Raw genomic sequence first — 144,179 nt, forward strand, 5'->3', positions numbered from 1 at the left:
TCAAATCCTGCCTCGAGCATGGGTGTGTGTGATGTCCATAGGTTAGTTAAGTTTAAGTAGTTCTAAGTTCTAAGGGACTGATGAACTCCGATGTTAAGTCCCATAGTGCTCAGAGCCATTAGAACCATTTTGAACCGAATCCATAATCTGTGTTCATTACACTGTTCACTCTGTTCAGCGGATCCTAAATTGTTCTTCACGTTCACTGAGGATAGCAATGTAATCAGCGAACCTTATCATTGTTATACTGAAGTTTAAACCCGCTCTGGAATCTTGTTTTCATTTCTGTTGTTGTTCCTACTTCATTTCCTCTACTTTGTAGAGACTGAACAATACGACCGAAGTACTGCATACCTCCCTTACAGCTTTTTGATCAGGGCGCTTCATTCTTTGTCCTCCATTCTTATTGTTACATCTTGGTCCTTGGACAATTTTGTATTATCCATCCTCCCCTACAGCTTACTTTTATTTTTCTTAGAATTTCAAACAACTTCCACCATTTTACTTTGCCGATCACTTTTCTAGGTTGACGAACCCTATGGTCGTGTCTTGTTTTTTCTTCAGCCTTGATTTCATTAACAAGTGCACCGTCAGAACCGCCTCCCTGGTGCCTTTGTCTTTCCTAAGGTCAAACTGATCGTCGTCTATCTGAACCTCAATTTCTTTCCCATTTTTGTTAACAGCTTGGACGCATGAAGTGTTAACCTGATTATGCGACAGTGTCTACACTTATCCCTCGTAGCTATTTATGAGATTGTGTGGATGATATTTTTTTAGAAAGTCTGATCGCACGACGCCAGTCACACAGATTCTACCCATCATCGTGAATAATTGTCTGATTGCCACTTTCCCAAATGGTTATAGAAATGCAGATGGAACGTTGTCTATCCCTTCTCCGTTCTTCGATCTCAAGTCTTCCAGAGCTCTTTACAGTCTGACTCTAAAACTGGATCCCGTATTTCATCTTCATCGACTTCAAATTTCTTCTTATACCACGTCAACAGATACGTCCTCCTCCTCATAGAACACGCCAGTGTACTCCTCTCTTCGCTGTCTTTATCAATGGACCCCCATTGCGTTCTTAGTGTTACCATCCATGCTTTTAATTTCACCAAAGGTTGTTTTGACTTTTCTATATGCTGATTGAGTCCTTCCGACGATCATTTCTTCTTCACTTACTTCTCCATTCATTTAGCCTTAGTTGCCCTATATTTGATATTTATTTATGCCGCACTAACATAAAATGGTATTTACTGGCTGTACATTATTTTTCTAGACTGCATTCTAACCTACTTACAGCACAAAGATTGCTTCCTACATATTTTGCAGCCTTCGATTCAAACAAAAATCTGGAAACAAGATACCGTACCGCATTAGCTCTGGGATAACATATGTCACGAGACAGTTCTCGGTTCCACATGTTCGATTACTTTACTGTTGATATAATTTGAGATGGAGGTAAGCTTCTTGTTCTATATGAATTATATCCACTACGTTTATCATGTAATCTATAAACAAAACGTGAAGAAATTTTCAAAGAACGAAGAGGTCATGGGGAATTGCTGCGATAACATTGAAGTCGGGCGGGCTTGGAACATTTATATAGCGACCTTAAATTAGTTACTGCCAACGTTTCTGAATAGATAGATTTTGTTATGATGAATGGGTAACGGCTTCTTTGATCATCGTGGTGCGACTTTTATTCCAATGACACCGGACTTCTTTCGCAGTAGAACTGCAGATCTACGTTTACTTCTTAACAAAGATGCTCTTGGGTTCGTTTTAGCTTCTAATTAAATATTGGGACAAATATTCAGGTATGCCAGTAAGTATATCTATTTTTCAGCGTACAAAAAGTCTCGGCACAAAAGGAAGTGGAAAAAAGAATTTCATCCAACGAACATTGAACCCTGTGAGCGTGCGGGATTGAGTGTGACTTGATTGTGACTTGTGCGTACCTGTTTGCGTTCCTTGCCCAGACGGGTCAAACAACAAATGACGTCATAAAAGGAACTGTCGTGCTCGTTAGTGCAGTTGTGTGGTGAAGAAAGTAGAAAAGTGTGTGTGCTTATGGTTTACATGTGCTGCTTGGCGAGATCGTTCCCGGTTGTAACCATGTGGGATGTTTCCACCTGATGCTTTTGTTTCTAGTGCATTTCCTACATTCCAGGCATGGCTGTGAACCTCGAGAAGCGTCTTAAGAAGAAAGTTAGGCCGAGTGTATCAACATTTTCACATGACAGCTGCGATCCTGAAATCTTTGTTATTCACCGACGGTCACAGAGGAAAAATATTTTGGCGACAACCTTACGTCAGTCATTGTCACTTTGGATCTCACCGGAGAATGGTATTACGCTTTGTTGCTATCGGTGATGACAGACACTTGGTGTTTGTGTTCACCAGTGTGATTAGTTCTGGGTAGTAATACATACAGGTGTTCCTCTGAATCCCATGATAACGGCTGAATATTATGTTTATTTTAGTCCCATTATTACCTCAGCTGTTGAATTCTTTTAAATTAGCTGCAGTTTTTTCTTCTTTTCAGATATATTGATTCTGAGAGACTCAAGCAGAATAAAGTTAACAGCACACATACATAACTAGCTTTGATTGTATTGTACCGTAATTTCAAATGTTTTAAAGTCAGCCAGATGTGTTCGTGCATCTCCTGTGCTTTTATTGGCCAGGTTTGATTAGTGCTTAAATTAATGTTTTCAACGCTCTAAATGTTCTTTTTAATCCCGTTTCTTTCCGTCTGTTACAGTAATGTTGTTACCCTGTTCATTTACTATTACCGTTCCAAGGTGCCAGTCGGCTAGTTATGGCAGTGAATCAGACGTATACCTACCTAATTTATTGTTTTGAAACAAGAGTTATTAATTAGTACAGCTCGTTAAATACGTTCTTTTTCATTTTTTATATTCTAACTAATATTTGAGGCAAAGGTTTTTAACCAACTCAGTTACCTAAATTTCTACTTGTTATTAATTTCATGGATACTAATTTTTTGTCTATTAAATTCAGTAAATGAAGATGAATCGTGAAAATGTTTGCTAAGGAATGTTGGTTGAAAATTTAAAAAAATTTGGCCTATTATCCTGTCTGAAATTTTCCCAGCAACTTACCACTTCCCAACCCCTCTGCCCTCATCCGTCGAACGTAAACTGAACATTTTTACATTTCTATGCGAAAAAATAGAATAAAATAGGTGAAACAACTAAACTAGTTAGTTGTTATCCTACTGTGTTGTATATTATATATACACCTACTATTTTTTCGTTCCATATGCCTGATGATTTAATACGAGGAAACGAACATGGGTGATGCCGTCATATATTGGGCGTGCTTACAAAACTGCTTGCTTCTTTGGACGTTTTGTTGGTAAGCAGCCAGTGTCCTTGATTGAAATTTTTAGCAGTTATTCATGAAAACTAAGAGTAATCTTACACAGTACTGATGTCTATAATTTTTTGTACAGCTGTAACGATTACTTGCTGTAGGAGCTCTTGAAATTTTTTTCATTATGTTAAACCCACGCAGGAGTATCAACCCATATTTAATGAGTAGTAAGTAACAGGCTGGTGATAAGTACATTTTTTTTTTATAGATGGGAGAAATATTAGGTTGCGGTGGTACCCTAGCCTGGGGGGCGTTACTGGCGAACCAACACTACCCATCGACTCCTGTCTTCGCGCCACATAGATGGAAGAAATACTAGGATGCGATGGTACACCATCCGTTACTCACTACCGGCCTAGCGCCACCTACCCTTGAGCCCCCTATCTAGCGGTCCCCGATTCCGGTAAGAAATGGTTCAAATGGCTCTGAGCACTATGAGACTTAACATCTGAGGTCATCAGTCCCCTAGAACTTAGAACTATCTAAATTTAACTAACCTAAGGACATCACGCACATCCATGCCCTAGGCAGGCTTCGAACCTGCGACCGTAGCGGTCTCGCAGTGCAAGACTGAAGCGCCTAGAACCGCTCAGCCCCATAGGCCGGCCGATTCCGGTAAGAGATCAGACATAAAGTGCATCACATGTATAAAGTGACAACAATCGACATCCTTTGTAGCAGTGCGAGTGGTCACTATGTCCCACCTCTTAACTGAATCAGTGACTTCGAGATGGGAATTCGTGGATAGACAGCACTACTCCGGTTGTGAGAAACAGTGTAATGTACCACCTACCCAAATATTCCTGACCTCTATGCGGAGAGAAGTTCTGAAATCACAGTTCTACAAAGATTGACATAGATAGCATTGATACTCAAACCTTTACGCCTCGTTAAAAGAAAACATATATAATAGAAAACTTTTGCGACTGTGAGAGAGAAACTATGTAATCTGTAATGCTCAGTGGTTTTCTCCGGACTTGTGCGAATATCGATACCCAGTGAAAGAAAGGACATTACTCTTGTGTGAACTATCCGACTAGATGGACGTGTACCTGAATGTATTGTCAGAAATTAGCCATTTTGTGAATTTTTGTAATCCTAAAAGTTTATGAACTGATAGTGCAAATAAATCACATACGAAAGCTAATTGCTGATGTATAAAAAATTGTAGGAAATAGACCACTGTTTAACATGGAAAGGTAACTTTGATTTTATTTGAGTTGACAGTTTGTATATGAATTCCGACTTTCGGACTGATGGATTTTGGTACAATATCCTCGAATCTCCACACAGCCAGAACTTTTCTAGGAGAATTTTTATTCACCATAGAAGTGTTTCTCTCCTTTTTGCGATTTTCGTTGGGCGGATTGTACGACCAGGTTCCAATCTAGAGCGGTCTAATTGCATAGACAACTTCCGAACGATCTGTTGCGAGGAATCTAATTTGTTTTGGAGTTATATCCTACGACGTACTCCAGAGAGGGACGTTGCGCAACAGAAGATTAATTTCGCCGAGCTTCAGAAAGGAAATACCGGAAGGAAGTGCCACTTAATAAGTGCACCGATAATTACACGAACATTACATCAATACGTAGTACATTATCATGGATACTGCAGTTAAATTCCAGACAACAGAGAATGTTAAACATGAAAAGGTTAACATAAAACAAACTTTTTTGTCATATGGTACTGGGAATTTCGGTGCGAAGGGAAGCGTTCTCGGGTGGACGATGTGATGAAGCTGACCGCTAGTGTAAAGCTGGATATACGAGTTGAAGTTCCAGTCCTACACAATTTTCACCTTCTGCCATTCATACATTTCAGTGCCTTAATGTGTCTATCGCTATTAAAAGCTCTGAACGAACTTTTCATCTTTGTCGTTAGACTGCAACCTCTGCTTATGTTACTCGTTTAATTTCGCCTCTAACTAGAAATGGAGTGGGCGAGACGTTGATAATTATCAGTTGCTGTTTCAGAAGACAGTATTTTCCGATTCGCGTCATCAGATCTCAAGAGTAGCTGGGATTTATGATCGAGGCAGGGTATGAGAATTTTATGAATGCTTCAATAGGTAACGTAAATGTAGTTTCTTGGTCTCAGGCCTGAAGTAGCCCGTGTTTATGGCGAGTTTCCCGTAAAGGTAGGCTTTATCCATCACACGGGCCCAGAGTCAACTCTGCCACTCACGATTTACAGGCTGAATAAACTCTATGGGAAGACGCTCCCTGGCCATATAGTATTGAATTCCTTCGGTGATATGAGGTGACATACAAATACCGTGCTAACTATCAAAAATGGTTCAAATGGCTCTGAGCTCTATGGGACTTAACATCTGTGGTCATCAGACCCCTATAACTTAGAACTACTTAAACCTAACTAACCTAAGGACATCACACACATCCATGCCCGAGGCAGGATTCGAACCTGTGACCGTAGCGGTCACGAGGTTCCAGGCTGAAGCGCCTAGAAACGCACGGCCACACCGGCCGGCTTGCTAACTATCGACTGAGGCACTAGACACGAACTAACGTCATTATAGGGTGCCAAGATACACTATGTGATCATTAATATCCGGACACGTGGCTGAAAATGACTTAGAAGGTTGTGGCGCCCTCCATTGGTAATCCTAGAGTTCAGTATGGTGTTTGCCCACCCTTAGCCTCGATGACAGCTTCCACTCTCGCAGGCATACATTCAATCAGGTGCTGGAAGGTTTCTTGGGGAATGGCAGCCCATTCTTCACGAGTGCTGCCCTAAGCAGAGGTATCGATGTCGGTCGGTGAGGTCTGGCACGAAGTCATCCCAAAGGTGTACTATAGGATTCAGTTCAGGTCAGTCCATTACAGGGATGTTATTGTCGTGGAACCACTCCGGCACAGGCCGTGCATTATGGACAGGCTCTTCTATCGAGTTGAAAGATGCAGTCGAGAGCCCCGAATTGCTCAACAGTGGGAAGCAAAAAGGTGCTTACAACATCAGTGTACCCCAGTGCTGTGATAGTGCCACGTAAAACGAGTGCAAGCCCCTCCATGAAAAACACGACCACACCATTACATTACTGCTTCAAAATTTTACTGTTGACACTACACACGCTGGTAGATGACGTTCACTGGGCATTCGCCATACCCACACTCTCCCATCGGATCGCCACACTGTGTACCGTGGTTGGTCACTCCACACAACGTTTTTACATTGTTCAATTGTCCAGTGTTTAGCTCCTTACACCAAGCGAGGCGTCATTTGGCACTTATCGTCGTGATGGGTGGATTATGGGCCGCCGTTCCTCCACGAAATCCAAGTTTTCTCACCTCCTGCCTAACTGTCATAGTACTTGCAGTGGATCCTGAAGCAGTTTGGACATCCTGTATGATGTCTGAATAGATGTCTGCCTATTACACATTACGATCCTCTTCAACTGTCGGCGGTCTGTGTCAGTCGACAGACGAGGTCGGTCTGTATGCTTTTGTGCTGTACGTGTCCCTTCACATTCCCACTTCACTATCACATCGGAAACAGTGGACCTACGAATATTTAAGTGTGTAAAACTCGCGCACAGAGGTATGACACAAGTGACACCAAATCACCCGACCACTTTTAAAGTTCGTGAGCTCCGCAGACCGCATCATTCGGCTCTCTCACGCGGTTTTAGGCGCTTCAGTCTGGAACCACGCGACCGCTACGGTCGCAGGTTCGATTCATGCCTTAGGCATGGATGTATGTGATGTCTTAAGGTTAGTTACGTTTACCTAGCTCTAAGTTCTAGGGGACTGATGACCTCAGAAGTTAAGTCACATAGTGCTCAGAGCCATTCGAACCACTTTGCTCTCTCACAATGTCTAATGACTACTGTGGTCGCTGATATGGTGTACCTGGCAGTAGGTGGCAGCACAATGCACCTAATATCCGGATACTTTTGGTGACATAGCGTAGGTGGGGTAGAACGAGTAATTTTCAGCGGTGGATGCTCAGACTCGTCTTGAGTCACATAGTGAAAATGGAAAGCTCTTTTTGGATCCAATGCAATGCATTTTTCTACAGTGATCCAAATTCCCCATCAAGCTACCAACAACGCAAAGTATGACGTAATAACGCGTTGTCTCTCTTGCTCATTACTTATTCTCACTCTAGTAATGTTTTGTGGAGTATCCGCCAGATATAATCAGAGGAGGATTACAAACAGTCAGTTTCTCTCTGTCTCATTGGCTACTCTCATTTGGCAGGTGGACAAGTTGTTGTGTGCGACTGGATAACTAAATAGTTTACGCGTTTTCTACTGCAGAGCCGAAATGGCACTCAAGGTGGAAGAAATAGGGGTCATTCGGGTTAGAGTGTTTGACGCAAGAGAACTCTAGCATCGAATTCCGAGCGTCACAGGTGTGAGCATCTAACGTGAGCTGCATTTTAGTTACTGCAGATGGAACTGAAGGAATTTACCTCCTGGTGGACTGTAGCAAAGAGAATTTCCAGAGACGTTTAGAGTAAGTGTCACCTTCTAAAGTGGTCCAGTCGAGTCCCTATGCTACTAGAGGGGTAATATAAAATTAAAACGGCTGGTCCAGCCCCACATTCGGGTTGCTGGTAAGATTACGTCAGTGGTAGTAGGCACGTCCCTTTATTAAAATGACAAAGAATTTAACTAACTAAATTATACGTTGGAAGTAATTTTCTCAAGCCGTCTGCAACCAAAGACAGCTTACCTTAGTAAAGGATTATCAAATGGTGGTCACGGAGAAATTTCTGGATTCACCTATCAATTAATTCATAAACTCGTGAAAATGACGTAAAAAAAAAGCGTAGAACCGCAGAAGACCAAGTGACCGTTGGTTTCAAAAATGCACGCCAAGGCTACGGCCGTTGACATAGACATGACATCTCAAATGATCAGACGCCTGCCCCAACCCCACTAACATCAACCTGTGCTGGGCGGGCAGAACAGTACCTCGGCTGAAAGGTCTAAGCGAGCGTCGGCATTCCTCTCCCTGGTTATATCGGCAGCAGGGACCTTTCACATTCAGAGGATGCGAACAGTGTGCTAGGACCGGGGATTACAAAACTACTGAGCGTCGCCCTCTCGTGCTCAGTTCGTGGTAGTATTCAGTAGGGTTAGTTCGTGGCAGCACATTGCTGGCTTTATATCATGACCAATAGTCTTGCGGCAATATACGCTATTCTGTGTTGCATGGGTTCCCTTCCACTGCCACGGAAGCAACCAGGCACCCACACGTTCAGTATTCATCAAATCATTCGCGGCAAATTGCTGATAGCACAGCCGACAGTGTTTAAGATATAAATATTCGGTTGGGATCAAGAGAGACCAGTCTCCCGGTTTTATCAATATTAATTCATTAGTCTTCGCCGTGCTGCTCCTGTCCGTATGCTTCTTACGTGTTTCCACTCACACTTACTTATCATAACTTGTGATTCGAATCCAATGGTTCATCTTTGTTAAGCTACATCAAAACTCTCTGTACGGTCTGGAGTAGTTATCGTTATCTTCATTAGTTCTTTATGTCTCTCAAAGTAGTTGCAGCTTGGCACACAGGAAACCAGCGGATCGCCTGTGTAGTCCGGAATTCTGGACTGGTTAATTACCAACTGTTTTAATTGAGACTGCATTTCTCTGAGCTGTCTGTTACTGGTCTGTAGTCTCCCCCTTCTCTCTTCATCAACCAATTAATTTCAATGAGCAGCCGAAATCCCTGAAGTAAGTGAAGAAGAATCCGACGCTGTCACGGTCCCGTTAGCAGCAAATCATCACGTGAGGTTATTCTATTCTGACGGTAGGGAAGACATTGTCAGGCAAAACTCATTTACTTCCTTCATATTGATCCCTCTGGTGCCTGAAGAAACGAGGAAGCTACTAGGCGACCCCGCCATCCTCGTTGTACGTGCTGAACTGTGAATTGAATGTTTGGTTGGATGAGACTTTGTTCATTCTGAGACTCGAGACTTTCGTCAGAAAAATTGACAATCTCGTTAAATTTTTTATTCTTAGTTCATGACAGGATTGCTGATCAGCTTCTCACATCACGATCCACATTTTCCAAGAACTGATGATACAAATGCTAAAAGGGTGGCTTCTATTATTAAACATCTCGTAGTTGGTAATGTGACAATTTATGTAATTGTTTTTGGCGTTATCCAGGTATATGAGCCTTGAAGCCCGACTATTGGAGAGGATCAATTTCCAATTATTTTGCCTCTGCCCTCTTTTCCTGTGGCGCAGGAGATTTGCGTGCGATGTTAGCGATCCCATTAGGGGATTAACCCCCATTCTAATCTGTTTTGCTGGTAGTTAAATGATAACTAAACTGTTTTAACACTGGAAATCAAAGAACAACATTAAATGACCAGATCTGTCATAAATAAAATGTTCCTTTCCTTAAGTTCAAAAATGGCTCTGAGCACTATGGGACTTAACGTCGGAGGTCATCAGTCCCATGGACTTAGAACTACTTAAACCTAACTAACCTAAGGACATCACACACATCCATGCCCGAGGCAGGATTCGAGTCTGCGACCGTAGCAGTCGCGCGGTTCCAGACTGAAGCGCCTAGAACCGCTCAGCCACACCGGCCGGCTTTCCTTAAGTTACTATTTATCAGTTCCTTGTCAAATAATAGAATTAACAAGTACGAACATTAGCAATTGTATTGATATTATATTGTTGGGACAACTTCGCTCATTCCATTTAAGAATACAGTGAAATATCTATACAATAACCTAACAGTATAGTTACTTTTACATGCACAAACCTCCCCCCCCCCCTTTCCGCCATGATGTTCAACATAAAATTACCCATAGCTTACTTGCATGATCACACACTTTCCACCACTGTAGTAGTAGTAGTAGTAGTAGTAGTAGTGTTACACACGACGATTCCTGGCATGGACCTATGTGCAACTCACTGGTTCCTTTTGACAAATTGTCAGATAGAATCTGAGGGATGGTTTTCCTGACGAAATATATTGCTTGTAACAAATTCTGGTCCGAAGAAGAGTGTTGATATATTCTCAAATTGTAATTTGTGTGAAGCGATGGATAGATTCCATGAGCAAATTGGAATCGGGGAATTATTTGCTGTCTGAAGTAAGACTTTCGACACCGATTCTCATAGTCAGACAAAGAGTGGATCTAGAAAAGTAAGAGAGGAAGCTGAAGAAGGCAACGTTGATGTAGACGTGCGAAGTGATGAAAGGTTAGAAATAGAGCTCCGGTTAGTGAACAGGAAACCATGGCTCTTACCCAGAATTATAGGACTGTTATTAGTGGTACTGTTGTAGAACTAGACTGTGCATAAGCTACTGCCTTAAAGTGTGAAAGTAACTGAACTAATGAGTCGAGTTCTCCTGTCATGAGTACTACAGCAACGGTTATGGAAATGCATTGCATGAACAGAAGACGTCGGTTGGTGAGTCGGATTATTAGCAATATTATAGTATTTTACGGAGTTCGAAGAGAAATTTATGGGAGTTGTGAGGATATACTTTGGGAATTCAGCTAGGGATTTAAACCAAAATGTTCGGGAACGAGACGAGACTTCAAATGAGGAAATAACGAAGCGTGAACTACTAATACAGCGAAATTAAATAGTCAGAGGGGAGCAATAGGTGCAAGAAAACACCAGCTATCCAGGAAATGGTAAATCAAATTCGTGAGCACAGAGAGGTGCCACAGACTACTACAGAACTGAATCAGTTAATACTTCATACCGCGAACTGTTAATGTTGAGCTCAGCTCGGATGATGTTATTCTGTGAGTTAGGTTACAGCTGTTCTCGAGGATATTGTCTGTCCCTGATGATCACACAGTGCAGATAAGCTACGAGGTAGGAGAGGTAACTGATGTATGTCACCTGGGAGATAACGAAACGGGATGTATTACTGAAACAAATGTACTCGCATTTGTAGCAGAGCGTCAGGGGAGTGTTGAAAGAGGACATTAGTTGAAGAAGGCGTGATTGTGCAAATCGGTTAGTAATGTGATGAATCGTGAGTCACCTGTCCAATATTTGAAGCTAGGGCTGCAGTATTACAAGCATGCTTAGAAAACGGAATTAATCAGTAGCCAGAAACTAACGAATAAAATATTTGAAATTATAGTTGAATTCACGACTGTTATGGGTCTACCCGTTTTGAACAGTTAAAATAATTCTGTGCGCACTGTACCGGCTAGAGCTGAGGTCTCGAAATAGGTCATGTACTTCTTGAAGCCCAAAAGTGCGTTCAGTTCTGTTACGAAGGAATTTGAGATAGTGTCACATGTTATTCGCTGCGTCAGTAAAAGAGCAGTGGAATTTTAGGCAATTAAAACAGTTAGTTAATGAGAATGTTTTCCCAAATGGAGTACTTAATGAATTACTTCACGTCCTGTTCTGCTTCCAAATTGTAGAATAAAACTGGAGGAGAGTAACGTACAAGTCCGATACCTGGTATTGTGAAGGAGCCGGCTTTAGAATAAGGACGTATGCCAGCCACCACACGCAGGGTACGATGGTTTTGCATTGAGTGGCGTTTCCTCTGTACGATTGGTTAGCAATATTGGATTTTACTCGTATAGAGTTTAGTGTTTTTGTGGTGTCTTTATTAGTAAGATCGTTTCCCATATCATGAGAACTCCGATTCGTAAGGTTAAATGGGTGCATAGATAAGAAAGATTTGTAGTATGATTAGCTTTGCCTTGTGCTTCTATAACTTGACAAGAGAGAGTATAAGCGGGAATATTTGTGTAGTGCGCCATAATTTGAAAATGAGATGGAGTGAAGAACACGTGTTACGTCCGTGTATACAGTTTTTAATTACAATATGGTAAGTGAGTACTGATAAGGTTACCGTGGAGGTATCCTGTTTATTGAATGTTTTCGGATACACTGCTGATGGTCTTCTTTTGATACTCTGTGATGTAGCAGGATGAATATGATTAATTTTGCTGCATGATACTGATCGAATGAAATAATGTGGTCTGACAACGATGAGTGAGGTAAATCTGTTTGTTCAGAGTGTTCAATTTTTTCATTGTTCTCGGAGAGACTGTGGTCTTCCTTTGCCTCCTGCCTGCTGGTTTTGGATTTTGCTTTCGGTGATTGGTCCAGGTGAACTAGGTATGTAAAGTGAGTTACGATATTAACTGTTCCAACAGTAAGTGATGCGGCTGGTCCAGGCGGAGGTTCGAGTCCTCCCTCGGGCATGGATGTGTGTTTTTGTCCTTAGGATAATTTAGGTAAAGTGGTGTGTAAGCTTATTGACTGATGACTTTAGCAATTAAGTCCCATAAGATTTCACACACAGTTTGAAAAGTAAGTGATGGTGGTATATTACTGTTAGTGTGGATGAGTTTCCATATTTGTTGCGAGGTGGGCATGACCAATTGACCAACTCGGGGGAATATACGATGTCTGTATATTACGGCTATGGAAATCTCAGGTCCCCGAGCTGTTAGAAGCTTTATTTCTACTCAACTTTGCTGTGCTAAAGTCTCTTCCTTTACTCTCCTTTGCCATGTCAGTGAAGATCTTTTGATGTTTGCAAGGCTGTTCTCAGCGTTGTTTGAATCGTTTACCATAAAAGAAAAAAGGAATAAAAAAACTAAATAATTCTTTTCGTTAAGTTTTTCGAGGAGGAGGAATGTCAGTGAGACAAATCTGATGACGGTATATTCCTGTGGCATTTCATTCCTTCAATTATGCTTTCAAGACAGTGATGGAATTTTTGAAGGTCGTGGAAGTGAAATATGGAGTCTCATAAGCGGCTGTTTTAAGTGATATCTACTAGTTGTTATGCATTGTTCAATTCGCTGCCAGGTGGAAAAAGAGCGTTGATACTATGATTAATATATGTTGCATTCTTGAATAGGGAGAAGGGTACTGATGCTTCAAATGGCTCTGAGCACTATGGGACTTAACATCAGAGGTCATCAGTCCCCTAGAACTTTGAACTAATTAAACCTAACTAACCTAAGGACATCACACACATCCATGCCCGAGGCAGGATTCGAACCTGCGACCGTAGCGGTCGCGCAGTTCCAGACTGAAGCGCCTAGAACCGCTCGACCACACCGGCCGGCAAGAGTACTGATGACCTCTCGTTTCCCCGCAGGTAGAAATTTCTAAAGGGGGGTGGCTTTTCCCGCTGCTGGTGGCTGAAATTTGAGAAGAGAGTCTTTCAGTCACATAAATGTCGGTAATCTCATTAAATTCTTGATTCTTAGTTCATGAATGGATTGCGAGTTAGCTACCCCATTCCGGTGCTTAACTCCCAAGAAATTCTCATACAAATGCCGAATGAGTGCCACTGACTTCCTATTAATGCCTCATTAACCATATCTTAGTCATAATTCGACGATCTTTGCAACAGTATCTGATGTTATTCTAGTAAATGAGCTTTGAGTCCCTTTTACTGGAGAGGATGCATTTCCAGTTTTGTTGCCTCCATCACAAGAGCTTTACATGCAATATTAGCGATTCCATAAGTATATTAATTATCATTCTGTTGGGTTCTATTAATAGTTCAGTGTTAACTAAACTGTTTTGACACTGAAAATTCAAAGAACAGCATTAAATGACCAGATGTAACATACATCGTTCCATTTCTGTAAAATTTACATTTTGCAAGGGCCCTATGGAATTTCTTTTTGTTGACAGCACTGTTCGCTTATTCGATGTATATTTTCATCGTAGCTCTTTCCTTCCGAATGTTATCTCGACACCTCACTCTGGATATTCCTCTTCCTGTCGCTCCATCGACTGTCCAGTCGAATCCCGTTTTAGGTATTAAATTGTACTTCATTTGTGCTCCATGGCCTCTCCAGTTCATCCTTATCTTCTTTAACGGCTCTTCGATGTTACAGTGTTTGTGCAGCTTTCTAAATTACACTACTGGCATTAAAATTGCTACACCATGAAGATGACGTGCTACAGACGCTAAACTTAACCGACAGGAAGAAGATGCTGTGATATGTAAATGATTAGCTTTTCAGAGCATTCACACAAGGTTGACGCCGGTGGTGAGCCCTACAATGTGCTGACTTGAGGAAAGTTTCCAACCGATTTCTCATACACAAACAGCAGTTGACCGGCGTTGCCTCGTGAAACATTTTTGTGATGCCTCGTGTAAGGAGGAGAAATGCGTACCATCACGTTTCCGACTTTGATAATCGTGGGATTGTAGCCTATCGTGATTGCGGTTTATCGTATCGCGACATTGCTGCTCACGTTGGTCGAGATCAAATGGCTGTTAGCAGAATATGGAATCGATGGGTTCAGGAGGGTAATACGGAACGCCGTACTGGATCCCAACGGCCTCGTATCACTAGCAGTCGAGATGGCAGGCATCTTATCCACAGGGCTGTAATGGATCGTGGAGCCGCGTCTCGATCCCTGAGTCAACAGATGGGGACATTTGCAAGACAACAACCATCTGCACGAACAGTTCGACGACGTTTGCAGCAGCGTGGACTATCAGCTCGGAGACCGTGGCTGCGGTTACCCTTGACGCTGCATCATAGGCAGGAGCGCCTGCGATGGTGTACTCAACGACGAACCTGGGTGCTCGAATGGCAAAACGTCATTTCTTCGTTTGAATCCAGGTTCTGTTTACAGCATCATGATGGTCGCTTCCGTGTTTAGTGACATCGCGCTGAACGCACATTGCAAGGGTGTATCACCCGGCGTAATGGTATGGGGTGCCATTGGTTACACGTCTCGGTCACCTCTTGTTAGCATTGACAGCTCTTTTAACAGTGTAAGTTATATTTCAGATGTCTTACGACCGTTGTTCTACCCTCCATTAGTCGGCCGTAGTGGCCGTGCGGTTCTAGGCGCTACATTCTGGAACCGAGTGACCGCTACGGTCGCAGGTTCGAATCCTGCCTCGGGCATGGATGTGTTTTATGTCCTTAGGTTAGTTAGGTTTAATTACTTCTAAGTTCTAGGCCATTAATGACCTCACAAGTTAAGTCGCATAGTGCTCAGAACCATTTGAACCAATCTACTCTTCATTCGATCCCTGCGAAACCCTACATTTCAGCAGGATAATGCACGACCCCATGTTTCAAGTCCTATACGGGCCTTTCTGGATACAGAAACTGTTCAACTGCTGCCCTGGCCAGCACATTCCCAGATCTCTCACCAATTGAATACGTCTGGTGAATGATGGTCGAGCAACTGGCTCATCACAATACGCCATTCACTACTCTTGATGTTCTGTGGTGTCGTGTTGTAGGTGCATGGGCAGCTGTACCTGTACACGCCTTCCAATCTCTGTTTGACTCAATTCCCAGGCGTATCGAGGCCGTTATTACGGCCAGAGGTGGTTGTTCTGGGTACTAATTTCTCAGGATCTATGCACCCGAATTGTGTGAAAATGTAATCACTTATCAGTTCTAGTACAATATATTTGTCCAATGAATACCCGTTTATCATTTGCAATTCTTCTTGGTGTAGCAATTTTAATGGCAAGTAGTGTATTCATTGTTTTTCTTATCCTCCATGATATACCGGTCGTAGTGAGACCGGTTTGATGAAGTCATCACCACCCTGTCCAGAGACAACGATAAATGGCTCGTAAGAGTTACCACTATTATAGTTAATATTTCTGTTTTTATTTAGGGTTTTCAGTATACATGCCACGTAGCAGCAGACGAAATTATTGTTCAGTTTCATGAGCATCGCAGAAAGAAGCTGGCGACCACAGCAATCTTCCATCTCCCAGTAAGGCATTGCAGCCACTGGACATATTCGATTTACAGTCGACAGCCGCAGGAACAAGAGATACCGGGAGAATTAAATACTCTTCCATAATTGCGATGTATAGAGTAGTCGATTTTAAGAGCTAGAACTTGAAATTGAGTTTTTGTAATGTTTTCTAGTAACAGCTTTTAAATTACATTACGTTATAGTTTTATAGTGGCATTAATTTTTGCAAGAGGAATACAACAAAAAGCTGTGATATTTTAAAATCTATCTGAAGATTTCGAATAGTGTTTGTTGGAAGTACGTGGACCGACGGACCATCTCAGTTACTTGATGTGGTATAACTAACATAAAGTTTGAACTTCTGCATTTAAAATCAAGTTTATTTCATGCAAGGTGGCAACGAATATTTAGTTTTAGTTTTACCAGGGGAAACTACGTTCTTGCGAAATAATTTGTGCTAGTGACGCACGCTTAATTTTCAACTGCTCGTGCGAATTTTTAATTGGGCATTTCAATAGAACTTAGAAGTGAAAATTGGAGTCAGCTCTTAAACATTACGTGAATGTCAAGCATTACGACTCGTCAGAGATGTAACAGTATTGAGTTGCCCAGCTGCCGTAGGATCTATCGCCATGCCCTCTAACGCTAACAGCATTTGCTTCATTTGGTCCCTACGTACTTAAAACTGCCCACACTTAACCGTGAGTTAATAAGAACCTGACTTCGTTCATAAATATCTTCGGATGTAAGTAGCTTGCGATCTTCATCGGTGTGTCGATCAACATAAAGAAAGGGAGTCACGCTGTATAAATACATACGAAATACGTACTTAACTAGGAAGGTCGTAGCACTAAACTGTCCAAAAAATTTTCTTTGTATTTTTCTTTCGAAAATGAAAAGTTTTTCTCTGTCTTTTTTTTATAACTATTAATACTTCATAACCCTGTAATATTGCCGAAATAATAATCGGTCGATACAAGCGGCGAATCCTTTCTATAGTTTCTGTGTATCCCTTCCTCATCAAATAATAGAATTAACATGCGAGAACAGTAATAAATATACTGATATTTGATTATCGGAACATTTTTCACTCCATGATATTCAGATTGTAGTGATATAGCAGTATAACAACCTATCACGATAGTTCCCTTTGTATACGGCCACCACAACCCGCCTTGTCGTCCCTCCCCCACACAACGCGTTTAAAACAGAATTACACATAAGTTACCCTGCAGCATCATACATATACCATCTTAGCATTAGGGTACCCGGTCAGGATTGTTCACACAGATAGGGGCCCTCCCCCGCATTCAGCAGTATTAATAAACAGAAAAAATGCCGTATCCGTTATGGAGTGAGAGGAAATCGAAAAAAAACATGTACTGCTAAGGGAGTGACGCATTTGCACATCCTTGATTCCTCCGCAGATAGGCATCCAGCAAGTTTTTTTTTTTTTTTTTTTTTTTTTTTTTTTTTTTTTTTTTTTTTTAGTAGCTGTCTCTTGGCGTGTCGAGGCACCGCAGCGAGGAAGAAAAACAGAGTAATTTCGAACCGTACTGATTCCCTGCCTGGATGCCTGGAATATATTAGGGCGGTGGCAGAGCGCGTGAAAGCCGTCCGCTGGGCGATGCCGACGGGTATCGCGTTCCCGCATCAAACGCGTTGCCCTCTGCGGGACTCTGAAAATTAGATGAGCCTTTTTCCCTGCTCCAGCCACTCGGCTCGCCATTAAACCTCCCGGTCATGGCACGCCCGTATCAACGCTGTGTGGGGAGTGGCGACTCCCCTTTTCACGGGGGTTCTTGTGTGTGGGGCGAGTCACACGCGAGATTCCGTGTAAAGCACGCGGCGAATAGCGCTGCTCCCCCCCGGCGGAGACAGCGACCGTGCCGCGATATCTCGTCGTCGAGAGGCGGGACACATACTCTTAATGGAGCTGCCTGTCACACAAGCGCCATTCACTGGAGATTCGTGGAAAGTTTGCTGTGATACAATCATCTTACGGTCTCGCGTACTCATTCCGGAATACATATCACCGAGCAAGGTCGCGCCGTGGTTAGCACACTGGACTCGGGAAGACGACGCTTCAGACTCGCGTCGGCCATCCAGATTTAGGTATTTCGTAATTTCCCTAAAGGCGGGGATGGTTCTTCTCAAAGGGCCGGCCGGTTCCCTTCCCCAGCGTTGACACAATCCGAGCTTGTGCTCCGTCTCTAATGACCTCGATGTCGACCGGACTGTAAACCCAATTTTCCCTACTTCCTTTGGAATACATGTCAGGCGTCCGTGACTAGGTTGCCTGCACAGGAAAACCAGAGCGTGGTGACCCTGCATGATGTTAGGCAAGTTTACCAGTTCCTTTGGCTCTTCAGTGTAAAAATAAACGATATTCATCGGAAAACTAAAATTATCTATTCTTAATTAAGTTTTTCTTCGAATTGTTGATTTGTAATGTGGAACAGAGGAATGTTGTGCCAAAACTGAAAACAATACAGATTTGTAACACAGAGTTAAAAAACACAATTTATTAATAACGGGTAAAATTTAAAAAAAAAGCGGGACATAAACATCTGAAACACTGCTTCAACATTTCATCGAGCTTACACAAACTTGCTTTTATTATTCACATAATCTATGTCTCTTATCAGTTAATAGGAAGCTCTACCTGTGAACATGATGAACATTCTATCGAGTACGAAAGAATAACAATAATTATATAGATTTTTTCTTATGCATGTAAGCGGTACTTGCATCAGAAGTATTGCTTTGGTTATGTAACAGCGCATAAGTGACGAGATATACTAATTTCTATTGATTATAAAATGCCACTTATTATTTTTAAGGACATAAAATACACAACGGACTAACACTGAATAATGTGCGTTTCTAATGAAGTGCAAAACAAACAAACAAACAAAAAACAATGAGAAGTCGTCGGTTTCCATTATCTCTCTCGTACATCCATTCTGTTTCTCTCCCTGCCATTTCTAATAATACTACCGGTAATCCTGCCCTTTACAATGTCACTGTTGTACCGTACAATAGCCAACGAACAATAATTTCGGTAGAAAGTAGCTATACTTGCAGCATGATGTTACGAAAAATTCAATTAACAGCTGATAAAATTGGTGGTTACTGAAGCACAACCGGTCTCACGGCCTAAAGCCGCATTATATAGTTTAAATGTCATAGGCATACCCATCGCTTCTGGTCAAAATTTAAGATTCATTGATTACTCTCAATAGTATGGTGAACGAAAGGTAGAAAGACATGGATATGTCTCTGCCCCTTTAACGTTTCTCTGCACCTGATGATGTGGCTTTAGGCCATGAAACAAGTTGTTTCAATAAACAACAATTTTACCAGCTGTTAGCGGAATACTTCCTAACGCCTAACATCAGACCTAAAAAGAGCTGTGGATGCCCAGAATATAAAACATTTGTGATCTAGCTACACCGCTTTGTAAATCCCATGGACACACAGTGACACGCCTGTTGATGCCAATCTATGCAGCTTACGGTCACCTTCTGTAAGAATAGTTGTCTATTAACTAAGTTTTAACATAGGCTCTTCTGGAACACTGATTCGGACTCACGTGCTTATAGCTGTCGACGAATTTTCCTAACCAAACTTTTTTTTTTCGGGGGGGGGGGGGGGGGGGGGGGGCTGCATCAACCTTGTTAACTCACTTTCAGACCACGATATCAGAATTGTGGGCGACGAACCTATTCATTAGCACACCACATTCATTGATCATGGATCCAGAATTCACGGAACTTTGGAGATAGCAGCTGATGTTGAAGTTGATTTTCTAGCAACAACAGCTTGCGCAACAGAAATAGCTGATCGATTTAATTGAGCAATAACTGCAGCCATTGGCAACTTGCTTTCACAGCCGCTGCATTTCCTAGTTTCTCAGAATCTGACGAGTGAAGGACAATGAAATCAGATAAAATGTGTAGCAGGTGATCTCACTGGTCCAACCCGTCTGAGTGTTTTACTTCTTCCCTCCAACAGCAACTTTTGTGAGCTAATGAAGAACTTACGGCCTTCATTTGAAACGATTTGGTTCCCATTATTAATAATCTGTGGGTTGCCAACTAAGCATTCAGCTACCTTTTCTCTTTCTTCGTGTTTTCCAAGTCATAAGGATTAACGTTATACTGAAATTCCCGTAAATATATTTTATTAACAGCTAGATGGCCTTCATGTTGCCGCAGTAGTCAGTTACCTAAGCAAGGGAAGCGGTGTGTGTCATATTTATAAACTGTGTAAACTTTATTCTGTATGTGATCGTATTTCAACACTGAAAATTGAAACACCTGCAGCTCACACTTTTGCTTTTAATTTCTTTACGCAACCATTTTCGGTGTTCCTTCATACTGTCTTCAGGCCCCTTGACCAAAGTAAATTAGGGGAATGCGATCTTGTGTCAGTTATAGCAGGAGCCATTGTTATATATAACTTGTTTCTTTAGGTCTGTGATTTACTGGACACTATCCTCCGTTCATCAGCTGACAATATCCTGTCACGTAAACCAGAAATCTACGAGCACTAGTTATATAGTAATGGCCCCTCTTATTACTGCGCAAGAGATTGGATTCTTCCATATTTTCGTTGGTTAACGGGCCTGTAGATGGATAATGGAACACGCAACTGATTGCATAAAAAATTTAATTGCAAAAGTGGCAGCTGCAGGTGTTTCAATTTTTGTTTCGTATTGAATAGCCAAGTCCTTATAACTCAATTTCAAGGACGAACATACAAAAACTGTTTCAACTTGTTTCTTATTTCCCAATGTGAAGGCCGGCAGGGGTGGCCTAGCGGTTCTAGGCGCTACAGTCTGGAACCGCGCGACCGCTACGGTCACAGGTTCGAATCCTGCCTTGGGCATGGGTGTGTGTGATGTCCTTAGATTAGTTAGGATTAAGTAGTTCTAGGTTCTAGGTGACTGATGACCTGAGAAGTTAAGTCCCATAGTGCTCAGAGCCATGTGAACCATTTTCAACCAAGGTGAAGATCGGGGTATTTGATAAGAGGGAGGAAACCGCAGATAAATAAATAAATAGATAAATAAAGACTCTCTGGCCGCTGCACAAGACACAGTTGTTAATCTGTAGCATGGATCAATCCAAGATTAATTTACACTCCTGTCCGGCCCGTTACGCAACGCGAGCTGATTAGTTGGTGGATAGCTATTTGAGCTAGAAACTTCACTTAATAGCCATGAAAGACAAAAGAATAAACCTTAATCGTTACAACAAGCAGTCTCCTGTCGTATTGCTAACTTTCAATGTTTATTTCAACATTATGATTTGACGTTCAAACAGTGCAACTAACTCTATATAAAATCACTTACTAGTGATGGGACGGTTCACTTAGTTCCCGACAGAAACCCACGACCGGGGCACACGTGTCATCTGATCATTCTCTCACCAGGGAATAGTCCAATCCGACAATTCGAAACCTACTCTGAAATTTGTCACCCAGGAAGAATACATCGAAAGAAATGAACCATCAAAATTTTAGCTTCTATGGCGCTCTGCAAGTATTTTTTATGTTGAAGTTACTGCATTTTGCCGCACGAAGAATCCTTATACTGGAGGTTTATACTGTCCTTCCTGCTTAACGCCAATTCGGCGACTAATCAGACGCAGCTGTGACAAGAATTTCATAATTTTTAACATTTTTATGCAGCGACAGCAACTGATATTGTTTATATAAGGATATACAGCCTACAGTTGCAGGTTAACTTTATCGTTTACCTACGTTTCAACGTTAGCAGCACCAAAACTGTCTCGAATGAGTTATTTTTGGAATAAATTGCTGTTCATATCGTCACAAAAATGACCAGCAGAGGAAAGAAAGTAGAGGCAGTGTATGATGTCACATTACGGAGAAACTCAATCAATTGGGACATCAGTTTGTTAACATTAAATATTTTATAAGAATTTCTTTAGCACAATTTTTATGATGATGTTTGAATTATGTGTATTTTACTAACAGTGCAACAGTTCCTTGCCGGCCGCTGTGACCGAGGGGCTCCAGGAGCTGGTTCTAGTCGCTTCAGTCTGGAACCGCGCTGCTGCTATGGTCGCAAGTTCGAATCTTGCCTCGGTCATGGATATGTGTGATGTCCTCAGGTTAGTTAGATTTAAGTAGTTCTACGTCTAGGGGACTGATGACCTCAGATGTTAAGTCCCATAGTGCATAGAGCCATTTGAACCATTTTTGCTTGCCCCCCTGCTGGCCCAGGGGTTAGAATAGGCCCGAGGTATTCCTGCCTGTCGTAAGAGGCGACTAAAAGGAGTCTCTCTCACCCTTCGGTCGTTATGTGACGGTCCCCTGTAGGCTTTGACTTCCTTTTTTCAAAATTTTCCTGAAGAGCGAGCCAATTGGTGCATTGTGGCCATCGTGGAGGTCATTAGGCCACTTTCTCGTTGTGGCATTGCAGTCCCGCTCATCCTCCATCTCTTGAGCGAGAACACTTTCATACGTACTTTTTCCTGCACCCACTATGCAGTGTCGTTCTCTGCGCCGACGATGACTAGGGAATTCTTTGCACCTCATATCAAGCACAGTAACCAGTCTGTTGTGGTGGGGCCGCCATGTACCCTGTTGGTTGTAGCCCCCTGGCAACACAGGGATCGCTCTGCTGATGCCTTCGCCGTTAACTCCCCACGTATGCCATGGAATAGATGGCCATCTGCCTGTGTCATAAGGATTTCTGGCAAAGGCCATACTGCCAGGTGGCCCTTGCTGAGGCTGGGTGGCGCCCGTGGGGAGGGCCGCTGGTCGGAGTGGGTGGCATCAGGGCAGATGACACGCCATGAAAGGCAGTACGGCCTCTCTTGCTGAAGGTTCACTGCCAGCGGTCTCTAAACGTGCAAAGTCTAACTTTAATGCTAAGAAATATGATCCCATATTATTCCCCTCCCTGGCCACACCAAGGGAGGAGCGCCAGGCTAAGGATGGCAGTGAAGCTTATTCGTCTTGGTACCTCGTATGTACAAGAGTTGATGCGGAACCTTTCAGGCCCATGAAGCCTCAGTTTCTTGTGGAGCATTTGGAGGACTAGTTTGGGGAGGTGGAGGGCTTGTCCAAAATTGGCTCTGAGTCTGTCTTGATAAAAACAACATCCTCTGCCCAGTCACGGGCAATATCCTCTTGTGACAAGTTGTGGGATGTTCCTGTTACCATCACGCCCCATAAGAGCTTAAATATGGCCCAGGGTATCATATTTCACAGGGACTATCTTTAGCAGTCTGATTATAAGCTGCGCGCCAATTTAGAGCGGCGAGGTGCTCATTTCGTCCGCCAAGATGAAGGCACTGGTGGCAACCTGATTGTCACTCGGACAATATTGGCCGAGGATGAGGATACGAACAGCACAACGTCTTCAGAAATTGGCGTTTAAAAACAGCCAAGAGAACAATAATCAAAGTAAATATGAACCAAACAACTTAAAAGGTTGTCGAACTACTTGCCGTGCAGGGCAGCATCAACACGACGAGGAAAGGCACACTGGCGTAAAAGTACGCTAACCAGGGCAGGTAACTGGCGCGTTAACGGCCACAGGGCAGAAAATACCGCTGGTGCACTTCACTGGTAAGTAACAGCCAATTTAATAATAAATCATAATATAGGAAGACGGCTGCAACATTTCACTGGCCCAAACATATGTTACTGCTAGCACGCAAATGAGCGAAGAGATGTCACAATAGTTGACTCTTCATAACAGGTTAACTGCTCATTCAACATCCGCGTCCAGGGACGGTGGGCGACGAACTTCGTCGCTCTCGCAGCTAGCGCATCATGATGAGACAGCGTGCGCACGCCGCCAGCGGTCCTGGCCTGGCTATGTTCTGCGGAGAGTTCCTCGCTGCTCCATCCCAACCGACTGACCATCACACCACGACTACCACAACCCAGAAATACTAGCAGTCACACCAAATATAGTTCGACAGTACCAGCTAGTATCGATAAGCGCTGCTGCTGCCTATCAAGGAGGCAAGCCAGCAACTTCGTTATGCCAGTAAGGAAGAAACAAGACTCCACTCGATGTGAAAAAATTCCAAACAACAAACGGCATGAACGCGAGCCGCACACGGTTGAATGACACCCGCCAATTGCTGAAGTGCTCAAAAGCAGCTGATCGTAGGGCTTCACATTCATTCTCAGTCCTGGACACTGAGTGAGTGAAGTCCTCCCAGCCAGGGAAACCAAAGGACCAGCGAAATATATCCAAAAAGAAGGTCCCCAATACCAAGGGAATTGCGGTGGCATCCACACCTCCGCTACCTACAAGCTCTGAATATGTAGATGATGTGGAGATTCTGCATCTGCTGATGACCTAAATCCCACCGGACCTTCAGACACAATGGATATAGACTTCTCAGGCAAAACGTGTGTGGCAGCAGATGACTCTGAGGCGTAAACTGGCTCATTGAATGTTCTATGCCTTCCCAGTCTCACGATGACGTCATCCCCCTGTGGAATTGCTGCGGTTTTTTCCACCGCCTGGCTGAGCTACAGCAACTGTTAAGATTCAAACCTGCTTTCTGCATTGCCCTTCAGGAAGCCTGGCTCCCAGCAGTGCGGATCCCTGCCTTCCGCAGCTATAAGGGATACTACAGGAGCCGTAGCGGCTATAATCGAGTGTCAAGCGGAGTTTGCGTTTATGTCCTAAATTCAGTCCGCAGTAAAACGGTGCCCCTTCAAACCCCTCTTGAAGCTGTGGCTGACGGAATAAGGACGAAGCAGGAAATAACGGTCTTCAATGTATGTCTTCCTCCAGATGGTGCTGTATCCCTCAATGTATTAACTTGAGTGATTGATCCACTCCCTAAGCCTTTCCTACTTTTGGGAAATTTTAACAACCACATCCCGTTGTGGGGTGGCACCATGCTTACTGACTGAAGCAGAGATGTCGAAACTTTCCTGTCTCAGACCGACCTCTGCCTCTTAAAATACTGGAGCCGCCACACATTTCAGTGTGGCTCATTGTAGTACCTTGACATTGATTTATCAATTTGCAGCCCAGGACTGCTCCCACCTATCCACTGGAGACCACATGACGACCTATGTGGTAGCGACCACTACCCCATCTTGCTGTCACTGCCCTAGCGCCAGGCCCACGGACACCTGCTCAGATTGGCTTCAAACAAGGAGGACTGGGAAACTTTCACCTCTGCTGTCACCGTTGAATCTCCTACGCACGGTAACATCGATGTGATGGTTGAGCAGGCGGCGACAACAATCGTTCATGTAGCAGAAAATACAATCCCTCGGTCTTTAGGGTGCCCCCTTGGCGGTAGCCTGAAGTCGCTGAGGCAATTAAGGAGCGTCGGCGAGCTCTACAGAGGCACAAGTTGCAGCCTTCCCTCGAACATCTCACAGCCCTTAAATGGCTCAGTGCCCACGTTCACCAACTTATCAAACGACAGAAGCAGGAGTGTTGGAAAAGATATGTCTCGACCATTGCGTGCGATACATCACCTTCCAAAGTCTGAGCAAAGATCAAACGTATTTCCGGTACCAGACCCCAACAGATGTTCCTGGTGTTAACATAAATGGCGTGTTATCTACTGACGCAACGCGATTGCCGAGCATTTTCGTGAGCACTATGCTCGAGCCTCTACCTTGGAGAATTACCCCCCAGCCTTCCGCACCCTCAAATGGCGTCTGGAAAGGAAAGTTCTCTCATTCACTACATGCCACAGTGAATCCTATAACGCCACATTTACAGGGTGGAAGCTCCTCAGTGCCCTTGCACATTGCCCCGACACATGACCTTGGACAGATCGGATCCACAGTCACATCATTAGACATCTCTCATCTGACTACAAGCAACATCTCCTCGTCATCTTTAACCACATCTGATGCAATGGCGTCCTTCCATTGCAATGGTGGGAGAGCAACATCATTCCGGGTCTGAAACCCGGTAAAAACCCGCTTGATGTGGATAGCTATCGGCCCATCAGCCTCACCAAATTCTTTGTAAGCTACTGGAACGTTTGGTGTGTTGGCAGTTGGGTTGGGTCCTGGAGTCACGTGGCCTACCGGTTTCATATTAGCGCGGCTTCCGTCAGGGTCGCTTTACCATTGATAATCTTGTGCCCTCGAGTGTGCCATCCGAACAAGCTTTTCCAGACGCCAGCACATGGTTGCCGTCTTCTTTAATTTACGACCTGGCGACATCATAACCTTGCCATATTATACGACTGGGAACGCCGAGGCCCGCTCCCGATCTCTATCGAAAATTTCCTGTTGCTTCATACTTTGCATATCCAAGTGGTGCCTCCCATAGTTCCCCCAATATCCAGGATAATTGGGTCCCGCAGGGCTTTGTATTAAGTGTCTCTCTATTTTTAATTGCCTTTAATGGTCTAGCAGCACCTTCTCTGTATACAGACGACTTCTGCCTTTCGTACTGCCCCACCAGGACTGGTGTTGCTGAGCAGCGCCTACAGGAAGCCATCCACAAGGCGCAGTCATGGGCTCTAGCCCACGGTTTCCAGTTTTCGGTATCAAAGTCTTGTGTTATGCACTTCTGTCAGCGTCGTGCCGATCATCCAAGACCATAACTTTACATTAATGGCGTTCCACTGACTGTAGTGGATACATTTTTGGGATTCGGTTTCGACTCCCGCTTGACTTGGCTTCCTCACCTTCGTCAGCTTAAGCGGGAGTGCCGGCAGCACCTCAATGCCCTTCGCTGCCTGAGCAACACGAACACGAGTGCAGATCGCTGTACGCTGCTGTAGCTCTACAGAGCCCTTGTTCAATCCCATCTTGATTATGGGAGTCTCGTTTATGGTTCGGCGGCGCCCTCAGCGTTGCGTTTACTCTACCCAGTGCACCGCTGTACCTTCGCCTAGCGACAGGAGCTTTAAGGACGAGTCTGGTGACCAGCTTCCTTGTGGAAGCCGGAGTCCCTCCATTGCAGGTTAGGCGTGCACAACTGCTGGCCAGTTACGTTGCACACGTTCGTAGTTCTCCTGCGCATCCGAATCACCGACTCCTTTTCCGCCCACAGCGGTTCATCTCCCGCATCGGCGGCACAAGTCAGGGTTTCCAAATGCAGTTCGTGTCCGGTCCCTTCTTTACGAACCGGAGTCCATGCCTTTACCACCTATACTTGAGAGCCTCCATGGTGTCCGCCTAGGCCGCGGCTTCGCCGGACCTATCAGATGGTCCTAAGCACTCAGTTAACGCCGCGGCTCTCCGCTGCCACATCCTCTCGAATCTTGACATATACCAAGGCTACGAAGTGGTTTACATCGACGGCTCGGTGGCTGATGCTCACGTCGGCTTCGCATATGTCCATGGAGGACATATTGAATAGCATTCCTTGCCCGATGGCTGCAGTGTTTTAACTGCCAGGCTGGTGGCTATATCTCGTGCTCTTGAGTACATCCGTTTATGACCTGGGGAGTCGTTTCTTCTGTGTACTGACTCCTTGAGCAGCCTACAAGCTACCGACCAGCGCTACCCTCGTCATCCTTTGGTATCGACCATCCAGGAGCCCATCTAAGCCCTGGAACGGTCCAGTCGGTGGTGTGGGCCCCAGGTTACGTCGGAATCCCAGGCCACGAACTTGCGGGCAGGGTGGCCAAACAGGCTTCGCGGAAACCGCTTCTCTGTAATTGACCTGCGTTCAGTATTACGCCGCAAGGTATTGCGGCTTTGGGAGACGAAATGGCATAAACTCAGCACGCACAACAAACTGCGTGCCATTAAGGAGACTACGAATGTGTGGCAAAACTCCATGCGGGCCTCTCGCAGGGAGTCTGTGGTTCTCTGCCGGCTCCACATTGGCCACGCTTGGGTGGCACACGGTTACCTCCTGCGCTGTGATGACCCACTTCAGTGTCGGTACAATGCCCGGCTGACAGTGGCCCATATGTTGCTGAGCTGTACTTCTTTGGCGACGGCCTCTTCAGCTACCAGCCCCGTTGCCATTAATTGTAGCTGACATCACCTAATCGGCTAATTTAGTTCTACGTTTTATACGTGAAGGTGGGTTTTATCATTCTATGTCAGTTTAAGCGCATGTCTTTTGTCCCTTTGTGTTCTGCACTCTAATGCTTTTAGGTTGGTTATTTTAATGTGTCGCAGAGTGGTTGGATTTCCTTCTTATTCTCTTGTTTTTACCCCTTCTACCTGTTTCTTGCTTCTCTGGGCTTTTCTTTTCCTGTTTTGTCCACAGCAGTGCTGGTTTTCCTTACGTCGTTCTTCCAGTTCTTCCTTTCTCCTGTTATTGTGCTGTCCGTCTCCTTTCTTTTCTTGTTTCCCTTCTGTAATTATTTTACCGGGAATAAAGGACCAATGACCTCGCAGTCTGGTCCCTCCACCCGCCCCTCCCGCACTCTTTGAAACCAACCAACCAACAGTGCCTTGTATATTCCTAGCAGTCTTCAAAAAAATGCGAAGTATCTGTTGAAATACGAGAACTATAATTTTTATATGTTTCGGTTCTTAATTTTCTTTAATGACCCTGAAGGCCGATATAAAACTGTGGAAATAATAAATCATTGATACTTGCCACTGGAATTGTGGTATACGAATACGTCACAGCACTCATCGACTGCACAACTTTACACAGCATTTTAAGGAATAACAAGAAGCTTCGTCTTCACTTCAGCTACGACTTTCCCTATACTATTACCTATTAATGACGCCTCCTCAACAGGCTTACTTGAGGTAATTTTGTGACTTTCGTCTCCATGTAATTTCCTGAATCTGTTTAACTAGGTTGGAGAAGCCTGGATATCAATGATGTTCTTTTCACTTGCAATTCAGGGCGCCCCGTCCCGTTGATATCCCTTGGTAAAGGTGCATTGATATCCACGAGCAATTCTAAATCTTTTGAAGAGTTTTTCTGTTACAGTTTTGCAAGTTTTATTCTGGCGCATATTTTTTACTTCGTATAGATCTTTCTTCCACTTAAACAACTAATATTCCGTCAGTACACACTGCTAGTGAATCAGCATTTTCTCCCTTTTTCATTTAGCTGAAAATTTATAATCTTACCTCTCTCACTGAAAGCTATTACTGTAAATGTTTTGTTTGAGCTTGGAAGTCACTCTGTTTTTGTCCTGGACTGTAACTAGCACCACAGTTCACGGTATTGTCCGAGTTACGTCCTGTTTCCTCTAATGTTTCCTCAAGTTCTAACAAAATGCTGGTATCATTTGAATGAAAGCCCGAGAAATTAACTAATACATAACAAATATGAATGTCTTCAGGAGAAGTAGGGGATTTCAATCGCACACCATGTTTCTCATACTTCACCTTTGCAAACACGAAAATCTTAATTGGAATCCATATTCCTGTGAGGCACCGAATGCTGCACAAAGACAAATTCTATTAGCAAGTGTATACGACGAAATCACTTAGCTACACCGCAAAGGCAACTGATAATTACTGTGGATATTGAGATGAAAATTTGAGGGAATGGTGTCAGTTAAAAACTGTCAGAGAAACTATCAACGGAAAAAAATTCACTGTACAAATTAAGATCACATTTTTCCATGATATTTATTTACCAATGTGCCAAGGATATGTGTCACCGTGTACCGTAAACGCTGTGTGCTACCGGTACGGCAGGATTTTACACTACAAGTCCGCCTGGTAAGCTACGACACAGACCAATTTCAAGAATAATAATAAAAAAAAACTTGCAATGTGTCTTCACAGCTAAAAGTCTGACATTGTCATCCTGTTGGTGTTCGTAAAAACATTTCATGGGAGTTTTCGACATACCGGATAGGACACCTTTGGACGAACGTAGATCATGAGTAACTGCATCTTGTGTACGCGAGGACTTAGAACGAAATTTTGGGTCATCAGTCTTCTGAATGGTTTGATGCGGCCCGCCACAAATTCCGCTTTTCTGCCAAGCACTTCATCTCAGAGTGGCAATAGCAACCTATGTCCTCAATTGCTTGCAGTTTGTATACCAATCTCAGTCCTCCTCGACAGCTTCTGTCGTCTACAATTCCCTCTAGTACCATGGAATTTATTATCTGGTGTCTTAATAGATGTCCTATCATCCTGTTCCTTCTGCTTGTCGATGTTTTCCATATGTTCCTTTCCTCTCAGATTATGCGGAGAGCCGCCCGGAGTGTCCGTGTGGTTCTAGGCGCTACAGTCTGGAACCGAGCGACCGCTACGGTCGCAGGTTCGAATCCTGCCTCGGGGATGGATGTGTGTGCTGTCCTTAGGTTAGTTAGGTTTAATTAGTTCTTAGTTCTAGGCGACTCAAGACCACAGAAGTTGGGTCGCATAGTCCTCAGAGCCATCTTATGCGGAGAACCTTCTCATTCTTGTGTAACACCACGTCTCAAATACTTCTCTTCTTCTCGAGTTTTCACACATTCCATGTTTGACTACATCCAATGCTGCGCTCCAAAGATACATTCTCAGAACGTTATTCCTCAAAATGAGGCCTATGTTCAGTACTAGTAGACTTCTCTTAGCGACGAATACCTTTTGCCACTGCTAGTCGGCTTTTGCGGTTCCTCTTACTCAAACCTTCGTGGGTTGTTTTGCTGCGTAGGTGGCAGAACTCCTTAACTTCATCTACTTCATGAACATCAATCCTGATGTTAAGTTTCTTGCTGTTCTCATTTCTGCTACTTGACATTACTTTCGTCTTTCTTTGATTTGCTCGCCATATATATATTCTGTACTCAGTAGACTATTCACTATATTCAGCAGATTTTGTAATTCTTCTTCACTTTCTCTGAACGTATCAATGTCATTAGCGAATCTTATCATTGATATCCTTTCACCTTGAATTTTAATCCCAGTCTTGAAACTGTCTTTTATGTCAATCACTGCTTCTTCGATGTATACACTTTACAATCCACGATCAGATTTCGGAATCTCTGCCTGAACATGATGTAATTTAACTGAAATATTCCGTTATCTCCCTGACTTTCCTAAGAATCCCTCCTCCTGCTGTGATTCTTGAACAGAGTTTTCGCTATTACAAGCAGAAATTTATTGCAGAATTCAATTAGTCCTTATCCTCTCTCATTTCTACTGCCAAGCCCACACTCTCCGACAACCCTTTCTTCTACTCCTTCCTCTACAACAGCAATCCCGTCCGAAAAACTTTTAGATTTTCATCTCTCTTGACGTACCGGTAATGAATTACTGTTTCAGTATCCTCATATACTTCCTCTATCTCTTCATCTTCAGCCTGCAACGTCTGCACGTGTACCTAAACTATCGATGTCGGTGCTGGTGTGTTGTCGTTCCTGATGAGGACAACTCTGTTTATAGTAATGTACTCTCTGCCTTATCTTCCTGTTCATAACGAATCCTTCTCCCGTTATACCCTTTTCTGCTGCTGTTGATATTACCCTGTATTCATCTGACCAGAAATCCTTGTCTTCTTTCCACTTCTCTTCATTGACCCCCAGTACATCTAGAATGTGCCTTGCAATTTCACCTTTCAGATTTTATAGCTTTCTAACACGCTCTAACTTCTCACATTCCACACCCCTATTCGTGGAATGTACACTTTTGTAGGTTATTCAATCTTTTATTATGGTGACCTCCCTCTTGGCAGTCCCCTCACGGAGGTCCAAATGGGGACTATTCCGGATTCTTTTGCCAATGGAGATATTATCAAGACACTTTTTCAATTATAGACCACATGCCATGTGTCTATAACGCAGTGGTCTCCATTGCCTTCTACATCCTCATCCCACTGATCACTACTGTTTCTTCCAGCTTTAAGGCAGTTTCCCACCCCAAAAATGAGAGAGTGCCTTGAATCTCTGACCGCTCCTCCGCCCTGTTTGGCAAGGCTGTAGACAGAATAGATTCGAACACTAATCAAAGAGTATACCCCTTGGAGGCGGATGCTCCCTGCATACACTGGTGTACTAATGTACGCGTCGTTGTCAAGTGGCACTCCCAGTTAGTTCAGTGTCAAAACGATAAGGCAGGGGGCAATAAACATAAGAACTTCACCTGAGGAGTCCTATGTGCAGGCAAAGAGCACAAGATGCAGACACTGCCCATGCACTCAAAATCCAGAGCACTAGACTATCAGGGAAACAACTGCCTGTCGGTCTTCCGTGCAATCGGCGTTGCTGCCTGCGTGCTGCCCTCCTGCTCAGTCGCCAGTCGCAAATGATCTCCTTCGGCCGTCGCCTCATCCCCGCGTGTTCACTCCTGCTAATCAGACAGCACACGCTTGCCCCCGTCAGTCGCTCGCCGACAGCTGCAATCTCCTTAGATCCAGTTACCTTCTCGTCACATGGATAACTGTACTGCAGATTTGACACAACCAGCTGAGCGAAGTAGAACTTCTACCGTACTGTGATATCGTAGCACATCACATTAATGATAAACAAGCAGTAAGTGCAGCTCCAGGTTGATATTAGAACCGCTGTGCCCCTGGGATTCCAAGATATTGGCACACTGCCACTTCAGCGGAAACTTAAACATTTGTCGGTTAAAATAGGGTACAGAAATCAGCTGTAAATATTAAAATATTAGACACTTGTTTAGTTAACTGTTCGATATAGAATACCTAAAGTTCTGCTGCAGACCACAGAGTGTGGCAGCACCCATTGTCATCAGAGTGTAGTGGCGTCGTATATTGGAGGACTAGCAGAAAGCCACCACTAAAGTATGTAGCAGTGAGGCACACGGAAAGGAGCTATTACATATATAGTAATAGTCTACGACGTAATCGTACTACGGCAGCACTGTACAGAAGTAAAAGTGTGGACAAAAGTAAGGAAACATTACCATGCCGATAAGGAGCATGAAAGCCGTTGGCATTCAATATAACTTCCAGTCGCCTCGGAATGGATAGTTACAGGTCATGCACGAATTTCAAGGGAATAGTGTACCATTCTTACTGTAAAATAATTTTGTGGTTAGGTAACGATGACTGAGATGGACAGCGATTGTGCATCCTTCTCCCCAACGTAGAGTACAAACGGTCGATAATGTTGACATCTGATGGGTGTGGTGGTCAGGGAAGATGCGACGCTTCAATCATCGTGCTTACAAAAGCAGTCCTGTACGGCGAAAGTTGTATGAACGAGGGATCTGACGCCTCGGAACATAGGATGGTCATCTTCAGCCCATAATCCGCAGCAGTAATGCGACCATGAAGACCACGGTGTATCGCGGCATGAACCCCCGAATCGTCACCGAACCCTATCCATGTTTCATATTTGGGAAATTCAGCCAGAAGCTGGGAACACTATGAAACAACACTTGTCCGTCCAAATACTTTCTAGCATTGCTCCGTAGATCGGGTTGTAAGTTTTGGGCCAAAGTTACCTTTTTATAGCCATTTGCATCACCGATGAGTTGTTCTGGAATTACAGCATGCCCTTAAAATTCCTACCTGTGGAGCATCCTTCAGGTTGTTTTGCTACTGAGATAGTTCTCATCTACATCTAAATCTACATGGTTACTCTGCAATTCACGCTTAAGTGCCTGGCAGAGGGTTCATCAAACCATTTTTATACTATTTCTCTACCATTCCACTCTCGAATGGCGCTTGGGAAAAAGGAACACATAAATCTTTCCGTTCGCGTTTTGATTTCTCTTATTTTATTATGATTATCATTTATCCTTACGTAGGTAGACGTCAACAAAATATTTTCGCATTCGGAAGAGAAAGCTGGTGATTAAAATTTCGCAAATAGATCTCACCGCAAAGATAACCGCCTTCGTTTCAGTGACTGCCACCACAACTCGCGTATCACAACAGTGACACTCTCACCCCTGTTGCGCGATAACACGAAACGAGCTATCCTTCTCTGCTCATTTTCGATTTCCTCCGTCAATCCTACCTGGTAAGGATCCCACACCGCGCAGGAATATTCCATCAGAGGATGGACAAGCGTAATGTAGGATGTCTCTTTAGGCAGTTTGTAGCATCTTCTAAGTGTTCTGCCAGCAAAGCACAGTCTTTGTTTTTTCTTCCCCACAATATTATCTATGTGGTCTTTCCAATTTAAGTTGCTCGTAATTGTAATTCCTAGGTGTTTAGTCGAATTGACAGCTATTAGATTTGTGCGATTTATGGTATACCCAAAATTTATCGGATATCATTTAGTATCCATGTGGATGACCTCGCACTTTTCTTTGTTTAGTGCCAATTGCCACTTTTCGCACCATACAGAAAATGTCTCTAGATCATTTTGTAATTGGAATTGAACGTTAGATGATTTTACTAGACGGTAAATTACAGCGTCATCTGCAAACAATGTAAGGGGGCTGCTCAGATTATTACCTATATTCATGGAAATAAGTATTCACACAGTAGGTGGTGAGAAGCTACGATGCTGTGTTGGGATAGTAAATCACCCACACCGCCGATACGAATAAGTACGATGATGTAGTGTCAGTTAACCATGTTCTTGGTGATGAAGCTTCCCGTATGCCGTGAATCTATTCTGGGAAAATAAAATATGTTACAATCCGCACGGTCTACGACAGAGCAAAATACACTGCTGCCCACCGTAAATGCATCACCAAGAAAGACAAGGGGTAGCACAACAAGATTTATTTTGTAGATAACATGTTGACCAAGTATCAAATGATTACGTTTACAGACGTTTGTGACATGTGGTTCCTGCCAGAATCAGTAGCCAGAGTAGCCGCCATTGTTGGAGATCACCGCTGCCACACGTCTCGGCATTGAGTCAAAGAGACGTTGGATGTTTTCCCGGGGTACAACAGCCCAAGCAGCTTCCACACGTTGCCAAAGATCATCTGGTGTGGCAGTTGGGGATGTAATCTGGGTCACTCGTTGAGCAACCATGGACCACATGTTTTCTACCGGCGAAAGATCCGGAGAGCGAGCCAGCCAGGGAAGCACTTCAATCTGGATATTGACGAAGAACCTTTGGACAATGCGTGCCACGTGTGGTCGCGCATTATCCTGTTGAAATATGGCTGTGGCCGAGCCCTGAAGGTAAGGAAGGACAACTGGCTCCAGCACCTCGGATATGTAGCGCCGGCTATTTAAAGTACCGGCAATGCGTACTAGAGGGGTGTGGGAGTAATATCCAATACTGCCCCAAACCATAATACCCGGTGCAAGACCAGTGTGGCGGTGCATAATGCAGCTGTCCAGCATCCTCTCTCCACGGTGTCTCCACACTCGAATCCGACCATCGTGGTGCTGCAGACAGAAGCGTGCCTCGTCAGTAAAGACAACGTCATTCCATTCTGCCGTCCACATCCGTCTGTCATCACACCATTGGCGACGGAGACGTCTGTGGTTCTGCGTCAATGGTACACGAAGCAATGGACGTCTTGCGGACAGACCGCTCTGCTGTAAACGGCGTCGAATGGTACGCGCAGACACTGGATGATGCGTTACAGACGCAATGTGCTGTGCTATGGTTCGGGATGTCACTGAGCGATCCGTCACTGCCATGCGCACAATTTGCCTATCAGCACGTGCAGTGGTGCACCGAGGTGAATGCGATCGACCACGTCGGTCCGTCGTACCCTTCTGCATCCAACGGTCACATATCCGCATTACAGTTGTTTGGTTTCGTCCAACACGACTAGCGATTTCTCTGTATGATAATCCACAATCTCGGTAAGCCACTATCCTTCCTCTGTCGAACTCGGATACTTAATCAAAAGATGTTCGCTGTTGTCTACGAGACATAACTGATCGTCTTGTGAAACAACCACAAGGTAAACACACGTGCCGAACGTACACTCGTCGAAATCGCCAAGCCTTAAATGGCGCTATGAGGTGGCGCCACGGGCGCGCGTGATGTGCGTCTGTCCTGAAAGTCTAATCAGTTGCATATCTCATCGCTGCAAACCCATGGTGTAAATTTCACTTGATTCGGATGCTTCCTTCAGGATGTTGCATTTACGGTGGCCAGCAGTGTATATTCATACAGCGGACTACATTCAACCAAACAAATGGCTGACGCAGCCCCGGAGTGCATCCCACACTTGTGTAGTCGTGTGGCGGCCGTAAAGCAACAGCACGTCGGACGTGGGTACCGTGGAACAGTGGAATGGGCTGCAAGGGGAAGGAAATGACCATTGAGGAACGAAACATTGTTGTCGGCCAATATCTTCAACACAAGTTGTATGCCGAAATTGCGAACATCATAGGACGAAGCTGAGCGAGTGTGCAATCTATCATTAAGCGACATAAGGACAGACATGTAGTAATAAACAGTGAACGACACGGTCATCCACAGAAGCTTACAACAAGAGAGATCAGAATGCTACTAAGAATCATCAAGAAAAACCCGAAAGCAACAGAGTCGGCACTATCTGCATATGTATATAACCACTTCCGAAAGGACATCACTCCAAGGGCAGTTCGTACCATTCTCTATCGTTCCGGCTACAGAGCCAGGGTCCCGAGACGAGAGCCCTAGATCAGCAAAAAGAACCGGAAGTGGCGAATGGAATTCGCGAAACAGCATGTATCCAAGACAACAGACTTCTGGGATACTGTATTGTTTAGTAATGAAAGCAAATTTAATATCGTGTCCAATGATGGTAGGATCTTGGTCTGAAGAAGAATGAATGCAGACCTCGACAGAAACAAAATTCAACCCACGGTGAAGCACGGACATGGTGAAGTGATGGTATGGGGATGTATGTCAGCCTCCGGTGTCGGAAATTTAGTGTTTGTGGAAGGTACCATGGACAGATTTGTGTATAAGAACATTCTCAAATATAACTTACAACAGAGTGTTGACGCCTTGGGTCTTCCTAGAAATTATTACTTCCAACAGGACAATGATCCTAAATATACGGCGCAAATGGTCCGGCTGTGGTTGATCTACAACATTCCACACACTCTTAAAACACCAGTTCAGAGTCCGGACCTGAATCCCATCGAACACTTGTGGAGTGAGCTGGAAACACAAGTGAGAAAATACGACATCATAGTAAGGCCTCTTTAAAAGAGGCTCTCCTTCGAGAATGGGAAGATATCACGTCGCAAACTACAAGAAAATAGGTCCACTTCATGCCACGGAGGCTTGGGGCAGAAGTAATACATCGGAAGGGTATGCATACGAAGTATTAAACATGTTCTGGCTTTGCCGGCCGGAGTGGCCGAGCGGTTCAAGGCGCTTCAGTCTGGAACCACGCGACCGCTACGAACGCAGGTTCGATTCCTGCCTCGGGCATGGATGTGTGAGATATCCTTAGGTTAGTTAGGTTTCGCCCGCATCTCGTGGTCGTGCGGTAGCGTTCTCGCTTCCCACGCCCGGGTTCCCGGGTTCGATTCCCGGCGGGGTCAGGGATTTTCTCTACCTCGTGATGGCTGGGTGTTGTGTGCTGTCCTTAGGTTAGTTGGGTTTAAGTAGTTCTAAGTTCTAGGGGACTTATGACCACAGCAGTTGAGTCCCATAGTGCTCAGAGCCATTTGAACCATTTTTTAGTTAGGTTTAATCAGTTCTAAGTTCTAGGGGACTGATGACCTCAGAAGTTAAGTACCATAGTGCTCAGAGCAATTTGAACCATTTTTTTGATCTGGCTTTGTCATAAGTGTCATTTTCTGTTGGTGTATGAATACTTAATTCCCAACGCAGTAGAGAACTTGGCCGACGCTTTTGTATTTTGTTTTGTAAAGGCTTGTTCATTCTCTTTCTATATACCAGCATAGTATAGTGCACATCCAATTGATGTTTTTGGTTTCGTACTGTCAATAAAGGCAGTTTATATTCCCACGCTCTAGTGTATGAATACTTATTTCCATTACTGTAGATAATTTATGTAAATCAGTTCGCGAGTACGATATCCAGTTCTGGAGAGATTTTTCAACTGTCCTTCTCTTATTTCTCGTCACACACTACACGCACTTTCGTCCTCGTTCTGACAGCGGATGATGTTCTACTGCATTCCCTGAATGCGGAATTAATCTTCGATATGCTGCCTCTTGAAACACCAGAATTTGGGGCAGCTTGGTTACGGAAGTACCCATCATACTAACACCAACAATTTACCAAGATTTGGATTCACTTAGCTTCGACACGGTTCAAATGGTTCAAATGGCTCTGAACACTATGGGACTTAACTTCTGAGGTCATCAGTCCCCTAGAACTTAGAACTACTTAAACCTAGCTAACCTAACGACATCACATACATCCACGCCCGAGGCAGGATTCGAAACTGCGGTAGCGTGGTTCCAGACTGTAGCACCTAGAACCGCTCGGCTACCCCGGCCGGCTTCGACACGGTTCCCTCACAACTACACAGAATACTGTTTTGGTCATGACTGATACTTGGCCGGCCCTTGGGGCAGTGTGGCTCTAGGCGCTTCAGTCTGGAACCGCGTGACCGCTACGGTTGCAGGTTCGAATCCTGCCTCGGGCATGGACGTGTGTGATGTCCTTAGGTTAGTTAGGTTTAAGTAGTTCTACGTTCTAGGGGACTGATGACCACAGATGTTAAGTTCCATAGTACTCAGAGCCATTTGAACCATTTTGAACTGATACTTGCCACATACTGAGGACATTATACATGTGCCGTTCGTGGTCAGACAGAACAGTGAAAAATGTAGGCTTGGCTAGCATCTGCATTTCTCCTGATGTTTGTATATTTACTTTAGATAAAATGTATTGGATTTATCTCATCAGGAATGAAGGTGTTAATAGAAAAGTTATCAGTGACCACAAAAGTCTGCGTGCCTGAAAGGACAGTGAGAGCGCAGATAAAGCACGGGGAGGAAAGCCGGACGCGGAACGGAGCTGCGCCCTGCGGCAACCGCAACCGCCCGACAGAGCGCGGCGCGGCGTGGAGCGTGTTGCCTGAATAATGGAGCAGCTGTCAGCGAGGATCGAGCCCCCTGAAGAACCGCAGGTGGGCTGTGCCGCGACTCACGACGCGGCACTCGCGGCTGGTAACTGCTACTGCAGCACCCAGGCTCACTTTCATTTTACTGGGATGTACGCTGCTGGATACTCACCCGTAAATACATTCGTTGGGCAAGTTTTTTACCCCACGTGTCACTCTTTAGTTTACAATTACACACTAGCCATTAAAATTGCTACACCAAGAAGTAATGCAGATGATAAGTGGGTATTCATTGGACAAATATATTATACTAGAACTGATATGTGATTACATTTTCACGCAATTTGGGTGCATAAATCCTGAGAAATCAGTACCCAGAACAACCACCTCTGCCCGTAATAACGGCCTTGATACACCTGGTCATTGAGTCAAACAGAGCTTGGATGGCGTGTACAGGTACAGCTGCCCATGCAACTTCAGCACGATACCACAGTTCATCAAGAGTAGTGACTGGCATATTGTGACGAGCCAGTTACTCATCGACCATTGACCAGACGTTCTATATTGGTGGGAGATCTGGAGAATGTGCTGGTCAGGGCAGCAGTCGAACATTTTCTGTATCCAGAAAGGCCCATACAGGACCTGCAACATGCGGTCGTTGTTTATCCTGCAGAAATGTAGGGTTTTGCAGGGATCGAATGAAGGGTAGAGTCACGGGTCGTAACACATCTGAAATGTAACGTCCAGTGTTCAGACTGCCGTCATTGCGAAAAAGAGTTGACCCTGACGTGTAACCAATGGCACCCCATACCATCACGCCAGGTGATACGACAGTATGGCGATGACGAATACACGCTTCCAATGTGCGTTCACCGCGATTTCGCCAAACACGGTTGCGGCCATCATGATGCTGTAAACAGAACCTGGATTCAACCCAAAAAACGATGTTATGCCATTCGTGCACCCAGGTTCGGTGTTGAGTACAACATTGCAGGCGCTGTCTGTGATGCAGCGTAAAGTGTAACCGCAGACATGTTCTCCGAGATGATAGTCCATGCTGCTGCAAACGTCGTCTAACTGTTCTTGCAGATGGTTGTTCTCTTGCAAACGTCCCCATCTGTTGACTCAGGGGTCGAAACCTGGCTGCACGATCCTTTACAGCCATGCGGATAAGATACCTATCATCTAAACTGCTAGTGATATGAGGCCGTTGGGATCCAGCACGGCGTTCCGTATTATTCCTTTTTACCCACCGATTCCATATTCTGCTAACAGTCATTGGATCTCGACCAACGCGAGCAGCAATGTAGCGATACGATAAACCGCAATCGCGATAGGCTAGAATCCGACCTTTATCAAACGTGATGGTACGCATTTTTCCTCCTTATACGAGGCATCACAGCAACGTTTCACCAGGCAACGCCGATCAATTGCTGTTTGTGTATGAGAAATCGGTCGGAAACTTTCCTCATGTCAGCACGTTGTAGGTGTCGCCACCGGCGCCAACCTTGTCTGCATGCTCTGAAAAGTTAATCATTTGCATATCACAGCCTATCCACTTGTATGTAATCTTAGTACTGGTTGTGGTTTCGCGTTGTGCAGACGCGAGATAACCAGCGACCATTTTTCCGCAGGTGCGTACATGTTGGTTCGAAATACACACCACGAAGTTACAAACGTTACTTTCCTTTTTTATCATCAATCTTAGCTTTCGAGACCCCCCATGAACCATGGACCTTGCCGTTGGTGGGGAGGCTTGCGTGCCTCAGCGATACAGATTGCCGTACCGTAGGTGCAACCACAACGGAGGGGTATCTGTTGAGAGGCCAGACAAACATGTGGTTCCTGAAGAGGGGCAGCAGACTTTTCAGTAGTTGCAGGGGCAACAGTCTGGATGATTGACTGATCTAGCCTTGTAACATTAACCAAAACGGCCTTGCTGTGCTGGTACTGCGAACGGCTGAAAGCAAGGGGAAACTACAGCCGTAATTTTTCCCGAGGACATGCAGCTTTACTGTATGATTAAATGATGATGGCGTCCTCTTGGGTAAAATATTCCGGAGGTAAAATAGTCCCCCATTCGGATATCCGGGCGGGGACTACTCAAGAGGACGTCGTTATCAGGAGAAAGAAAACTGACATTCTACGGATCGGAGCGTGGAATGTCAGATCCCTTAAGCGGACAGGTAGGTTAGAAAATATAAAAAGGGAAATGGATAGGTTAAAGTTAGATATAGTGGGAATTAGTGATGTTCGGTGGCAGGAGGAACAAGACTTTTGGTCAGGTGATTACAGGGTCATAAATACAAAATCAAATAGGGGTAATGCAGGAGTAGGTTTAATAATGAATAAAAAAATAGGAGTGTGGGTTAGCTACTACAAACAGCATAGTGAACGCATTATTGTGGCCAAGATAGACACAAAGCCCATGCCTACAACAGTCGCACTAGTTTATATGCCATCTAGCTCTGCAGATGATGAAGAAATTGATGAAATGTATGAGGAGATAAAAGAAATTATTCAGGTAGTGAAGGGAGACGAAAATTTAATAGTCATGGGTGACTGGAATTCGTCAGTAGGAAAAGGGACAAAAGGAAACATAGTAGGTGAATATGGATTGGAGGGAACAAATGAAAGAGGAAGCCGCCTTGTAGAATTTTGCACAGAGCATAACTTAATCATAGCTAACACTTGGTTCAAGAGTCATGAAATAAGGTTGTATACCTGGAAGAATCCTGGAGATACTGAAAGGTATCAGATAGATTACATAATGGTAAGACAGAGATTTAGGAACCAGGTTTTAAATTGTAAGACATTTCCAGGGGCTGATGTGGATTCTGACCACAATCTATTGGTTATGAACTGCAGATTGAAACTGAAGAAACTGCAAAAAGTCGGGAATTTAAGGAGATGGGACCTGGATAAACTGAAACAACCAGAGGTTGTACAGAGTTTCAGGGAGAGCATAAGGGAACAATTGACAGGAATGGGGGAAAGAAATACAGTAGAAGAAGAATGGGTAGCTCTGAGGGATGAAGTAGTGAAGGCAGCAGAGGACCAAGTAGGTAAAAAGGCGAGGGCTAATAGAAATCCTTGGTTAACAGAAGAAATATTGATTTTAATTGATGAAAGGAGAAAGTATAAAAATGCGGTAAATGAAGCAGGCAAAAAGGAATTCAAACGTCTCAAAAATGAGATCGACAGGAAGTGCAATATGGCTAAGTAGGGATGGCTAGAGGACAAATGTAAGGATGTAGAGGCTTGTCTCACTAGGGGTAAGATAGATACTGCCTACAGGAAAATTAAAGAGACCTTTGGAGAGAAGAGAACCACTTGTATGATTACCAAGAGCTCAGATGGCAACCCAGTTCTAAGCAAAGAAGGGAAAGCAGAAAGGTGGAAGGAGTATATAGAGGGTTTATACAAGGGCGATGTACTTGACGACAATATTATGGAAATGGAAGAGGATGTAGATGAAGATGAAATGGGAGATAAGATACTGCGTGAAGAGTTTGACAGAGCACTGAAAGACCTGAGTCGAAGCAAGGCCCTAGGGGGGAAGACAACATTCCATTAGAACTACTGATGGCCTTGGGAGAGCCAGTCATGACAAAACTCTACCATCTGGTGAGCAAGATTTATGAGACAGGCGAAATACCCACAGACTTCAAGAAGAATATAATAATTCCAATCCCAAAGAAAGCAGGTGTTGACAGATGTGAAAATTACCGTACTATCAGTTTAATAAGTCACAGCTGCAAAATACTAACGCGAATTCTTTACAGACGAATGGAAAATCTGGTAGAAGCGGACCTCTGGGAAGATCAGTTTGGATTCCGTAGAAATGTTGGAACACGTGAGGCAATACTAACCTTAAGACTTATCTTAGAAGAAAGATTAAGAAAAGGCAAACCTAAGTTTCTAGCATTTGTAGACTTAGAGAAAGCTTTTGACAACGTTAACTGGAATACTCTCTTTCAAATTCTGAAGGTGGCAGGGGTAAAATACAGGGAGCGAAAGGCTATTTACAATTTGTACAGAAACCAGATGGCAGTTATAAGAGTCGAGGGGCATGAAAGGGAAGAAGTGGTTGGGAAGGGAGTGAGACAGGGTTGTAGCCTCTGCCCGATGTTATTCAATCTGTATATTGAGCAAGCAGTAAAGGAAACAAAAGAAAAATTCGGAGTAGGTATTAAAATCCATGGAGAAGAAATAAAAACTTTTAGGTTCGCCGATGACATTGTAATTCTGTCAGAGACAGCAAAGGACTTGGAAGAGCAGTTGAACGGAATGGATAGTGTCTTGAAAGGAGGATATAAGATGAACATCAACAAAAGCAAAACGAGGATAATGGAATGTAGTCAAATTAAATCAGATGATGCTGAGGGGATTAGATTAGGAAATGAAACACTTAAAGTAGTAAAGTAGTTTTGCTATTTAGGGAGTAATATAACTGATGATGGTCGAAGTAGAGGGAATATAAAATGTAGACTGGCAATGGCAAGGAAATCGTTTCTGAAGAAGAGAAATTTGTTAACATCGAGTATAGATTTATGTGTCAGGAAGTCGTTTCTGAAAGTATTTGTATGGAGTGTAGCCATGTATGGAAGTGAAACATGGACGATAACCAGTTTGGACAAGAAGAGAATAGAAGCTTTCGAAATGTGGTGCTACAGAAGAGTGCTGAAGATAAGGTGGGTAGGTCACGTAACTAATGAGGAGGTATTGAATAGGTTTGGGGAGAAGAGAAGTTTGTGGCACAACTTGACTAGAAGAAGGGATCGGTTGGTAGGACATGTTTTGAGGCATCAAGGGATCACAAATTTAGCATTGGAGGGCAGCGTGGAGGGTAAAAATCGTAGAGGGAGACCAAGAGATGAATACACTAAGCAGATTCAGAAGGATGTAGGTTGCAGTAGGTACTGGGTGATGAAGAAGCTTGCACAGGATAGAGTAGCATGGAGAGCTGCATCAAACCAGTCTCAGGACTGAAGACCACAACAACAACAACAGCTTTCGAGACAAGGAAGCGGCTTTTGAAGGGTGATAAAATTGCGAAGTCTTATTAGGTACGAAGACTGCTGATTCATTGGATACGGCAGATTCTTTTGAAGATGCTTCCGAATTTAGTGGCAGTGAAACGGAAATTTCTGACCATGATACTGACGGTGAAATAGGGGAAGATGAGGATGCAGAAGAAAATAATGCTTGGAAGGAAACCAAGAAGTAGTAAGACACTCTGGCTGTTCTTATTGAAAAAAACGTTATTAATAGGGATAGCAAGGCGGTACATTTAGATCTTAAAAAGACAGCTTATAGTGGTATTGATAAAAGTAAATATTAAGGATAGGGAAGTGAAGCACAGAAATTTTTCTAAGGACTTCCCAACTCTAGTGGACAATGTTCTTCGCAAAAGTTTTGAAACTGGAATGAAGGTCGACGAATCTGCAGTGCAAGTCCAAGCAGTACCGAGTAGGACATTAAAATCGAGTGTGTGATGGTGCCACATACGGGTACGGTCACGCTTTAGCGACACAAAAAGTAAGAAAAAAATGTTCTAAATTTAAAAAATATAGGTTAAAAATGCATTGCATTGCTTTCACTCATGGCAGAAAATAAGTGCTTGGTTGATTTATTAAGTACCCAATGTAATTTTTTGGACTGAAAGTTATTGTTTACTTCGCTCTTTGTAGCTCACTTAACTGATAATTATGTGATCTCAAAACCTGTTTCTGAACATTGTTGAAATTGCCAATCTTTCTGTAAAGCTCTTAATTCTTGGCAAGATTATCCTTTCTTTTTCAATATCGATTTTTCACACTCAGAAGACTTACTTGATCTCTCAACAATAGTTCAGAGAGATATAAGTCAATAACTTGCAGTTTCTTTTGGGGGGGCGGGGTGGGGGGGGGGGGAATTCGAAAAATACCCCACGAAGCTACTGACGTCTAAATATGGATTAAAATTGCAGCTCCAGGAACGATAGCATGTAGTGAAATTTACTTGCTGTGAGAATGCATAAGAGTAGCAAGGATACAAGAGTAAATCTGTAACTGATTTGAAGGTACGGATTATACGAAAAATAATCATCAATATCAGGTTACCTTCTATTCAGAAGGCTGTTGCGCGCAGCGACTGTTATATTGACTTGTAAATATTAGATTTCAGGTGTCAGTCGTCCTTTTGAAATTTTATTGGCAGATCTAGATTTCAGCTAGAAACTAGCCATTCTCCATTCACAATCATTTTTTTTTGTTCAATGAACTGTGGATGAAGCCCGACCAACAGGCATTACATGCATTGAACAAAACTGATAGTGCACTAAGAGTGGCTACTTTCTAGCTGAAATCTATATCTGCCAATAAAATTTCAAGTGGCCGATTGTTAGCTGAAATCTATTATTTACAAATCATCAATGTCTTTCAACCTCGAACAATCTATATGATCTCAACTGGAATGAGAAATATTGCCCTAACTGGTTCAACTCCTCGCCAGAGTTAATCAGTCTTTGTGGCTGACGATTGGTGGATTTTCAGTCTCCCGGAAACCTTACATTAGATGTTTTCTGGAGGTAAGAGGTTTGGAGAAGATATTGACCAAGGCTACAGTAAAAGTGTCTCTGTACTGAAATGGTGAGGACGGTAAGGGCAGCATACTGTCTTGTATAATGGTAGTGAAATACGTCACGGAAATAAGGAAGATAGGGCAAAAGTATCGACCTTAACGCATGAAAAATGTAACTCCAGCAGTCACCGTTGCTCTGTAGACTACCCAATGCTAGATTACCCGCCGTAATGTCGTACGCGGAACCGGGACTCGGCTCAATTGATGTATAGATGTGGTGTCTGTTCTTTCGGACATGTAGGAAAGAACGGGCACCATATCCATTTAAGTATACAGTTCTGGCAATACCAGCCATGACCTTCTTCATCTGTGCGAATGCACACATATTCCCCGAACTCTTACGGGACTTGGTAAGAATGTCTTCCACGAGTAATGAGTGTGTTGGGGTGGGACACTACGAATGTAGTGTGTGGACAAACAGGCTGAGAATGTGGATCTCGTGGGAGTCGTGAGTGAGATAGTCCCTGCAGTCGCAGTATCCTCTGTGTCATCGGTGGCTCAGTTGGATGGAGCGTCTGCCATGCAAGAAGGAGATCCCGGATTCGAGTCCCGGTGGGGGCACTCATTATTATCTTTCTCCGTTGATATATATCAACGCCCGTCAGCAGCTGAAGGCATTAAAATTAATTCTAGTTTCCTCTCAAAAGACTACGTGTTGCCGCTTCTGTAGTCACTGTTGTCGTTGGCTACCACACAATCGGAGCACCTCAATCTGCAGCCTCAACAAGGAAGGTGCTCCAGCAGTCACCGCCGGAATGGTTCGTAATATTCCAGATATCATCACATTGTCCATTATTATTATCTTGCTGCTAATAAGCCCATCTACTGACTCATTGTACGAATGTGTACTATCCTGCACGGTAGAGCGAATGTTACGCTGTCCAGCCAGATTCTTGTGACCATTGGCCCAAAGTCTCTATAACCACGTTTTTCAGCGTGGACTGCTGACCTTGGCGCAAAGAGTCCGATCGATGTGGTACCATAGACTGGGTTGCGGTACTGGAAATTTGGTGGCCAGGGAAGTGCGGTGAAGTCGCTCTTCGAGCCATGCACGTGTACTATGAGCTGCGTGACACATTGTATTCTCTTGCTGGTTGATGAAATCGTGCCGAGGGAACACAGACTGTATGTAAGGATCGACATTGGCCCCAAGATGCGTACATATGTTGATCCGCTGTGCCTTCCTGAATGACGGTATCTCCCAGGGAATGCCACGAGAACATACCATAACGCCCCTCCAGGTAGCAGACTGTCTGCTTTCAGACCTTTCACTTACACCCAAACGGCCATCTGTCCAATAGAGTCTAAAACGTGATTCATCTGAGAAGGCCACCTGTCACCACTCAGTGCCTGTCCAGTTGCGTTACTGGCATGCTAATTCCACTTTCGTCGCCGATTGACAGTAGTTAGCATAGGTGCATGAACTAAAAAAAAAATGGTTCAAATGGCTCTGAGCACTATGGGACTTAACAGCTATGGTCATCAGTCCCCTCATGAACTAAACATATGCTGTGGAGGCCCATACGCATCATGGCTGGAAATCGGTAGATCGGCTTACCATTGATTGGTGTAATTTTTGTATGTCCTCTGAAGGACATCCTGCCATATTCTGTCGAACTGGCGTATCGGACCGCTAAAATTGCGAGCTGGTTGGAGAGCCCTTCTCATAAAATTACAAGCGCAGAATATCGTCCACTTACCGCTGACTTGTAAGGGTGCCACCGATGACAACCAAAGGAGTCCGTCGTAAAATGAAGTGGTGCCTCAGACCATCTCTCCTGGTTGCCGTGCCGTATGACGGGCAAATCAGGCTGATACCACTACACAGGGCGTCTCCAGACGTAGTCTTTCACCTGGAATCTCGTTGACTGGAGGATATTGTTTTCATTGGAGAGTCTCGCTTCGAACTGAACCCTGATGACCAGCGAAGAACTGTCTGGAGACTCCCTGGACAGTCGTGGCATGCGCGTCTGAAGGAACATGTCTTCCTTCTTCTTAAAAGCACAGGCGCAGAGTACGGTAATTCAAGGCATTTACATACAAAGCGGCAGGACAAAAATTGAGTCAGTTTGGAAGAAGACAAGAGAGAGAGACAAGGGTTTCTGCAGCACCCACACAGTTTAAAACAATTTATACATAGCAGAATAAAGTATGGCACCATTATATGCTTACTAATAACGATGTAAGCACACTCTTATGTACAGATGATCCAAAAATCTTAGCGAACTTCGAACATAAATCACGTAGAGCGATTTGGGTCTTTTACAATACAGCAAGCGGTGGTACTATTACAATATATAAACAGAAAAACCAAGGCAATGGTATTCTATACAAAGGTCCAAAAATAATAAATGCTGGTAAACCACTATAATAAGTAAATATATTTAAATATATTGCATGTGAGATTTATTGTAATATATCCAATGATTAGTAGTAATTCATATGTCAACATATTCAACTTTTGATGGATACAACAAACCGCTAGCTTCTGAAAAATTCTAGGAAAGAGGCAGTACTTAACTTCTAAAACATGATGCCCATACAAGTTCTGATGTACACTGTAAGTCAGAGAATTTAACTTTAACTGCCTGTTAAGGCAGGAGGACAGAGGCAGGAAACACGACACTCTTAATGGTCTTCAGTCAAAAAACATATTTAATTTGCTGTCCACACTATTCTATCTTGCACAAGCGTCTTCATATCTAAATAACTACTGAAACCTACATTGTTTTGAATCTGCTTACTACACTCATCTCTTGGTCTTCCTCTACAATGCCCCCTCCTCCCCCTCCCCCCCCCACTCCCCTCCACACAAATACGAAAACTTCCATCCTGTACTAAATTGGTGATCGCTTAACGTCGCAGGATTTGTTCTATCAACCGGTCCTTCTTTTAGTCAAGTTAAGCCACAGATTCCTTTTTATTCACATTTGTACTCAGTACCACATGATAGGATACATGATTACCAACTGATTCCCAGCATTCTTCTATAGCACCATAGCTGGAAATCTTCTATTTAATTTTTGTTTGCACGGTCTGTCGAACACGTTTCTCTTCCAGGTAAGATGAATACCTGTAGAAAAGAATTTCTGAAACCCTAATTTAGATTCGATGTTAACAAAAAAGCTTTCCTTGCCATTGCCGGTCTACGTGTTATATCTCTTCCACGTCGGCCATCATCAATTATTCAACCACGCAAAAAACAAAATGCTAATTGGAGTGTCTTGTTTCCTAATATAAATCCTGCAACATTACGTGATTCAATTCGACTACTTACCGCTAATATTGTTTTGCACTCGTTGATGTTAACTCCATGCAAAACACTGTACATTCCGTTCAACGACTCTTCCAAGACGCTTTATGTCTCTTACAGAATTACTACGTCGGCAAACTGCCAAGTTATTATTTAATTCCAGCTTTCTTTTTCTTTCATTTACTGCTTTCTCCGTGTGCAGACTGAATATAGGGGAAAGGCTATAATCCTGTCTTACTCCCTTCCCAACCACTGTTTCCATGTCTTCCAAACCACTGTTTCCATGTCTCTAGAATCTAACTGCTGTCGGGTTTCTGTACAAGATTTGTATTATCTCGCATTCCATTTATTTTACCCCTGCTGCCTTCAGGATTACTAACACTGTAATCCATACGACATTATGAAAAGCTCTCTTCTCATTTACAAACACTGTAAACATGTAATCGCCTTTCCCTATCCTTTCTCCTAATGTGAGTCTAACGATCAGTACTGCCTCTTGTGTTCCTGCATTTCTTCAGAAACCGATCTAGTCTCCCCTGAGTTAAGCTTCTACCAGTTTTTTTTCATTTTTCTGTCAATAATTTGTATTTGTATTTTGCAGCCATCATTTATTAAACTGGTAGTCAGGTAACATTCACACCTGTCAGCACCTACTTTCTTTGCAAGTGAATTCATTAAATTCTTCCTGAAGTCAAAGGGTATTTCGCTTGTCTCATACTTCTTGCATAGAAGGTGTTACGACTGAGGGTCCCAAGAACATCAGTAGTTCTGATGGAATGTCGTCTACTCCAGGGCCATTGTTTCGACTTAGGTTTTTCACAGCTCTGCCAAATTCTGCTGCAATACCTCCTTTCTCATCTTCCTCTTCCCCTTTTCATAACATTGTCTTCAAGTACAGTTTTGTCTTATAGCCCTTCTATACAGTTTTTCTACCTTTCAGCTTAACATTCTTTCCCTAGTTCTGGTTTCCCATCGCCACTTTTGCTATTAATACAGCTACTTCTCTTTCCTCCAAACCTCTTTAATTTTCCTAAAGGTGGTATCTGTCTTTCCAGTAGTAATGTACTTGTTTATATCGTTAAATTTGTTATCTAGCTGTTCCTACTTAACCAACTTGTAGTTATTATCAGCGTCAAATTTTAGGCATTTGTATTTCCTATGGTTTGCTTCATTTGCTGCATTCTGTATTTTATCCCATCGTTAATTAAATTCAGTATCTCATGGGATATCGAACGAATTCTACTAGGACTTACGTCTCTACCTATATGAACCTCTACTGCCTTCATTATTTCATTTCGACGTTGTTCTGCAGTATTCCTTTCCCCCGCTTCAGTCAATCATTGCCTAATGCTCCATCTGAAACTATTGAAAACCTTTTGTTCTTTCAAGTTATGCAGATCCCACCTCCTTTTTCTTCCTATCTGCTTGCAATTTATTCGTTTTAATCCAGAGTTCAAAATCAATAAACTGTGTTCAGAGTCCACATCTACCTATGGATATCTCTTACAGTTTAAAATCTGGTTCCAAAATGCTTGCATTAACATTTTATAATAAATTTGAAACATTCTGGTGTCTTCTCCAGGTGTGCATACTTCATTCTTTATTCTTAAATCACGTATTGCATTGATTAAATTATGCATTGTGCAAACTTTTACCAGGCGGTATCTTCTTCGTTCAATTCGTATTCATCTACTATTTTACCCTGTCTTCCTTTCCTATTATCGAACTCTGGTCCATCAAATTATTAAGATCATTAAAGGAGAAGAAAATTTAACTGTGACACGTTTAAAACATTTAATGGCATATTAATTTCAGATCTGCAAGATGAAAAAGCCACATTGATCATCGCATGCGGTAACCAGATACTCTTTTCATTAAAGTGAATACGGTATCATTAAAAAAAAGAAAAGAAACAGGTATACTGTAAAGTGTGAGAGAGAGAGAGAGAGAGAGAGAGAGAGAGAGAGAGAGCGATTAAAATCAACATAAAGGCTTTCCCTGACGGTAACTTATAACATGAAAGGTTCGCTCAGCCCTCCCAACATTTGATTGTGAAATATAATCACAGACTGGTTGTTAAGAACTTGTAGGAAGTGCAGGGGACGGGAAAAATATCGCCCGCAAATAAGGCCCAATGTACTGGATCTTTACAGTGAAATTAATAGTTTATTACAATGGCGAAACTGTTACACTTGAAACACTCCTTTGAGAGACGCAATCCTCCTGCTTAAAACTGTTGTGGCGCTGGGGGTCAAACCCGGACCTCTAGATGGCAGAGCTGAAGCCGCGACCCACGACGCCGTATTTCGTCAGGCGTCCGAGCAAGTTCAACAGCGTTGAGGGTCAGTGCTGACTGACATAGCGGTATTCGGCAACATTGCTTTATTGAGCTAATTTACAATACTCGATGGTGACACATAGTGTCAGAGTGTTGACTGCCAATGTCCCGTGCGTCCAGCCGGTTCAGTAGACCCATTGTATGCCGACGCTGCTCCTGTTGTCATCGAGGCCGCCCGCCGATGCATTGCGACTTCAGCCGCAGATCTGCCCACGATTCCAGAGACTGCTACAGTCCCTCGTCCTCGCCGTCCTCCTCCCAATTTGGCCCGCTCTGTCCGACCATGGGCCAATGGTGGATGTACTGGTCAACCATGTCCCTCGGGCCGCCGCTGCTCCCAGGACAGGACTTGACTCGAACCCACGTCCTTCTGGACGCTGCCCAGCAACTTGCCGGTAGTGGTGGTTGCCGGATGGCAACACCTGCCGCCCTCTCTAGAGCTGTTACAGCGCTGCTGCGCCTCCCGCAGCATATGCCTCGCCTGAAGCCCGGTACGCCAGGGGGAAAGCAAATGTGGCTCATAACCTGGAGTCGAACCGAGCCCCTCCTGGACTCACTGCAGACCACTGTCACTGCCCTCTTTCAGGCAGACTGTGCAAACTCCAAGTGCCAGGCGGCCTTTCCGTCTCGCCCTGGTGTTGTGTCCCCAGAGGCGGAATGTAGACCGAACAAGTACATAGAAAATAGAGTACAAGTTTATGCATCCTTCCCCCACACGGCTCCTGTATGAACTGATCCCCTTCCCCCGCCTCCTCCAACATCTCCGCATCCTTTACATTGTTCGCAGGCTTGATCCCCTCCACCCTCTGGTTTCCTCCTTCCTCTCCATCCCCCCCCCCACCCATTGCCGCGCCTCTATCGCTGTATCCCTCCCTCTCTCCACCTCCACACCCTCCATCTCCTTCCTCAGAGCAATTTCCAGTGCCTCCCCCTCCCAGATGACGAACTTCGCCATGACATCTACCCTTCCTTCCAGGGCCTTGTTCCCCCCCCCCCCCCCTCACCAGGGCCCCTTTTTCCTCTTCCATCCTTCTCCCACAGCGGATTTTCCTTCATCCCCCCCACCCCTGAGACCCTGCACCCTATACTTGCCTCTTTCCTTCCCACATCCCTCCCCACCTGGCCCTCTTCAGCGCGTCCCCCCGCTCATCTCCCCCATCTCTTCCCCTCCCTCCCTTCTTCAGGTCTCCCTCATCTCCTACCGCCTGGCAGATCCTCTGTATTGATCATCATCAGTGTGCCGCATCAGTGTTGTGTTTAGTGCTGTTTCTCCTGTGCGTCAAGAGGTGTGATTTTAATTGTGTACTGCCTTGAGGTTCGCCGTCAGTGTTACGTTATGTGCTACGCCATCTGTCGATACCTTTATGCTCCAGTCATACTGTGCCTTGTGTTCTCCTAATCGTCGCAGTGTGTGGCTTTTTGTGTGTGCTACTTTTAAACAGTTTTTTATCTCCATCTTACAGTCACCCCGTTTTTTGTCTACTGCCTTCCATGATGTTTTCCCCCTTTTTTATATCCATGTTCACCTTTTTCTCTCCTTTGCTGTTTTCAAATGTCTTCTATTGTTTTGTTCTATGTCTTTCGGCTGAAGAGCAGTGCATATGCTGCTGCCAGCCCGCCCCTATGGGGAATTGAAATACAATAAAGAAAGAAAAAGTTTATGCAGACTGGCCCCTATATGCGTGGACCAGCACAGGTCAGTCCCGACACTCGGTTGACCTTGCACACGTTCTCAAGCTAAAATTCACCGTCTATTTATATTTGTTTCTCCCTCGCTTCTGACATAGTGTCAGAGAGAGACAGAAACTATGGCAGGGTTAAATTCTCACACATCAGACGTTTACAAATCGCCACTCCTGGCTCTGGCCTAGTGCCCCGCTTCATACATTGCAATAACTTAGAGCTGCAGTTTCCTGCCTCGTTGTTGCTCCACTCAAAAGTAATCATGCATGCAATACCGCCGTCACAGCTCCGTGCCCGCGAGTGCCATGTAGCTTGCCTGGCCCCCTGGCTGTCATCTGCTACCACACTCTTCCAGCGGCCCCAGATTTCAGCGCCAACAATGCCCTTATTGAATTTTTATAAAATTTCTCTATCCCTCGACTAGGACTGATACTAGCGCAGCACACATTCCTCCTTTCAACAATATTCGTCCCGACTTGAGATTAAACAGGTGTGGCCTGTGGCTGCGTAAACATACCTTGTTCACAGAACTTACATTCTACAGACTAAAACTAACGAGAACATCAAAATTTTAACTCTACACCTTTACACTGTTTACACAGATTACCCATGTCATAGGCAACTGACGAGTTAGCACCTCCCCCACTGGTGTACGTTTCCACATTCTCCACAAAGTTATACTCAAGAAAAATAGAAAAACGGCTGACCCTGTGGCTGAAATGCTCACTGTCATTATCCTGTTGCTCCGATGCTGTTGTAATTTTCGAACGTGTTCCAATACTTTATTAACCGTGATAGATCCTTCCTTTGCTTTAATAAAGAAATGCAACGTTTCCAAAAACTCTGGGTTTAACGGTGAGTTCAAATATGTCGGATTCTGCACTGGTAATCTCTCTAGAACCCATTCTGGGTAAAACCACATTCCCTATGACAAAGGTAAAGCTGTTTCACCTGTACGTGATGCTGGAAGATGGAAATCCTCCCCCACAATCTCACGAACTGTACCATTTATAATTCTTCCATTCAGCCGCAGTCGCAACCTCCTTATTTTATCCGGTGTCAGATTGGTATAACAAGTGACCATCACGCATATCGGCGCAGATACCGAATATTACCAATGCCACCATACATTCTATCGATGAAACCTCTTTCTCACAATCTGAGCCATTTGTAATCCCCAAGAATAATCCAACTTGGCATGTACTACTATCGGAAAAAACTGGTCGATAGGGGGAAATCATCACTCGTCCCTGCGAAGAAAAGGAACGGAACATGCCTGTACCACCCCTTTCCACTACAAGTTACTACAACATCATATGACTTCCTCAAAAATTCCCGACAGTTCACTCTGTCCCAACCGAATTCTCTTAACAAGAAAAAAAGAATAGTCTCCCCAACAAATGACAAAACTAAAACATGAAACAAGAAAGACGCAGATATTATCAGATGCACCAAAACGCGAGAAAAAGAGAGAGAGGGTAAAAAACACACACACACACACACACACACACACACACACACACCGCACACACATACACACGCACACACAAAACAAAACTCATATTATCCTTTGATACAAAAACACAAAATGTGATCATGCCATACAATATTACACCTACAATATCTTACACCCTCTGTGACAGTAACGCATACGGTACGTTACGCGTCCGCTTTTGCTCTTCTGCCAACACCTTCTTCCTCTGCTTGCTTTGCCTAGCCCCTGCAATTGAGTCACTTCCTTGTAATTGAGGCAATCCGTCCTCCACTCCTTTAAAAGGCTTTACTCTACTCACGTGGATAATGGATGCTTTGTTGGCAGCTGCACTTTAACATTCACGAGCGAAGTCATCTCCACAACCTGGTATGGTCCGTGGTACTTCGTAAAAAACTGTTTCGTCTTTCTCTCAGGTGTATATGTGTTCGTGATTAATGACCATTGACCTACCCTGTAAAGGACCCAACCGCTTATTCGGCTCTTCCTGCATCTCTAATGCTTTCGTATTGGCCTTCTGTACCCTGTTCCAGACTTCTTGCATTGTTCGTGCAAATTCTCTCACTGCGTTCCATTTAGCTCCAGATTTCGGACATAGAACGTCAAATGGCGATGGCTTCTCTCTTCCATAGACCACCTCGAACGGTGACAATCCGACCCCCGAATGTACTGTAGTGTTATAACTCGATACCATATATGTAAGATAAACTTCCCAGTTACCATGGTTTCAATTCATATAAAAATTTAGCATTTTCGAAAATGTCCTATGAAATCTCTCCATTCTCCCATTCGCCTGCGGATGAAATGGACTGGTCCTTAATTACTTAATTCTCCGTATGCGACACAACTGTGAAATTAATTCGGATATGAAGTTCGTTCCCTGATCCGTAATTATGGTATCAGGCAACCCAAACTTTAATAACCAGTTATTGACTAAAGCTCGTGCTGCCGTACTTGCCCGTTTGTCTGGTACTGCGACCTTGGCTAGAAACCGCGAAAAGTGATCAATTCTACTTAAAACGTAACGATTCCCCCCCCCCCCCCCCCACCGGTGTTATTTGTATGGCCCGCAGATATCTTCTCCGATAAATTCTAATGGTTTCGACGCCTCTGGTAACCATTGCAATGGAATTCTTGCGCGCGTCAGAACTGCTCGTTCCGCGCACAGCACACAATTTGCTGCTTCTTGTTCCACATCCTTTCTCCGAGTGCGCCACCAAAATCGTTATGCTATTCGTCTTCCCGTTGCTCGACTACCACCATGCCTTGAGAGCACGTGATAATGAACCTGCTTTAAGATTTCCTCTCTCAAACTCTTTTGTACCACAACCTATGGTCAGCACCTGGTAACTCTACACAACAAATTTACCTTCACTTTGAAATGTGGTGTTCTAAAACTCTGGCACCCCTCATCCTCTGCTTGTGCCCTTTGCTATTCTGCGACACTCTTACCCATTACTTCTAATGCGTCTGATTCGCTACTTAATGCATCTCCATCCCCGTGTTCCTTCCCTGGCTTGTGAAATACTTCAAAGTCAAACTCACTTAATTTTAGAGCCCACCGTGTTAATAGAATAGAAGGATCCTTGAGTCCCACTAACCATCTCAACGCTACATGATCTGTCACGACCTTAAACTTTCTACCATAAAGGTAACAACGAAAATACGTTACTCGATATATTACAGCCAACATCTCCTTTTCCGTTATGGAATAATTCCGCTGTGGCCGAGCATATGCCACCGGCTGTTCCTGTCCATTCACCATTTGTCCCAAAACACATCGTACTGCGCCATTTGAAGCGTCACACGGTAATATGAAGTCTTCTTCAAAATTCGGAAACACCACCACCGGACCAGAAACTAATCTCATTTTTAATTCATCGAAAGCTTGATCTCATTCCTCTGTCCATTGAAATTTAACCCCTTTCTTTAAAAGCTTTGTTAACGGCTTGGCTAATTCAGCAAAATCTTTTAGAAAATTTCGATAACATGAACATAACCCAATATATGTTGTAATAGCATCGTTGTACGTGGTGTCGGAAAATTTTGAACGGCCTCTCTTAACCGACGATCGGTTTTATCCCCGTGTTCACTGATTACATGACCTAAATATTTGACGTGCATCCGCACAAAATTACATTTTTCTAAACTTAAGGTTAACCGTGCCGACCGCAATCTTCTAAACACTTCTCTTAAACGCGTTACATGTTCTGGTACAACCTTAGAAAATACTATGTCATATAGGTAAACCATAGATGTCTTTGGTTTCAATCCCCTTAAAATCCCATCTAATAATCGCTAAAAAGTTGCCGGTGCAATCTTCAACCTAAACGGCATACTTATATACTGTTAGGAAAAGTAAAAGCTGTCTATGCCCTATCCTCTGGCACTACTTCCAACTGATGGTGTCCACTCCATAAATTCCTCGTCGTAAAATACTTACATTGTCCCAGATTTTCCAATGTGTGCGTAATATTCGTAATCGGATATGCGTCCGAAATGGTTTTCGCGTTCAGAAAATTTAATCGCAACAAAACCTATATTTCCTTGTACCATCCCCCGACTTCTTAGGTACGAGAACTACATTGCTTGAATATAGACTATCGCAATGCTCTATGATTCTATCCCGTAGTTGTTGTTCTGTAAACTTCCCTAATAACGGTTGCATATGGCGTGCTATCTTATATGGTTTCCTAAACACAGGTGTTTTATCCTCCGTTGGTATGTGATGCTTCTTAACCGGTGTTGCCGATAAGCTACCCTCCGTTCCGAATAAATAGTTAAATGTCGATAACAATTACTCCAATGCGACTCTGTCGTCTCCCTGCAAATGCTATAATTTCCCCCTTAAATTGCGCTGCTTCGGCATTTTGTTTTTGACTCGCCTCTAAATCCTCAAAAAATGGTTCAAATGGCTCTGAGCACTATGGGACTTAACATCTATGGTCATCAGTCCCCTAGAACGTAGAACTACTTAAACCTAACTAACCTAAGGACAGCACACAACACCCAGTCATCACGAGGCAGAGAAACTAAATCCTCCCTATCGAGGTCTTCTTCATCAAAAAACCCCAATTTGGCCTATAACAGCCCTTTAGACAAGTTAAAATCTGCTCTGATGAAGTTATCTACGCTGACAGGAACTCTATGACCTCCTTCCACATAACTTGAGTGAGCTAAACTCCTCCGCACAAAACAGTGCGCAGTATCAAACTCCTCATTACTCGAGAGTGGCTGCACCATGCACAACGTTTCCTTTTGTAAGTCCGTATTTATCGAAACCCAAACTACCTTTCCTGTACCTGCCGGTATGTTATCCTACTCATCGACCTTTAATGAAACCGTTCGCAGTTTAGCTGGCGTCACCTTCATGCTAAGTGCGCATTGCGACATTCGTCCATTTGCAACCGTTTCCCCGATGAGAAACATTGTTCCACCGAGTTCCACCGTTTGTTGCCAAAGATCTATCTTCGCACGACGTTTGTCAAGAGAGTCCCGCCCGAGAATCACCGAATACCCCTCACCTACACATGGTAACATCTCTACCTACTCACTAAATTTCCTGGGATCACGAGTTGAAGTACCTTCGTTCCCAATGACTCCACTTCATTATCTCCCACCCCCGTAACCCATAACGTGGTGGCTCAAGCCTTCTACTGCTAACCAGGTCTACACTAATAACAGACACATGTGCCCCCGTGTCAGCCAGAATCCTTTGTTTCCTTCCGTTCACCAAGCCTAACAGGCAGCATTCTTTCTGTGCACCTACAAGCGCATTACCTAATTTCATTGGGACTGCTATCCGACGGTTGAAGCAACCCCGTTCTTGTTTAACGGCTGCTGCTGCCGAGGTTCCCCCCTACCTTGACTCCTGCAGTTCTCTGCTCGGTGTCCCATTTTCCAACATGAATAACACCGCAACAGACGCTGACATTGCCTCCAAATGTGCCATACCTGGCCACAACCAAAACAGATAATTTCCGCTGCCAGATCTCCACCCTTTCTTCGTCGCATAATCTACCTCATCTAAGTATGTGGCAGTCCTTAGAGCCGCCGCAAGATAGCTGGAATTCTCCATTCTCACCCGACGTGACATCTCCGGCGGTACTACCCGCAAAAACACATCTAACGCCCTGTTCTCGGCCTCTTGTAACAGCACTCTATTAGGCTCCCCATTCAGTGACAGTTCGATCGTTTGTGCATTCAGTATTCGAATCCAATCTGAGAAAACCTCCACATTCTCATTTCTCCTCATAACTAACGCACTTAATTTTTCACGGAAAAACTTGGTACTATTCTGTTTATGCTACCTCTGGCGTAACCCAAACCCAAGCTCTGACAACGTCCCCACATTGTTCAACGTTTCATGGTACATCCCCTACCAAGCGTAGCTTCGCCTCACTCAACATTACAACATCCGACCACCCATTGGCCTCAGCCATTGTGATAATGTCATTAAGGAATAACGAGACATATTCCGTTTAATCAATGCCGCGTTAGCCGGGTCAAATGGTCTATGGCATTCCATGACCTGTAATTTGCTTTCACCTCACGTCCCTTCCCCTACTTGCAATGCCTCAAATCTCCCTGCTAGTTCTTCATACTTTTGTTTGTCACTCATCCTCCTCCCTGAGAATACCCGAATTTGCTGTGTTAGAGCGGCTACTTTCCGCTTCAGTCACTGCCGCAGCCTCCTCTGCTTGCCGTGTTTCCACCATTCTTGCTTGTAGCTCCACTGTTGCCATTCATTTCACTCTGCTACTCCTTATACTTAGTTCTTGCGGCGAATCATCTCCCATCTACATTCTGAACAACTGCGCGCCAAGTGACCAAATCTCTTACTAATAAAATGATTCTTTGGCACCCACTTTGTACACAGTAATCCGTGGCCTGACAGGTTACAAAAATTACATCGCTTAGGCGCTTTGTTATCTTGTCTCCCATTTCCCATGAATCTAGATTAATGTACAGGCTCCTCAAGACATACAAAAGACACATTTAAGAAGTCCACCCTAATTAACAACATAATGACGCATAACCCATAAATAAAACGTCAATCACCCCTCGACATCATGCTCGTTTGCAGGTGAACAGTCCTGCTTTTCACCCTATACTTGTACCGATGAACACCTCTCGAATGACATGAGATAACAAGAAGTGCACGACCACCCATCACGAACGCAACCAAACACCTCAACTACCCCTCTAAACAGGCACACCTCTAAGCTGATTCACCGACATAAGCGGTGGGAATGGAAATCCGGTATCAGCGTCGTAATCGGCACCACTCCTGACGCCACTGTTGCGGAGTCGGAGGCCGAACCCGGGTCTCCACATGGCAGAGCTGAAGCCGGAACCCACCGCGCCGTATTTAGTCAGGTGGCCGAGTAAGTTCAAGAGCGTCGAGGGGCAGTGCAGAGTGATGCAGCGGTAATCGGTAACATTGCTTTGTTCAGTTAATTTACAGTACTCGAAGGTGGGGCCAAGAGTCAGAGTGCTGCCCGCCGATGTCCCGCAAGTATAGCTGGCTCAGTCGACTCCTGTTATGCCGACGCCACTGCTGTCGTCATCAAGACCGCCCACCGATGCTTTGCGACTTGCGCCGCGCTACTGCCTGCGATTCCAGAGACTGCTACAGTCCCTGGTCCTCGCCGCCCTCCACTCCGTCCGACCATGGGACGATGGTGGATGTACTGGTCAACCATGTCCCTCGGGCCACCGCTGCTCCCAGGACAGGACCGGACTCGAACCCACGCCCTCCTGGACGCTGTGTCGCAACTTGCCGCTGGAGGTGTTTGCCCGATGGCAACACACGCCGCCGTCTATGGTGCTGTTACAGCGCTGCTGCGCCTCCCGCAGTGTACGCCTCGCCCGGACCCCGGTACGCCAGGTCAGAAGCGAGCACACTGTAGACTGCTGTCACTGCCCTCTTTCAGGCAGACTGTGTGACCTCCAAGGTCCAAGCTGCCGTTCCATCCCGCTGCGGTGTTGCGTCCCCAGAGGCGGAATATAGCCCAAACAAGTACATAGAAAACGGTATACAAGTTTATGCAGAATACTTATAACATTGCATCCTGACAGGCCCCTATAAGCGTAGACCAACACAGGTCAGTCCTGACGCTTGACTGACCTGGCACACTCTCTAAAGCTAAAATTGCCCATATAATTATATTGGTTTCTCCCTCACTTCTAACGTAGTGTCAGAGAGAGACAAAATCTATGGCGGGGATTAATTCCCATACTTCAGCCATTTACAGATCACCACTCCTGACTCTCACGTAAGTGCCCCGCCTCATACATCGCAATGACTTAAACCAACGCTACAGTTTCCAGCCTCGTTGATGCTCCACTCAAAACTAATCGTGCATGCAATACCACCGTCCCAGCTCCGCGCCGGCGAGTGCCATGTTACCTTTCCTGGCCCGCTGGCTGTCATCTGTTACCACACTCTGTAAGCGGCCCCAGATTATCGCCCAACCGTGCCTTTATTGAATTTTGACAAAATTTCCCTTTCCCTCCACTAGGACTGACACTAGCGCAGCAAACCGTTCAAGCAAGACATAACGAGCTTGAATAAAGAAAACTCTTCAAAAAATAAGGGTGACGAGTTCATGGAAACCCTACTTCCCAAGCAACAACAAAATTTTATGCTCTCTATAGTTTCGTATTCCTGTTCAAAGAGAACAACACACTTCCAACGTGTTGTTTGTGTACGAAAACACGGAGAATTGTCGCTTCCAGCTTGTTCGTGTTATCTAGTGTTAAGTGATACCTTCTAAACCACCCTCTGAGTAACTTAGTAATTAGTGAATTTTCAGAAATCACACACGGCGCTGGTTAACCATGAGCTTCACTGCCTTTTGTACGTACTAGTGAGAATGACGCTACAACAACTTCTGGATTTAGCACAACCTTGCCCTGGTTCTTAAACGAACATAAAAATAGCTTCTTCCCAGTTTCGGGCAACAAAATTTCATTAAAAAGCTGAAGGAGGACCTATTTCCAATGGTGTTAAGTGTTTCATCACACTGTATTTACTAGTTAAAGTCTCACGTGTTGCGGACAGCGCATAATGAAGATCCCGTAAAAAGCCAGGTCGGTTGTATTCCTTCAAGTTTATGAACAGAAATTCCAACCAACCCACTCCTTTGTTGCCGGAAAGCTGGGTCATGGCAGATATCGGCCGTAATCTTCTTATAATTTCAGACACTGTCCGAGCGATGTCTTCTGATGTAGTTAGGAGCATCCCTGCCACAGTATACCTTGTAGTTGCCCTCGTGAGTGTCTCTTGAAGGCTACTACTGGCTTCCTATCATTCTGCTGATGGAACTCAGGAAGTCCTGCAATGACCCTTGTCTATTTAATTAATCTCCTCACATTTGACCTCAAACATTCCAACGGTTCCAAGGATGTTATCCGCCGGACGCCTCTCGAAACTTCACATAACGTGCCACTAACTTCCGTCAAGGAAAACGATCTCTCCTAGATGGCGAGTTGCAAGTATCTCCCTGTGGATCGCTGTTGTAATGCGATCCACCCACTCATGGACGTATTCACATTGCTCAGATACTGTAAGGCGCCAAATTAGCCTCTCTTAACATTTGTCTCGATGGCCTCCTTTCGGAATCTCCTCCGCGTAGAAGATGCATTGCGATGAGGAAGTGGTCGTATCAATGTAGGACATAAAATGACAAAAAAATTTCGACTTAAGGCATTAGTAAACAAAACGGTAATAACGATCAAAATGGAAAATTTATATCCATACCATTTTTAGGTAATATAACTTACAGAATAGCGGCCTTTTGATTAAGAAATACGCCTGTATAAGGTTGAATGTTGGACGTTAATACTTCTTTGCAAAGTTGACCATCGAATCTGTTGTCGTGTGCATACACAAACTCTGAGTCTGAGATATTATTATCGCGAGTAGTAGCGAGCGAACAATTGTTGAGAGGAGTCGGAATTGGTCGGCCGCAGCATGCGGTGAAGAGAAGCCGCGCGACATGAGAGGTCGCAGCATTCCTTAATCGTGCTAGTAGCTCCGAAGGAGTCCTCTGTATTAATTGAAGGGGTTTCGTAATATGCCTTGTTGCTACACGTAGTTGCTGGTTGTTTGCATATTTGCCAGAATATGTTTGAACTGTGTACGCATACACTGAAAGTAGTATTCGTGTGTTCGTTGTGGGAGCGCCGGATTAGCCGAGCGGTCTAAGACGCTGCAGTCATGGACTGCGCTGCTGGTCCCGGCGGAGGTTCGAGCTCTCCCTCGGGCATGGGTGGGTGTGTTTGTCCTTAGGATAATTTAGGTTAAGAAGTGTATAAGCTTAGGGACTGATGACCTTAGCAGTTAAGTCCCATAAGATTTCACACACATTTGAACATTTTTGATCTTCGTTGTGGCCACAAACGTGTTTATTGGATACAGACTTTGTGGAATAATTAAATCTTGTGTAAAGGTTGTGAATGTTGAAGTAATCTATTCGAAAAAACAGTAAATTAAAATCTTTATTGGTCTCTATCATTTATTACACCGTCGGAGACATGTTTGTAGGCAACCCAGCCAGGCTGAACGTCTTAGACACATTGTCCAGCGAGTGCAGCAAGGTGGAGGTTCCCTGGTGTTTTGGGGTGGCATTATGTGGGCCGACGTACGCCGCAGGTGGTCATGGAAGGCTCCGTAACGACTGTACGATACTTGAATGCCATCCTCCTACCGATAGTGCTACCATATCGGCAGCATTTTGCCGAGGCATTCGTTTACATGGACGACAATTCTAGCCCCAATCGTGCACAGCTTCTGAATGACTTCCTTCATTGCTCATCGCTCGAGCAAGCATGGTCTCCAAACATGAGCCCTATCGAACATACCTGGGATGGATTGAAAAGGGCTGTTCATGGACGACGTGACCCACCAACCACTCTGAGGGATCTACGCCGAATCGCCGTTGAGGAGTGGGACAATCTGGACCAACAGTGCCTTGATGAAGTTGTGGATAGTATGGCACGACGAATACAGGCAGGCATCAATGCAAGAAGATGTGCTACTGGGCATTAGAGGTACTGGTGTGTACAGCAGTCTGGACAACCTCATCTGAAGGTGTCGCTGTATGGTGGAAGAACATGTAATGTGTGGTTTTCATGAGCATTAAAAAGGGCTGAAATGATGTTTATGATAATCTGTCCCAATTTTCTGTACAGGTTCCGGAACTCTCGGAACCGAGGTAATGCATAACTTTTTTGATGTGTGTGTCTACTGGGTTCACTGACCCGAAAGAAAAAGTTTAGGGATTGGCGGTAGAATCTCGACAAGAGGTGGTCACGAGGTCCGAGCGGCCAATGCCACGAGCTGTGCAAGGAGTACTTCACCGAAGTCAGCGTCGCCTACAAGCAGCCGGCTGACATTCCGTTGGCAACATCCGTGTTGGACTACCGCTTGTGACCTGGCTGCCCTCTTATACCTGGCTTTCATCGGCACCACTCAGTAACTGCTGCGACGCACTGTGGATACATGGAACTACTAGCTGATAAAGGGGAGTAACATTCTGTAATCCTCTCGGTGATTTGTTTCATTGTCTCCCTGCCGGCCTTATTATTTTCTGGTCTGTACCCGACCCTAACGGTCGGCTATTTGGAGGTAAATATAGACAGTAGTATTGTACTAAGACACTAGTTGTCGTTTGAAAATTTGTCCCACTATTATACTGGTTTGTACCCAATCATTAATGTTCCAATTAATCAGCTCTTGGCCGTAATTATAGCCGCAACATTAAAACTGTACTAAGGCACGCGTTGCCATTGAACGAAAGAGGGACCTTGTCGTTAGATTTAGCTGTTAAACGGTTCAATTCTTTGATTGTATCTGCATTTATCAGTCATTAGGTTTAATCTAAACAACCTGTTTGTTTCTGTCTTTGATAGACCGGGTCGTCATTGGAGTATTTTTGCTAGATATGGTGGTTCCGCCTATTCAGTTCTCTTGTAATAAAGGTTCACAAGCAATGTTTTAAGACATTCCTTCAGAGCGGACTTAATAACTGACAATCAGCTTAACTTTGAAAATATTAACAGCCAATTGTCGCCAGAGCTTTAGTCAAAATAAAATTGTCAAAAGTGACGGGTTGAGATACAGTCTCACCTTTGTTGCCGATTGAAATTGTGGTTGGTTGCTTTGAAGTAACGCTTATCATTGTCATATTGTTTGCTAATCTGTTTAACCTTTAAGCTCAGGTACACATCTTAAGCCCGAACCTTTCGCCATACAGCTTTCAAATTCAAAGTTAAGTCATCTGTTTTGAGCAACTGAATCACTCCTTTCATCAGTGGTGCTAATATAGTTTCATTTGTTGCAGAAGGGTATTTAATAAGATGGACTGTGTATAGCGCGGTAATAAACGCTGTTTTAATCGATAACTGGCGGGCTGCATTTCAGGCCGTCTTGTGATCATTGTCATATTGTTAGCTGTTTTGCAGTGCAGGACTTCACGTTTCTTTTTAATCTATGCAAAGATTATTCAAGTTAAGGTTTAAGGACAAAATAATTTTGCAGATTTGTTCTTTTTGTTAAGGAAAATGTTATGGTTAAATCCTTCGATTATCTGTAAAACACAGTTTGTATATTGTTAAACAAACAGGTTGTATGAAAAGAAAGTTGCGTTGGTGGTTCCTCCCTTCCACGTTTTCTTTAATTCTAGTAAGTACCACGTATCAGTTTCCTTGCTGCTTCGCATTAATTCAAAAGTTTTTATTTCACCAATTTTCTAGTGCATAATTTATTTTGTAACAGTGAAGTTAACACTTTTGTGTTAAGATATTTGTTTTTTATTTTTATCATTTTCCTTATTGTTACAACGACAATAAAAACTAGAGCACAGGCAGGAATGTACAAAACCGTAGAAGTAGCTCAAAACGAAGTTTCGTAAAATTTGTGATTTAGAGTGGAGAATCCTTCTCAGCATAATGAAGTCAGGGAACTTTCGAACTATACTGTCAATAATCATACTGCAGGCTACGGTTCGTCAGTCAGGCGTAACGAACCCTAGGGAATTACTCGTATTTCAGGCGATCAAAATACCGTAATCCAATCCGATTTTGTTATGAGAGATTCAGGTATATCTTCTACTTCTACAGCGTAAAACAAATCTGTCTTCCCCACTTTCAATAATAACGGTTCACAATTAATACTAGCTCAGTTTGATGAGATAAGAAAATCCCATAGTAAATGGTTCATAAAATTCAATAATGAAATTAGGGAATTTAATGATGAGATTAAAAAATTTAACGGCGGACTTCGTGGCCAGGTCAAAGAATCTCATAGGAAACGGGAATAAAATTTCAAGCTACAGGATAAAAACTTCAAACCGTTTCGGGATGAGACTGAAAATAATTTAAATCCTAAAATCGAGGAAATCTCAGAACGGCAGAAAATTCAGGTACGCGAGGAACTTAAATCTGATGTTAATAATCTTGAGTCCAGGCTTGATCATGTATAGTACGTTAATATTGTTGAGTTGAGCCAACAGACGTCACAACAAGAATTACAAACATTCGAATGAGCTCAAAATTCAGAACCATTATAGTTAGACACTAACACTGAAGTTTCAAAGACGCAAAATCAGATGACAGTTGCAAAACGTGTCGAAGAATTATCTGAGACAGTCGGGAACGGGAGTTAGGGTATGGCACAAAACTCATAATTGTACACACATCTCAGTTACGTACTCTTTGGTCCTAAGAAATGTTTCCAGAAATTACAGGATACATGTTACTTCAACAATGTGAAAAGCAAATTCGCACTGTCTTGGCAAAATGCAAACTGTGGCAAAGGGAAAACGACGTACCGTTACCCACAGAACACCACTATTTCCAATCATTCGGTCCTATTACAAGATCGAAACATTATCATTCATATTTTTGTAGCTGTTGAGATTTCTTCGGAATTTAGTCATTCACACCTTCATGGAAAGCTAGTGCAAAATCTGTGTTTAAACCATTCTTAAAGAGGTTTCTGAACGATGTAGAACGTGTTGACAAAGTAATTTCTGATAATGGCCAAAAACTTTGAGACGTTAGGAATTAAACCAATATTTATATTTCGTTGTATGCCACCTTGTAGCCCTTTAGAACTCATTGTGAGAGACTTACGAAAATTTCGAAGGTAGTATTGCTGTCGTTGGCACAGAAATTGGGACCTACAGCTATCTGATTTTCAAAATATCATTAATGAACTATCGAATAATTCTGGAACTTTCCCCCACTCCTTGTATTAAATAATGAATCACCACCATACCATACAAAATAGTTAGTTTTCTCTACGCAGCGACGTTTAAGGCACCTTAAATTAATTAATATAGTACTGGAAAACATCAAGAGAGGGACAGAGAAATTTCTATTCGATGATCAAGACCTAAACATTCCTATAATTCTGAAATTGAAATGGTAGAAGCTATTAATAAGGAAGTAATTTTGCTAATCACAGATCAATTACTCAGTGACTGACATGACCTAAACATTACTATAATTCTGAAATTGAAATGGTATATGCTATTAATAAGGAAGTCTTTGTGCTAATCACAGATCCATTACTCAGTGACTGAATATATCATAAGTTATGCGAAGTAAACCAAATATGCAGTCATAAGAAATGACATTCTTTACTAACTTACGTTGACCAGAGCTCAAGTCAGTCATATATTATAAGAAGGAATTGCATGTTTACTCAAATGTTTTTTTCTTAAATATCTACTATGGACATTGGATTATATGAACTTCCTATTTTGACTGACTGTAATTTTACTGTGTGTATGAATGTATCTTCAAGCAATAATTTTCTATTGTATCATAATTTAAATCAAATGTAATTATCATGTATATATCCACACTGGGACCTACAATTAATTGTAATATTAATGTCCTTGGACCAACGTGTACGTCATTTAGTGACGTTGTGTCACGCACGTAGCTTTCTGGATTAAAACATGTAATTTATGGTACACTGTTTACTGTACAATCAGAAAATGAATTTATGTAGAACAAATTCACAAGTTTGCTACTATGTGGTTGGCCTAAACTTCACATTTTCAACTGTTCTTCGAGGAACTTGCCACACATACGTAATGATGCTTAGTGATACATTTTTGGAGTCATTTACTGAGCATTGTACTAATGTGAATATTCATACAATGTTGACACCTATATTCAAGTGTATATAACCTATTGTTATTCATTTATTCACTATGATTCGTTTCTGTTACTGTGTCATATGAGACTTTCGATTTTCTATGTCAATTATGAGAATCTGTTTTCACAATGGAACACAATGTTAATGCTTTTGCGATCTTCATGAAATCTTTGGTGCTCCACAAAGTACGCTTGTACCTTATATTATTAGTACTGATTCTGTAAAGTATTTTGATCTGAATATGAGCAGGAATGAAATTAAGAAACATTTCAATGTGCTTGTCAGTGGAAAATCGTGAGTTGCCTCTGAATCTGCTGTACCTAAAACATGGATTTGTTTACCTGGTTGTCTATTGCCAAATGATTTTTTCTCTCTTAAGGTACTATAAACAACATTTATCTTGCCAATCGAACTACCGCCAATGTCATGCAGATATGAGTGCTGAACTGCACAATAATATTTCTACATTTATTTTCTCTCTATTTGCACTATTAGCAACTCTAAATAATATTTTCATCCACGCAAAAGAAATACATTTGTTGTAATTACCTATGGGACCAAACTGGTGAGATCATAGGTCCCAAGGCTTACACACTACTTAGTCTAACTTACGCTAAGGACAACCCACACACACACACACACACACACATTCCCGAGGGGGGAATCAAACCTCCGACTGGTGGAGCCGTGCGAACCGTGGCAAGGCGCCCTAGACCGGACAGCTACTCCACTCTGGGATGACTATTAATAACTGTGCATTGTGGTGTCAAATTAAGTACTACCAATGTCAGCTGGAGGTGAGTGTTTACTTGCACACGATGAGACCTGTTTATTATTTTTTTCCTGACTACATATTACACCTTATAGGTTTCCTATTATGTACATATCTTACGTAATCTTATGCTTATGTTTATGTATCCTACCCCTTTTGTGAAACATCCAATGCTAGGCAACAATCACTCCATATAGTTCTTAAAAGTGAGGGTGTGGGTTCAAAAATGGCTCTGAGCCCTATGGGACTTAACTTCAGAGGTCATCAGTCCCTATAACTTAGAACTACTTAAACCTAGCTAACCTAAGGACATGACACACATCCATGTCCGAGGCAGGATTCGAACCTGCGACTGTAGCGGTCGCGCGGTTCCAGACTGTAGCGCCCAGAACCACTCAGCCTCCTTCGGCCGGCTGAGGGTGTGGGTTATGAAAGTTGGACGTTAGTACTGCTTTGCAAAGGTGACCAGTGATTTGGCTGTGATGTGCACGCACAAACTCTGAGTGTGAGATATTATCATCGCTAGTAGTAGCGAGCGAAACGTTGTTGGGAGGAGTCATAATGGGTCGGACAAAGCTAGCGGTGGAGGTAAGCCGTGCAACATGAGAGGTCGCAGTCTGCCGTTTACGTGGTAATAGCTCTGGAGAAAGCTTTGGTATTGAATTCTTTTAGAAATATGCCTTTTTGCTGCACGTAGTTGTTGGTTGCTAGCTTGTGTACTTGAGAGATTTTGTCGGATTCCTGTATGCATAAATTGATAGTTGCAATCGTATCATTGTTGTGGCCAAAGACGTGTTTGAGTGTAGACACTGTGGAATAATTAAGGTCTATGTGAAGCTTGTCAGTGTTACAATAATTTATTTTGTGAGTATAGAAAATTAAAGTCTTTGTTGATTCCGATCGTTTTTTTAATTTTTTAGCACTGATTAAGACTACATACCCAAACCACTATTGATCATTCCATTTCTCTACAAACAAAAAAATATGACACTAGTTGTTGCAGTTATAATGAGTGTTTTGTCTAGGAATCCTGCATACTTGGCTCGCAAAAGACAGTCAAACAACTTATACTAATGAGTTTTATTACAACAAAGCTAAAATAAACTTTGATACATGTGTCGCAAGCAAAGGCGACATACAAAATATTGTCTTCTTCCGATTAGACAACCACAAGCCTGGGCTCCATAGAGCATGTACGAAGAAGGTAACTGCGAAGTAACTAAGGGTAACAGAAGAAATACTTCAACTGATCGATGAAAGAAGGAAGTACAAAAATGTTGAGGGAAATTCAGGAATACAGAAATGCAAGTCACTGACGAATGAAATAAGAAGAAAGAGCAGGTAAGTTAAGATGAAAGGGCTGCATGAAAAATGTGAAGAAATCGATAAACAAACAATTGTTGGAAGAACTGACTTAGTATGTATGAAAGTCAAAACAAGATTTGCTGTAGTTAAAAGCAAGGGTAGAGACATTAAGAGTGCAACGGAAATTTCAGTGTTAAATGCAGAGGACATAGCAGATAGGTCGAAACAGTACATTGAAGGTCTCTATGAGGGTGTAAGTTTCTCTGATTTCATCGAAGAAGATACAGGAGTTGATCTAGAAGAGATAGGGGATCCAGTATTGGAATCAGAATTTAAAAAGAGCTTTGGATTATCTCAGATTAAATAAAGCAGAAGGGATGGATAACATTCCATCAGAATTTCTAAAATCATTGATAGAAGTGTCTACGAAAAAGTTTATTCACTGTAGTGTGTAGAAGGAATTTGGTGACATACCATCCGATTTCCGGAAAACATATCGTCCGCACAATTCCAGACACTGCAAGAGGTGACAAGTACGAGAATTATCGCAAATTCAACTAAGCAGGTCATGCACGCAAGTTACCGACAAGATTAATTCATAGAGGAATGCCAATGAAAATTCAAGATGTTTGAGATGACGATCAGTTCAGCATTAGGAAAGATAAAGGCATCAGAGAAGCAATTAAGACGTTGTGGTTGATAGCCGAAGCAGACTATGGAAAAATCAAGACATGTTCATAGGATTTGTCGAAATTCTGAGAAAAATTGCTTTAAGCTATAGGAAGAGACGGGTAAGTACATGAGAGATTGCAGGGCACTCTCACTTCTGATATGGTGTTAGGCTGTTTATTGTTCGGGAAAATGATCTATATTACTTGGTTGCTACAATGTATACGATCTGACTTCATTCATATGATGAAATGGTTGACAGTAGTTAACACTCTTACTTGTGTGCTCTAGTGGAGGAATAGCAGTAAGCTTTACCTGCATTCAAAGGAAGAGGGTGCCGAGTTAATTGACTGCAGTAAAAGCGTATGGCGGCTGAGGGACGAGGAGAGCGTTTTTCTGGGGAACCTGTGTTAAAACGTTTGCGGACTGCCCGGTCCCTCGCTCTCACTATGCAGACACATTGGATGGCTCCGGTCGGACGTCGGCTGCGCCCAGGTAGGCTGACTAGCTTCGAGGAAGCGCTGGAGCTATTGGCAGAGCATTGATGACCAGCAATAAAGCAGAGGATGGGCCCATGTTAGGTAGGAAGCCAATGAGACGGCTGAGAGTTTCTGCGAATTGCCGTGGGAAAGGTCAGTGGTTCCCAGGCGTCCAGACTCTGCTACAAAACATATTTGTGAAGGTAATAGGCTTTTAGCGTGTTTATGGCTAATTTTTTGGAAAGTTCGAAATGGACGCTAAAGGGGAGATAACAATATTCTTTTGGAGGGCTGTGGTTCCATCCAGGTCATGCTTTTACCAAAGACATGTCGTAAATGTGTGGGAAAGAGGCTACGAATCTGAATATTCTTCCCTTTTCTCCCAAGTAATTTTTAAAGTCGCTGGTTGGCCCAATCTGTGCCTGCGGAGCAGGGGCGGTCTCCCACCTTCGAATTCCACTCTCCAGCTCTTGAATGACCTGTGCTAAAATGAGATTACTCTAAGATGTAAGTGTGCTGTGCCACCGGGCTGTCGAGGAAAGCTGAGGGAAAGAGAAGAGCACACACTTGTACTGTTGCTTCACTAGCAAATAACATCAGGTCTCTTCCTGGACGATGAGACTTGTGTCCTTTGCTAGTGCGCCAGCTAGAGCCTGTGCCGTTCAGCATCTGAACCATCAAAGGTCCTGCTCTTATATCATGCACAAAACGAGTGATTGCGTAGATGTACTTATTTGTTTTTTGTCATCCGTCTATATGTTTGACATTTTCTGTCACACATAGTCATGTCATGGAGTCAAACTGGTTTGGCAGGCCAGTCTGTTCACTTTGCTATGTGGCAAAACATCTGTTCCGAAATTCTCTTTTATTTTCCTGAACCTGACACATAAATTTCTCATGTAGGTATACAATTTTTCCCCCTCCAGCTGCTGAAACAAATATAAAAAAGACGCACAAGAGATTAATGTCATTTCACTGAAATGATACGTTTCTTCCGTTCATCTCTTTCTCACAAATTGATTGTGTGCCTCGCTCATTCTGCGCAAACATACCAAAGTGACTAGCAGATTCTGTGCTCATGCCACTTAATACAAACTATCGCCCAAGGTCTACCACTCAGACCACTCGTGAAAGCCCCTACGAATATCATCGCAGAACAGTGTGGAAAGCCACATGCGAAAACCACACGCGAATAACCTCAGTGAACAACAATCGCATAAGACGCGATAGCTTACCTGTGTAACCACACTCGAATAAAATATCAGATTCACGGGGAACATCGCACCCTAGGCGAAATCTGTAGGCGAAAAGAGAAACACACCACAAATACATCATGCCACTGGCGATGACAATGATCAGCCCACAACGAAGACACACTGCACTGAGCAATGGTCACAAAGCACGGCGAAACACAAGAAAGTCAACACTCCTTTTGCATGGACAATATACGACCATCCTGCAAAATACCTCCATGGATCTCGCAAACTAATCTCAACAACGCCTCTCTCACAAACTATACTACGAAATATATACCGGATAGTACAAGGGCGTTTACTGTGATGCACACACAATAAACAGAAGAAATTTGATTGTAGCTAAAATCTACAATGTTAAGAGAAGAATTCCGTCCCCAATACTCGTGCACTAGTTTCCGACTCATAGACATAGAATTTTATCGTTGTGGTGACATCTGATTCTGTCGTTCCGTGCAAACCGCAAAGCTGGTATGAGAACATACTAACTTGCGCGTAATAGGACTCACGTGAACAACGAAGTTTCCGTTGTGAAATTGGCACATTTCTACTCTCAACAACTGTAATTAGTCAGCTCTGGGATGACCATCCGTACATCTACAAACTTGATACATGTTATGAAGAAATACTTGTACAGTGAAATTCTAACAATGCCTAACACTTATGACTAACAGTAGTGGGTGAAGTTCCTATGCTACTTACCATAGCGAATCACAAAAAAAACTATAGACATGTTTTTGTTTTTAACGCTATCATAGCTAAACAGAACTTATGCTACTATGCTAATGTTCGGCTGTCACTGACCATTAAATTATGAATGGCTTGTTCAGAATAAGAATCTTCCAGCAACGTTTATTCAAGATCGTTGTATCTAATAACATCGATGAGGTTAGTCCGAGTTCACTTGCAGATGTGTTTTCTGCCTCTTCTGCATATTTCATTAGTCATTGACGTTGGTCGTCACTTTCTCCCGTCCCTCGCCCTGGGTTTGGTCCCCGAATCTCAACTTCCTCGACCTGACCTCCACTTCCGTTTCTCTGTTGTTCATTCGCGCACGTCTTTCATTATCATTGAAACCGGATCAGTGGTTTCGCCATCCGTTGTTTTGTGGCCCGTAAACTTCATTCCTCCTTCCATTCCAGCCTCTGTAGCGTAGTACTTAACTATTGCGGTTCCCATTCCAGTCTCTTCGTTGTTCAACTTCATTGCTCCCGTAATTTCCCGACAGTGAATGGTTCTCTTGAAGCGTTCCATTTCTTACATTTCTGTTATATTGTTATGCTGTGGACGCGACATAGGTCCTGAGACGTATCTGTCAGTGTTTCTTCTGTATTCTCTGATATTCATAAAGAGTGTTACGGAAAATACTGAGCTCCACATTACACCTGCCAGTTAATAATTGTTGATTTGCTGACGGAAGTTTGATGTAACAGGGACGCATGATTCCACCGGCAGAGCATGGTACGTCAAGATACTGCTTCTTGTCAATCATCGCATAAAGGAACTTGACTGGCCTTTTGTAGCTTGAACTCTCCAAATCTTTGTCAACAATCATCCCATACTTTATGCGCTCTTGCGTCTCCTTGGACCAGTAGATAATTAGGAAGCTGTCCTTGAACTCCTGGTAACTTCTACACGTCGCCAATATTCCGCGCAGTTTCTCCGCAAGTGAGCCTCGAAAGTTTCAGCAAATAAAGTCTAATTTTTATTTTAAAGGCCAACTTGGAGGTATAGAGAGGTCAGATTGTGATATCCAAGTGTGTGGATGAGCAAAATTACCCTCATCTCAGAAAATCTTGAATTTTCGGACTTGTAAGAAGTGTTGGAAATCAAATAGGACTTTGTCGACAACTTCCGTCCTATGGAAAATATCAGTCCTTTGGAGTCCTTGTTCGACGTCCCCTCATTTGTGCTGCCTCCACGGCTTTGAGAAAATACACCGTTCATCTCACCATGTCCTCTGGTCGTTGCTTACGGTATGCAGTTACCCATCCCATACGAATTTGTTACTGGTTCTGTTGCGTTCACGCTTGGCCGCAATTGAAATTATTTCCTTATCGCCTCCTCCAATTTTTTCTCCACACGCGTGTTGATACCTTCCTGTTTAGTTTTGAAAGAAACGAGTACGCATCTCTTCAGTCTCGCTCAGTGGAGTTGCACTTGTCACGTCCGAACCAGTTGCCAATTTTCAAAGATCATATTCTAATTTGTCCATGGCCGCTGTCGCATGAAATTCCGTGGCTTCACGCATATTCATGTCGATACGCTGCTACGCGCCATTTTGCCGCTTTTCCACGTTTTCGACCTTCTTGTTCAATTTGATCACTGCCCCTTGTCCTTGCAATTCTGTGCGTTTACTCGTTATCAATGCTTCAGCTGCTATTCGCCCTATGGAAGAGGCTGCTGCCCTGACCTCCACTGCCATCTTATTAGCATCATGTGTAGTATTTAAACTTTTGACTGCATTGGTGTTCACTTTACGTAGCCTCTCCTGGAGTTTATTTGCCCATGACTTGTGTTCCTGTCGCTTCTGATTTACCTGAACACCGAAATTTTTTATGCCCGTCTTCGCCTCATTAATTTTCTCCTCCGTTGATTTTAGTCCATTAATCTTATCCTCCATTCCAATTAAAAATGACACTAGATTGAAGTCTTCTTCATTTTCCTCAGTATCGTGATCGTCCGAACTCATAAATGATTTCTGCGGTGTTGTATCCGCATCGTTGCGTTCTGATACCACCCTGTCTTCTCTCTCTGGATTTCTAATAATCACCTCTGTTCGTTTCCCTGATTTCCTTGTTGCACGACATCGCTGTTGCTACCACTGTTCTATAGAAACACCTCCTTACAGTCAAACTGTGCTTCCACCGCTTCATTGCACTCTTCCTCTATGACGTGCTCTTTATTTTCCCGCTCCCAGTTTACTTGTCTCCGTGTCTGACTTCTAGTTATCATTCGGATTCCCTATCAACAAAAACTTTAATTATCCGTGCAACACGTGAACAACCACATTATCTAAGTCACAAGATAGATTCGGTACAATACAATGATGTCAACAACAAAAAATTAGCAAAGCAGTATACAGTCCGAGACTACGACAATAGTACACAAGATAGAGTATAACAAATAACCCAATACAAAAAATACAATAGTAAACACCACAAAATAATACAACACCGTTGGCCACGATGGGTTCAAATGGTTCAAATGGCTCTGAGCACTATGCGACTTAACTTCTGAGGTCATCAGTCGCCTAGAAATTAGAACTAATTAAACCTAACTAACCTAAGGACATCACACACATCCATGCCCGAGGCAGGATTCGAACCTGCGACCGGAGCGGTCGCTCGGCTCCGGACTGTAGCGCCTAGAACCGCACGGCCAATCCGGCCGGCGGCCACGACGTGAAATGGGTGGACAAATGACACAGAATTCACTGACACAAATGAACTGCAAATAAAGCAAAACCATAAAAAACACAATCAGAGAACTAAGTGTCTACGACACACTACTGAACTATATTTTTAACTAACATAGTGTGGATCTGTTTGGCAAGGACGCTAAATGACGTCGTCACAGAAGTGCCAAGGACCTAGATCCTGGCAGCGGTTCGCCAATTGCAAGCTTCCTTCTTCCAACTGCAATCAAGAATTCAATAAAAATGGCAAAGGTAATGTTAATCAGAACGCTGGGAAGAGCTGTGGTCAAAGCAACAATTGATTCATCAATTCTTAACATCACATGACAAAAGATTGCTAAAGAAACACCATACAATTTTTTTTTTATTTGACAAACGGTTTCAATGATATGCGGTCTATGGGGAACAAAGTGATCAGCTGGGGATCAGTACACTGTACTAACCATAAATAATCGCTTTACCTGACTTCTTATATGTGAATCCATAGTATGGCCCAAAAACTACGCTACCGTCAAGCATGTATTTTCTAGTATTCCATCAAGAAAATATGGTTCCAAGGGACAGGCTGCTGGGAAGCATATGTTGATGCCCTACGCCGCAACAGCAAATGCTTTATCCTACTGCTGGTCAGGGCGGCTCACGACGATGCGCTCGGTGACGGCAGTCATGGACGGCAGCAATCTATTATTAATGGCGTGCGCCCGACAAAAGAAAGCAAGTACGCGGTCTCGTGTTAGCTGATTCGGAACGCAGATACATCCCCATGAGCCTCAGAAACCCCAGTGGATTCCAGTGTGCAAGTCCACCCGTTTGCATTCCGCATCGGCACTCATCGATATTCACGCCTTACACCAGTGTTAGTGCCACCATAACGACTACGTAATGGGTAAGTCTATTACCTTCAACTGTTCATATATATTTTTTGTAGCAGTTTTGTTGCATGAATAAGTAGTAGGCTTAAGTGGTGTGAGAGTGAATGTATTGTACTTTGAGTTGCATGAGAGGTTGTCAAAATTAACGCTACACTACCATATGTTACAATAATTCATCACTACTTAAGATTATAAAGATTTAGACACAGAAAATTAATCATTTAAAATTATTGCTGTAATACAATCGATGTACAATTGTAGAATAGAATAAGAATTTGTTTATGTCAAAAGAGCTCTGTAAACCATTTTATCCTTTTAATTTTCTTGGAGTAATAATGTAAAGAAATCCTTTTCAACTCCGTAATGGAAATGGAAATGCCATGTGGCTAGGGCCTTCCGCTGGGTAGACCTTTTGCCTGGTGCAAGTCTTTCGAGTTAACACCACTGCGGCGACTTGCATGTCGATGGGGATGAAATGATGATGATAAGTACAACACAACATCAAGTTCCTGAGCGGATAAAATCTCAGACCCAGCCGGGAATCGAATCCAGGCTGTTAGGTATGACATTCTGTCGCGTTGACCACTCAGCTACCAGGGGCCGACAATTTCGTAATAATTTTCTCTGTATTTATGCTGCAAACATATTTGTAAAAACTAAGCCCTCATGTAAGCATGGTGCAGACTATAGAAAATGAGTGGATGGCGAAGCACCGGAGTCTCAATAGCAGCTGGACAGACGTGGCACCAAGGAGAGGGGGCAGTCAAAGTCGGCCGCCAGGTCTTTGAGATGCAGGGAGGTGCAGCGCTCTGCAGGGGGGTAGGGGGGAGGGGTGTCCCACATAGCAGCTGCAGGGCAGCTTTTCGACATGGTGTCATTGGGCTATGGAATGGAGGCAGGGGCGGACGAGCCTCTGCATGCCACGAGTTGTCAACAAAGGGCTGATGCCATGGTGGCACTTTCCCCGCCACTTCCGGCTTGCAAGGTCTCGAAGGACCTGCCGCTGAATGGCAGGGCGAGCATGCTCCCCAGGAACGAGGCTGCGGTGTGCAGAATGGAGGTACTTACGTCTCTGGAGACATGGGTCGATGTAGACGGCGATGGGAGGAGATGATTCACATCAAACCTGTGTTTGCCGGCCTGATGCCCAGCTCAACCCATTAGCGTCTTCCACAATGGCAACTCGTTACTGACTACCATGTCATCCAAGACGGCCAGTAATCGAGACACCAGTGATTTCTGGCCACTCTTGAGGAGGAGGTCCTGCAATACCGAAGGTGCTGTCCGTACTGTACATGCCGAGTAAAATGGGTAACCCATATTGGCAAACCCATCCCACATAGCTGCCACACCTAACCTGTTGCATGAAATCTGTAGTGCTGTGTTTATTCGTGTGGCAGTTGTAAAATTAAAAATTGGCCTCCTTTATGACCTTTGAAAAGAGAGGTGTAGGAGGTACTTGTTGTTTTCAGTAATTAGTGATACATGTGCACTGCTGTTTCATTTTTACACGATCACATGTATTTTCTGTGTTTTCTTACCAACTTTTATTTCTCTCAAAGAACTCATTTATTACATTTCGTATTATGAAAAGATTCACTTGTTTTATGTCACTTGTATGTTGTTATGTGATGTTAATAGTTACATCTTTGTAATAAAGGAACAGACTGCCACGTTGTAAATAAATAAGCTGGACAGATGACACATACCATATGAACACTAGGAATCTCTTATGCTGAGTGATTGTGAGAACGTTTGTGATCGATGTTCTGTCCAGGAATGAATGCAGCCATCTGCATAAGTGACCATGGGTAGTAATTTTCAGTGGTGAAGGGAATCCTGTGGCCAGATAGGCTAACTATCACCGAGGAGTCGCGGGAGCTATGATTAGAGCATTGATGACCCTCAATAAAGCAGAGGATGGGTCCTCGTTAGGTAGGAAGTTGATGAATTGGCTGCTAGTTTTTGCGAATTTCCGTGGGACAGATCAGTGTCACCCAGGCGTCCAGAATTTGCTACAAAATATATTTGTGAAGGCAAGGGCTTTTAACGAGTTTATGGCCGTTTTTTGGAATGTTCGACATGGACGCTACAGGGAAAATAAGGAGCTTTTTATGGAGGGCTGTGATTCCACCCACGTCACGCTTTTAGCAAAGACATGGCGTAAATGTGTGGGAAAGAGGCTACGAAGCTGAATCTTTTTTCCTTTTCTCCTAATTAATTTTTAAAGTCGCTACTTGGCCAAATCTGTGTATGCAGAGGAGGGGCGGTCTCCCAGCTTCGAATGCCGCCCTCCAGCTCTTGATTGGCCTGTGCTAAAATGGGAGTAGTCTATGATGTATATGTGCTATGTTACCGAGCTGGCGAAGAAAGCTGAGAGAAAGGGAAGAGCACACACTTGTACTGGGAGTTAACTAGTAAAGAACAGCAGGTCTCTACCTGGACCATGAGACTTGTGTCCTTTGCTAGTGTGCCATTTAGAGCCTGTACCATCTTAACCATCAGAGGTACTGCTTCTTGCATCGAGCACACAAGTGATGCGTGGGTGTACTTATTTGTTTTGAGTTGGCTGTTTAAATCTTTGATATATTCTGTTAGGTATAGTCATATCATGGAGTCAAATTAGTTTGGCAGACCAGCAAATGGGTCCACCTCCACAATGGAATACTCCAGGGTTTCAGATTCTCATAGGGAAGTTGCAAATCAGCCGAATGCGAGACCGCGTACTTGCTTTCTTTTGTCGAGCGCACGCCATTAATAATAGATTGCTGCCGTCATTACTGCAGTCACCGAGCACATCGTGGTGTGTTGCCCTGACCAGAAAGAGGGTAAAGCATTCGCGGCTACGGCGTAGCGCTCCAATATATGCTTCTCAACAACCTGTTCTTTGGAACCATATTTTTCTTGATGGAATAGTAGAGTATAGATGCTTGATAGTAGCGTAGTTTTTGGGTCATACCACAGATTCACATGTATGAAATCAGGTAAACGATTAGGTGTGGTTAATGTCGTTTGTTGATCCCAAGCTGATCACTTTGTTCACCATAGACTGCATATCATTGAAAGCTTCTGTTAAATAAAAATGTGTTTGAGAGGCGTTTCTTAGCAAACTTTTATTACGTGATGTTAAGAATGAATAAATCAATTGTTATTTTGACTACAACTCCTCCCAGTGTTCTGGTTAATATAACCTTAGCCATTTTTATTAAATTGTTGGTTGCAATTGAAAGATGGAACCTTGCATACAATATTTACAAGAGCCAAGCGGGAATAATAACAGTGGACGACCAAAAATTAAGTACTCAGATTAAATAGGGCTCAAGACAGGAATGTAGTTCTGTCGCCCCTACTGCACACTCTGTACATCGAAGTAGCAATGATGGAAATAAAGGAAAGGTTTAGGAGTGGAATTAAAATTCAAGGTGGAAGTATATCAGTAATACGATTCGCTGATGACATTGCTATCATGAGTAAAAGTAAAGAAGAATTACATGATATGCTGAATGGAATGACTGTTCACTTAGTACATGATATGGGTTGAGAGTGAATCGAAGGTAGACGAAAGTAATGAGAAGTAGCAGAAGTGAGAATTGTGAGAAACTTAACTTCAGGTTTAATGGTCACGACGTAGATGAATTTAAGGAATTGTGATGCCTAGGCAGCAAAATAGCCTATGATGGACAAAGCAAGGAGGACATCAGAAGTAGACTGCTTTGGATAAATGGGCATTCCTGGCCGAGAGAAGTATATTAGTATCAAACAAAGGTCTTAATTTGAGGAAGAAAATTCTGAGGATGTACATTTGGAGCAAACAATTCTATGTTAGTGAAATATGGACTGTGGGAAAACCGGGATAGAAGAAAATCGAAGCATTTCAGATATGGTGCTACTGACGAATGTTTAATATTAGGTGGGCTGATATGGTACGGAATGAGAAGATTCAGCGCAGAATTTGAAAGGAATATGTTTAAAATACTGACATGGAGAAGGGGCAGGGTAGTAGCACATCTGTTAAGACATGAGGGAATGACTTCCATAGTACTAGAGGGAGCTGTAGAGGGCAAAACCTGTAGAGGAAGACACAGATTGAAATACATCCAGCAAATAATTGAGGACATAGGTTGCACGTGCTGCTCTGAGATGAAGAGCCTGGCACAATAGGAATTCGTGCTGGGCCACATCAAACCAGTGAGACGACTGATCGCCGATAAATAAATAAGTGTTTAAATAAACAAATAATGACGAGATACGCTTGAATTACTGTATGTCTATAGAAACAGCAACAAGGAGTACCTCTGTAGACAGTACAGTTGAAGAGGAAAGGACTTATTTCTAATCTAGAGACTGAAGAGGGAACAATGTAAGGACGCCGTTTTGCTACCATTGATTAGATAAAAACAGAATCTTTGAAGGTCCTAAACACCGTAGCAAAAAGCGCGTTCGAGAGCTGCTCCCAGTACTGGAAAAAGCGCTGGCGCAATTGCATTATGACTGAGGGGGATTACTTCGAAGGAGACAAAGTTGATGTCAATGAACAAATAAAGAGACCTTCAGAAAAACCAAAATTCCGGTTACTTTAGGATCACACGTCGTATAAGTAAACCTTTAGTTCAACAAATGTCGATGAGCTACTTCAGTTGTCATTTAATGTCCTCTCCCGATACGCTACGGTTCTACAGTGTCAAGCTAAGGCTTGTGAATATTTGTTCTAAAGATGAAAGTCTTATATGACAAGTGCAATTTGACTTAATTTATTGTACTTTATCAGATGGTTCAAAACGTCTAAGGGCTATGGGACTTAACATCTGAGGTCAGCAGTCCCCTAGGCTTAGAACTAAGTAAACCTGATTAATCTAAGGACATCACACACATACATGCCCGAGGCAGGATTCGAACCTGTGACAGTAGCACCCGCGTGGTTCTGGACTGAAGCGCCTAGAACCTCTCGGTCACAACGGCCGGCGTACCTCATCAACTTGTGATGCAAGAAGTGAGTATGTTTATCTTACAACATTTCATCCACAGTTGCCATTTCTTTGGATTGTTTAAATATATTTGTAAACACTAATGTATTTTACAGTCCATTTCACCTTCTGAAGAAGATTATGTTGTTGTTGTTGTTGTTGTGGTCTTCAGTCCTGAGACTGGCTTGATGCAGCTCTCCATGCTACTCTATACTGTGCAAGCTTCTTCATCTCCCAGTACCTACTGCAACCTACGTCCTTCTGAATCTGCTTAGTATATTCGTCTCTTGGTCTCCCGTTACGACTTTTACCCTACACGCTGCCATACAATACTAAATTGGTGGTCCCCTGATGCCTCAGAACATCTCCTACCAACCGATCCCTTCTTCTAGTCAAGTTCTGCCACAAACTCCTCCACATTTCGAAAGCTTCAATTCTCTTCTTGTCCAAAATATTTATCGTCCACATTTCACTTCCATACATGGCTACACTCCATACAAATACATTCAGAAAAGACTTCCTGACACGTAAATCTATACACGATGTTAACAAATTCCTCTTCTTCAGAAACGCTTTCCATGCAATTGCCAGTCTACATTTTATATCCTCTCTACTTTGACCATCATCAGCCATTTTGCTCCCCAAATAGCAAAACTCCATTACTACTTTAAACGTCTCATTTCCTAATCTAATTCCCTCAGCATCACCCGACTTAATTCGACTACATTCCATTATCCTCGTTTTGCTTTTGTTGATGTTCATCTTATATCCTCCTTTCAAGGCACTGTCCATTCCGTTTAATTTCTCTTTCAAGTCCTTTGCTGTCTCTGACAGAATTACAATGTCATCGGCGAACCTTGACGTTTTTATTTCTTCTCCTTGGATTTTAATACCTACTCCGAATTTTTCTTTTGTCTCCGTTACTGGTTGCTCAATATACAGATTGAATAACATCGGGGAGAGGCTACAACCCTGTCTCCTTCCCTTCCCAACCACTGCTTCCCTTTCATGCCCCTCGACTCTTATAACTGTCATCTGGTTTCTGTAGAAATTGTAAATAGCCTTTCGCTCCTTGTATTTTACCCCTCCCACCTTTAGAATTAGAAAGATAATGTTATAATTATCGAAACCTAGGTCAGGGATTCCAATCAAACTACATCTGTAAATGGTCGGTTGACTTTTTTAGTCTCTCCAAGTTTAATAACATATTCCTTAAAATGCTATTGGCGTTAAATAAATAATGAAACATTTTCTCTCGGCCAATATCGGTTAAAATACGAGTAATTTGTTGTGGGACATCATGGAATAGTCCCGTTTCAGCCCCTATAGTTTCATGAAGTTTGGATAGCTGGTTGCACTACATGTGACCTTCAAAATGGCATCCGTAATGAAGATACGTTCCTAACAGAGAGCTGTCATTGCGTTTCTTTTGGCTGAAAACCAGAGCGTCGCAGATATTCATACTTGCTAGCAGACTATTTACTGTTAACAAAAGCACGGTCAGTCGTTGTGCTAGGTGTCTCTCATCATTGCAACAAGGTTGAGCAAATGTGTCCGATCTCCCGAGGCCGGACGCACACTGCTGTGAATCCTGAAATGTAGGAACGTAAGAACATTGGAGGTTATCGACGGATCACAAACACCTTGCAGCCTAACTGTTTAACCCTGTCGGTAATGCTGAAACACGCGTGCATCAGTTATGTTACTCCGAAATGTGTTCACGCTGGGTTCCTCCTGACCTATGAGAAGACCATAAAGAACAACAAAAAACCATATGCTCGGATTTGCTTGCGCGTTACGAGGCTAGCCATGATAATTTATGTTCCAGCATAACAGGCAGTGAAACATGGATTCATCACTTAGAACGGGAAACAAAATGTCTCTCAATCGAATGGTGCCACACTGCCTCTCCTCCGAAGGAAACGTTCAAAGGCGCCCCCTCAGCTGGTAAAGTCATGGCGATATTCTGGGACCCTGAAGGAGCTGTTTTGTCTTATATCCTCCGTCATGGTGCGACGATCAGCTCTTAATTGTATTGCGTTATCTTCAGGAAATTGAAGAAACATATTCGTCGCGAAAAAACGCAAACAATCTTCTCATTCTTCAGGACAACGGACGGCCTCAAAAGTTCTGCGGATGGACAGGAGCTAACAAATCTTCATTGGACTGTTCTTTCTCATCCACCCTACAACCAAGATCTGGCACCTCTTTACTTCGATCTGTTTAGCTGAATAAAGGATGCCCTCCATGGTAAGCGGATGATGGGAAGGTTAGTGGTGCAACAATACTTTGGCTCTGACATCGACCAGTAGAGTGGTTCAATTCTGGCGTGCAGGGCCCCACAGTAGGGTGGCTCAGGTTCCATTGAATGGAGATCATGTTGAAGAACAGGGTTTTGTCGACAAAACAGTGGGTAATAGTGTATTGTAAAGGACACTTAATTACTTTCGGAAATAAATGTGTTGCGTTACTTGTTGGACGCTTCTCGTGCGTTCCCACAAAAGGATACTACCATAGCTAGAGCTGACCGCCTCACAAACTCGTAAATAGAAGATACCGTCAGCAGCACGCCTACTATTCAGAAACAACCGTCACAAAGCGAACAAGACACGAGGACTTGACCCATTTCCTGCTAGATCCTTGATAGACATGCCGCTGGATTATTTCTCGACAACACGCATGTAACTGCAGACCGACATTGCTGACGTCCATCTGTTGCAAGATATTTGAGCATTTTCTAAGATTAAACATTATAACGTCCCAGGAAGAAAAAAAGTCGCTTTCAAAAAATCTTCTCGGATTCAGGAGAAACTACTAGTGTGAAAACATAAATTACTTTTTCCGCACACGGCATCTTGCAAACAGATCACGCGGAGCATTTTCGCTAGTACAAGATTGGGTCCAAATATATTTCGTTAATGGAACCTGGTTCATTTCACTGGAGACAAATGCTCTGCAGAAACTAAAGTAATACATAAAAGTAGGCTTCCGCGACCACTGTCACATTGAATAAAATTTTTCCGGGGATTGTGACCGCATTGTCAATATATATAAAACTACCGACATTTCGGTCCCTTTTGCAAGCGACCTTCCCTCCCTGACGAAGGTTGCTTGCAACAGGGACCGAAATGTCGGTAGTTTTATATATATTGACAATGCGGTCACAAACCCAGAAAAACTTTATTGAATAAAGTAACGTAGTTTGCGGCTCAGGGATCGTAATGGGACAGCTGTTGTTTTCAATATACGTCAACAATGTATCAGACTGAATTAATGTTGATGCCATTATGTGTAGAAAATTATCGTATTTAGAGAATGATAAGAGATTGTCGGAATGTTTGGACAAAATTAAAAGCAGCTCTCATGCACCCCACCATGCACAGTTCAACGGCTTACGGACTATAAAGGCATATCTAGAGGTAGATGTAGAAGAACACCATACAGACGTACGAAACCCCGAAAAAATGAAATGTGAGAGCCGTAAGAGAGCGAGAGACTGCGGTAACAAAAGTCATGGGATGGTGATATGCAGATATTCAGACGGCGGAAGTATCTCTTACACACAGTAAAAAGGGACAGTACACATGTGGAAACATCATTTGTACTCATCTGATACATATTAATGATTTCCGAAGTGATTATGGGCGCACAATGGGTATCAACGGTAGTTAGAGCTAGACGCATGGGACGTTCCATTTAGGAAATCGGTAGGGAATTCTACATTCCGACATCCACAGTGTCAATAGTGCGCCGAGAATACCAAAGTTACCTCCTTTCCGAGGAGAACGCAGTGGCGAATGGCCTTCACTCAACGACCGAGAGCATTATCGTTAGCATAGAGTTGTCAGTGCTAACAGACAAGCAACACTGCGTGAAATAACCGTAGAAATCAATGTGAGACTTACGATGAACGAATCAGTTAGGACAATGAGCCGAAATCTTGCGTTAATGTGATATGGAAGCAGTCGACCAACGCGAATTTATTTCTAACGAACACGACATCGCCTGCAGCGCCTTTCCTGGGCTCGTGACCATATCGGTGGACCCTAGACAACTGGAAAACCGTGGACTGGACAGATGAGTCACGATTTCTGCTGTTAAGAGCTGATGGTAGGATTCGAGTGTGGCGTAGACCCCACTAAGCCATGGACCGAAGTTGTCTACGAGGCTCTGTGAAAGTTTGTGCTAGCTCCGTAATTGTGGGGGCTGTGTTTAGGTGGAATGAACTGATCATGGACTGGATATGGTTGTGTTCGGCTGTTGGAGACCATTTGCAGCCATTCATAAACTTCATGTTCCCAATTAACGATGGAATTTTTCTGGATGACTACGCGCATGTCACCGGACGACAGATGTTTACGATTGTTCTGAAGAACAGTCTTGATCATTCGAGAGAATGATTTGGGCATCCACATCCCTCGAAATGAGTGCTATAGAAACGCTTATGGGAATTAATCTAGAGGTCAGTTCGTGCACAAAATACTGCGACAGCACATTCGGAATTAAGAACGGCTGTAAATGCGGCGTGACTCAGTATTTCTGCAGGGGACTGCCATCGACTTGTAGGGTTCATGCCTGTCTGTTTCTGCACTACCCTGGGCAAAAGTAGGTCCGACACGATATTAGGAGGTATTCCATGAAACCTCTCACGTCAATGTACTCGTATAACACCATTCCTGCTGTATATTTCGTTGATAGTACGTCCAATTGTTAGCTGCTGAGACTGTTCACGGCGGTGTAGATGATCAAGTAAGACGTTCCTGATGGATGACTTTGATTAAAGCGTTGTGGCATATGGTTACAGCTTATTAAACGTGGTGGACAGTCAGGTAACACCCACAAGTACATTCAAAAGTTTACAGTCGGTATAGTAGTCTACTTAGGAGCACAAATAGCCGTTATGAAACCGTCATGCGGGACAATTGCATGATACAATTGGCCAAATTGAGAAGTCATCTAGGCGTTGTGTCACTATGTGACTCATTATTTTCAAATTATACCCGATTTTCATGTTCTGCAAGTTTTATATCATTTACCTGGCTCTGTGGTGTTACTGAAATTCCCTCCAAATGTTAAACCGATCATGTGTAACATTATTATTGCCAAAGCATACTCCGTAGATTCACCAGGCATTCATTAGGTGCTCTAGGTTAGAACCTGATGTTTCTATTCTTTTTTTCACATTTTTGTGTTGCTACGAAGATAGTATCTGCAAAAGAAAGAAGAAAAACGAATCGGAAGGAAACAGAGCTGTCGGTTAACAGGAAGGCAGGAGCGCTTTTTCAGTGGCTGTACAACAGGATCGACCGCGAGTCTCCTCTCACACCACTATTACGGGTAATCTAAAGAGGTTTTATTTCACGGGAGGAACTCAATTCCAGCCCAACAAACTTTTAAATCACGTCTGTAGTGCGTGCCTCTGCTGCAATCTATTTCTTCTCCCAGACAGTTAAATCACGGAACAGTCCGGAGAAAGGTATTTTATTTTCCGAATGACTCTCACAGAAATGCAGTTATTTAAAGACATCCCCGAACGGTGTCATAGTTTCCTATTAGTAAGCCATTTATACAGAATCCTGGTAGCAGTAATCCAGAGGCATCCTGCTTCAAGCGGTCTTCCTTCCGCTCTTCGTTTCTACAAAGAAACTCAACTCCTCATGACAAATTGGCACCGCTGAAGGTAACTTCCATGTATCTGATAGCTTCTGTAGCTCTACAGACTTGATAACGACGCTGATGGAGATCATTTATGAACCGATAGCCTCAATTACAATGGAATACATGGACACAGTAAGGTCTCGACAAGTCTCTTGGCAGATTTTCGGAAATATATGGCACCAGATGTCTACGTACAGACCTCAAAGATTCTATTAATTACGTGACGGAGGTTTCTGAACGTAGAGCCGGTCTCCGACAGCATTCCAGATGTGATCCATTTGATTCAGATCAGACGAATTTGGTAGACAAGACTGCTGTATTTCATTATCGCGTGCTTAAACCGTTGTACAATTCTGGCCCTGTGAAACGGACTGTTAGCCTGCTAGAAGATGTTATTTCCATCGCGGAATACATCAAGCACGAAAGGGTGAAGGTGGACCACGATAATTTTCACGTACGTCACAACTATTATAGCGCCTTTGATTGATACCATGAGTCCCGTGGAATAACAAGTTAATGCTCCTCAATGAACAATACAGCCACCCACCCAACTGCGTCCCTTGCACAGCATGTTTCGAGTGACCGTTCGTCTGGATTATGAGGTATCCCGACTTAATTGTCGACCAGGTTCAACAAGAAATGAACGGGCGACACTTTTCTATTGATTCACAGTCCAATAGAGATGATCCCATGCCCCACTGTAATCGTAATTAACGTTGTCCCTGGATAAACTTCGGGACAAGCAGGAATCGTTAGCTGCGGAGCCTCATATTCGACGACGGGCACCGAAAGGTGTTTTTGAAACATTTATTCCTGAAGAGTCATTGTATTCCATTCTCAGAACTGAAAAGATCGCAGCCTGTCCTGCATTTCAGAGCTGGCAAGCGTCTGACAACCACGTTCTGTAGTGTTTGTGGACATCCAACTCCTTATCTCCCCCTCGTGGCTTCACCGTCCTTCAACCACTTTGCTTGGATATCCACAATACTAGTACATGAACCGCCAACCGGCTTTGCCGCTTCTGTCAGTTTTTGTTCCCAGGCACCCGGGCACAAACATCTACCGTTGGTCAAAGTCACTAATGACAATGTATATCCCTTTGTGTGTCACATCTTATGGCTAGAGTTATTCCTCAATCGTATCTGCTTCGCTTGTACAGAGTGTCCCAGAAGTGTTCCATAAAACGGTGACCAGTTGTAGAATTCCACCAGTGGTCTAGGGGTCGCCGCTGCGGTAGCTCAGCTCGTTCGGTCAGAGGGATAGCTGCCCTTCGTAATAAAAAAACTGATTCAATGGGGAAACAAACTTGAACGGCTGTTATAGGACGTCAGCCCCGAACATTAAAGAACAAAATGAGATCAACACAAAAGCGGGGTAGCGTCTTTGAACAATAAACGAAACGTTGTCAGCCCCCGGTTCTAAATCCGCCACCACTTAAATTTTTATTAACAATTACCATTGGTTACCTCATTCAGCCAACGGCCTTGTCAAAGAACTGGAGGAGTGGACTGAGCTTCAGGGTACTCTCTTTCCTCGGGGTAGGAAAATGCCCCTAAAGGCGGAAGAATCAGCAATGATCTAGAGCATGAGGATGCTGATGGCAATGGAAACCACTTCATTGGAGACACACAATGTCTATCCACAGGACATGTGGACTATAGCGAAAAAGTGTCTTGATCTCTCCATTGGAATAAGATTCCAGAATAGTCACCCATTCCGATCTCCGAGAGAGAACTGTTAACGGGAAGGTGACCATGAGAAAAATACTGAAAAACCAACGAAAGGATAACGTTCTACGAACCGAGTCGTGGAATGTCAGAAGCTTGAACGTCGTAGGGAAGCAATAAAATCTGAAAAAAGTGCAAAGTCTCAATCTAGCTATAGTAGGAGTCAGTGAAATGAAATGAAGAGACGACAAGGACTTCTGCTCAGATTAGTACAGGGTAATACCAATAGCAGGAATGGTATAACGGGAATAGGAATTGGAAGGTGCGACAGAGAATTGTTACTGTGAACAGTTCAGTAATAGGGTTGCTCTTGTGTGGATCCACAGTAAACCAAAGCCGACAACAATATTACAAGTATGCATGCTGACGTCGCAAGCTGAAGATGAAGAGTATTATATGAGGATATTCAAAGGGTAATACTGTATGTCATGGGAGATAAAAATCTATTACTTGTGGAGGACTTGAATGCAGATGTAGGAGAAAGAGTAGCAGAAAAGGTTACAGGAGAATATGGGCTTGGGACAAGGAACGAGAGAGGAGAAAGACTAATTGAGTTCTGTAATAGATTTCAGAGAATAATAGCGAGTACTCTGTTCAAGAACCACACGAGGAGTAGGTATACTTGGAAAACGCAGGGTTACATTACATAGTGGTCAGACATGGATTCCGAAATCAGATACATGATTTCAAGGCATACCCAGGAGCAGATATAGACTCAGCTGACAATTTAGAAGTGATGACGATTAGGCTGAAATTCAAGTGGTTAGTCAGGATGAATCAGTACTAAAAGATGTGGGTTACGTAAGTACTACGGAATGACGATATAAGAGTGAAGTTCTTTAAGTCTGCATATACAGCAGTAAGGAATACCTCAGTAGGCAGTACAGTTGGAGGAATGGACATCTCTGAAAAGGGCAATCACACAATTTGGAAAGGAAAACATAGGTACAAAGAAGGTAACTGCAAAGGAGTCATGCATAACAGAAGTAATACTTGAGTTCATCGATGAAAAAAGTAAGTACGATAACGTTCAGGGAGATTCAGAAATACAGAAATACAATTCGCTGAGGAAGCTAAGACGAAACGACCGCATGGAAAATTAATTCGAAAGAGAAATGCTCATCAGAAAGACTGACGCAGCATATAGGAAAGTCAAAGTAACCTTCGATGAAATTGAAAGCAAAAGTGTTGACATTAAGAGTGCAACGAGGAATACAGTGTAAAATGTAGAGGAGGGAGTGCATAGGTGGACAGAGTACATTGACGGTCTCTGTCGGGCTTGCAGCATTGGAATCAGAGTATAAGAAAGCTTTGGAGGAGTTAAGATTAAATAAGGCACAAGGGATAGATAACATTCCATCAAAATTTCTAAAATTATTGGGGGAAGTGGCAACGACATGACTATTCACGTTGGCGTGTAGAATGTATAAGTGTGGTAAGTCTGGCGACATACTATCTGACTTTCGGAAAATAATCATCCACACAATCCCGCAGACTGCAAGAGTTGAAAACTGCAAGAACTATAGCACAACCAACTTGCAGCTCATGAATCCAAGTTGCTGACCAGAATAGTAAACAGAAGAGTGGAAAAGAAAATTGAGGATGTATTATACCACGATCATTCTAGTTTTAGGAAGCTAAAGGCACCAGACAGGCAAGTCTGACCTTGTGGTGGAAACTGGAAGCAAAATTAAAGAAAAATGAAGACACATTCATAGGATCTGTCGTTCTGAAAAAAATGTTCCACAATGTAAAATGATGCAAGGTGTTCCTAATTTTGAGAAAAACGATGGTAAGCTATAGGGAGAGAGGGGTCATATACTATATGTACAAGAGCCAAGCAAGAACAATAGGAGTGACGAACAAGAACAAAATGCTTGAATTAAACCGTTTAAAAATCAAGGATGTTGAATCCGTACATGGATGAAGTAATGATGGAAATAAAGGATAGGTTCAGGAACGGAGTTAAAATTCAAGGTGAAAGGATATCAATGACTCGATTCGCTGATGACTTTGCTCTTCTGAGCGTAAGTGAAAAGGAATTACATGATCTGATGAATGGAATGAACAGTCTAATAAGTACAGAATACTGATTGAGAGTAAAATGAAGAAACAGGAAAATAATACGAAGTAGCAGAAATAAGATGAACGAGAAATTTAACATCAGAATTGATGGACACGAAGTAGATGAAGTTAAGGAAATCTGCTACCATGGCAGTAAAATAACCAATGACGGACGGAACAAGCAGGAAATCAAAAGCAGACTAGCACTTGGAAAAAGGTATTCCTGGCCAAGAGAAGTCTACTAGTATCAAATATAGGCCTTAGTTTGAGGAAGAAATTTCTGAGAATGAAAATTTTGAGCATAGCATTGTATGGTAATGAAACGTGGACTGTGGGAAAACTGGAACAGAAGTATTTAAGATGTTGTGTTACTGACTAATGTTGAGATTAGGTGCACTGCTATGGTAAGGGATGAGAAAGTTCTGCGCAGAAACGGAGAGGAAAGGAATACTTGTGAAACACTGACAAGGTGAAGGAAAAGGATGATACGACCTCTGTTAAAACATCAGGGAGTGACTTCTATGGTACTAGAAGGAGCTGTGGAAGGCAAATGCTGTAGAGCGAGGCAGAGATTGGAACACATCCAGCAGACAACTGAGGACGTAGGTTGCAAGTGCTACTCTGATATGTAGAAGTTGGCATGGGAGAGGTAATCGTGGCTTTCCGCATCAAACCTGTCAGAGGACGGATGATTCATAAAAAAAAAAAAAAAGATTGGTGTAGCGACGAACGAGGAGAGGAACCCGTGACCGGATACGTCAGCAAAGATGCTGCAGGGCGTCAAGGCGTCGGCACCTGCCTCTGGCTCATACCTTTGGCAGTGAACTTGACTTTGTACGCTGACTGATTGCATTTGCAACGTCCTGCAACGATAATAACTACTGATTGCCACGATCGCCAGTGGAGAAGGTGGAGCAAACTTCCGCGCAGTAATGTCTTGCCTCCTATGAATGCTCTGCTCCGTTGTCTCGGTTGATGACGGTTTCGGACAAGAGTTTCCGTCTACAGTAGAATTTCTCTTGTATATCGAAAAACATTGAAGATTCCAAGAGAAACCCGTTGTCCGAAACCTTCATCTGTCAGGTCAACAGAGCATCCGTAGACGGCAAGGACATTTTGTAGAGGAAGTAGCTCCATCTTCTACGCTTACGATCGTGCCAATTACGCGTGATCACTGGATAACAAACGATATTACCAGACGTTCCGCTTACGGTCCGGCAGCGTACAAAGTCACGTTTGCTGCATATCTGCGAGGGCTGGCTCCAGTGCCGACAACATCAACGCTCTGTAGGGTCGGTGGATGACGTTTCTGGACAGGGATTCTCGTATTCGATTTGTTTCTCAAGACAAGCTCTGTAACCACACGTGGTTTGGCGCAACAATTCTGCGATACCCTATATACTTCCCTTGGCATGTCACATGTCCTCAACGCCATCTCAGATGATTTTCGTTAATCGTTCACCAGTACTCATAATGTTTGGCTCACTATCGTAGACAGACATATAATTAAACTCTAAAAGCTGTCTACAATTCTATAAAAAATTACTGAGGAATATTTGCTTTTAATCAGTAATATTAAAGGATTAGCTGCGGGGTACTGCATAGGATGGAAATAAAATTTCACGGGGTGAGATGGCGCTGAGGTAACACGTTGGACTTGTTTCTAGGAGGACGTCAGTTTGAGCTTGCTTTCATTCAAGAAGAGTTAGGTTTTCCGTGATTAACGTAACGAGCATAAGGCGAATGCTGGACAGCGTTAAATACAGGTGCACCCTGTCGCCTAATGAACAAAATACGAATGTATGCCCAGCTATGTCACTGAATTTAAAAGTTTCTAACAAATAAACACATAGAGCACACCATGTCATTCTTTAGAGAGAGAAAACTTCAGACGTAATACTAACTTGGGTGTACCTAAGGGCAGTGTAATTAGAGATACGTAACCTACCGGATGACGTTCGTAGAATGCGCTGTTCAAGTCGAAAGGATAGAGAATTACAAATTATAAAGTAAATTAGTGCTTGGGGCGTGGATTATCAATTTGCCCTCAACGTAAACCGTAATATATTGCTTATAAAAGCGCGGAATGTAAGAATACACAGCTGCCGAACAACGACTGCAAACAGTAACATTTATCAAATATATCTGAGTACGCGCAGGGAATAATTTAAATTGAAACGACGAAACAAAAATAAACATTACAAAAATTCTCTGGACGCGTAGATTACCGACGAAGGTGATACCATAAAACATCTACTTTCAACCAGTACTATAGAGTCAGTCTGAAATCACTACGAGACAGTACTGACACAGGATTTAGAGACTCATGTAAGTCACAGGTTAATTTAGCAAGTGCAAAAGCACTGAGATGATTCTTATCCAATTTCAGTGGCAGACGCTAAAAGGGATGCGATTTACTGTTAAAACCCCGAGAAAGTACGTTCCTAGGAGAGTCATGTATCGTATTGCTCACTCCAAAATATATCTCTAAAAAGAGAATAAAGGTAAAATTAGAGACATTTGAGCTTACACGGAAGCTAATCAAGAATTGTTTTTCGTTCGCGAAGTACGCGACTGAGACACGAAAGGGAGACAATATCAGTGGTACACAGAATTCACTCCGCCACCCACCGTAGGATGCCGTGCCTGTATGAGCACTCATGCAGATATAGATGTCTGATGGTTCCTTTCAATGTATGGAAATGAAATCCTTACCTTTCTTTCCCCAACTCGTGTTTGCGCTCCATCTTCGTTGATATCGTCATCAACGTAACGTTAAACGCTAATCAGTCCTTTGGCAGCCCACTGATGCTACACATTGTGATTGCGTTATTTGATCTGGAGGTCTGCAGAATTGTTGAAGAGTGTGTTCTTCTTCTTCTCCTCCCCCGCTCACCCCTCCCCCCCCCCCTCCATCCCTCGACAAGGTGGAGACACGATTTCTTTATCTGAGAGAGGAAAAAACCTGTGTCAGTTTGGAAGACACATTCATTATTAGAGTATGAAAAAGCTCTGGAATACTTGCGAACCAATAAAGCAACAGTAACAGGTAACATTCTTGAGAAATTTCTAAAATTATAGGCTCGAATGGTAATGAAACGTGTGTAGAAGCTATGAGACTTCCGAATGCCCCTAGAAGTTTCTGAAGACTGTAATCCACTCGTCCCCTTAGACTGGAAGGCAGACAGTTTCGAGAACTATCTGAGATTTACCTTAACAGCTCATGCATTCAAGCTATCTGTACAGATAAACAGAACGATGAAAATAAGACTGAGAAACTATAGATGGCGAACTTCCGAAAGGTAGTGAGGAACGATAAAGGTATGCACCAAGGGTTCTAAAGTTGCGACTGATAACAAAGGTAAGGTTTGAGAACAATTAAGACCTTTTCGTGGGATTTGTTGATGCAACACGTATGATACCCTCATAAGAGTAGGTATGAACATTTGGGAAACACAAGTAAATTGCAATACGCTATTATGAGTCAAGAGAGAACGTTAAGAATGAGAGAATTTGATAGATTATAAAGTGCATAATGAAGCGTTCAAGAGTCAAATTAGAATTGAGGATGTCAGTGACAAGATTAGTTGATGATTTTGCTGTTCTCAGTGGAGGAGAAATTTGACCTTTCACATTGCAGCTTTAAAAAAATTCAAACACGTGTAAGAGCTGGTTCAGTGTTGAAAGTGCACATCATTCACCATTTGACAAACTTTATTACCATTGAAGAAACTATCTATACTACGTTAAACAATTTCTGATATCCGCAACCAATACATTAAACAGCAAGTGCAATCAAAATTTTATGACCAGTTAAATCCCCAACTATTTTTTTAAACAAAGGGAATAACTGTTTGGATACCAGCTACTATTATAAAATGAAACACTGCGTTTTATCAAATTATGACTCTATACTGGCATACTCATAAATTTGGAAATTCTTAATTTCAAATTACGACGAAATTCGGTTGTGATTTAAACCAAAGACCACATAATTTGAACGAATGTCATAGCTTGAAAGAACTGTAACGCGTCCAAATAAGTCAAATAAAGTTTTCCATAACCTTTGCCAAGAACGTTAGAGAATCGTCCCGGTGAGCTGACTCAACATATAAACAACTAAGGCGTAACGACCTGAATTTTAGAATTTGAAATAACATAGCAAGCATGAAATGTCAGCACTAGACGTTGCCTGTATGCCTCCAAGGAGAAACAAATTCAAGGGGAGTAGCACATTTTCGAATTAAATGGGTCGAAAATAAATTTAATATCTGGTGCTGCGGCCTTTCCTCCCCCCCCCCCCCCCCCCCTCATCCCTTCCACTCATCCTCCCACATTTTTTTCGGCATCGAGGAACTCTACCTACCTACCGCAAGACCAGTTACAGCCAGCAACAAGCGGCCAGAAGGTTCGGCTGAGCTAAGCCCCTTAAGCACGAGGCTTAAGCCACGCAATGCAAATTAAGTGCTTTTCCTCTTACAAGATTTAACTGGTAACACCAAACACAATGAATAGAACCAAACAGGGTGACGGCCTGACCAAATAAGGAATAACTAAAAACAATCTGTTGGAATCTAGGCAACGCGGCTACGAAATACTGTAAAATGTGGCCAAACAAAGTCAGTACTGTTACAACGCCCGACATAAACAAATGGGGCTTGGGGAGAGCTGCCGCATTAAATAAAGTGCTAAACCAAATGAATAAGCAGTTTACAACACCAGTATCTTCCCATACTAATTTAAAACATTTGGCCAAGCTCAGAAACATATTACACTGTTTAAACAAGCAGCAGTTAGGGCCTTAGAACGAGGAAACAGCGCCCTCGGCTATGTATGTGGAGCAAATTCTGACCGCAGTCTCAGCCTTGGAGTTTCAAGTTACTATAACCCAAAAAACTGATAATGTGTTTTAAGGCATCAAATAGGCTGATAGCTCGCATACTATCTTCGCTAAAGGACTTTCACTTTCCTTGAAATGGTCGTATTGGTTCCCGCTATTGAGAGGTTAGGTTCCGCAGGTTAACAGCATGGTGGTATGGACCGTCATTGTCAGCACGTCCTTGTGGATTCTAAAAAATACCGAGGTGATTCCTTGACATGGGGCAGCGCTAGGCGGTTAATTCGTAGGTGTTGCCTCTTGTTGGGGAATTGCAAGCGGAGTTATACATTGGTAACTATTCATGGTCGATCAATTTGCTGGTGGTCAAGAACCTACAATACTGGTTTAATGTCGGAATATCGGGAGACAGTAGTTCACTTGATTTTTTTCTGTTTTCCATCATGGTTCTTTGGGATTTATTGTGTGTTGTGTTCCTCTAGAAAATTTGAGGTCAGACAATTGAGCCCGAACGAGGTCGATCAGCCGTTGTAGCTTCTTAGACGTTTCCCATATCTTAACTGACAAAATGGGCATAACGAATAAGATTCAATATATGAGCATCCTTACTGATGGTGTGCTAGTTCGGCAAGCTCTATTTGGGTATCCCCTCGGAAAATGACGAACTTACATTCTTTGATACTTGAGATATTACGTGATGGTGTGATCAGACCGTCTACACCGCCATATTCATCTCCAATATTTCTAATACTGAAAGTCAGGAGTGGCAAGTTCCGTCCGTTGGCCAACTACAGATCAGTTCACCAAAAGATTGTTTTAAATTTGTACCTATGCCTGATTTTCATAATTATTTTACCTTGTTCGCATGGGCCTAGTTTCTTACGGTTCTTGATCTTAATCAGCCGTATTATAAGATTCTTGAGTTTCTCCCGGCGTATTTGATAATCAAAATATCCACGGGTGTGCTGCCGGTCTATAACGTCCAACGGGCACAACATTTCCGCGATCATACATGTCGCCATCATCAGGTGAACTGACGGACTGAGCTCCTGTGAACGTGCCGGCACGGAGATCCGTACGCTATGGCTGCTGAGAGGGAACTGGGTTCGGTCGCGGCGGCGGCCGATTTAAATACCCTCCGCCCGCGGCCTGCTCCCTCCGCCGTCCGCTCCCCGCGCCACGGTCGCGCGGTGGAACATGTTGCGACGGCGTCTGAGATGATGTCGGTGTGATGGCTCTGTCCGCCGTGGTCGTCACAACTATACGTTTGCTCGATTTACTCTTGATTAACCCAATCGCTGGTTCCCAAGCCTTGCTAAGATTATAGCCACCGTCACGGTTTATGAGGTCGTCATTGGTGCGAATTTCGATGGCCTCTCTAACAACGCCGTCCCAGTATCTCGACGTCTGTACCAGAATCCTCGTGCGGTCATACTCCATGGCGTGATTTTCCGACAAGCAATGTTCAGCGACCGCCGACTTGCTCCGATACATCAGTCGAGTGTGCCTCTGGTGTTCACGGCATCGATCCTCGACGGTACGCATCGTCTGACCAATATACGACTTGCCACATTGACACGGAATCTGGTGCACGCCGGCCTTCCTGAAACCGAGGTCATCTTTGGCGCTCCCCACCAGTGCACGAGTTTTATTTGGAGGACAAAACGCAGTTCCGACCCGGTGTGTGTTCAGAATGTGGGCGATTTTCCCCGAGAGTGCGCCTGTGTATGGAATAAATGCAGTGCCTACCTCCTCCCTCGTGACTTCATCCATCTCAACAGGTTGTGCTGCAGTGGTTGGGTGGAGAGGACGTTTAATCTGCCACTCTGAGTACCCATTTTGCGAAATACAGTTCTCAGATGTTCCATTTCCTGGGGTAGACTCTCTGCGTCAGAGATAGTGCGCGCCCTGTGTACTAGAGTTTTAAGTACCCCATTCCTCTGTGAAGGGTGGTGGCAGCTGTCTGCGTGCAAATACAGATCAGTGAGCGTTGTCTTCCGATACACCCCATGACCTAGGGTGCCGTCAGCCCTTCTCTGGACCAAGACGTCAAGGAAAGGTAATTTACCCTCCGTTTCAGTCTCCATAGTGACTGTGGCTATAATCTTAGCAAGGCTTGGGAACCACCGATTGGGTTAATCAAGAGTAAATCGAGCAAACGTATAGTTGTGACGACCACGGCGGACAGAGCCATCACACCGACGTCATCTCAGACGCCGTCGCAATCTGTTCCACCGCGCGACCGTGTCGCGGGGAGCGGACGGCGGAGGGAGCGGGCCGCGGGCGGAGTGTATTTATATCGGCTGCCGCCGCGACCGAACCCAGTTCCCTCTGAGCAGCCATAGCGTACGGATCTCCGTGCCGGCACGTTCACAGGAGCTCAGTCCGTCAGTTCACCTGATGATGGCGACATGTATGATCGCCGAAGTATTGTGCCCGTTGGACGCTATAGACCGGCAGCACACCCGTGGATATTTTGATTAGCCGTATTATAAAATCCATTTACTCGAGGTTTCCAATCTTATAACCGCGTTCTGTGCTGACTGGAATTAATGTGAGTTTAACAGGGTCCTTTTTGGATTGTCCACTGGTGCTGCTGTTTTGTGCACATTTTTAGATTGTGCCCTGGATGATCTGAAGTTTAAATGTGTGTGTAACTATCTCGACGATGTGATAGTTTATAACACCACCTTCGTTGATCATTTGAAACACTTGAAGCGTGTTAGGGAGGCAGGGTTGACAGTCAAACCACCAAGCTCGGCGCGGCGGCAGGTATCCCTTTTGCAGCATTTAATTTCTGCCGATTGTATTCGGATCGATCAAGATCGCGCTAGGGATCTTCGTAGGTTCCCTGCTCCCCGGAATGAGAAGGCTGTGGCTAGGTTCACTGGCATGGTAATTTTTTCCGTAATTTGGTTCCAAATTACGCTTAGTTAGCTCGGCCCTTAAAGACATTCGTATTAAAAATGTTATTTTCCACTCGAACAAGAGTCATCAGGCATCCTTTGAGCAATTAAAGAGGCCTCAGTTATCCCCGCGTTTAGGTCATTCCAGATTTCGAGCGCTCTTGCTGTCAAAACGGATGCTTCTACTTGTGGAATATCGGCCGTTCTCCAGCAAGAACAAAACGGGCAGCGGCATCCCATAGCTTAAGCTTCTAGGAAACCGTTACCCCCCTGAAACCAAATATTCTGATTCTAAATGGAAGCATTAGCACTCCTCTTTGTTCTCGAGAAATTTAAGTTTTATACTCAGGTCAGTGAGTTAATTCTAGGAACGGATAACGAGGACCTGCGGTGGCTTCCGGCGTGTCCTTTGATGGCTGTGCGATTAGTGCAGTGAGCGATTAAGGTCTGGCGGATATTTTAACCCACATGTTTGGAGCGAGGTCCAGGATGAGCATGAGTAGCGAGTTCTTCCGAGGACTGGGCACTAGTGGTGTTGACGGAGGTCCCTGAACTGTTTTCTAATATGAAGAGGAAGGAGGATCTGGACCCTAGAAGTGCTGGGAATTAACTGAGGTTATTACAAGGGGAAAAGGTCTCTGGGTATAGCTCGCACAAAGACCTACTTTTGTACACTCGCCGCGAAGAGCGCGGAAATTTGGTTTGTTTGCTCATGAAATTTGTTGTCCCATACTCTGTTACTTTCACGATTTCGTGGTGCTTGGCCACTTGATGCTGCGAAGTTTAAGGAACATGTTATTTAGTAAGGATATTCGGAGATTGTTGGGGAGGATGAAAGCTGCTGGGGTTCTAAGCCCAATTGTAACCCATGTAAGGAGCTTTTGCCGTCAACGAAGGATGATTAGCACAAACTTTTGGTCTATTAACGACCTTCGTCCGGAGCAGGACAATCCAGAAATCATTCGGTAGAATCGGAGTAGGCTGAGACGCAACATCCAGCGCGTCCATGAAAAGGAAGCTAGGCAGCAATTGAGGAGGTACGGAATTTAAACGTAAGCTGTGGAACTGAGTTTTTGTGCGGAACCCCAGCGTCCAGTTACAACTAGGATGCAGGATACAACAGTAAACTGGTTCCGTTGTTCCACGGTTCTTGAGAGATCGTGCAAAATTTAAGTCCTATTAATCTTCTTTTGCGGAATCTCCGCACCGTTAGATTTCTGTGGACGTACCTAAGCCAAGTCAAGGAAAATTAGTCAATTATATAAAAAGTGGGGGTGCAGACCCTCCACTTTTCTAGTTTTGGTGGGAGAGGATGAGCCGTTGCTGTCCGCTATCCTTTTACAAATTGCCAGCCACGTCTGGATGAGTTCCCGGCCGTGATATAGAATGCGTTATTCATCTAGGGAGCGTGATGGAGGTGTCGCGATCGGGGAAGCAAGGCGTTGGCACTGGAAGTCGCGAGCTGGAACCGGTGGTGCTTGAACAGCGAAGTCCTCCTCTATTTTGGTGTCAACAGGGTCACGTGGCTCGAATTTGTGGCAAGCCATACTGACTTTTGGCAAAGAGAAGTTGGTGTCTATACAACAGCTTACTGGGGTCAGGTCTTTTCTTAGTGTAGAGCTCACTCAAGTCTTCTTGGACTGATTAATTTGCCCTGTGGTAATCGAGTAAAGCATGGTAGCTGATCCATGGCCGCGGAATTATGTCCGCTTGCTGCTTGTTCGCCTAGCGTGAATTTTGGATCTGGGACCCACTTCTTGCTTGAAACTGCTAATCGGGCTTTGTCAAGTGAGTGTGATCCTTCTAGTCGAACAAGAGTCTCACAGCCACGGATGTCTCATTCTCGGTACCTTCGTAAACCGGAGAGGACCAAGTTGAGTTGAAAACTTCTGGCTGGTTAAGTTTCTTAGTCCATGCTCTTAAGTACTTCTGGAAATAATTTTCTAATCTACAATCTTGTTTTATGCTACAGTGCGATTACTCAGCTTTAGCTATTTCATTGTGCGGCGTAAGTGCGCCAATGTTGAGCGTGCAGTGGTGGCCTTTAGTCTGTTTCAGCCACACGGACAGTATGGAATGCGGCCTTGTGGGACTCTTGGATCGTAGTGCCTTTGAAACTGTGTTTCTACGCACCACATCGGCCTGCACCATCTTCGTCAAGTAGGTCGCCCCTGCTACATTATGTACATGTATACTATTAACTGTTTCATGTAACTGTTGTGTCCATAATTCTGAGGGACTAAGCGGTCTGTCGAGGTCGCCCTTAACCAACATGTGTAATTCTAATCTAGTAAGTGGAAGGTTCAACTTACGTAATTGTAATCTAGTAGTGGAATGTACTTTAGCGAAGACCATAAGCAATCGATCAGCCGGCTCCATACCTTAAAATAGAGTATCAAAGTTTTGGGTTTTAGTAACCTACAACTCTAAGGCTGAGACTGCGGTCGGAATTTGCTCGACATAGCTAACGGAAGGCGTTTTCGCTGAAATTCACTTTTAATACAAGGTCGAAAGCTTGAACTCAATAATATGCTTACGCAGACCCTTAAGCCTCTTTCTCTTACACAATTTTGAAATTTATGCATCTTAACACCTCACACGTCTAAGAATACAACAACTGAAGTACAATATCACGTGACATCCCCGAAACGTAAGCCACGAAATGGATTCTACCTTGCTCAGAGTCTCCACTGATAGCTGCTTAATACCCTGGAACAAAATGCCGATAGGGAAAGGCAATTGATGACTGCTGAAACCCACCTACCATCTGACCATAGCTTTCGAGCGTGACTTGTCCGGACGTATGTTCCTGCTCGTCACTCACAGTTTCCAAGTCTTCTAAGCCAAAACGGCTTACATTAGCTTCTAAATCCCACACATGCTTCTGCAAATCTTCAGCAAGTTTACTCTGCTTGGAATTAAGTTTAAACTACTGAATACCGCTCAGATGGTTGTCGCACTGAATTAGTTGGGCTTGGATGCTACAAACTTGTCGCGGATAGGTTGACTTTTTTCTGAAAAGTCTACATTTTGGCTTCAGGCCGACAAGGTAGCGGCCCAATCAGCTAGTGCGGCACCTACCTAGCCTATGTTTTCAACGGTGAGTAGCAACTGGCTGTCCAATGCTGTTCTCAAACGAGTCCCTAACTCAAAGGCACCTCCATCCGATGGAGTGGTCGTATCCTGGGCTCAATGAACAAATGATCATTCCTAAGAAGGGCAATACCAAGATAACGTCGCGACGCCATGCTTGGCAATACTACTGCAAACAGGACAGGATTAATTAAATAAACAAACACAACGAAAGAAACGGAAATGACTAAAAATAAGTATTCAGGAAATGGTGAATGACGCAATAGGGAAAACTCTCTATCTTATCCCGGAAAACCATGCTCTGAACGACCATTGAAATATGACTTTTCAGAGTGACATTGAGCTAAAGCCAGACACGTGAAAGGACTGGGCCGTGGTTTTAAGTGTATATCATTCACCATGTGACAAACTTTATTACCACAAACGAAACGCTATATATACTAAGAGAAATATATAGTACGATTAGCAAGCAATACAGTAAGCAGCAAGCAAAAAAAAAAAAAAAATAAAAATAAAAATAAAAAAAAATAAAAAAAAAAATTATGACGACTTAAATCGCCGACTATTTGTTTAAGCAAAGGGAACATCAGTTTGGATAGTTGCAAATATTCTAAACCGAGCGAAGTGGCGCAGTGGTTATCACACTGGTCTCGCATTCGAAACGATGACGATTGAGAACCCGCGACCGGCCTTCCTGAATTAGCTTTCCCGTGATTTCTCTAACTGGCTTCTGGCAAATGCCGGGATACTTCCTTTGAAAGGGCACGACCGATTTCCTTCCTCATCCTTCCCTAATCCGAATGGACTGATGTACTTTCCGTATGATTCCCAACCCCCCCCCCCCCTAAAACAACCAACCAAACAAATAGTATGAATTATAAGAGCGTCATTTATCAAATTATAACATTTGCAGACAAACCATTAAACTAAAATCTTCTATTGTTCAATTACGAACAAATTCTGTTACCATTTAGAGCAAGGATAGTAATATGTTTTGAATGCTGGGCTCCATCAGGTTCCCTTTCTGTGCAGCGACCGTGGAATATAAATTTATAAAGAATGTAGCAACCAGCCGCGGCAACATTATTTATTTATCTTATTGCAAATCAATTTCGACTGATATCAGTCATCATCGGTGCATTTTTCTAACCGATACATGCCATAAGTTCAAAAAAATGGCTCTGAGCACTATGGGACTCAACTGCTGTGGTTATCAGTCCCCTAGAACTTAGAACTACTTAAACCTAACTAACCTAAGACATCACACACATCCATGCCCGAGGCAGGATTCGAACCTGCGACCGTAGCAGTCGCACGGCTCCGGACTGCGCGCCTAGAACCGCGAGACCACCGCGACCGGCCATGCCATAAGTGCTGTCCTTCGCACATTTGTATTAATTTTCAGAACATTCTGGCATATATACATAGTCAGACACTTTTTCGCACATTGTAGTAGCAGAACGTAAAAGTGTGTGACTATGTATATATCCCAGTATGTACTGCTAAATTAAAGATGTGTATTGTGTATACCAGCTGCATAACGCAAGCAGACATCATACAATGTTAAACTCTAAGTTAGATTAATATTATTAACGCTGTTAAACTTATATCTACAATATACCATGTAGTCCTCCCCCCCATGAACCATGGACCTTGCCGTTGGTGGGGAGGCTTGCGTGCCTCAGCGATACAGATAGCCGTACCGTAGGTGCAACCACAACGGAGGGGTATCTGTTGAGAGGCCAGACAAACGTATGGTTCCTGCAGACGGGCAGCAGCCTTTGCAGTAGTTTCAGGGGCAACAGTCTGGATGATTGACTGATCTGGCCTTGTAACACTAACCAAAACGGCCTTGCTGTGCTGGTACTGCGAACGGCTGAGAGCAAGGGGAAACTACGGCCGTAATTTTTTCCCGAGGGCATGCAGCTTTACTGTATGGTTAAATGATGATGGCGTCCTCTTGGGTAAAATATTCCGGAGGTAAAATAGGCCCCCATTCGGATCTCCGGTCGGGGACTACTCAGGAAGACGTCGGTATCAGGAGAAAGAAAACTGGCGTTCTACGGATCGAAGCGTTGAATGTCAAATTCCTTAATCGGTCAGGTAGGTTAGAAAATTTAAAAAGGGAAATGGATAGGTTAAAGTTAGATATAGTGGGAATTAGTGAAGTTCGGTGGCAGGAGGAACAAGACATTTGGTCAGGTGAATACAGGGTTATAAATACAAAATCAAATAGGGGTAATGCAGGAGTAGGTTTAATAATGAATAAAGCAATAGGAATGCGGGTAAGCTACTACAAACAGCACAGCGAACGCATTGCTGTGGCCAAGATAGACACGAAGCCCACGCCTACGACAGTAGTACAAGTCTATACGCCTACTAGCTCTGCAGATGACGAAGAAATTGAAGAAATGTATGATCAAATAAAAGAAATTATTCAGATAGAGGAAGGGAGACGAAAATTTAATATTCATAGGTGACTGGAATTCGGTAGTAGGAAAAGTAGTAGCTGAATATGAATTGGGGATAAGAAATGAAAGAGGAAGCCGCCTGGTGGAATTTTGCACAGAGTACAACTTAATCATAACCAACATTTGGTTCAAGAATCATAAAAGAAGGCTGTATACGTGGAAGAAACCTGGAGATACTGACAGGTTTCAGATAGATTATATAATGGTAAGACAGAGATTTAGGAATCAGATTTTAAATTGTAAGACATTTCCAGGGCCAGATGTGGACCCTGACCACAATGTATTGGTTATGAACTGCAGATTGAAACTGAAGAAATTGCAAAAAGGTGGGAATCTAAGGAGATGGGACCTGGATAAACTGACTAAACCAGAGGTTGTACAGAGTTTCAGACAATTGACAAGAATGGGGGAAAGAAATACAGTAGAAGAAGAATGGGTAACTTTTAAGGATGAAGTAGTGAAGGCAGCAGAGGATGAATTCGGTAAAAAGACGAGGAATTCGGTAAAAAGGCGAGGACTAGTAGAAATCCTTGGGTGACAGAAGAAATATTGAATTTAATTGACGAAAGGATAAAATATAAAAATGCAGTAAATGAAGCAGGCGAACAGGAATACAAACGTCCCAAAAATGAGATCGACAGGAAGTGCAAAATGGATAAGCAGGCATGGCTAGAGGACAAATGTAAGGATGTAGAGGCTTATCTCACTAGGGGTAAGACAGATACTGCCTACAGGAAAATAAAAGAGACCTTTGGAGAAAAGAGAACCACTTGTGTGAATATCAAGAACTCAGATGGAAACCCAGTTCTAAGCAAAGAAGGGAAAGCAGAAAGGTGGAAGGATTATATAGAGGGTCTATATAAGGGCGATGTATTTGAAGGCAATGTATGGAAATGGAAGAGGAGGTAGATGAAGATGAAATGGGAGATACGAAACTGCGTAAAGTTTGATAGAGCACTGAAAGACCTAAGTCGAAACAAGGCCCCGGGAGTAGACAACATTCCATTAGAACTACTGACTGCCTTAGGAGAGCCAGATCTGACAAAACTCTAAAATCTGGTGAGCAAAATGTATGAGACAGACGAAATACCCTCAGACGTCAAGAAGAATATAATAGTTCCAATCCCCAAAAAAGCAGGCGTTGACAGATGTGAAAATTAGCGAACTATAATAAGTCACGGCTGCAAAATACTAACGCGAATTCTTTACAGATGAATGGAAAAACTGGTAGAAGCTGACCTCGGGGAAGATCTGTTTGGATTCCGTAGAAATATGGGAACACGTGAAGCAATACTGATCATACGACTTATTTTAGAAGTTAGATTAAGAAAAGGCAAACCTACGTTTCTAGCATATGTAGATTTAGAGAAAGCTTTTGACAATGTTGACTGGAATACTCTCTTTAAAATGCTGAAAGTGCCAGGTGTAAAATACAGGGAGCGAAAGGCTATTTACAATTTGTACAGAAACCAGATGGCAGTTATAAGAGTCGAGGGACATGAAAGGGAAGCAGTGGTTGGGAACGGAGTGATACAGGGTTGTAGCCTCTCCCCGATGTTGTTCAATCTGTATGTTGAACAAGCAGTAAAAGAAACAAAAGGGAAATTCGGAGTAGGTATTAAAATCCATGGAGAAGAAATAAAAACTTTGAGGTTCGCCGATGACATTGTAGTTCTGTCAGAGACAGCAAAGGACTTGGAAGAGCTGATGAACGTAATGGACAATGTGTTGAAAGGAGGATGTAAGATGAACATCAACAAAAGCAAAACGAGGATAATGGAATGCAGTCGAATTATGTCGGGTGATGCTGAGGGAATTAGATTGGGACATGAGACACTTAAAGTAGTATAGGAGTTTTGCTATTTGGGGAGCAAAATAACTGGTGATGGTAGAAGTAGAGAGGATATCAAATGTAGACTGGCAAAGGCAAGGAAAGCGTTTCTGAAGAAGAGAAATTTGTTAACTTCAAGTATAGATTTAAATGACAGGGAGTCGTATCTGAAAGTATTTGTATGGAGTGTAGCCATGTATGGAAGTGAAACAGGGACGATAAATAGTTTGGACAAGAAGAGAATAGAAGCTTTCGAAATGTGGTGCTACAGAAGAATGCTGAAGATTTCACGGATAGTTCAACCGTGGTCTAGAGGTAGCGTCTTTGACTCATAATCAAAACGTCTTCGGCCCCGGGTTCGATCCCCGCCACTGCATAAATTTTGATAAATAATCAGCATTGGCGGTCGAAGACTTCCGGCATAAGAAGTCAGCCTCATTCTGCCAACGGCCTTGTCAAAGAGGGAGGAGGAGTGGATAGAGGTTCAGGGCACTCTCTTGTCCTAGGGGTGGGAAATTGCCCCTAATGGGGGAAGAATCAGCAATGATCTACGACATGCGGATGTAGAAGGCAATGGAAACCAATCCATTAAAGACACGTAACGTGTATCCACAGGACATGTGGCCTGTAATTGAAGAAGTGTCATGATGATCTCTCCATTGGCAAAAGATTCCGGAATAGTCCCCCATTCGTATCTCCGGGAGGGGACTGCCAAAGGGGAGGTTACCATGAGAAAAAGATTGAATAATCAGTGAAAGGATAACGTTCTACGAGTCGGGGCGTGGAATGTCAGAAGCTAGTACGTGGTAGGGAAACTAGAAAATCTGAAAAGGGAAATGCAAAGGCTCAATCCGGATGTAGTAGGGGTCAGTGAAGTGAAGTGAAAGGAAGACAAGGACTACTGGTAAGATGAGTATCGGGTAATATCAACAGCAGCAGAAAATGAATAGGAAGGTAGGGCAGAGGGTGTTACTGTGAACAGTTCAGTGACCGGGTTGTTCTAATCAGAATCGACAGCAGACCAACACAGACAACGATAGTTCAGGTATACATGCCGACGTCGCTAGCTGAAGATGGACAGGTAGAGAAAGTGTATGAGGATATTAAAAGGGTAATGCAGTATGTAAAGGGGGACGAAAATCTAATAGTCATGGGCGACTGGAATGCAGTTGTAGGGGAAGGAGTAGAAGAAAAGGTTACAGGAGAATTTGAGCTTGGGACAAGGAATGAAAGAGGAGAAAGACTAATAGAGCTCTGTAACAAGATTCAGCTAGTAATAGCGAATACCCTGTTCTAGAATCACAAGAGGAGGAGGTATACTTGGAAAAGGCCGGGAGATACGGGAAGATTTCAAATAGATTACATCAAGGTCAAACAGAGATTCCGAAATCAGATACTGGATTGTAAGGCGTACCCAGGAGCAGATGTAGACTCAGATCACAATATAGTAGAGATGAAGAGTAGGTTGAAGTTCTAGACATTAGTCAGGAAGAATCAATACGCAAAGAAGTGGGATACGGAAGTACTAAGGAATGACGAGATACGTTTGAAGTTGTCTGACGCTATACATACAGCAATAAGGAATAGCGCAGTAGGCAGTACAGTTGAAGAGGAATGGACATCTCTAAAAAGGGCCATCACAGTAGTTGGGAAGGAAAACATAGGTACAAAGAAGGTAGCTGCGAAGAAACCATGGGTAACAGAAGAAATACTTCAGTTGATTGATGAAAGGAGGAAGTACAAACATGATCGGGGAAAATCAGGAATACAGAAATACAAGTCGCTGAGGAATTAAATGAATAGGAAGTGCAGGGAAGCTAAGACGAAATGGCTGCAGGAAAAATGTGAAGACATCGAAAGAGATATGATTGTCGGAAGGACAGACTCACGATACAGGAAAGTCAGAACAACCTTTGGTGACATTAAAAGAACGGTGGTAACATTAAGAGTGCAACGGGAATTCCATTGTTAAATTCAGAGGAGAGAGCAGATAGGTGGAAAGAATGCATTGAAAGCCGCTATGAGGGTGAAGATTTGTCTGATGTGATAGAAGAAGAAACAGGAGTCGAGTTAGAAGAGATAGGGGATCCAGTATTAGAGTCGGAATTTATAAGAGCTTTGGAGGACTTACGGTCAAATAAGGCAGAAGGGATAGATAACATACCATCAGAATTTCTAAAATCATTGGGGGAAGTGGCAACAAAACGACTATTCACGTTGGTGTATAGGATATATGAGTACGGCGATATACCATCTGACTTTCGGAAAAGCATCATCTACACAATTCCGAAGACGGCAAGAGCTGATAAGTGTGAGAATTATCGCACAATCAGCTTAACAGCTCATGCATCGAAGCAGCTTACTAGAATAATATACAGAAGAATGGAAAAGAAAATTGAGAATGCGCTAGGTCGCGATCAGTTTGGCTTTTGGCTTTAGGAAAAGTAAAGGGACGAGAGACGCAATTCTGACGTCACGGCTAATAATGTAAGCAAGGCTCAAGAAAAATCAAGACACTTTCATAGGATTTGTCGACCTGGAAAAAGCGTTCGACAATATAAAATGGTGCATGCTGTTCGAGATTCTGAAAAAAATATGGGTAAGCTATAGGGAGAGACGGGTCATATACAATATGTACAACAACCAAGAGGGAATAATAAGAGTGGACGATCAAGAACGAAGTGCTCGTATTAAGAAGGGTGTAGGACAAGGCTGTAGCCTTTCGCCCCTACTCTTCAATCTGTACATCGAGGAAGCAATGATGGAAATAAAAGAAAGGTTCAGGAGTGGAATTAAAATACAAGGTGAAAGGATATCAATGATACGATTCGCTGATGACATTGCTATCCTGAGTGAAAGTGAAGAAGAATTAAATGATCTGCTGAACGGAATGAACAGTCTAATGAGTACACAGTACGGTTTGAGAGTAAATCGGAGAAAGACGAAGGTAATGAGAAGTAGTAGAAATGAGAACCGCGAGAAACTTAACATTAGAATTGATGGTCACGAAGTCAATGAAGTTAAGGAATTCTGCTACCTAACCAGTAAAATAACCAATGACGCACGGAACAAGGAGGACATCAAAAGCGGACTCGTTGTAGCTAAAAAGGCATTTCTGGCCAAGAGAAGTCTACTAATATCAAATACCGGCCCTAATTTGAGGAAGAAATTTCTGAGGATGTACGTCTGGAGCACAGCATTGTATGGTAATGAAACATGGGCTGTGGGAAAACCGGAACAGAAGAGAATCGAAGCTTTTGTGATGTGGTGCTATAGACGAATGTTGAAAATTAGGTGGACTGATAAGGTTAGGAATGAGGAGGTTCTACGTAGAATCGGAGAGGAAAGGAATATGTGGAAAACACTGATAAGGAGAAGGGACAGGATGATAGGACATCTGCTAAGACATGAGGGAATGACTTCCATGGTACTAGAGGGAGCTGTAGAGGGCAAAAACTGTAGGGGAAGACAGAGATTGGAATACGTCAGGCAAATAATTGAGATGAAGAGGTTAGCACAGGAAAGGAATTCGTGGCGGGACGCATCCGTAGACTGATGAAAAAAAAAAAAAAAAAAAAAAAAAAGATCACATAACTAATGAAGAGGTACTGAATAGAATTGAGGAGAAGAGGAGTTTGTGGCACAACTTGACTAGAAGAAGGGATCGGTTGGTAGGACATGTTCTGAGGCATCAAGGGATCACCAATTTCGTAATGGTGAGCAGAGTGGGGGGTAAAACTCGTAGAGGGAGACCAAGAGATGAATACACTGAGCAGATTCAGAAGGATGTAGGCTGCAGGACGTACTGGGAGATGAAGAAGCTTGCACAGGATAGAGTAGCATGGAGAGCTGCATGAAACCAGTCTCAGGACTGAAGACCACAACAACAACCATGTTGTGACACAAAAATGTAAAATCAACATTCAAACAACCTGAAAAACCTGATGTGAATCACTAAAAAGCACCTGAAGATGAGCCTCCATTGCTCGAAATGCATAGTGCAGTAAATAAAAGCAACTGGTGACTGAAGGTAGTTTGTTCTTCATCTTACGAAAGTAAAACAGTCGCGGACGAAACACTTAAAAACAATGGATAAAATTAAGATTTCTATCATGTTAAGAAAGGGCAAAGCTTTAGAGAACACTAAGTGACGCAACTCAGTCAAATAACGTTTCCCATATCCCTTCTCAATAACTTTACAGATTCGCCTCAGTGGGCTAACCCTACATTTAAATAACCATTAAACTAAGGTACAGCGGCATGAATTTCAAAATTAAAAACAAGAAGAAAAACAAAACAAAAAAGATGAAATGTCAGAACTAGGAGCTGCCTCTACAATTGCAGCGAGAAAAAAATTCTGGGGAAGTAGCTTACCTTAGAATTCAATGAGTAGAAAAGCAGATTTAATATTTGGTCCTGCGGCCATTTCTCCCCTTCCCCCTTATTAAAAGGAAACGTTCAATAGCAAGGAACTTTGTCCAGAGCAAGACCGGTCACAGTTAACAACTCACGGTCAGTCGGTTCGGCAGAGATAAATCGAATAAGCACAAGGTTTAAGCCATGCATTGCAGATTATATGGATTTCCTCTCACAAGATTTTGCTGCTAACACCAAACACAATTAGTAGAACCCAACAGTAGCGGCAGCCGCCGAGCAGAGAGGAAACGCAGCAGAGCAGCAGCAACGCTTGTATGATAAGTTGTAAATTAATTTAGTCTTTGTTTTTCTTCACGTGCTTCTACAAATGTGTGAACTGTATGTTGTAGTGGTTAGAAAATTAATCGTAGTTTTTGTTTTTGTGTAAGTCTTGTGAATATCCTCGTGTAGGACGCCTTGTTAGTGTAAATTTTCCCGTCGCCAGATACTCTATCCGGCCACAAAGTTTTAGTTCTGTGATAGTAGACAGCACACAATTTAGATCAGTGCATTCTAGTTAGAATATTTATCTCGTGCAATAATTTTTCGGCAAACATTTCTAATAGAAGGCATCTGAAAAATCATCAACTTCAGTAGAGATATTTATTTCTGTTTAATAGTTTGCGGTCTCAGAGTACAGTAATAAATCTGCACAGCAACTTTTAATATCACTTTATTCTCCTTTGGTATATTTTCAAACTCAGTAGCTCCATTTGAGACCTTATTATAATTTTATACGCAGTACGATGTCGCTAGGGACTGTGATTGATGTGAGCGGATTCAAGGAGAGTTGGCTGCTGTCCGTAAACAGCTGGAAGCTGCGTTGGCTACAGTTGACAAGCTTCTAGCTAATGTTTCATGAGGTGACGTCGGGACGCTAGCGACTAGACCTGCGACACTTTTGATGCCACTGGAATTCCTTGGTGACCCGCAGGTCGCTGCGGCTTCTGATACGCAATATCTGACTGGTCCGTCCTCAGTCGAGAGTGGGTGGTAGACAGTGGTGGGTTCGCGTGTCACTGGACAGAAGGCGGCCGTTGTGGCCGAGCGGTTCTAGGCGCTTCAGTCTGAAACCGCGCGATCGCCACGGTCGCACGTTCGAATCTTGTCTCGGGCATGGCTGTGTGTGGTGTCCTTAGGTTAGTTAGGTTTAAGTAGTTCTAAGTTCTAGGGAACTGATGACCTCAGATGTAAAGTCCCATAGTTCTCAGGGCCATTCATAGCCATTTCTTTTAGGGAGTAGACCGTGCGGCTGACTCCCTACGTCTTAGGAACAGGTACGAGGTGCCACCAAGTGTTGATGATAACTCTGAACCAGCGCGGGATAAATCTCCTGTTGGGCCAGCGGTCAATTTTCCTGAGCAGTCCGGACTAGTAGAGAGGGTGGGTAAAGTCATTGGGAGCTCCAGTGTCAGGCGGGTGATGGTGTCCCTCTGGGAGACAGTAGACAAGGCGGGAAAAGAATTCCAGCGTGCATTCGGTATGTTTGCAGGGAGGTCTCATCCGTGATGTGGACGAAGCCGTGCCGGCGGCTATCAAGCGCACTGGGTGTAACCGGCTGCATGTAGTGGCACATGTCGGCACTATTGACGCCTGCCGCTTGGGTTCTGAGGGCATCAAATTCTCAAATGTATGTGAAGTCTTATGGGACTTAACTGCTAAGGTCATCAGTCACTAAGCTTACACACTACTTAACCTAAATTATCCTAAGGAAAAACACACACACCCATGCCCGAGGGAGGACTCAAACCTCCTCCGGGACCAGCTACACAGTCCATGACTGCAGCGCCTGAGCCCGCTCGGCTAATCCTGCGCGGCTCTGAGGGAATCCTCGCTTCCTGTCGGCGGCTAGCTGATTTAGTGATGGCAACCAGTAACGCGTGCAAGGGGCAAGCTAAGATGTTTGTTTATATCATCGTACCCAGGGCTGATTGCGGTCCTCTGGTTTAGAGCAGAGTGGAAGGTCTAAACCAGAGGCTCAGACGACTCTGCGACGGTATCGGATGCGAATTTCTCGATCTCCGCTATCGGGTGCAGAATTGTAGGTTTCCCCTTAATAGGTTAGGCGTGCACTACACGCAGGAAGCGGCTGCTAGGGCAGCGGAGTACGTGTGGCGTGTACATGAGGCTTTTATAGGTTAGAGAACAAACCTCTCGGGAGCAAAGACCAATTGCCGGTTAACTCAGCCACAGCGACCTCAGAGAATCTTGGTCCTAGCAGGTCAGGGATAGCAAAGATTAACATGATTTTAGTAAACTGCAGGAGCATCGAAGGAAAATTTGAAGAATTAAATCACTTACTGAAGGTTGTAATGCACAGATAGTATTGGGAACATAAAGCTAGTTGAAAAGACGTCAATGACAACTAAATCCTAAGTTCAGACTGGAATGTTTATCGTTAGGACAGGTAAGTCGCCAATAGTCGCGGCGTGTTTATTGCAGTAAAAAATTCGATAAAATCTAGCGAGGTTAGCACGGATTCCGAATGCGAATTAATCTCCGTGAAACTGAGTATCAAAGAAGGGTCAAAAATGATGATCGGGTGCTTTTATAGACTACCTGGGTAAGAATTTGTAGTTGTAGAGTACTTAAGACAGAACTTGATAAATACCGTTAGTGATTTTCCTGGGGGTGACTTCAACTTGCCTGGTATAGATTGAGAGCGTTATGCCATCAAAACTGGCGTCGTTGACAAGGCATCGTGTGGCATTGTTCTGGATGTCTGGTCCGAAAATTTCCTTGTGCAGATAGTTAGAGAAACAACTCGTGAGGGTAACGTCTTAGACCTCCTGCCAACAAACTGACCTGAACTTATCGAATCAGTTAACATAGAGGAAGGTATCAATGATCATAAGGCTGTGACAGCATCCATGAGATGGGTCTACAAGGAATTTTACGAGTAAGTTAGGTAGGAAGATATACTTGTTCACCAAGGGTGACAGGATACAAATTTCAGAATATCTCACCAGTCAGCTTCAAATATTCGGTGATGAGGACGAAGTTGTGGAGAACAAGTGGAAAAAATTCAAAGGAATCGTTCAATAGGCCCTAGACAAGTTCCGAGTAAGGTTTTAAGTGATGGGAATCAGCCACCATCGTTTCATAGCCGTGTTAGAAAAACGATACGTAAACAGAGAGCACTTAAATCCAAGAGAAGAAAAACCTAGCTGACAAACAAAATGTGAACGAAGCGAAAAAGAACGTAAGGAGAGCAATGATAGAAGCGTTCAATGATTTTGAAAGTAAGACGTGGTCAACCGACCTGAGTAAAAACCGTAAGACATTTCGGTCGTATGTAAAATCAGTAAATGGGTCCACCATCTATTCATTCTCTCAGCGACCACACCGGAACCGAAACGGAAGATAAAACAGAGTAGGCCGAAATACTGAATTCCGTCTTCCGAAGTTGTTTCACCGCGGAAGATCGTAACACTGTCCCTCCTTTCAATCGTCGTACGAACATCGAAATGGCAGATATTGAGAGAACCGATCGCGGAATTGAAAAGCAGCTACAATCGCTTAGTAGTGGAAAGGCTTCAGAACGAGGTGAGATACCTATAAGATTCTAGAAAGATTGTGCGAAAGAACTTGTTTCCCTTCTAGCAGTAATGTATCGTAGATCGCCTGAACAATGAAAGGTACATAGCGACTGGAAAAAAGCACATGTCATTCCCGTTTATAAGAAAGGCCGTAAGGCAGATACACACAATTATAGGCGAAAATCGTTGACTTCAATCTGTTGTAGAATTATGGAACATGTTTTATGCTCAAGAATTTTAGAAAATTGAACATCTCCTCTACAAAAATCAACATGGATTCCGCAAAAGAGATCCTACGGAACTCAGCTGGCTCTGTTTCTCCGTGAGATCCACAGCGCAGTAGACAACGGCGCTCAGGTTGATGCCGTGTTCCTTGATTTCAGGAAGGCATTTGACACGTCCGCATTGCCGTTTAACGAAAAAAATACGAGCTTACCGAGTATCGGAGCAGACCTGTGATTGGATACAAGAACTCAACACGTCGCTCTTATCGGAAATAAATCGACAGCTGTAAACGTAGTATCCAGTACCACAAGGAAGTGTGATAAGACCGCTGCTGCTTACAAAATATATAGATGATCTGGCAGAAAGCGTCGAATGCTCTTCAAGGCTATTCGCAGATGATGCAGTTGTCTATACGAAAGTAGCAACGCCATACAGAAGATAGTAAGAGTTTGCAGAACGACCTGCAGAGAATTGATGAATGGTGCAGGCTCCGGCAGTTGGCCATGAACGTAAATAAACTTAACATATTGCGCATTCATAGGAAAGGAAATCCACCGCGGTACAGCTAGACTATTGATGAGAAACAGCTGGAGATAGCGTCTGCCGTAAAGTTACGCGTCTAAGTGTAACTGTCCAGAGCGACCTTAAGCGGAATGATAGTGGCAAAAGCAGACGTCAGACTAAGATTCATCGGAATAATCTTAAGTAAACGTAACTCATCCGTGAAATAAGGGGCTTATAAGGCACTTGCTATCCCGATTCTTGAGTATTTTTCATGTATCCGGGATTCCTATCAGGTAGGACTAATAGAGGAAATGAGAAGATCCAACGAAGTCCGGCGCATTACGTCACGGGATCGTTTCACTGACAGACGTTACAAGAGAGGCGTTGTGCATCACGGAGGGATTTACTACTGAAATTTGGGGCAGCACTTTTCAGGAGGAGTCGGACAACATATTACTTCCCCACACATACACCTCGCGTATTGACCATACAGAGGCTTACCGATAATCTCTCTTCCCACGCACTATTCGCGAGTGGAACGGGGTTGGGGGGATCAGATAGTGGGACCCAAAGTACCCTCCGCCACACACCGTCAGATGGCTTGAGGAGTATGATGTAGATCAGAGGGATGACATGACCAAATAAGGAATAACTAAAGACAAGCTGTTTGTATCTATGCGCAGAGCCGGCAAAATAATATCAACTGTGGCCAAACCAAACGCGAAGTTCCCAAAGACAGTACCGTTACAGCGTAAAAGAAAGTGGGCGGTGAGAGAACTGCCTCATTAAGTAAACTACTAAACCAAAACAATGAGCAGTTTACAAAAGGCGTAGTTTCCGTCCCTCTCTCTCTCTCTCTCTCTCATAATTATTTCTTTTTTTTTTGTCATCAGTCTTTTGACTTACATGATGCGCCCGCCACGAATTGCTCTCCTGTGCTAACCACTTCATCTCAGAGTAGCACTTGCAACTTACTTCCTCAGTTATTCGCTGTAACTATTCAAACCGGTGCCCTCCTCTACAGTTTTTGCCCTCTACAGCTCCCTCTCGTACCATGGAATTCATTCCCTCATGTCTTAACAGATGTCGTATAATCTTGTTCTTTCTTGTCTGTGTTTTCAACATACCCTTTCCCTCCGAATCTGCGCTGAACTTCCTCATCCCTTACCTTATCAGTCCACCTAGTTTTCAACATTCGTCTGTTTCCGTTTTCCCACAGTCCATGTATCACTAGCATAAAATTCTGTGCTCCAAACGTACATTTTCTGCAATTTTTTCCTGAAATGAAGGCCCATCTATGATACTAGTAATTTTCTCTTGGTCAGAAATGCCCTTTATGGCAGTGCTAGACAGCTTTTGATGCCCACTTGTTTTATTTTTGCTGCCTAGGTTGTTGAATTCCTTAACTTCATGTACTTCGTGACCATCAGTCCTGATGCTAAGTTTTTCTTGATGCAATAATGTTTGTCGCTGCTCTCATTCCTCCTACTTCTCATTACCTTCGTCATTCACCTATTTACTCTCAATCCATATTCTGCACTCATTACACTGTTCATTCCATTCTACAAATCCTATAATTCTTCTTAACTTTTGCTCAGGTTACAGATTCTTTTAGCAAAACGGATCATTGGTATCGATTCACTTCGAATTTCAATTGCAGTCTTGAACCTTTCTTTTATTTCTATCCTCGCTGCTTCGAAGTACAGACTGAATATTAGGGGCGCCCTATAATCCAGTATCTGATTCCGTAATCTCTGTCTGACCATGAAATCTAACTGAAATCTTCCTGTATCATCCGGCGTTTTCCGGTTATACTTCCTCCTCTTGTGATTCTTGAACGGAGTATTCGTTATTACTAGCTGAAATTTATTACAGATCTTAATTAGTCTTTCTCCTTTCTCATAGCTGAGATACTCCTGTAACCTTTTCTTTTACTCCTTCCTCTACAACAGCGTTCCAGTCCCCCATGGATATTAGATTTTCATCTTCATTTACATACTGTATTATTCTTTGAATAGCCTCATATATTTTCTCTAAATCTACAGCTCGCAACTCCAGTCGGCTCCTCTCCGATTTACAACGGTACTGCAAACGAGACGGGCGTTGCTGTGAGAAGGTTACACAGCTGGAAGAATTAAGTTCTTACAAACGTTCGATCTACATTTTCAGACAAGAAGTTGGTTTCTCGGAGCCAAAATTCACACTAGGCAAACAAGGAACAAGAGGACTTTGTTAAGCGGCCACGAATCAGCTGCCATGCGCAATTAGAGTACCATACGGCAAATTAATCAGTTCAGGAAGATTTGATTGAACTCTGTACTAAGAAATGACCTGACCTCAGTAAGCCGGTGCATGCATTCAATGTTCTCAGTGCTCAAGGTCTATGTGCCTCGCCACAAATTCTAGACACGTGAGCCCCTTGACAATGAGAGAGTAGGACATCCCCCCTCCCCTCCCCCCAACCACCGATACCAGCTCACGAGTTCCCGTGGCAACGCCTCACTTCTCTGATCGTGACACCACTCCGCGTCCTCTAGATGAACGACCACACTAGCCGCGGCCGCAAACTCATGCTGGGGAGGAGGCCAGTATGTAAGTGGAATGGGGGTCGACACGACTCAGGAACCGTGGAACAATTGTAGAACATCCTGAATGGAATCAGCACTCGAGTATGCACAAAATATGGATTAATAGTAAACAAACGAGAAAAGGAAGTAACGAGTATGAGAAATATGATAACTCATAAACTTTACGTCATATTCGGGGAACTCTTTCTAGACGAATTGAGGTTGTTTTGCTACCTTAGAAGTCATACAGCAGCTGACGAATGAAGCAAGCAGTGTAGAAAAAGTATATTAGCTTAGGCAAAGAAGGCATGCTTCCCTAAAAGTCTCATGTTAAGAAGAATATTTAATTGGAGGAAGACATTTCTGAGGGTAAGCCTGTGGAGCATAGTATTGTAACTCATGGACTGTAGGGAAACTGGATAAGAAGAGAACCAAAGCGTTGCTACTGAAGGGAACATTATGATAGGAATTGTGTTAAGATATCACAACAGTATCCATAGTTCTAGTGGCAGCCCTAGGTGGCAAAAGCTGTAGGGTCATATAGGTAGTGGAATATATCCAACAATTATATTGGGGACTTTTGGTGCAAGTGCTACTCTGGTATCTTGAGCCCTCTTCTGGTAAGTTGGTTGTGTGTTTATGGTTGCAATGTATTTAATTTTCTACGCTTTACATACAGAGCTACTAAGTTTCTAGATTATTTGCCAATGAAGCGAAGACGGTGCTCACGACAGATCGCCTTACACCCACATCGAGGAATTACGAAACAGGTAAGAAAGGTTTCCACCTGATGCGAAGAAATGCTTTTATATAGGTCCCTTCATCCTTGTTGGCGTTTTTCCCGTTTCAAAAACTGATTTTCTTTTCCTTTTCGTGAAGCGAAGTTCGCATACGAATTACTTGACTCAATGGATTATCTCCGTCATGGAACGGCTGTAATAGTGTAATCGCCGTTTCTCTGTACGTTAATTTTAAAAACACATACATAAAAAAATATTTTGCATGACCTCGGTTCCGAGAGTTCCGGAACCTGTACAGAAAACTGGAATAGGCATCAACATAAACATCATTTCCACTCTTTTTATTGCTCATTAAAACCACACATTGTATGTTGTTCCACCATACAGTGAGACCTACAGAGGTTGTGGTCCAGATTTCTGTACACACTGGTACCTCTAATACCCAGTACCACGTCCTCTTGCATTGATGCATGCCTGTATTCGTCGTGGCATACTATCCACAAGCTCATCAAGGCACTGCTGGTCCAGATAGTCCCAGTCCTCAAAGGCGATGCGGCGTATATCCCTCGGAGTGGTTGGTGGGACACGTGGTCCACAAACAGCCCTTTTCAGTCCATCCCAGGCATGTTCGATAGGGTTCATGTCTGGAGAACATGCCGGCCACTATAGTTGAGCGATGTCGTTATCCTGAAGGAAGGTATTAAGAAGATGTGCAGGACGCGAATTGTCGTCGATGAAGTCGAATGCCACGCCAATATGCTGGATATGGTTACTCTAACGGTCGGAGGATGGCAATCACGTATCGTACGGCCGTTACGGCACCTTCCATGACCATTGGCGTACGTCGCCCCCACATAATGCCACCCTAAAACATCAGGGAACCTGCACTTTGCTGCATTCGCTGGACAGTGTGCCTAAGGCGTTCAGCCTGATAGGTTTTCCTCCAAACACGTCTCCAACGATTGACTAGTTGAAGGGATATGTGACACTCATCGGTGGAGAGAACGTGATCTCAGTACTGAGCGGTCCATTCAGCATGTTATTGGGCCCATCTGTACCGCGCTGCGTGGTGTCGTAGTTGCAAAGATGGACCTTGCCACGGACGTCGGGAGTGATGTTGCACATCATGTAGCCTATTGTGCACAGTTTTAGTCGTCACACGATATCCTGTGGCTGCGCGAAAAGCATTATTCAACATGGTGGCGTTGCTGTCAGGGTTCCTCCGAGCCATAATCTGTAGGTAGTGGTCATCCACTGCAGTTGTAGCCCTTGGGCGGCCTAAGCGAGGCATGTCATCGACAGTTCCTGTCTGTCTGTATCTCCTCCATGTCGGAACAACATCGCTTTGGTTCACTACGAGACGCCTATACACATCCCTGTGTCTGTGAAACAATATCCACAGTCAACGTCTATCTTCAGGAGTTCTGGGAACGGGGACGATGCGAAACTTTTTTTGATGTGTATAATAAATAATTTTAGTAAGAAGAAGATAAGCAAAATAGAGACAGTGCGATTATGTTGATGACGAGACCAATCAAAATCGGCGAAGCGAATATTGTCGGCCAATCTTTGACATGATGATGACGTTGTTACGTAATTCACGACGTCTGACCTGAAGTAAAAGTTTTACGCAGAAAACTATAAAATTTCCATTCTAGAACAGATTTACACACATGCTAAGAAATCGACTGAATTTCATTAGAGGGACATGCTTTCATACATTTTATATCTTTTCCTTTTTACTGAAACGCAGCTTTGTAAGATATGTAGTAACTGCACAGCATACGAAGTGCCTGGACTATGTAACACGTCATGAGTATTTACATCAGGCACAATCCGTGTCTACACTATCTTCATATTTTAGGTTTATTTTGTTCACATTATTTGAATGTTTGTGACAAAGACTAGTATGCAACAATCTGTTCCGAAAATCAAGTCTGTATTGCACAACTGGATTGTCGTGAGATTCTTTGAAGAGCGGGCGCGATAAACAGTTAGTCGATGCATTTACAAGATGGCCACCGTGTTCGCATACTTGTATCCATGTGGAATGGTTTGTAAGTCCTAAGGACATACCTCTTCTACACACTGAACCACAGGCAACAAGCTGCTCAGGAGATGAAATGCAGGTAAGCTAAGTATTTTCCTTTTCAAAATTCATCAGTGTCGACGAAATGTTCGCATTAAACTCAGCAACGCACTCCAAACACAGGATTTCACTCACACGTTACCCCTTTCTTACCTCAGTCACAAACTTTTAATGGATCTTTAAACACGCTAAGACTTTAACTGAGAGTTTCTACCTAAGAGCCTTGTTACTTATATTGCAGAGTTAACGTACAGATTTCTCACTGCGGATCTCGTCACTTGGTACCTAATCGTACACCTTTTTACCGTATTAGTGTTTTATGTTCATCTCCTTATTTCATTCTTATCCTTTACAAGAACATTTACGTTATACCTTCGGATTGTGAACAAGTTAGGTAAGGTTAAGGCGATTAGCTTTAGACTTTGCAACTGTATAGACTCACCGCTACTAAATGTTTGGACCAAAGACATTACCTGCCTCGCGAAAGAAAAACGATCTCCACACTGCAGGGCAAAAACATGCGTACGGTTTAAAATGGGTGCACGGCAACCGAAAACAAAGAACAGCTAAAACAAAGGGGCATATCGTTTTAGCACACACACCACTTTCTCATTAAAATATCCGTCCATCATCATCATTTATATATAATTGCTGACTTAAAGCTAACAAAACCTCACCTCATCTAGGCTCAGGAATCTTCACCATATAAATATAATTTATAATACGAGAGTACACTTACTTCTAAGATATTTCTTACAATTTACTTGCAATCCTGTTCCTGAGAGCTTATACTAACTTTAACCTCTTACAGCTTGCACAGGCAAACTCAGAGACTGATATATACTTATACTCATGTTCAATAAAAGACGGGCATTGCTTATTCAAGAAAGGTTAATACAATTTCTCCGACTGTCGTCAAAATAAAACTACAGTCTCTATATAAATACTTATTTTGGGTTTTTTCGTTTCACACTTCCGTGCTTCTCATCTGGGATTTGTATTCATGTCAGATATTAGTACACTGTAGACAAGGCAAGTCTTGTTGTAATTTCCTGTACAGATATAATTTGTTACATAATAATTCACTAGAATTCTTAAACGTAGAATAATCTCCTCAGTTAATTAGACTGTAATTGAGATAATTAAGAAAACCAGGAAATAACACAGCAAGATTCTCTTCAATAGTGAACTCGTCGATACTTTTCGTATATGTTTCTTGGGTGTTGTAAAGTATAATTCATAAACGTATTAATATTCTCTGCTGTGTATTTCTGCTCTCACACACGTGTTTAACATAAAATTTAGTACTTCAAAATATGCTTCCTCAAATCTGAAAATTGAACTGTTACTATTACACCACCAATTGCTGTTTCTTTCAGTTCACACACACACGACTTTCGTATGAAATTTAGTAACTGAAATGCTTTCTCAGCTCAGATGACCGAATCGTATTTTAATTATCTGGTAGTATTTAGTACGTTCCACTGGCGTTTGTACAAAGTAAACTTCAATGCATTAATCACACTTTAAGTCTACTTTTAAGTTCTTGCCTCAGAAGAACTCCACACCTGGATTCTGTTTGTTCACTATTTTACATGGTCTAGTATGTAGTAACAACCATCTGCTATTCCTCCTGTGTAAAGCAGAGAATATCGGATAAATTTTGAGTTGTACTATTTCTCTAAGTAAATACTATTGTTCACTAGATAACATTTTTTCATACGCGCTCTTCCTGATTCTGGCATGTTCAGCCAGTGCATCAAGTGCATTTCTTACCCTTTCTTCAAGTGTAGGTTCTTATCTAGGCATCAGAGGCAATGGGTTTACTCATTGATTGGTTTCTTTATGATTATTCAGTAGTTCCAAAGACGTATATAATGTTGTGTAAACAGATAATTTATTTACAGCATTTGAAAAGCGTTGAAGAAATTCCATACATTCAAGTAGTCACCTTCTTTCTCGATCAACAACCTCCCATTTCTTCCATAGAATAGATTGGGATTTGGACAAAATATGTCTTGTGGCATCGTGTCCATGCAGTATACATACGTATTTATTATATCAGGTGTGTCCTGTAAAAGTTTATTTCTTAAATATTTTTCTTGTTGTTCAGTAAGGTAATAAGATTCCTTTCTCTTATCATGTGTATAGGTTTTGTATTGTTATTTTCACCATAGTGAGTTTACAATCTACCTTCAGGTGCACAATTTGTATTTAAAAATGTTATTTTCATACCCTGGTAGTACCCATCATGTTCCACAGGCAATAGTATTAAGTCAGTTTCGATAATTAACCTACATGCATAAATCACACTCACCCAAACAAAAGTCTATTTCTAAGTCTCTTTCTCGAAAAAACTCCGTGTGCAGCAAGCATTCTACCACAAGACTCTCCGAAATTAGAGACGAGCATAACATAACTCCATTTCTATGATCATATGTACTTGGATCTGCCACTTAACTGGTTGCGATTTTAGATCATAGAGCTCCAGCTATGCAACAGTTTTGTACTGGGTATGTCGGCACTTCGTCTACTTCTTTAATCTTACTAAATAAATTCTGTGATAGGAACATTTCTAACAACAGCGTCAATAGCGACTTGCACTAAGACTTGTGTTTGATGTATACTTACAGGCTGATCCATACCACAAACTTTTCTCTAGTATTAATTCCGTCATTATATTGTAACCGATTGATAAAAGTGCCTTGCTTGCCCCACTTGGTGAAACGAGCATCATTGCAAGGACTTAATTATATTCAAGGGGATTAGTCAGAACTTGGCTGTGGTTGACCAATTGCAGTCTGTTAATGAAGTTGTGGATTCTTTTGGACAAGCTGTAATTCTTCCACCTGGTTTCAGCAACCTTTGCAGTTATTTCTCTAGGGTGCAGTCTACTCCTCGTATCGTTCGTACCCCTGATGATGCCATTTTTGGCACTTGCGTTTATTTTTAAACTTCTTTCTGTATGTGAGCTGATCAGCATGCTGCGTTTCACATTCGGATGATGTGGGAGGTACGTCACATGAGTAGCACATCAGCTGGTAGGATGCCTAGAACTGTATTTCTCTTCTGCAGTTTGACCGCATCTTTCTGGGCTAAGGACCTGGAATTGTTTGCACTATATTAAACTTCCTTCCAGTAGAACAGGAGTGCAGCGCACTGCAGACCTTCCTTCATATGGTGTACGATTTGGAGAAGAGTCATTGAAAATGGTTTTGCCATCACATTTTGTAGGATCCAAAACTTGGTTCTTTACTTGGTGACGCCATTCTGGCAAATACTTGCAGTGACTTTTGTTTGAATTAATTCATATAGTAAGGTTTTTCCACAAGAAAGCAGTGTTAGACTCATTTACAACACAATGTTTCATAAATTTCTACATCTCTGTGCGAAAACCATTGTGAAAATCAACGACAATGAGTTTCTGCTGACCACTGAATTGACTTACTTTTGTAGCTCCTTGTTCTTCAACAAAAGTATCTGTTTTCTCTTCTAATTTCACTGCATATCCTTTTAATTGTTTGTTAACTTGAGACAAACGCTGTATGGCTTCAGGAAGATCATGATAAGCATTCTTTAATTGTGCAACATTATCTGCTGAAGTATTGCACTGTGCGGACAGTCTGTTGAAATCAGCAGTCAATTTCTTTAAGTCAACAGATTATTTCTGTAATTCCTTGGATAGTGTTTGTAGTTCTTGGTCTGGGTTTGTAATTCTTCGGAATGATTTTTCTAATTAGACTTAATGCCATTCATCATTGTCTTAAAATTTTATCACAATAGAAGAATGAGATCAGTTGGGTGTCCACCTATTGGCAAGTTCGTCTTTGTGAAATAACGCCCATTGGAACATTTACTTCAGATGAAATATTAGCACCAGATTTACGAATTGCACTATGTGAAGGACCATCGAAATGAAGACCATTTTCACACAATGGGTTATCCGTCATAATATCTGCATCAGTTTCAGAGTGCGATTGCAGACTGGTTTCCGAAACTCCTGCATTTTCAACTTCCATGTTAGTACATTCGTTCTCTTCAACTTCAATCTCTAGGTTACTAACGAACTGCGTATTCATTTCAGAAATTTTGCCTATTTTCAGCATAACATTCACGTAAATTTTGCAAAAATTGAAAAAAAAACTACGATCTAAAAACATATGTCCTTCATAATGATATTTAGCTTTGAGTTTTATCGAAGTGCATAAGCATACAATAATGAAACATAACATTCGCCATTACATGTAAATCGCAACAAAGACGGCCATCTTCTGGCTCATAATTGTCGAGTATTACTTGTTGACGGTAATAGAATTTAAAATGTTTTTTATCTAAATACAAATTGACGAATCTTTTAACATCACATATTGTACGGTTATGATAAGTTAAAGTTGAACGATTCAAGTTCCTCCTTCACGTAGTAATGCGTTCACGTCTCCGATTATGGTTCCTAAGAAATATTATTATTAATTTAAATCTCTTTGTCTGTAATTGTCACCTATTTTCTCTTCCTTCAAATAATTATTCCTTTCCTTTGTACGTTTAGTGAGTGACTACATATCAAGCATTGAACATGCAACATAGAAAACAAACGTGGTTAGATAATCATAAGTCCACTCATGGCTTGGATATTTTTGATCGCCCTTCCCCTGCACGTCAGTTTTTGAATGTTGGTTGTACGGAATAAAAGAATGAAATGAGAAATAGTGCAATATTGTTGACGTGCCAATCAGTCAGCGAAGCCTGTATTCTCGGCCCATCTGTAACATGATGATGCGTCAGTGTAAAAGGTTAACTGGAAACATTGTGCCGTTACTGACCTTGTAATAAAATAATACTTTAAAAAAGCAATCAGACTTCGCAATAAAATTTCTACACGACGATAATTTCTAGCATTGATCGTTCATGATGCATTTAGATCAGTGATAATAGCGGCTGATCAATGGCATCATTGCATTAAGATGACCGACGTGGTCATTTGACAGAGTATCTTGCTGAAATGGAATTTAAAAGTCAGGTTATGGCAAGGAATGTATCTAACAATAAATTATTAAAGTAAGTGCTTATAAAACTAATTTAAGTCAAGTATTACATAGCGAAATGACACAACTTTTACAATCCATCCAATTAGAACAAACGCTACCACGAAAAGAGATAGAATTCGGTACTGAGGTATCAGCATTTGTTCTTTTTAACAAAAAACCAAAGATCTCTATTCAGAGGACCACTCATATAAAATTCACGATATCTCTATAGGAAGTGAGGATGATTTTAATCGGTTTTACTACAGCAGCTACTGGTAGAATCGAAAGCCGTTTTTTAGATTAAAGAGGCGCTATGATGGGGGGAGGGGGGGGGGCGTGGAAGGGAGGGAAAGCTTCTGCAAAACTTAAACGAATCAAAAACCGTCTGTGACAACGTCATCCGAGAAAGGAAAGCCATAGTTCCAGTCTCAGACACAGTTTTAATTACGATAATTTTACTACCCTGTAGAGTGAAATATACATTATGGAACACCCAAGTAATTCGAAGAATCTCTCTTAGCCTATATTGGTTCTTCTCTACTAAGGAAATATTTTTTCTCAGTAACAGCCTATATGTCTGTGACTATTCCCGTGTATCCTTCCTCTCACAGGCCGGAGTCCTTCAGTATAATGAAGAGTACAACCTCTGTACATATATGAAAGTGTAAATGCACCCTAGGGGAAACATTGTATCAGTCAGTGACGTTTCAACGGTCGGTGCTGTTGACAGCATACGCCCTGTGAAGTCATCGATCTCATTTCGAGTCCTGATCGAATGAAACAGGAACGTATAATAGGCTTCTGTTTGTCTTCTTGTCTCCTAAGGGAAACGTTTTGAAGTATTAGAGACTTTAGTGAGGAGTGTTATGGGATTCTTCTGGCTTGCCTTCCTACTATATTTGTGATCGAGTGCAAGCTGCAGAAACACCGCTGTTGAATTAAGGTGCAAATTATACAACGAAAGCTTTCACGACCGGTTATCTTAGTTGCTGGTGGGTCTTCCGGGTTGTATGGGCGGGGTCTGTGAAAATTTAAAATTGTTGCTGTTTCCCCAAGCTGCATTGGACATCTTTAGAAATGTCCCTAGTACTGCTGACTCTTGCTGACTATGTATGCTGTATGACTCATTCTCAGCGGTACCAGAGATACGCCATTATAGATATAATTCTGAAACACTGCAATAGAGCTGTCATATAACGAAAACACAGAGTCTGAGTAGTGTCCGAAGCAGATGCAGCATATTTATCTCCTTTTCCAGGGCTACTCTTAAGTGTACAGTTTAACCAGTAACGACTGAAATGAGTTGCTTTGAGATACCGCTTTGATCACTTCATATTAGAGGGTATACTTTTCTAAGTTTTCTCCAACAAAAAGCTCCTCCTCTCATTAAATACATTTTCCTGTAAGAACTTAAGAAAATTTCATGACTGTGTACTCAAATGCACATTCTTCGCTCTTATTTGTTGTGCGTTTACTATGATGCTTGAGAAAGCAGCGAGGAGTGATACAAATAGTAATACAAAACATTGCAGCTGCCGGACGTTGACATCAGATATTAACTGGAGTTAAAGGATGAATAAGATAATGATGAAAGCTGGCCGCTAAAATTGAAGGCCCTTGGTGTGACAGCCATTATAAAGAATCAAAGGATGGCCCCTTTGTCAATTTTGGTAGGTATGTTCTAGAGTTCACGATGGTTTTATCTGAGCCAGAACTGAATAAATTGTATGGTAGGAAGAATGAGGCGGGGAGTATAGGCATTTGCTTCAATTGATGTTTTTTTTTCTCTTGAATACTGAGTGCAAATTAGAAAGTGCTAATAAATTAGAATAATTTTAAGAGAAATTTGCTTGATTTTGCACTATGCTAAAAAATAACAGATTGGCACAATTAATTTTCTTTCTTCACTTAACACATTCTTAAAAAGCGTATTATTAAAATCACTTAGTTGCTGATCAGTGAGAGTTTTCTAAAGTATTCCGAAACCACTGATTAATAAAATTATATCAGTGCAATTACATAACAATATTGTAGCACATCACGAAAATATTATTCTCAGTTAAGTAACATTAACACCACTCCAACTTTTAATCTAAAAGTTATATACTAAAGTGGAAAAACTTTAAGTGTCTGTTCAAGTGGACCAGCTCATTAATATTTGTTATAAAACTGCAAAACAGTTATTCTCGAAGGGAAACAGCTACTCTCCATTAGTGCAGGTGCAAAAATATTGCTCTACTAGCTAGTCACATTAAGAATTGGTACCATATAATACAAAATAGATCTGTTTCAGAATAACAGTATACGTAAAAGATAATTCAATTACTTTGACAAAGTTATGCTTACCTTTTAATATGAGAATGCATTTCAAACAGCGTGAATCATGACTGGAGTAATGAAGGAATAAGAACAAAACCAGAGTTACATTCGGTATTTATCTTTTGAAAATGTTACTCTTATTAATTATGGAATTGAAATGTGATACTAAATCACGATTAACACTGGCTGCACATACTTCGGTCCCCCATTAATGCTTCAGGCGCATCTTTTTAATATTTTCAGTGTTAAATATTATAAAAGCGAATGTGACATAGATCAAAGAAACTGACACCACAAGATTATGCTGTTAGTTTACAGCTGACAAGTTTCATATCGTAATGAATTCAAAAACTGAAATGCAAATCGGTCAATGCTGAGCACCAGAATATGATAATTTGAAACTGAGAAATTATACAGATGGTCGCCACTCATCAGGCGCCATAAATGTAATCATTTCAAATTATTTCAGTCAGTTGAAAATGGAACTGATCCTCATAATGGGTGCCAATACGCTGCAAATAAAATAGGATCTGTACTGAAACCACCCGACGTTGGTCGCCAAAAATGCAGCGTATTTGAATTTGTTTAAAAAATACACCTTTCTGTAACGGAAATGACTTTAATTCACTGAATTTCCCTCATGTGTTTATGACGCAGCAGCTTCCTCTTGGTGTATGTCATACTCAAATGGGGCGAACCTTTTAGAGCGAAGCAAACTGCAGTTAAAGTTTTGGGGAAATCTCCCACACCATTTGTGTCTTAATGATCTCCTCTTGCCCTGAGCGCACGGTGGTAAAATATTAACGTCTTTCTGTACCTGAAAGTGAATTTACGGTTTCATTAATATACAAGTTATTTCAAGCGCATTCACCTAATTTCACTATACTACATCTTCTGAAATCTGTAAGACATTGTGGATCTAAGCTGCAGAATCACCACTATTGGCTTAAGCAGCAAATTATACAATGAAGGCTTTCACTACCAATTACTACGATTTCTTGGTTATGAAATGTAGGTTGAAACTTAAGAGATTTCGAACAGGTAGGAAATTAAGAAGACGGGACTTGAATAAGTCGAAAGAACCATAGGTTTTTGATAGCTTCGGAGACAGAATTAACCAACGATTCACAACAGCAGTGGAAAGGAATATTGTCTTGCGTAGTTCTGAGAGATGAAACTTCGAAGGTAGCACAGGATCGAACAGTTAAAAAAAGACCTAGTAGAAACTGTTGGAATATCACAGGAGATATTAAATTTTACTGATTAAAGGAGAGAATACAAAATGGCAGAAAATGAAGCAGGCGAATCGGAATAGAGACGTCCAATAAATGAGTTTGACAGGATGCACAAAATGGCAAAGCTGGACGACTATAGAACAAATATAAGGACATTGAGGTATAGATCAATAGTGCAAAGACAGATACCTCGTATACGAAAATTAAAGGGACCTTTGGGAAAGAAAAGCACCTCTATGCATATCGAGAGATTAAATGGGAAACCAATACTAACGTAAACAAAGAAGGGAATTTGGAAACGGGAGACAACACACAGAGGGGCTGCAGAAGAGAAGTGATTTTGAATACCTTATTGAGCAAAGGGAAAAGTACATAGATAAAGATGAAATGGCAGCACCTGGTATGCAGATATGTGATACAGGCGAAATACCCTCAGACTTCACGATGAATGTAATAATGCCACTTTAAAAAAAGTCAGTTGCTAACAAGTGTGAATATTACCGAACTATTACTTTCGTAAGTCATGGCTACAAAATACTAACACCAATGCTTCCCAGATAAATAGAAAAACAGGCACAAGCCGAGCTGGCGAAAGATCTGTTTGGGCTGGGAGAAAATTAGGAACACGCAATACTTATCCCATGCCTTACATTAGAAGATAGAATGAGAATAGGCAAACCTAAGTTTATCGTTTTTCTAGAGTTGGAGAAAGTTTTTGGCAATGTCGACTGGAATACCCTTATATAAATTCGGTTGGTACCAGGGGGAAAATACAGGAAGCCAAAGGTTACATACAGCTTGTAAAGAAGTTAGGCGGGAGTTGTAAGCTAGAAAATTAGGAAAGGGAAGCAGTTATAGAGAAACAGTGAGACAGGTTTGTACCGTATTCCCGAAGTTATTCAGTCTGTACGATCAGCAAATATAACCGTATGTAGCCGAACGATTTCAGGCGATGCTGAGGGATTTATGTTAGAAAACCAGACATTAAAAGTAGTAGATGAGTTTTGATATTTGGACAATGAAATAACTGATGATGTCCGCAGTACAAAGGATATAAAATATACTCTTGCAATTGCAAGAAAAGCATTTCTGAAGAAGAGAAATCTGTTATCACCGAATAAGGGTTTAAGTGTAAGGCAGTGTTTTCTGAAGGTGTTTATCGAATGTAGGCTTGTATCGATCTGAAATATGAACTATAAGTGGTTCAGCCAAGAAGAGAATAGAAGCTCTTCAAATTTGGTGTTATAGATCTCTGAATTCGGAGATTAGAGCTGTTGATCATGTAACTAATGAGCAGGTGCTGAATATAATTGATGAGGAAATAAATTTGTGGTACAACTGGACTGACAGACGCGATCGATTGCTAGGTCATGTTCTTAGGCATGAAGGGATCACCAAGTTGATTACGGAAGATAGTGAGGAGGGGGGGAGGGAGGAGCAAAAGTTATAGAGAGCCCAAGAGATGAACACAGTAAGCAAGTGGGAAAGGATGTACGAGATGAAGACAATAGCATAGGATAGAGAAGCTTGGAGAGATGCATAAAACCAGTTTTCGGACTGAGGACCACAAAAACAGCATGAATGAAAAAAAGTGGGTAAAATTTAACGTACGTATACGATAGCTATGTTTCTATTTCCAAAAGAACTGTCTTATTTTAAAAATCATGTGTTTTGAGGGCTTGAATATACAAACTTCGGGTTCTTTTTACGTTATGTTTATAACCTCAGTTTTAAACAATCTTCTGCTTTGTGGACATGTCTGAAGCTATTGATAGCTTTGCTGATTGTTAGGGGTACTGTAGTTCACCCAACGTTATAGGAAGTGGATAATCCCGCATAACTGCAACTAAATAGTAAACTATGAACAACTTAAATTGGAACGCTCACATGGATAATATCGTGGGGAGGGCAAATGAAATAGCACGTTTTACTGGCCGAACGCTCTACTACAGAGTCTAACTACACAATGGGTTGTAGTCCTCTGATGATAGTACTGCTGTGCTGTATGGTATCCTTACCAGATAGGATTGATTGAGGCCATCGAAAAAATTCAAAGAACGGCGGCACGTTTTGTATTATCACGAAATAAGGGAGAGAGTGTTACGGATATGATGAGTGAATTGGAAAGGCAATCATTAAAACAAAGGCGTTTTTCGTTTCGGTGTGATCTTTCCACGAAATGTCAATCATTACCTTTATCCTCTGTATATGAGAATATTTTATTGCCGCCAACTTACTTAGTGAGAAATGATCATCATAGAAAAATTAGGGGAATCAGAGCTCTTACAGGAAGATTTAAGGATTCATTTTTCCCAGACGCAGTTAGAGAGTGGAACAGTAGAGAAATAATTTTAGGGTGGGTCGAAGAACCCTCTGCCAGTCATTTAACCGTGAACAGCCGATTAGTCATGTAGACATAGATGTAGCTCCTGTTACGTAGAACTCAGAACGTCTGTTTGTGATATGTTTCAGTATCCTCATCTCGAGGCACATTGTGGCCATAACTACTAGTTAAAATTCATCCCATGTTTCTGTCTTCATTCATATAGAAGTTTTACTCATGTCAAATAGATTGAATCGTTTTGAAACATCCTGTATTTTATGCCAGAAAATAAATTCTGAGATTACAATCGGAGTATTTGGCTTGCTGCTTTACGCCAGTACTCCACACTAATTTGTGGTATCACTTCTGAAAATTTCCCTGTATTAAAATAAATATCCTCATCAAAAGCATAAAATACGTTTCGGAAAAAGTTAGATTTATTTTTACGCCTTGTATGCTTTAATAACTGAACAAACGTGTTAAAATATCGGTTATCAGTTTTCGTTTCGTATTTTACATATACCACTTTCCAAATATCGCTCACGGTGTCGCTCCGGTGCTTTTGTATGTGGCGGTAGTTCACCTTTACTCTCATTCGAGTATTAGAGGCGACGCAAAAAGGGAACCGCGATCGCATTAGGCTGCTGTCACAGACGGGCCCGCAGCGCATCGCAAATGGAATGGAACGCGCCTCGCTGGACACGGCATTCCGCCGGCGGACACGCGCCGCCGACCAATCAGACCGTGGAGGTGGTCCCACACACACACACACACACACACACACACACACACACACGCATAGTACAGGGCTGTGGAGGAACGCGCAGTAGCGTGTGGCCGGTTGCGGCGCCTCAGGGGTATGCAGACCGCAGAGCATTACACCGCTTCGATGCGAGTCTGCGACGCAGCTCTGATTAACAAAAGGCTAAACCCGTAAAACCGGCCCAGCCCCTGTCTTAAACTTATTGATTATTTTCGATAGGGACTCTTACCCCTCATGAACTCCGTTAAATGGTAGAGTAATCTGATATTCAAAAGAGTGTTCACGACTAATCGACTTGTAAAGAGCTATAATATTGAGGAAAATTGAGGAATAATGACTTGAGTTTGAAATTCTCTATGGCTGTAGATAATGCCATAATGAACAACTCAGTAGATATATCGGTTAAAGAGGAATCGATATTCCTAGAGAGAGAGATAACAGAAGTTGGACCGAGAAAAATAGATATACGGATATTAACAATGGAGAAACCTTGAGTGACTGAATAAAGTTATAAATTAATCGAAGGAAGAAGGAAGTATTATGTTCTGTGTGATTTCTATACCCAGATGGAGACTCTGGCAGCAGCTCTTTGTTATGTGATAATCTGCTGTAGATAATCATGCTATTATGCAGTTCGTTCCTTACCCGTAAATTCTCTTTCTTTTCAGTGATGGCCGCAATATCGATGTTACCTTTCCCTAATTCTTATTCAAATTCTGATTCTTTTTGTGTGAGGCCTCTGATACTCGAGCTTGTTACGTTAAAGGTTTCTGAAATATGTGATTTGTCCTCTTTCCTTACCTCATTCGTTAGTCGGCATATAATAATAAGTCCGGCGTCAGATTTTCGTTAGAATTTTAGAAATTTGACTGTACGGATAGCAATTCAGAACAGAATAAATCAGCACACTTTTGTAAATGAGAGAATTAAAAATGCAACGTCTTAAAGCTGAGAGACATGTCTCAAAACAATAACGAATTTTATGACCTTTTACAGTACACTACAGGATAAATAAATAAAAATTATTATATACTTCTCTTGGGAGACGAAACGCCTGAGAATGTTAAGAGACCCACTAAAGATGTAGTCGGTACAGAGGTTGAAAATTCACTAAATAATAATGAAAATAAACTAATAGAGTTTCCCACAAATGGTGAATTATGAAAAAGAAATACCTTCTTAACATCGTAACACTGACAAATTTACATGGGCTGTTCGAGGTACAGATAAAGTAAGAGACCATAGTCTTGCGAATAAAATGGCGCGGGAAAGAGACAAAAGAGCCCACAACACCTTGAATGTGATATGAGATCACTTTCTAGTAAGAAGTGATGTAATATTTTTAAACTGATACAGAAATGACACATAAACGCCCAGTCAGATGTAAGACGTTGCCTATCTAATCGAACGATACAGAAGTAAACTGCTATATAAACGGGAAGAAATAAGAACTGTTAAATGACACCAGAAGGTGACAAGAAGGATAGAAAGTGCAATAGCCTTAAACAAATACAATTCAAGAAGCCGTTGAAGGATTAGGAACGAGAAAAAGGCAACATTTTAAAAGGGATTAACGATTTGGAACGAACATTTCAGCAAACTGATAAAAGACGAAAAGTGGACGTATCAGAAAACCAAGTCGTTGTCTGATAACATGAATTATATAAAGAATTATAAAAGTAAATCTGCCTTAAGTAACAAAGAGATACGGAACCAAACGGTACAGTTAGCATCGATATGTGAGTAAAGTAGGCCGGCCGAAGTGGCCGTGCGGTTAAAGGCGCTGCAGTCTGGAACCGCAAGACCGCTACGGTCGCAGGTTCGAATCCTGCCTCGGGCATGGATGTTTGTGATGTCCTTAGGTTAGTTAGGTTTAACTAGTTCTAAGTTCTAGGGGTCTAATGACCTCCGCAGTTGAGTCCCATAGTGCTCAGAGCCATTTGAACCATTTTTGAGTAAAGTAGAACATGATATTAATGGGTCGCTAAACAACGCATACAAAATTATTACGATGCGCCTGGATAAACCAGAATGAGATACTTCACAACTACATATAAAATCTGAAAGTAAGTTTTTAAAGAATTATAAAAGTGTATGGAGTAATAATGAAGAAGAACCAAAAATAAACACCAGTACTTAAGAATCTGTAGATCTGATGACAAATGGAGAACTGAAAAAAATGTATTCAAGAAGCAAAACACAAAAACGTTATGGTCGGCAGACACTGATAAAATGATCATGAGTTTGACTGAATGCGCGTTTTCTCAGCTTGGGCATAGACTTTTACATTTTATGAATATTTTCTTCATTCTTGTTACAGACTATATGTTACAAATAACAGATTAATACCAATGATCGAAGCGTGCACATTAGATGTGCCACATGTTTTTTAGGAACAGTAGATCTTCTTCTAGCTCCATTTTCATTTTGGCACAAGTAAGTGAGAGAGAAGGAGGATTTATATTACCTACTTACTTTTTTTATCGATTAGGAAAAGACGTTTGGGAAAGTAAACCTGAAAACGCTTTGGAAACCCTACAGGATATGGGAGCTCCAGCACATCTAGTTACTGAGGTAAAAAGGACGTGCATTGTAAGGACTTGTATGGAATCTGCAGAAAATAAACAGGGACTTCGACAAGGCTGCTCATTGTCCCCTTCACCTTTTAATGCATACATTGGTCATATCAATCATGAGTGGATGATTATATGAAACACTACTGTAACAAGTAGTAATTTACTTTCATGACGCCGATATTTGTTGAAGATAAGTTTATTATAGGGGAATCTGAAGAAAAGTTTCAAATAGCTGTACATAAACTGAGTCAAACTGCCGCTAAATATGGAATGAGAATATCGGCAAATAAAACAATAAAGTCGCATATCGAAGCTTGGAACCCATAGGAATCAAAATTATTACAATGGAAAGATTGACTGAGAAAGTGAGAGAGATTTAACATCCAAGGCTCAATGTTAAACATTCTAAATCAGAAAACATACAGTCTCCATTGGCTACATTTGACCGTTTATGTGGAGCCAGACAGCAAAAGGCACAAAAGGGAACATTAATCAAGCTTTAAAAAGTAGTAGCATTCTCTTTACTTCTGCAAGTGGAGAATGTTGGGCCCTGTCCATCAATTACGACAGACTGAATCAAAAGGCATGAAGTTACTCCGCTTTGTAGCCCGATAATTGTTACTGGACCATAAAAGAAACGTTGATGTTAGACGAGAACTAAATGTAAGACCGACTACAACATATCTGAAAAATACGGACTGAACTGTGAAGATGATGTCGAATGTACGTCTGATTATAGGACAGAAGATGCTACAATACTGTGTGTACAACCCAATAGAAGAAAGCAGTATTAGGAGTTCCTTAAACAGAAGTTGGGAAACGTTCTGAGCCGGAACCGGCCAAACGACCAAATCCTTGAAGATGATAACGATGAAAAAAAACGAGCTCATCATACAGGCCTTGACGTCCCAGTGGATGTCGACCGGCCATTGTGTCATTCTCTGCCTTGAGTTGTCATGCTGGTGCGATTTGCAGAGAGCCGCTACTTTTCATTAAAGTATGTCCTCAGATGCCATCACGATGATGAGAGCACTGCGAACCAGTCCTACGGCCAAGGAAAATTCCTGGGCAGTACATGGAATCGAATTGAGTCCTCCTCATGGCAGCCATCTAACATAACCCTTTCAGCTATTGCGACGGACTAATAATGAAGAAGGATGTACACAAATCTGACATGAATAACGCAATACGGCTTGCTAATGAAAGAAGTGTGTATAACTTACAGCAAAGTGGCTGCATAAAAAAAAGTATGTAAAGGAATACGATCGTTGAAAGTGCAGATTTGACATACAGAAAAATTAAATCAGCCTTGGACAAAAATTAAAAGATACAGCCTGAACTTAAAGTGTATGAATATTGCGCTGAGGAACACAGGAGAGTGAGCAGGCAAGCCAGCAGAATACATTGGTGACCTATACGAGCAGTAGGAATTATCTGCTGATGAGAAAGAACAAAAAAACTATGTTAATTTGGAAGCTATTGAAGCCTGTTCCCAATAGCCATAATACACTTTTGTAACGTAGCTTTATTAATTGTCGTTTACTACTACCCGTTTCGGTATTATATCATCATCTCGATATCAATGTCTCTCTTCGCCCGATCTGGCCTCCGAAGGCCCATCGACACCAACAGAACATATTGTCATCCTCAACCGCCTCGATTCATCGAAGGCGGAATAGCGTTGGGTCGGCACACAACTCTCACGGTCATTGTCAGATTTCGCCACCTGTAGCCGCTATTACTCGGTAAAGTAGGCTCTCAGTTGGCATAAGAGATGTTGGACAAAATTAGGTACAACAAAAGATTTAGCGAAGACACTTTGGGTAAAAGAGTAGCAACATCAGTTCATCGACGATCGAAAGAAGTGCAAGAATGTGACATTTAGGACTACATAAATAGAAGTCATTTAGGAATGAAATAAGGAACAAGTGCTGGAAAGTTAACGTGAAATGGCTACCGAAATATGTGAAGAAAAGAAATCATTGTCGGAAAGACTGACTCAAAAAACTGAAAAAAAAAATTGGTGATGTTAAAAGCAAAGGCAGCGCCATTAAGGCTGCAGTGGAAATTCCTATGTTAAATGCAGAGGAGAGACCGGATAGGCGAAAAAGTACATTCATGATATTTATGAGAAGGAGGACTTACCTGGTAAGGTGGTAGATGGTTAAAAAGGAATCGATTGGGAAGAGATAGAGATACGTTATTAGACTTAGAAGTTAAAAGACCTTTGGAAGACTTAAGATAGAGTCAGGTTGTAGGGACTGATTGCATTCTATCTGTATTCTTAAAATCGTTGGAGGAAGTGCCAACAAAACATTTATTCACACTGACGTGTGGAATGTAAGGGACTGGCGAGACGTCATCAGACCTTAAGAGAAACCTCATCCACTCAATTCTAAGAACAGAAAAAGCCGACGACAGCGAGAATAATAGTGCAATCATGCTTTCAAGTTGCTGATGAGACAAATACGCATAAGAACGGAAAACAAAATGGGGGATCCGTCAGATTACAAGCATTTTGGATTTAGGAAATGTAGAGCCACTAGAGAGGCAATTCGGACGTTGTGACTGATAACGGAAGCAAGACTGAAAGAAAATCGAGACATGATCATACATTTTGCCGACCTGGGAAAAGCGTTCGAGAGTGTAGGACGGTGCAGAGGGACAGGGTAAACTATAAGGAAGGGGGAACACACATTATGTACAGTAACGTAGATGGAACTATAAGACTGGAGGGCCAAACATCAAGTGCTCCGATTAAGAAGAGCGTAAGACAGGGATGCAGTTTTTCATCAATGTTTTTCAGCCTGTTCACCGAATATGCAGCAAACAAAATAAAATAATCTTTAAAAAATGGGATTAAAATTCAAGGTGATAGGATATCAGTGATTCACTGTTAACATTTTTATCCTCACTGAAAATGAAGAAGAATTATAGGATGTGTTGAATGGAATGAACGGTCTAACGAGTACAGAATACGGACTGAAAGTAAATCGAAGAAAGACGAATGTAATGATAAGTAGCAGAAAACAGATCAGTGAGAAGCTTAACATCGTAATTGGGGCTCACGAAGTAGACGAAATTGAGGAATCCATAATTTGTAAGACAGAGAGGTAGTTTCTCGTCCCTATTGTTCAGTCTGTACATTGTAGATTCAATTAGGCAAATAAAGAAAGTTCCAAGAGTGGAATTAAAACTCAAGGTGATGGGATTCGCTAATAATGTTGTTATCCTCAGAGAAAGTGTAGAACGGTTACTGGATGTGTTGAATAGAATATATAATCTATTGAGTACGGAATGTGGTTTGGGAGAAAATTAAGAAAGACAAATTTACTGAGAAGTATCGAGAGGAAGGGTTTGGGTATGACGAATGCTGGGATTTTGTTATCCGCAATTAACCACAGTGCCATCAGTAAAGTACAGAAGAGTCAATGTTACGGTATGGGTCTGTTTACCGCCGTTTGGAAGCGATCCCCGGATGTGCTTAAGGAAACGCTAAATGGTGAATGGTACAAACAGGTTTTAAATGCGTGCCGTAAATGAACAGTTCGAAGAGGATAATTGTGTCAGCAGGACAATGCACACTGTCCTAAAGCAGTGTCTGTGAGGCAATGGTTCCTTATTTGGACTGGTTTACTCAGAGATCTGACTTCAGCCCGACTGAACACCTTTTGGGTGAGTCAGAACGTCACCTTGGCTCCAAATCTCAGCGTCTAACATCACCATATTCTCTTCATGCGGCTCTTGAGGAAGAATGGGCAGCCACTGACTCACAGACACTGAGTCGCCCGGAAAATGTACCTATCACATTGTCGTATGGGTGGTGGTTGGACAAATCTCATCTTAATGTCCTCTAACAGGTTTCCAGATACTTCTAATCAGATAGTGTAAGCATTTGGTTTAAATTATTTTCATTTTATTAAATTAGTCCTATTGAAGTAGTACGAGTTTCTCACTTTCATTCAACATAATTATCCTTATTCATGTCCTCATAATATAGCCATTCCTCTCTTTAAATGTGTATTTGGGAGTGGTCGTTAATTTGAAATTTGCGAAAAGCAGTTAATAAAGCATCTTATTTAAATAATACACGGATGCTGCAGAAGCATCAATCTTTTAATTCGAGAGAAATAAAATGCGGTGGGTGATGCGCAAAACGCCCTGTGCCCGTATAGCAGCGGCTCTGCAGCGCCTGCAGTGTGGGCGTGGCAGGGTGCCAAATTGCCTGCGCCCAGAGCAGGAGGGAGGGCTCGGCTGAGCTACGTTTTGCGGTCGTCAGGTAACAGCGCGGAAGAGCTGCTGCTGCTGCAGCCCCGCGCCGTCGAATTTTTGGAAAGCGCGGTGCTAATTTCCTACTGACGCTAAATTACTCGCATGCCAAGGAGAAATGTACATGGACTCACTCAAGTCATAACACTAGCCCAAAAGAGAATTTTTGACTGTTGTTAAAGCTGTTAGTACCATAAAACGACTCTTTGTATATGTTTATTACTACAAGAAGTGCCTCTGAAAAGTTCAGCGAATCTGTCCCAGCAAGTAAAGGAAAGTAGTGTCAGGAACAAAATATCTTTACTAGCCTTAAAAGAAATCGCTGCTATCTGAAACACACTTCGGACGTCAGTTGAAAAGCTGTTGCAGACTGTGAGCAAACGCTTCTTGTGGAATCGCCAGAAGCACTGTGGCCACGCTTTGCTGCATAATTTCAGTGTCTGCGAATATATTTCTTACACTGCCTTTGATTATTCCTAACTCTCTTGTAATCAGTCAAAAAGACTGCCGCCGATCATAAGGAATCATGTGCCGGTCTCATGTCATTACAAAATGGAGCGCCAAATGGAGCCAAGCTTTAAAATGAAGGTTTTTTTTTCAAATTGGAGAAAATGGTGACAGAGACACATGGGATGTTAGTGAAAGGGAACAGTGTTGAAATAGGTAATAAAAATTGCTTGTCTGAGTGGTTTAAACGCTTTTGATACGGATAGGACGGTGTCGAGAATGAGACGCGTTCACGTCAACACCCATAACCCACAGACATCGGACGAGTGGGGCTGTCTTTCAGAATGAGAGCAGAAAACTTGAAGATAAGCAAAAAGAATGTAAGCATTATTCTTCGTGAACAGTCACAGACGTTGTGAATATCCAAAAACGCGTGAACACTTAGCACTGAGCGATTCCACAGGAAGATATTTCTATGAGTTCCACCGGCCTTACAAGCGATATAAGATATGTGTTACAGCTAATGGTGATTAATTTGAATGAAAGTAAAGGTATTTTGCTTGCAACTCGATTTTCCTATCAGAAGCGCTTTGCATATTTCAATTTGAGCACCGATAAATGGTTTCATTACAGGTTTCGCCTTATCACAAAGTCATCATCAGATGTTCTTTTTAGAGGGAATGGAAATAGAGGTAGTAAAATACTAGGAAACTACATTACAAACCAGATTCCCTTCTGTCTACCAATAAACGTACTTTACCACAATATAATGTAACTCTTCACTGAGCAATTGCACAGAAACAGTTTTCTTACGGTTTCCGACAGCTTTACAAGCGATGTCAGAAGCGTAAACTTCAACAACTAGTGCCAGTGTTGTCAGCTTGTGTAACTGACTCTCAGGGTTTGCGTTGGTAACTTACTCTCTGCCCTAGTGTCACATATTCCCATTTACTGTTTAATAAAGGTTTTAATGAAATCCGATATTTCCTTGGCCACATATTTATATTTCTTTTACACTGGATTTCTTAACAAGACATTTCATCTAAAGTCTACCTTCTCAGATTTTCTTGTGTCCCTACCACTTTCAGGTTTACATTTCCTGTTCTGACTTGCCAAATATTTATTTGATTTTCAATTTATTTCAGATTATCCTTTGTCAATCCCTTCCACTGTGTGAAACCAATCCAGACCGTCTTGCCTTTGAAGAGATCATTATTACGTTTTTGTGGATACATACTGTGCGTCTTTAAAGCAGTGGTTTCAGACCCTTGTTCATCATCAAGCAACGGCCACGCTGCCCTCTACAGCTATGGAATGTATGAAGAGTTACAAGACGCCCTCTGCAATCATCCTCGAGTGGTATTCCTCGTTACAAACCGCACTCGCTAACGACCAGGCAGTGTTTCTCGATAACGCTGAAATTGTCTGCAACGGCAAGACACTAACGATGATGCGGCTCGGACCAGCTTCCACGTGCTCCTCAGAAAATCCTGTTCGCTCACCAACGAGTTTGCGAGGTGCAAGATAAAATACCATGGATTCCAGAGGTGTAGGGAGTTCCACATACATTTTGAATAACAAACTCCATTTAACAAATTATCAGTTTGACGATCAGTGGTATGCAGTTTATGCTAATACTAGCTTTGCACCCGCTGCTTTGACCGTGTAGACAGTAAGGTCTGCAAAGACTTTCGGTTTTCTTTAATCGATTTTCTAAGTTGTTCACAAATTGCAACATCGAACCCTTTCAAGCTAATGAAAGATGTAGAAAAACGGTTTATTTTCAATTGTACATCTGATTACAAAACGATTCCGGTAACAGTAGTCCGAGGTTTTTGTTAATGATGACTTTTGAGTTCTTAAGGCGATGTTTCCATAAAAACTTTCATCCTCTAATACAGGTTTCTTTATGTCAAACCGCGATGTGAAACACGAATTTTTAGAGATATGCTTTCATTTGTGTAATGTAGCGAAACGTTTTCAGAATATTTTCATCCCCTATTTCAACCCCTTATGGCTTTTACTGTACCTCGATAATGAGTTGTTTTCAAGAAAAGATTTTCCCCACTAATTTACTCCCTTATTTGTTCAATTTCGTACAACGATGAAACACATATTTTTTAATTTGACTGTGAAACCAAATACCGGTATTCGTAGTTCTAGCTTCAAAACTGACGTATTTTCAAAAGCCTTTCGTTCTCTATTTCACCACGGCAGGAGTGGAATTTCGAACAATCCCTTCTTAAACAATGCCTGCAGTTTAAGAGCAGCACCCTCTCCAAATTTCAAGTTTCTGTCCTTGGCTGATTGGGCTGGGTGATGATGAGTCTGTGAATCAGACTGACCCTATTTAACCATCTTAGGGGTTGCATTTCCAAAAAACTGTTAAACACTTTTTTTTCATTTCCATCCGAGAAGACAAATACCAATTTTCAAAGAGTTAGCTCTAAAAAGGTTTTCACAACGAAATAATTCCGTACATTTCACCCACTATTTCAACAACTTAGGAGTTGACTTTCCAGAAACAAAGAAACGCTTACTGATAATCGAAATATCCACGGGTGTACGGCCGGTCTTCAGTGTCCAACGGGCACAATATTTCGGCGATCATACATGTCGCCATCATCAGGTGAACTGACGGACTGAGCTCTTGTGAACGTGCCGGCACGGCGATCCGTACGCTATGGCTGCTCAGAGGGAACTGGGTTCGGTCGCGGCGGCGGCTGATTTAAATACCCTCTGCCCGCGGTGCGCTCCCTCCGCTGTCCGCGCCCCGCGCCCCCAGAATAAAACTCGTGCACTGGTGGGGAGCGCGAAAGATGACCTCGGCCCGTGAAAGCGGTCGTTCTGAGACTGCTGCCTTGTGTTACAGCAGTAGATAACAGATGTTCCCTCGGCCGCCCGCCCGCCAGAGAGGCAGTAAAGAGGTTCACTTCACACTCAGCCACGGTAAGCTACACGTCTGTTAAACGTCGGATCGCGCTCTGCCACGGATGACTCAGAGCCGGACTCTGACAAATTGCGTATTTGCGGTAAAAACGGATAGTGAACTCGTGAGGACTGTACACCTCCTGGATCGCTTAGCATTCGCTAAAGTAACTGTTAAAGTGGCGTCCGTGATAATTCTAAATCCGCATGGCAAATGGCGACTATTATATCCTCTTTTATGGCGAGCATTAATTTTGAAAATTCAATTGAGTATTATTACTCAGGGTGAAATACAATCTGGTAGGAACGTACTGTAGAGGCAGCCTCTGAACTGTTAGTTGTCCTATTTATGATAGAAAAATTTACTTTCAATTGAGCATAGTGAATTCCAAGTGTTGTACGTGAGAAACTTTCATCCATACATGTATTAACTAGAACTTTACACTTTCATTGAAAATCATAGTTCTAATACCGCTAAGTAGAAGGAAAATAGAAACATTTCTTTCTGTGGCCTGGGTCTGAATGTGGCAGTGTAGAGTGTAAAATAAGATCAGTATTATTCCCTTCCGTTTCTGGCTGACCACAAAATTTGCTGCCAGGCTCGCGTGAATAATTCGGCGAACTGGACAGTTATCAAAGTCAACGTCTAATAAACCTTAATTATTTCTTACCCGCCGCCTTTCGGCAGTCATACGTTCAATTAGGTGCTGGAAGGTTTCTTGGGGAATGACAGCCCATTATTCACGGAGGGCTGCACTGGGGAGAAGAACCGATGTCCGTCGGTGAGGCCTGGCACGAAGTCGTAGTCCCAAAACATTCCAAATGTGTTCCTTAGGATTCAGGTCAGGTCTCTGTGTAGATCAGTCTATTACAGGGATGTAATTATCGTGTAATCACTCCACCACAGGCCGTGCATTATGGACTGGTGCACAGTCGTGTTGAAGGATGCAATGGCCATCAACAAGTTGCTCTTCAACAGTGGGAAGGAAGAAGTTGGTTACGACATCAATGTAGGTTTGTGTTGTGATAGTGACACGCAAAAGGGGTGTAAACCTCCAAAAACAAGGGGTGAAGTCCCCTTCATGAAAAACACGACCACACCATAACACCACCGCCTCCGAATTTTACTGTAGGCACTACACACACTGTCAGATGACGTTCAACGGGCATTCGCCATGCCCACACGCTGCCATCGGATCGCCACATTGAGTAGCGTGATTCGTCACTCCACACAACGTTTTTCCACTGTTCAATCGTCCTATGTTTAAGCTCCTATCACCACGTTAGGCGTGGTTTGCCATTTATCGGCGTGATGTTGGCCTTATGAGCAGCTGCTCGGTCATGAAATCCAAGTTTTCTCACCTCCTGCCTAACTGTCATAGTACTCGCAGTGGATCCTGATGCTGTTGGAATTCCTGTGTGATCGCCTGGTTAGATGTCTGCCCGTTACACTTTACGACCCTCTTCAACTGCCGGCGGTGTCTGTCAGTCAACAGTCTGTACGCTTTTGTGCTGAACGTGTCCCTTCACGTTTCCACTTCACTATCCCATCAGAAACAGTAGATCTAGGGATGTTTAAGAGTGTGGAAATCTCACGTACAGACATATGACACAAGTGACATCCAGTCACCAGACCGCGTTCGTAGTCCGTGAGTTCTGTGGAGCGCTCCATTCTGCTCTCTGCCGATGTCTAATAACTACTGCGGTTACTAATATGGAGTACCAGGGAGTAGGTGACAGCACAATGCACCTTATACGAAAAACGTATGTTTTTGGGGGTGTCTGGGTACTTTTGATCACATAGTGTAGCATCTTTTACACTGTTCTACTTGAGAAGGCGTTTGACAATCATCCGATTTCTTCTAAGTTTCTGATTGCATCATAAACAAAGATCTCACCCAACCATACCACCTAGTCAGCACCTTCAGCGAATACTATTTACTGCGTGATGGATAGCTCTCTCCTTTATCTGCTATACAAACAAAATCTGTAAGATTTTCTGAGGTCAGTACTCAAAGGTCAGGTCTCAACTCACCCCTTTAAAATATTTAGGAATGATGCCAATGGTATTATCTTTCTTTATCAGTATGAATTTCGCTGCAAAAGATGGACATATGTAGGTGGACTGAGCATTTTTTTTTTTGCGGATAGTTTCAGATTGTGTGGAAATTTCATGTTACGAGAGATAAGTAGTCGCCTGTGCCATCTGTGAAACAGGTGACTTACGGCTGTGACAGTAGTATCTATGGACTTGTGTATCTACGGCTCAGTTGTGGAGCGGAGAGTAGTAGAGTATTGGATGTGCAGTAAGCTGCCACGACTTTTAGCGTAGTGCTTATTTGAGGAGGATTTTACTGAAAGAAATTGTCAGGAACTACTAATATGACGGAAGGACTTACAAACGCAGCATTTATGGAACAGAAAGAATGGATCTACATTATGGATATGTTTTCAGGGTAA

The sequence above is a fragment of the Schistocerca serialis genome, chromosome 7, assembly GCF_023864345.2.
Source record: "Schistocerca serialis cubense isolate TAMUIC-IGC-003099 chromosome 7, iqSchSeri2.2, whole genome shotgun sequence".
In the NCBI taxonomy this organism is placed as follows: Eukaryota; Metazoa; Arthropoda; class Insecta; order Orthoptera; family Acrididae; genus Schistocerca; species Schistocerca serialis.